The 144179-nt window shown below is 40.7% G+C and overlaps 4 protein-coding genes across 5 annotated transcripts; 2 read left to right on the top strand and 2 right to left on the bottom strand.

Annotated features, from left to right (window-relative positions):
* Positions 1 to 43089: 43089 nt before the first annotated feature.
* Ucn3 (urocortin 3) lies at positions 43090 to 43593 on the top strand. Its single transcript, XM_026391843.2, has one exon. The coding sequence runs from the start codon at positions 43090 to 43092 to the stop codon at positions 43591 to 43593; it is 504 nt and encodes a 167-aa protein (XP_026247628.2).
* Positions 43594 to 59935: 16342 nt separating this feature from the next.
* Tubal3 (tubulin alpha like 3) lies at positions 59936 to 66680 on the bottom strand. The gene is made up of 3 exons (XM_026391830.2): positions 66656 to 66680; positions 62005 to 62157; positions 59936 to 60876 (listed from the first exon to the last, which is right to left on the bottom strand). The coding sequence occupies exons 1-3, from the start codon at positions 66678 to 66680 to the stop codon at positions 59936 to 59938; spliced, it is 1119 nt and encodes a 372-aa protein (XP_026247615.2).
* A 10441-nt stretch (positions 66681 to 77121) lies between these two features.
* On the top strand, positions 77122 to 117125 carry Net1 (neuroepithelial cell transforming 1). 2 transcript variants are annotated; one of them, XM_026391806.2, is made up of 12 exons: positions 77122 to 77349; positions 93720 to 93786; positions 97268 to 97327; positions 110504 to 110611; positions 111023 to 111190; positions 111580 to 111642; positions 111963 to 112059; positions 112188 to 112264; positions 112977 to 113234; positions 113667 to 113837; positions 114780 to 114966; positions 115229 to 117125. In XM_026391806.2, the coding sequence occupies exons 1-12, from the start codon at positions 77222 to 77224 to the stop codon at positions 115630 to 115632; spliced, it is 1788 nt and encodes a 595-aa protein (XP_026247591.1). In that variant the 5' UTR covers positions 77122 to 77221; the 3' UTR covers positions 115633 to 117125. The 2 variants fall into 2 exon arrangements, with proteins under 2 accessions (XP_026247591.1, XP_026247592.1); XM_026391807.2 differs by lacking the exons at positions 77122 to 77349; positions 93720 to 93786; positions 97268 to 97327 and adding an exon at positions 105274 to 105515.
* A 26590-nt stretch (positions 117126 to 143715) lies between these two features.
* Positions 143716 to 144165, bottom strand: Calml5 (calmodulin like 5). The gene has a single exon (XM_026391844.1). It carries the CDS (start codon positions 144163 to 144165, stop codon positions 143716 to 143718), a length of 450 nt encoding a protein of 149 aa, XP_026247629.1.
* Positions 144166 to 144179: the final 14 nt, after the last annotated feature.

Raw genomic sequence — 144179 nt, 5'->3', positions numbered from 1 at the left:
TGAGTTTAATGCTCTGCTTACACCATCTTGAAAATGTTAAGATGTTTTAAAATAAGGAGCCCCACATTTTTACTTTGCAGATGACATAGCTGGTTCTTCTAAGAGTTGGAGATACAAAAGTGAAATCCTTGCCTAACAGAGCTTACACTCCTCATCTATTGATTCACTTAGCAATAGAATTACATAAGCAAACCCCCTGGTGGGATCCTGTTGAAGGAAAACAGAATGAACAGCATTTCTCCCTTCCTTCTTTCCTCCCCACCACCCCCCCGCCCTCTTTCTCTCCTTATTTGTCTTATTGTACTCACTAGAACCTTCAGTGTAATGTTTATAAATATTATTCAATGCTTTTCTTGTAGCAATTGAAATAATGGTATCAGTTTTTTTCTTTAGTCCATTCATGTGTTGAATTACATTCATGATTTTTTTTAAGATTTAATGCAATTCCAGTTAAATTCCCAACAATTCCTCATAGAAATAGAAAAAGCAATTATGAAATTTATTTGGAAAAATAAGAGATCCAGAATAGCAAAGCAATCCTAAGCAAGAAGAGTGAAGCAGGAGGCATCACAATGCCAAACCATAAACTATATCACAGAGCTACAGTAACAAAAATGGCATGGTATTGGTACCAAAATAGACATGAAGACCAATGGTACAGAATAGAAGACACAGAGACAAACCCACATAAATACAGTTATCTCATACTAGACAAAGGCACTGAAAACATACACTGGAGAAAAGTTAGCCTGTTCAACAAATGGTGCTAGGAAAACTGAAAATCCATATGCAGCAAAATGAAATTAAATCACTATCTCTTACCATGCACAAAGCTCAACTCAAAGTGGATCAAGGACCTAAGAATTAAACCAGAGACCCTGCTCCTAATAGAAGAAAAAGTAGGCCCAAATCTTTTTTTTTTAATTTTTATTGGTTGTTCAAAACATTACAAAGCTCTTGACATATCATATTTCATACTTTAGATTCAAGTGGGTTATGAACTCCCATTTTTACCCCAAATACAGATTGCAGAATCACATTGGTTACACATCCACATTTTTACATAATGCCTTATTAGTAACTGTTGTATTCTGCTACCTTTCCTATCCCCTACTATCCCCCCTCCCTTCCCCTTCCATCTTCTCTCTCTATCCCATCTGCTGTAATTTAATTCTCTCCCTTGTTTTTTTCCCTTCCCCCTCACAACCTCTTATATGTAATTTTGTATAACAATAAGGGTCTCCTTCCATTTCCATGCAATTTCCCTTTTCTCTCTCTTTCCCTCCCACCTAGTGTATCTGTTTAATGTTAATCTTTTCCTCTTGCTCTTCCTCCCTGATCTGTTCTTAGTTGCTCTCATTATATCAAAGAAGACATTTGGCATTTGTTGTTTATGGATTGGCTAGCTTCACTTAGCATAATCTGCTCTAATGCCATCCATTTCCCTGCAAATTCCATGATTTTGTCATTTTTTAGTGCTGCATATTACTCCATTGTGTATAAATGCCACTTTTTTTATCCATTCATCTATTGAAGGGCGTCTGGGTTGGTTCCACAGTCTAGCTATTGTGAATTGTGCTGCTATGAACATCGATGTGGCACTATCCCTGTAGTACGCTCTTTTAAGGTCTTCAGGGAATAGTCCTAGAAGGGCAGTAGCTGGGTCAAATGGTGGTTCCATTCCCAGCTTTCCCAGGAATCTCCATACTGCATTCCAAATTGGCTGCACCAATTTGCAGTCCCACCAGCAATATACAAGAGTACCCCTTTCTCCACATCCTCGCCAGCACTTGTTGTTTGCCTTCATAATGGCTGCCAATCTTACTGGAGTGAGATGGTATCTTAGGGTGGTTTTGATTTGCATTTCTCTGACTGCTAGAGATGGTGAGCATTTTTTCATGTATTTGTTGATTGATTGTATGTCCTCCTCTGAGAAGTGTCTGTTCAGGTCCTTGGCCCATTTGTTGATTGGGTTATTTGTTATCTTATTGCTTAATTTTTTGAGTTCTTTGTATACTCTGGATATTAGGGCTCTATCTGAAGTGTGAGGAGTAAAAATTTGTTCCCAGATGTAGGTTCCCTATTTACCTCTCTTATTGTTTCTCTTGCTGAGAAAAAAACTTTTTAGTTTTAGTAAGTCCCATTTGTTGATTCTAGTTACTAACACTTGTGCTATGGGCGTCCTATTAAGGAATTTGGAGCCCAATCCCACAATATGTAGATCAGAGCCAACTTTTTCTTCTATCAGATGCCGTGTCTCTGATTTGATATCAAGCTCTTTGATCCATTTTGAGTTAACTTTTGTGCATGGCGAGAGAAAGGGGTTCAGCTTCATTTTGTTGCATATGGATTTCCAGTTTTCCCAGCACCATTTGTTGAAGATGCTATCCTTCCTCCATTGCATGCTTTTAGCCCCTTTATCAAATATAAGAAAGTTGTAGTTTTGTGGATTGGTCTCTGCGTCCTCTATTCTGTACCATTGGTCCACCCACCTATTTTGGTACCAGTACCATGCTGTTTTTGTCACTATTGCTCTGTAATATAGTTTGAAATCTGGTATCGCTATACCTCCAGATTCACACTTCCTGCTTAGAATTGCTTTTGCTATTCTGGGTCTTTTGTTTTTCCATATGAATTTCATTATTGCTTTATCTATTTCTACAAGAAATGCCATTGGGATTTTGATTGGCATTGCATTAAACCTGTAGAGAACTTTGGGTAATATCGCCATTTTGATGATGTTAGTTCTTCCTATCCATGAACAGGGTATATTTTTCCATCTTCTAAGGGCTTCTTCTATTTCTCTCTTTAGGGTTCTGTAGTTTTCATTGTACAAATCTTTCACCTCTTTTGTTAGGTTGATTCCCAAGTATTTTATTTTTTTGAGGATATTGTGAATGGGGTGGTTGTACTCATTTCCATTTCAGAAGATTTGTCACTGATATACCAGAATGCCTTTGATTTATGCATGTTGATTTTATATCCTGCCACTTTGCTGAATTCATTTATTAGCTCTAGTAGTTTCTTTGTAGACCCTTTTGGGTCTGTTAGATATAGTATCATATCATCCGCAAATAGTGATAATTTAAGTTCTTTGCTTCCTATTTTTATGCCTTCAATTTCTTTTGTCTGTCTAATTGCTCTGGCTAATATTTTGAGAAATAAATTGAATAGAAGTGGTGAGAGAGGGCATCCCTGTCTTATTCCAGATTTTACAGGAATGCCTTCAGTTTTTCTCCATTCAGGATGATGCTAGCCTGAGGCTTAGCGTAGATAGCTTTTACAGTGTTGAGGTAAGTTCCTGTTATCCCTAGTTTTTCTAGTGTTTTGAACATAAAGGGATGCTGTACTTTGTTGAATGCTTTTTCTGCATCTTTCGAGATGATCATGTGGTTCTTATCTTTAAGTCTATTGATGTGGTGAATAACATTTATTGATTTCTGTATATTGAACCAGCCTTGCATCCCCGGGATGAATCCTACTTGATCTTGGTGTAGGCCCAAATCTTAATCGTGTCAGATTAGGTTCTGACTTCCTTAACCAGACTCCTAAAGAACAAGAAATAAAATCAAGTATCAATAAATGAGATGGAGTCAAACTAAAAAGCTTCTTCTCAGCAAAGGGAATGATCAGTAATCTGAAGAAAGAGCCTACATCTTTACTACACACACATCAGAGAGAGCACTAATTTCCATGATATATAAAGAACTCAAAAGATTCCAAATACTATATTTTGAACATCAAGCTTATAGGATGTGTTGAAAGATCAAACAAGAGACTTGAAAGTAAACAAGAAGTCAAATACAATGCCAAAAGCTTTGTCCTAAGCAAGTGAGTAAATAAAATTGGCATCTACCCAAACAGGGAAGGCTATAGGGAGTAAGTGCGATTTGTTTGTTTGTTTTTTGATAGGGTTTGTTTCTTTAAGGGAAAGGGGCTTCAGAATCTGCTCAGCTTTGTGCCAGTGAAATCTGAGATGACTTCTAGGCATTAAGTGGAGCTGTGGACTAGACAGCTGGGTACATATGGTGGAGTCAGAAAGACAAGCATGGGCTGAAGGTATGAACATATAAATCTGGGAGTCATTAGCATTTGTGAAAATCAGCCTGAGGGAAACAGCCTTAAAAATCTACATATACAGGAATAAATAAGCCTCAAAATTATTTGCAAAATGTCATTCCTTTTCTGATTTAGGAGAAAGCTCTTATGCAGACAGAATATCTACTCCCTGTTATTAGTTAGCAGATCCTTTTGCTTCAGGCTTCAGTGATATTCCTCACCTTACATGGACGTGATTTCTGTAGCATTTATTTTATCTGACAGGTTGCCTTCAAGAATCTATTGCATCTGTAAAATGTGATGGAGATCGTACTATTGGGCAAGCAGACAAGAAACAGAACATACATAAACATACATGCACATCCCCCTCAAGTGTACTGTATATAAATTTAAATGGAAATCGTTCTTTTTTTTTTTAAAAAAAAAAAAAAAAAAAAGGCCTTAGTCTCACAAGTTCTACATTTGAAGTCTCCCCAAGGTACTAACCAGCCTAAAAATAAGGAATGATCCCTTCGGGTGAAATGGGAGATATTGATGTTTATGAAGTGGGGTGACTTGTTTGTATTAAAGTATGTAGAACCCGATTGAACCAAGGACAATGTCCTCTTATTCCACAGGTTCTTGGATCTAAATTTATAGCATCAGAACTGCAGACCGGAAGTGTACTTCAAAGACTGTACAATTACCTAGTAGTTGTCCTGTCTTTAAGTAGCTCCACTCTCTAAGTTATTGTAGACTTAACTGCCTTCACTTATCTCACAGAATTATTGCAAAAATCAAAGAAGAGGTACCGTGATTAAGAAAAAAATAGGAGCTTTTCAAATCAGAAGCATTCTTTTTTATACCTTCCACGGTGCATCCAAACTTATCAAACATTTCTATCTCAAAAGTAAGGGACCCAAGGTCATAAAGGTTATCAGGAGCAAATCTTCTTTAACATTTGGCAGGACAGTTGCCCTGGAGCTCCGTCTTGAACATCACTTTTGTTTCCTTTCCCCAAATCTGACAAATTTATTGGATCCCTGATGAGATTGTTCTTTAACTTCTACATCCTCTCTCTGCTCATCCCATCCCTGACTAACGTGTGACCTTTTTTGACTGAATTATTGAAAGCCATTAATGATTTCATTGCTTCTGATTGCCAGAATTTGCCAATTGTGCTGTGGCATTTATCAAGCTCTTGTTAGGCTGGGCAAGGATCACTCCCGGTATTGGTCGAAGCTCCAAACTAATTTTCCTTAATTAGAATCAACTCGGCTCCTTCCAGGCTAATAAGCTACTAATGGGTTTGTCATAGAGTCTGTAGCAAAAAGAAATACAGAATTAGTTGGTATTTAGCACAGTTAAATGGCATTGAACTTTCAGAAAAGGAAGGCACTTCTCTAGAGCCCTGACAAGATTTGGGACTCTCCCACTGAGAGTCCAGGGCACTGTCCCAGGGAAGGAGTAGAGAGGGGTGGAAGGAAGTGATTTTATCCCCTGGGGATTTCATCTCCTCCTTCCCTTCACCTTCAGCACTGCCGTGTTCATTTCTAAGACGACGTCTGATAAACCCATAAACTGACATTTACGTCAATGTGAAATAGTGGGGAAGTTGACTCACTCCCTGGAGAAGGCTAAAGCTGATGTCTTCAATTACTGCTCAAAGAGCTTCAGAGACTTGCAGGAAAAAGAGAAAGAAAGAAAAACAAAATTGCCCTAGAAGTCAGATGACCTGGGTCTTACCAGCGACATGAGCTTGCACAAACCACCCAACCTCAGGCTCCAGTTACATCTTTTTTTTTTTAAAGAGAGAGAGAGAGAGAGAGAGAGAGAGAGAGAGAGAGAGAGAGAGAGAATTTTTAATATTTATTTTCTAGTTCTCGGCGGACACAACATCTTTTGTTGGTATGTGGTGCTGAGGATCGAACCCCGGCCGCACGCATGCTAGGCAAGCGCGCTACCGCTTGAGCCACATCCCCAGCCCTCCAGTTACATCTTGAGAGACCAAGAGAGGACAAAGCCTTTCCACACTGCAGAAGGAGCCCAGCTGCATGGTGGTGGGAAGCACAGTTTTCATGCACAAGCAGCCAAACTCCTCCAATTGTGAAAGGGAAATGGCATCAGTGATAAGAACCCATCCCAAATCCTTCCCAGGTTTGGACAGAAAAGTGCTGGGGAGGAAGAGCTTTAGGCATAGAAACAGAAGAATGAGTGAGTACATGAGAGGTTCTTGGCTCCTTCTTCCCACAATTCTGCCTGTGCTGCCCACCACATAGGGCTTCCCTCACTGTGATCAGAATTTGCCCCCTTGAACTATTCTGGCTTTTAACAGTCGACATTCTCACTCAGCTGGCTTTATTAAGAGCTTCTACCTGGTCAGCACTAGGCTTCAGGGTAAAAGCCCTGAGGTAAGTCAGGCCCAGGCCCTGCCTTTAGGAAGTCAGTAGAGGAGGCAGGTAATTGATGCCACTGTGGCACCCGCAAGATGACATGGGAACATCAAATCTGGAAATGAAACTTTGATTGAGGAGGTACCCATTCACTCCATGTATTAGAGGATGAATAGGAAGGATAGTGTGCTGTCCCAGAAATGGTAAGTGTCCCAGGGAGGCTCTGAGTATCTGCCCTGGCTAGTGTTTCCACTGGCCTCCTGTCCACCAGACTGTGGGCTCTCCTGGGGGCAAGAAAGGTCTTGCTCATCTTCATGTCCTCTACTGTCTGCACGGTTCCCAGGCACAGAGGAAGCCCTCAATAAAAGGCTGGTGGCTGGCTGGATGGATGGGTAAAAGGAAAATGAGCAAGGAGGAGGCTGAAGCGGAGTGGTGGGAGGAGAATGTAGGAAAGGGGAGCCTGGGGCAGTGGAGGGACAGAGCAAGGGCAGGTTTGCATCCACTCAGAACCAAGAGAAAAGGAGGCAAGAATGGAAGACCAACCAACGAACATATGAGATGGTGCTGCCACTGCGACCTGAGAAGAGGGAGGAAACTGAGGGGACACTGTCCAGTTCCCTGGGAAGCAGAAGTGCTAAGCTTTGCTGGTTCAGTAAGGAGGAGAGTGTGGGAGAACATGCTCTGCATCCATCACCTTTCCTAATGAGATGTGCCCTCTCGCATCTGGTTCTGAGACCCCAAGTCATTGACTAACCTTATTAGATCTCATTGCTGATCCTTGGAACAGCTTGAAAACTGTACCTTGCCTGGGGAATGAAGCTGGCAGATACTTCCCATCAAGTCCTTCAGAAGATGGCCTCTGGCAAGGTTTAAAGGTTCCAAGCATGACAGTGTCCCCAAACTCAATGTTTTACAAAGCTGGTCTTTGCATCAGCAGGTACTAAAATAAGCTTAGCTAGAAAGAAGCTCTATATTCTTATTTCCGTTACAGAAAAAGTCATTCTGGTTTACCTGTTAGATCTAATAATATAATAATTATATAATAATATAATAATTTACCAGTTAGATATAATCCCACTCTATGGTCAATCATTAATTTACCAGTTAGATATAATCCCACTCTATGGTCAATCAGGAGAGTTCTTTAATCTATGACATACTGGGAGTATGTGGATATGCGTATGTGTGCGTCATGGGATGTGTGTGTGCATGTAATTTGATGTGGTGTGAGTATGTGTGGTGTGGGGTGTTTATGTTCTGCTGTGTATGTAATGGTGTGTGTTGTGGGGTGAATGTGTCATTGTGTACATTTTATGGCATGGATGTGTGATGTTCTTTCATAGTTATTCATTTTCCTCAAATACCAACTCAGTTCTAAGCAAAGGTCTATGGCAAAGCCCTCGGACTGGGCTTTGGGTGATAAAAAGACTTTTCTTAGCTTTCCAGGACCGTTTTTCTGATCCACTCCAGCTTATCTGTATTTTTTTTCTTCTTATACCTCAGCCATTCTTTGCAGGAAATAGATGTACTTCGGGAGCAGACAGGAAAAAAGTGGATTTGTGGGAAAGCTGAGGACTTCGGGAGGGAGGGTCAGAAAGGGGGCAAATAATTACTAGTCAGATCAATGATCTGATGTTTTCTTGTGGACACCTGGCCCCACAGGAGCCCAGACAGAGCTTCCTGTGTATGCATCTGGAAATGTTGAAGCTCCTGAGAAGGAATGAAAAGTTTTAGGTCAGTACAAGGTGGGAAAATGACCCCGCCCACGGGAGCCTAAGTAAAGTGCATGACTTTTAGGTTGGAAAGACCAAACAGCAATGGAGAAGCCTGTAAAGTCTGTACTACCCACTGAAATGAAATAATGAGAAGGGTCGTTCAGATCCTCCTACGGAGCCAGGAGCCTAGTGGGGTGGGAGTGGTCCATCCTGGAGAAAAGGACTCAAACCCACGTGGCTCCCCGCGCTCTGTTTGGGGACATTCTTCCCAGCTTCCTTCTCCCGTCATCTCACTCCAGAACCAGGTGCCTTTTAGATGCGCAGCAGCTTTACCCGAGGAAGGTAATCAACCCCACTCAAACCAACTTACAAATGGGTGACAAAATTAAAAGAAATCCCCTCTCCCAGGAGCTCTAAGGCAACATGCTGCAAGCCATTTGGGGGTCAGAGACCCCTTTCCTTGACCTCAAATCCTACCCAAATTTAGTTCTGTTGACCATCAACTGGAGGTTTTAAACTTTTTTTAAAACTCCCTCAAAAACCTCCTTTCTATGCAAGTGTCCTTGTTCCTAACTGGTTTCTTTTCCTCCCTCCCTTCCTTTCTGTGTTTGCTGTGTCATGTTGGGTCAGGCATCCTACAGCTAGTTGGGCGTAGTCTCCATACCACTACCTCCCCAATGCCCAAGGAGGTTCCCATTGGTTGATTATATGTGCCCTCAGCCACTGATACCTGTGATACTGAAACAGGAGGTAAAATAATCATAAATGCAAGTAATACCAAATGATATTTTTAATTATGCCCCAAGTCATAATGCAGCCATATATTGAGTACTTTGTACTGAGTGCTCTGCTAAGAATTTACAAGTCATCTCATTTGGAACTTTGCCCCAACCTTATAAGATTGAAATGACTACCCTTATCTTTTGCACATGAAGATTGTAGAATCAAATGCTTGTTTCTGGAATCTATTCTTGATTCTAGCAAGTGAAGTCAGAGCTGGGGTTTGACCTCAAGTTGGTGTGCCTCCAAAACCTTGCCCTCTCTTATCTACTACTCTGATTATATTATATCTTGTGTACTTGCAAATTGACTTTTCATTATCTTTCTTTGGAGAAAATTCTGAAAGAACAGCTGGTTGGGTCGAGTTTGGAAGATTTTCCTGGGAACCACTATGCTCCCACAGGAAAGACACGCTGGAGACCACGCAGGAAAGGCACAGTTTATTACCAGAGCTTGAACCCTAGACTCCTAAATGGAATTCCTGATTCTGCTGAGGCCTAAGGGCTCTTTTTGTGTCTTTGAGCCGAGGACCAAAGGGCAAACCACAAAGAATACCCTTCTGCACCTGTCCTCCCAAGTCTCAGACTTTAAAATTAGCTTTTGATATTTTACTACTCAAAGAGTAAATAGATGCAGGACAGCAGGGGACCAGAGAAAAGCAACCAAAGGAAAGAAGAGTAGGCCAATGTAATGCATGATTATTTATATTCTTCCTGCCAAAATTTCAGCCCCTTGTGGACACCTAGGAGTGCCCTTGGTACTAATTTGCATTATCCTTTCTCTTCAGGAAAAATACAAAAGTGTCTCCCTCCTCCACCACCCCACCTAACAGTCCTGTGGGTTCCTGGAACAAGCCCAGGGGCATGAAAAACCTTCCTTAACACATAATTTTCCCAGGATAATAATAATGATTTTGAGTTAACTATATCTGCCATCAGACAGGTTAATAATTCATCATACACAAGTACGAGGGTCATTCTATTTGCACTTCTTTAAAGCAATTAAATATTTTGAGACACTACGGTTAAAATGACACAGAAATATATTGGTTGATAATTCCTCTTATAAAAACAACTCTTCAGAGTTACCTCTTTTCCATTCAGAAATCTACTCTCTATTGTGTCAATTTTTATTATTTGTGCTATCAGATGTCTTCATCAGGCAGGGCCTTGGGGTAAGATAATTCTGGTAAAGAAAGTTGTACAAAATTCAATTTTTGTCCCCTCTTTTTTATATGAGGCCAAGAAGCCAATGGGAATAGTCTTTGAGTTATCCACTGTAGAGGTTCAGATGTCTAATGCTCTGGGCCAGTCTTGGTGGAGAACTGATTACAGGGAAGAAACCACAGATGTAGAAAGATTCTGACCCAGAAGACAGGGTAGGCAACAAGCTCTGACCACCACAGGCAATGGGGTTTCAGATACAGTGTTATTTGATACTGAACTCTCCTAAAGGCAATCATAAGAGAAGTTATGTTTGTACCTTGAAAGAGCTTTGGCTGTCACACTTTTAAGGTAAACAACCTTGTTCGATGACCCTCAATTAAGAATGAACACAATGGGGATGTTGTGAAGAAAGGTGATTGTCATGGAGACTCTGCCCTCCAGACTTGGCGGCAATATCCTATTGCAATGACAGGCAGCACACAACTCTCCAGGCAGAAGGTACAGTACCCACAACGACATTGGAGCACAACCCCGTCCTTGGAAAAGCAGAGCCCACTAGGAATTATATAGGTCTGAGACTGTACAGTCATAGCTAGATGCCACACAATTAGGAATGGTTAGGAATGACTTGTTACCACATGTACCAGGCCTGAGGAAGCCCAGAAATATTTGAGGGCAAAGCCTATAAAAGACAGGTAGGGATTCAGTCAGGTGGAGATTATAGTCATGAGAATATTTAATATTAATGGGAATCCATCTAAATTCCCACAACTGGTGATCCTGAGATATTTGATCATTATAGTGTAAAGTATAACTTTGTTACAAAACTCACATTCTATTTTTTCTTTGTTCTCTGAGTCTCATGATACATTTGTCCTTCCACATAACTGTGGTGTTGACCTTCATGTCAAAGTTCTGTGCTGACCACCATATCCACATTAAACTTGTGCTGGCAGGGACCTCTCAGGCCCAAAGTACTGTCATCCACTCTCACTGTATCACTCTATGGGACTTATCATCTTCATCCACTAGATCACACTTATTGAAAGCCTGAGTAGTTCTTGTTGTTGTAGAATTATTTTCTCCATCCCATCTCCAAAATATTTCTGTTGAGAGTACAAACTGGCATATTCTATTAGGGAGAAAAATTTGGCAATATTTTTCAAAATTTTGAAAGTGTATATTAGGGCTTAGATATGAATTGTCGCCCTCAGCTTGTGTGAGAGACAATACAAGAACTTTCAGGGGTGAAATTATTAGATTATGAGAATTGTAACATAATCAGTGGATTAATCCACTCATTTGGATTAGCCAAACTGTAGGCAAGGAGGGTGTTGTTGGAGGAAGTAGGTCACTGGAGGCATGCATTTGGGGTTTATATTTTGTCCCTGATGAGTGGCTCTCTCTGCTTCCTGATTGTCATGTCCTGAGCTGCTTTCCTTTGCCACACCCTTCTGCCATGATGTTCTCAGACATCAGAACCAGAGCAATGGAGTAGGCTGACCATGAACTGAACCCCTGAAACCATGAGCCAAAATTAACTCTTTCTTCTCTATGTTGCTCTTGCAAGGTCTTTTGATCACAGCAATGAAAAAGCTGACTAAAACAGTACACATCCTTCTTCATTTGATTGATTTTTCAGTGCTGAGAATCATACCAGGCCTAACACAGTCTAGACAAGGGCAGTGGAGATCCTTTTATCCAGCAATTCCCCTCCTTGTAACACTACCCATGGATATACACATGCAGAGGCATGCTCGACCCAGTAAAGAACTGAAAACAATCACCCTGACAATCAACAGGGGAATTATTTCATTAATTTGGAATATGAAAGAATGAGGACGTACTTTTTATCATTTTTGGAAAAGGGAGAGGTAAAAGAGTGTTTACATATGTGTTTGTTTTATGCGTGAAATAACTTTACCAGGAAGCACCCATGTGTTTGGAGTCCTCCAGAGAGAGAACTACATGGCTGGTGGACAAGGGAAGGGAAATTTTTCACTGTGTTCCTTTGTGTGTCTTTCATGTTTTGAACCATATGAACTGGTTACTTATTCAAATAAACAATTTGAAGTTTTACACTATCTTTGTTAATGATTTTAACAAGTAACACATATTTTAAGTTAATTGAACTTTCTCAGTGCTTCTCCCTGCCTTCTCTTCTGATAAGAATAATTAAACATAGAAACCCCAGGAAAGAAAGAAACATTAGGTGTTGAGAGCCACAGCCTAAGGGGCCCCAGCAAACTTCCAGCTGCGAGCTGATGATTGGCTCACAGCCGCCCCAGCAACTTCTAGCTGCCAACTGATTGGCTCCTCTGTGGTGATGCTCATTGGGCTGTTTCCCTGCCCTTTCAGACCACAGAGCTGTTCATTGGGGGACTTTTTGGCTCCGCCCATGCGACCCAGCCAATCGGCCTCAAGAGCAGGAGTGGGGGAGGGGGAGAGGCTTGTGGGAAGCCCGTGGTGGCAGTTGGGCTCTGAAGGTTTTTCCTGAGGAGCTGTTTTGTTTGGCGTGTGTGGTTCTAAAAATAAAGTTTGTTTCTTTTGACAAGTGGCTCCTGAATTGTGCCCAGCCAGATTGCGGCATTAGGGATTCAACAAAACAGCAGCATCGCTCAGAGGAAATGGTGAGCTCATCTCCATAGGAAATGGATTGGAAATGGATCATCCTTCAGTCCTCATGTGAAATGCCAGCTGAGACATCTCAGGAGCTCTCCCCAGCCCCAAGGATGGATAAGGGGCCCTCCTCATTGTCCTCGCGCCCTGGAGGTTCCCCTCTTGCAGCAGCAGGTCATCTCACTGGCTGGCACTGTTTTCCCATCCATTGAAGCTCACACCTGCTCTGAGTCAGATCCAACAGACCTTAATTCACATTCTCATGCATTTCTGCCCAGAGTGTTAATTGATGTGACTACTATTGAGGGCAACTTGTAATCTTTTTCAAATATCATATTATTTTTCAAAATTTTATTAAAGTATAGATGTTTTGGTCCAACAGTTCTAAGCTGAGATCTAATGTGAGGACTAAAAAAAATAATTAGAAAGTATCCATTCTTGATCAGAAATAAGTTTCCAGTGTCTTCTGAGACTGAGAGCAAGCATTCTGATGGTGCCACTCATTTTTAATTTCTGCTGCCCTTCGCACCCATAAGTATTCAATAAATACTTCAGTGCATGAGTGACCTTATCAAAATTTCAGATTACTTTCATAATGTAAAATCCATTTTTAAAAAAAAAGTAACAACAACATCATGTTCCTCTTCCAAATGGGACCATTAAGCAGTCCCTATCATTTTGAAATGACAAAGAGCAAAACAGGTCAACTCTGAACCACTTCCTGTGTTGAAGACAGCAATGTATTTATTACTGAAATTTAAGTATTTCCCCACCTACTTCCCTCTTGCAAATATTTCTGAAGAGAATCCATTCCAGAGGCTGATTTATCCTCATTTACACCTAATTCTTCCAGACTTCCCTCAGTGGAGGAGTGCTAAGAAAGTTCAGGGCATTGGAGAAGGGCGACTACCCAAGAGCTGAGGGAAGATAAACAGAGCTTCTGTCAGCAATTAGCATGAGGAGAGACTGGGTGCTTTCCTTAGCATGCAGCAAATGACTGCGACTGATAAGTGCCAAGAACACACACACACACACACACACAAGAAGAGCCTTGTCTGGTACCCCAGAGATCTCCATGGACACAAACCAAGCCAGTAAGAGTCTTAAGTAAGTTAGCACCTGAACAAGTGAGCAAAATCTGTCAAATGGTCAGAAACCAAAGCATTCAGGGCATTGCTGACTCCTGGGAGAAGCTACATGCTCCTTGTGCTTGGCATTAGTCTAAAATAAAGTGCCTCTGAAGCATCTGCTAGAATAGTGTCTTTGCCTGTGAGTTAATAAATATCAATAGTGAGAAACTGGCACTTATGGGCCATCTGAGAGCCTTACCTAACCCAAGTATTTAATGAAACCCAAGTTGATCCTAAAACAGCCTTTCCTTAATTTTCACAAGGATCTTTCTCTCCAGAGAGCACTGGTTAATATGATTACAGAAAAATGCTGATGCTGAGCTCCTATAACCTCTAGTAACAATAACAGTGATTCTCAAAACTTTGATCTCAGAACTCCTTAACACCCTGAGGAGAACCCCCAGGAGCATTTGTGGATATGGATTATATCTATTAATATTTACCACAACCAACATTAAATACATACAACGATTTTTATGTTGTTTTTTTTCTAATTTTTATAAATATTTTAAAATTCACCTTGTGAGTTGATCTTTGATCCATAGATTATTTTAAAATATGTCATTTAATTTGTGAAAGTTACAGGACTTTACATATATCTTTGTGTTATCAATTTTGAGTTAATTATACACTTTATATTATTTTATTTTTAAAAAATTTATTGATGTTTATTTTATAGCCCCAACTATGGTCTATCTTGTGAACTTTTTATGAGTTTTTTCAGATGTAGTGCTTTATAACTATCCGTAAAGTCAAATGAATTGAGTCTTTAGTTCAGGTTTTCCAGTTCTTTTTTTTTTTTTAAGAGAGAGAGAGAGAGAGAGAGAGAGAGAGAGAGAATTTTAATATTTATTTTTTAGTTCTGGGCGGACACAACATCTTTGTTGGTATGTGGTGTTGAGGATCGAACCCGGGCCACACGCATGCCAGGCGAGAGCGCTACCGCTTGAGCCACATCCCCAGCCCAGGTTTTCCAGTTCTTACCAAGTTTCCTCTTGACATGCTTTGTTGATTACTGATCAAAGTGTTGAAGTCTCTAACTATAATTGTGGATTTATGGATTTTTTGCTTTCAATTCTATCAGTGTTGCTACAAGTATTTTGAGACTCTTAGGCACATAAACATTCAGGATCAATAGATTCTTTGTAAATGGATTCTTCTTATGTAATGCCTATTTTTATGTATGATATTTGTTCTTTTATGTCTACTTTGCCAGATATTAAAATAATCACTCTTTCTTTTTATTAGTATTTGCATGGTATATTCTTTAATCCTCTACTTTGAATCTACATATTTATATTTTAACTGGTCTTTGAATCTATATATTTCTAAACTGAATACTAGAATTTATTTGTCCTTTAATCAATTTGACACTTTTTAATTGATGTATTTTGAAAATATCACATTTAATTTAATTATTTATGTTATTAGATGTAAATCTAGCCTTTGCTATTTCCCATTGTTTTACCTTTCTTTCTTATTTTCTTAACTTTTAATGAGTTATTTTTATAATTCCATTTTATCTCATATTCATTTATCATTTGTATTTCTCAAAATGTTATTAGTAACTCTTGATTTTAAAGTATAAATTTTTATTAATTATAGTTTACCTCCAAATACTTTTATTACATTTCAGGTGTAGCATAAGGATTTGCAATCATATATTCCAATTTCTAGTCTCCCATCCCCTGTGCTATTATTTTTATATATCTTACTTTTATTTATTTATTCTTAAAAATATATTACTACTGTTTGTCTTTATTCACTTACTTACACTGTAAGGCAATTAAAAATAGTAAAACTATTTTTTATTTGCATTCACTTGAACCATTTCTATTGCTATTCTTTTTCTTCATGTGAATTCAAATTTTGATCTTTGGTATGAAAAAAATTCTTTAACATTTCTTGTTGCACAGGTCTTTTCTTAGTTTATCTTAGCATGAAGGTCTTTGAATTTTGAAACTTTGAGAGATAATTTTCTTAGTTAAAGAATTCTATATTGGTAGTTTTTCTCTAGTACTTTAAAGATATCTCTCCATTGTTTTCTGACAGTTTCTGAAAAAAACTTTTTTGTAAATTGTGTCTTTAGAGCTTTAAATATTTTTTCCTCCTCTGACTACCTCCAAGATTTTCTCTTTGCTACTGGTTTTCAGCAGTTGTAATATAATGTGTCCAGATGGGGTATTTATCCTTCTGGGTATTCTCTGAGCTTCTTGGATTTCCAGTTTGTTGTTAACCATTAATTTGGGGAAATTCTTGACCATTCTCTTCAAATATGTCTCCTGATCCTCCCCCACCCCACCACCAGTTCCTCCTGAGAGTTCTTTTTATAGGTTTATTACTCTAGTATATTTTGTTTTGTTCCATGGTCCATGGGTATTCTGTTCTATGGCCGATTGGCGGGTTTTTCACTGACTGCTGCTCTGTGGGTGTCTACTCAAGGAATTCCTATTAAGTTCACAGATTCTTGCTTCAGCTGCATTCAATTGCTCCATTCAAAGCCATCTTCATCTCTTCACCCCTGTTATCATATTTTATATTTCTACATGTCAGTCTGGTTCCATTTCATATTTTCTATCTCTCTGCTGCAGTTCCTCCATCTGATTATGCATGTTTTCCACTTTTCCCATAGAACCTTTGACATTCTCTAATATTTAAATTCTCTAATATTTCCAACATCTGTGTCATATCCAAGTCTAGTTCTGATGGCTCTCAACAATGTGTTGATTATTTTTTCTTCTTCCTTTGCATGTCTCAACTTTTTGTTGAATAATATTTTTCCTTCAATTTTGAAAGGTAACATTCCTAGTTACAGAATTGTATATTGGCATGTCCCTCAGTTCATTAAAGATGTCTCTCCACTGTGTGCTGTGTTGTATTTCTTGAGTAGGACAAGTGGAGATTCTGGTAAGCAACATTTATATCTAGAAATGGATATTTATTATTATTATTATTATTATTATTATTTATTGCTAACTCTTTAGTGTGTAGGACTGAATAAATCTATCCAAGCTGGATTTGGGATTTGTTATTTCCATTGTTACCCACAGTATACACAAGCTACAAATTCTTCTAGAATTTTCTTGTGTTTAGGGAAGAAGCTAATATGTCAGAGGTTTTCGCAAACTGTTCTCCCTCAGCTTTAGTTCTTCCCTTTGCATTTACACCTCAGGAAAAGTCTCCACATTCATGATGCTCCCCTAGTAAAAACATGTTACTTGTTGCTTGTTGTTTTCTAGCTCAGTGGTGAGGGCAAAGGAAGAGGGCGGGGTATTCTTTGCTGTCCTAGGTCATGTTTCTGGATCTCAGAGATGGGATCTGCTCCTTGATCTTCATCTTCTCCTAGTGGCAGTTCTTTCAAGATATTCCAATCAAGTCTGTTGATCAGTTTGGGAAGGAGTTATCTTTTAAAATGTCTCCTAACTTTATCTGTAGAAAGGACCTAGAAGCAATTGCAGTTCAATAGCACAGAGCAAACCTACCATCTCTCACTTAATTTCGATTCTAAATACCATTTCTCAACACACTCCAGCCATATCCCTAGCGGTTAGCTAGAAAGAGGTTGTCTCTGTTTTCTTTCCTAGCGGGTGCAGGGTTTGCTAACCTTCCTCCAGTGGTTTAATGCTTGTCTTAGTCCATTTTCATGGTGCTATAACTTAATACCTGAGACTTGGTGATTTATATGGAACAGAAATTAATTTATTATAGTTCTGGACACTGAAAATCCATGATCAAAGCACTGAAACCTGTTAAGAGCCTTCTTGCTATTGTCAAATGACAGAAAGCAGAAGGCGAGACACAGAGAGAAACCCCACTCCTGCAAGTCTTTTTACGGAAGCATTAAACCATTAGTTTAATCTCCTAATGCTGTTGCAGTGGAAATTAAGTTTCCAACACATGAATTTGAGGGGACATATTCAGACCACAGCATTGCTTTTATTCTAAGGTGACATAGATCCAAGTGTCTGTCTGGGTAGGGCACTGTGTCTTTTCTACCAGGACAACATTGCCTTTCTCTAGGTCTACATCCAGATAGGATTTCTGTGGCTCTCTGCTCAATCTTTTCAGTGACCACCCCATAAGGTTTAAGAAGAACCTACAAGTGAGAACAAATTTCCTCTGTTCCTGTGCCTCTTGGGAGTTCCCTACCTCAGACCTTAGCAGTTGGTTTACAATTTTAGGTAAATTGTTCTTGCCAGCTTGTATGGCATCTGCCATCTGCTCAGCTTAGCAACTGCCATGTTCCACTCTACTTGGAGGTGCATGTTTTCTTAAATTTTTGATTAGTTTGAAGCCCTGCAACCTCAATTTCTAGATGTTTTCATAGAAACTTACAGTTTTACAGAAAATCTAGCTTTTGTTGTTCTAAAGGAGGAGCAGATTCTTTCCAGATTTCCTTTTTTAAATATATTTCTAGTTGTAGATGGACACAATATCTTTATTTATTCCTATGTGGTGCTGAGGATTTAACCTAGTGCCTCATACATAAGAGGCATATGCTATACTACTGAGCTACAACCTCAGTCCCTCTTTGCAGATTTCTATGTCTTAAGCAGAAGTTTGAAGCCTCTTGATTTGGTTTTCATTTATTCTGATGATTAATACTGTTGACAACTTTTCCTTCCGCATATTGCCATTTTTATATATTGTTTTATGAACTACCTGTTCTAGTGTTTGCCATTTTTATCGGGGTTTGTCTTTAGAATTGAGCTATAGGAGTTCTTTATGCATTCTGCATGCATACTCTTTGTCAAATGCATATTCACACACACACACACACACACACACACACACACAGAGAGAGAGAGAGAGAGAGATCTGAACACTGTTTTTCTAGTCTATGGCTTGCCTTTTAATATCATTTGATGAACTTTTTTTCACCTTTGATCAATTCAAATTTATCATATTTTTCTATTATGGTTCATGCTTTTATCACAACATAAGGCCATAAAATATGTTCTCCTATGTTTACTTCTGGGAGATTTATACTATTACCTTTTATATTTAGGTTCACAATGCATCTTGAATTCTTTTTTCTGTATACACTTGAAATTGAGGTTTATTTTTCCCCAAACATTTATCCAGTTGCCCTGGCGCCACTTATAAAAAATATTTTCATATTTAATTGACTTTATGTATTTGTCAGAAATCAATTGATCACATGTATATGAACCTATTTCTAAACCCTCTATACTGTGATATGATCTATTTGTTGATTCATAACCTATAGCTTTGTAGTAAGTCCTGAACTTAGGGAGCATCACTTCTTAAACTTTGCTCAGCCATCTCTTCCATAGCAAAGTTCAGGTGTTTAAAAATAAGCCTAGGTGAAAAGGATGAGCAAGTCAGAAATGAACAATGAATAATTGTTGTGGGAAATCTCATTTTCACTTCTGGGCTACTGAGAGCAACCGTAGGCAGCAGTGAAGTTCTCATTAGCAGCTCAGGTTCAGCCCAGACTGCTCTGCATTCCACACGGGTATGATGTCAGCAAACCTTCTGTACACCCCGAGACTTGCCTGTCGGCCTGCTGCTCACAAAGATGAGTGTTCCCCCACTTCCTGCAGACCTCAGTGAGCCATCCACCTGACACACAGAGTGTGAAATGAGAATAGTAATGTTATGACTCCCAGGATGCTGAATGGGGAAAAGGTCTCCAATGAGCAAAAAGAAAAGCAGATTTTTAAATGTTCAAAAATGCAATGAGAAGGGAAATGAAAGGCAGAATATAAAACAACACCTCTGCTGTGTCTGCAAATGCACAGAACACAAGATTCCATAGGCTACAGATACCAGTTGCTCATGCCCTTGACTGAAAACTCTAGTGCCACTTGTGCCACTCTGACCCAGGGCCCAGTGCACTATTTCTGGGGAGGTCTTACATGCCCTTTTATTCTTCCACTTCCAGCCATGCACAACGATGATCCAGAAGTTCTCCCGATGCGGCAGGCCCTAGTGGACCAGAGTGACTTTACTCCCACCAATTTTCAATGGGGTTAAGTCAAGCTCTGCTCAACAACAACAAAAATTTTTAAGCCAACCATTTCTAATTCTCTTAAAGGGCTCATTTTCCTTTCAATACTGTTATTTCTCAAACCAGTCTTCAAAAATATTCCTATAATAAAACCATTTGTTAGCACACCCTATGTAGTGTTCTTCTCACCTGGGATTCTTGATAAAATATAGTTTCTGGCTCAGTTGGTCTGGGTGGAAGCTTCTGACAAGCTCCCCGTGATGTTTAAGTTGCCAGTCCATGGACCATACCTTGAGTATCCAGATCCTAAAGTGCTTGGACTAAGTACTATGGTCCTTAGCACCTGTGATTCTCATACAGAGTAGGTTTCCAATAAACATGTTTTGAATTTATTTATAATTTCTGCAATGATAGAGTATCTTTATATAAAGCTTTCTCACAATATCTGCCCTTCATTCCACTTATGTTCTGCTATTTTTTTGGAGATGTGAGACTGGAGCTCTGTTAGGTGAAAGCAAAAGTGGTAAAGGGGTGTTCGTCTTTTAGCCTCTAGAATCAAATGAGAAAAAAGCATCAAGAGTTGAGGACCTGCCCATTCTCTCTAGGAATCTTACAACCCAGGAGCTTCTCTTCCTAATGTAAATGGCTTCCATTTTACCATCATTAACAACTATTGGCTAAAATTGCAGATTTATTCATTGCTCACCATCTCCTAATTCCCACACTCAAGTACACGCTCGCGCGCACACACACACACAAACACAAAAGCATATTACTTTTCATTTAAATTGCTCCTTCTGATTTGCAATGGGAATTAATTTTGTGTGATTTCATGCTATGGGAAGCAAACTGTTAGTGGTGTTACTGCCTCTAACCTTGCCCCAGATCCTCAGGGAACAAAACACACATGCTTCATCTTGCTTTGATTGCTAGAGATAAAATATAATCTCAATGTCATCTGACTCCCTACACTTGTCTTTTTTAATAAGTATCTAATAATCCCTCATTTTATCTCATTTCAATAGTATTAGCTTCAATTATTGGCTCCATGTCTAAAACAATTATTCACTCTCAGAGCAGAGTTCTGTTCTTCCTTCGTGGTCAGAGATGCAAAATCACCCAGATTTGAAAAACACAACAGCCTGGAGAACATTGGTGTCGGGAAGCATGAGCTCTGACCATAACCCGTGTGTGACCTTGTCCAGGTGATTGGATACATCTATGCCTCAGTTTCCTCCTCCGAAAAATGAGGAGATTGAACTAGATTGTTCCTTTTAGGCCATTCTATCATTATATCATTCTAGAAAAGTTCACAAAAAAAAAAAATTTAAAATAATTGAAGAAACTCATTCATGTATATGTAATTGCAATTAATATATGTCTATATTAGTGTATATATACATATATATTTATATTATACATAATACATATATATTAGTGTATATATACAAATATATATGTGTGTGTATATATATATATATGTGCGTGTGTGTGTGTGTGTGTGTGTGTGTATAGTTCTACCTTATTCTAGATTTCACAGAGGAAGCACGTTCACACATTTACTACACAGATCTAGGAATCGGAAGACCCACATCTGTTCCCCTCTCTGTGATGTATTCCTAGTGCGATTGTCACCAAGTTACCTGCACACATGCAAAACCACCTCCAGCACCAGCCATATTCTGCTTTCATTAATTCAATCCTCTTTTCTTCAGTGGCACTGTTATACTTGTGACCTGGAAGGGTTGTTTGTTACTTTTCAGTCCAGGTTTATTTCATTAAACTTGATTCAGTAACAAAAGCCATGTTCCAAAGAAAATTCTGTGCAGAATTCCAATATATAAGACAGAGAAAAGTCAACAACCTAGTTTTAGCCTAGAAGGCAAACCAAATCTCTACCTCCCCTCTTTTTTCACTCCTATCCCACTCATCCCATCAGAAACATTCCACAAAACCCCAAAGCTTCTGCATCTTGGTCTTTCCGTCACTGTCACTCATGATGACAGGGAGACTTTACACTTATTCTGGTAGGGAAAGGAGAGTTTCATTGGTTCGAGAAGAAAATTCTGAATCTTTTGTAATTCTTATTCATTCAACTCTCTATCAACTAGAATCTACTCCATCTTCCATTTGTAACCTTTCCAATTCGGCCTCAGATTTCCCTCCTGTCCTCTCCTCTATGGACAAAATCTCCTCAGAGATTTTATTATTGGCTGCTATAACACATTCAGGACCTTCATCACTTAACCCTTTCAAATCAAGCTTGGGTTTATCATCACTGTTTCAAATTGCTCTCACACACACAGGTAATGCTTGGAATGTATATGTGTCTTACTATACATTCTCAAAAATAGTTCTGCATTTTTTATCCTATTATCTAGAGCTTTTCTCTTCACTCTTAATGAGAACATCAGAGTTTGGTGCATTCTTCAAAGAAAAACTTTAAAGACAAGCAAGCTGTCTGTTGAGGATATTGCCGCAGTCTGGCTGGGCACAATTCAGGACTCACTTGTCAAAAGAAACAAACTTTATTTTTTGAACCACACACGCCAAACAAAACAACTCCTCAGAAAAAACCCTCAGAGCTCAACTGCCACCACCGGCTTCCCACAAGCCTCTCACCAAACACAAGCCTCACCACCTCCCATAATCCTCCTGCTCTTGAGGCCGATTGGCTGGGTCGCGTGGGCGGAGCCAAAGAAGTCCCCCAATGAGCATCACCACAGAGGAGCCAATCAGCTAGATGTTGCTGGGGCTGCTGTGAGCCAATCATCAGCTGGCAGTCTGAAAGTTTTCTGACAGCTGGAAGTTTGCTGGGGCTCATTCGGCTGTGGCTCTCAACATCTCCCCCTCTGTTTAAACAACAAGCATGTGGCTTAGGGACCGTGCCTGCCTTAGGTTGTCCAATAGTACATATGGTCCTTACCCGTTATCGGATGAGCTGACCTCAAGGCGTCAGCCTTCTGTCTTAGGTTGGTACCACTGCAATTGGATCTTACCCGTCACTGATTACCCGTCCAGTATACAGCCACACCTGTGGAGAGGTCTTTGTACCAGCAGGGGGGTGAGGTTCTTTGCCTCTAGATTATAATTTTTTAATAAGTATATAAGTGTGGCATAACATTCTAGCAATGTGTTTTTAGCTTTGTGTGCTAATAATACATCATCCATATAGTGAAATATTTGTAGCTCAGGATTTTGATTTCTAAGTGGCTGGATTACTTTGTTAACATAAATTTGACACATAGTTGGGCTGTTAGCCATCCCTTGAGGGAGTACTTTCCATTCATATCTCTGATCAGGACCTTCATGATTCAGTGCAGGGATAGTAAATGCAAAACGTGGACTATCCTCAGGATGAATTGGAATTGAAAAAAAAACAATCTTTAATATCTATAACCAAGTTGTTGGCAAAGCAGACAATTGAGGAATCCCTGGTTGAGCAGGTAGCATAATAACCATCTCATTATTAATGGCTCTTAAATCTTGCAATAATCTCCATTTGCCAGATTTCTTTTTGATGACAAAAATGGGAGTATTATGGGGAGATACAGAAGGTTGTATATGTCCTTCCACTAATTGTTGTTTGACCAGATCATGGGCTGCTTGTATCTTTTCTTTAGTCAGGGGCCACTGAGGAACCCATACTGGTCTTTCTGATTTCCAAGTAATTTTTATTGTCTCAGTGGCCCTTTCTGAAAATCCAACCCATGTCTGTCTGTTCCTTGATCTATTTGTATTGGTACTGCTATACCTTGTTCTTGTTTTTCTAATCTTTTTCCTTTCCTAAAACCTTGTCTAGTCATAATAGTGGGTGCATTTTGATTGATGTTATTTGTTAATGTCAAACCTAATTGATCTAGGACATCTCATTCCCATAAATTTACGGGAAGATGATCCAATACATATGGCTGTATAGTTCCTTCACATCCTTCAGGATCCTTCCAATCTAATACCATTGCACTTCTATGGGGATTAGTCGCCACTCCTAGGCCACGAAGCATTTGAGTGGCTTGTTGTAATGGCCAATGTTTTGGCCATTCTTGACAAGAGATGATGCTAAGGTCTGCACCTGTATCCAGTAGCCCATTAAATTCATATCCTTGAATATTTAGTTTTAGCATGGGGCGAGAATCTAAATTTAAAGAAAGCATAGCCCAATCTACACCTGCTGTGAGCCAATCATCAGACTGCCAGCTGATGATTGGCTCACAGCAGCCCCAGCAACATCTAGCTGATTGGCTCCTCTGTGGAGCCTAATCCCTTGGAACCTCTTTCTACAGCACGACTGGAAAATTTATCATGTAGGCTTGGTATTATTAGTAAATGTGCTATTCTATCTCCTGGTGAAATTACTGATATACCCTTTGGAGAACTGGCTATAATTTTTATTTCACCTTCATAATCGGGATCAATTACCCCAGGACTTATCATAAGTCCTTTTAGAGTAGAAGAGCTGCGTCCCAATAATAAGCCTACTGTTCCTTGGGAAAGAGGTCCTTTCACTCCTGTGGGAATGATTTGAACTCCCATCTCTGGAGTTAGTACTGATCTGGCGGAGGCGCAGATGTCCAACCCTGTGCTCCCTCTGGTTTGTCTGATGAGGGATCTGATGGACAATGTGTCCTGGGCACTACCCTGATGGGGTTGCTGGGTTCCTCCAGTGCTCCGTATATTTGTGGTTTTGGGCCCCGGAACATTGGGCCCCCCTGTCCATATTTTGGCAATGGAGCCCGATGCCTTTCTCCAAGATATTGTGGATAAACACCTGGTCCTTGTTCGTTTTTTGATAATGGAGTACCCTCTATGGTGGTTTGAGAATGGCATTCATTAGCCCAATGTCTCCCTCTACAGCATCATGGGCAAATACCCGGTATTCTACTCCTTTGATACCTAGTTTTGTTAAACCCTCCTCCTATGGAGCAATTCCTTTTAAAATGTCCTGTTTGTTCACAATTGTAGCATGTTCTTGGCCTGGCATGTAAAGCCTGTTTTACTGCAGCTGCCACAACTTGCTCTTGTTCATTAATGTCTCTATATAATTTAATATATGTGTTTAAATCTTCATGTTTCCATGGTCTAATGATATCTCTGCACCAATGATTCACTTGGTCATAAGCCAGTTGTTTTATTAATGGCATTGCTTGTTCTGTATTCCCAAAAACTCTGGTAGCTGTTTGAATAAGCCTATCTACAAATTCAGCATAAGATTCATTAGCTCCTTGTATTATCTTAGATAATTGACCTTGTAAACCTCCATGTCCTTGTAAAGTCTTCCATGCCCTAACCGCCTCTACAGCAATTTGTGCGTATACGCCAGGATCATATGCAATTTGTTGCTGCTGATCCTCATAACATATCTAGATTTCTCTGAGGATAACCAGCTGCTGCATTTCGCCTAGCCATCTCCTTGCAAAATTCCTCATTGGCAACCTTCTATAACAGGTATTGACCTCCATTTAGCACAGCTTTACACATATTAGCCCAATCTGCTGGCGTCATGTTCAAATTGTTAATGGATTCGACCAAGCTTACAGTGAAGGGTGCTTGAGGACCATAGGTTGTTACAGCCTCTTTTAGCTGCTTCACTATTTTGAAATTTAAAGCATGGTGAATTCGCTGCCCTCCTACCTCAAATACAGGGCATGTTAATACTTGAGATCCTGTCTCAGGATCCGAACTATCAACTGCGGGGGTTGGGGGCCTCCCAGCATATGGAGGTGGCCTTGTTGGTTGGACATTTACGTCCTCTGGTGATAAAAAGGTGTTAGTAACAGTCTCCTGTAGAGGGGCGCTGTTGGTTGGACACTTACACCTCTGGTGATAGAAAGTTGTTAGTAGCAGTCTCCTTTTGTAACTTTCCCCCTGATGGCTTTTTCTGCTCTAAGCTTTGTTCCTCTATCTTTGTCTGAACTGAAGGCTTTGGACTAAGCAAACCAGATACGAACGTCCACAATGGCAATGTGCCAACTGGCAGAGTCCCTGGGCTGTTCTTTTCTATTCTTTTTAAATCTTCACCATGATGGTTCCATTGTGATATATTCAACAACTCCTCCTCAAAAAGCCATGGGCTACATTTTTGTATTGTATCAACGTATGCCCTGACTGCTCTTGATTTTACTGGGATGCCTCCTTCCTCTAACAATTTACTTAACACTCTTTCGGTTTGTTTTTTATTAATTTCTGATCCTGTATTTCTACTATAATACAACCCAACAAGATAACACCAAACAAAACCGAGACAGAATGAAATAAAAATGGAACAACACTAAATCATTACAGCCTCCTGACATGTGTATCCGTCCTTTCTCCCTATCTGTTCCTCAGACGTAAATAGTTTTTCCTCATATGTGAGCGGTTTTTCTTCCATCTCACTCATCTCCAGGGACAGGCAACTTAAAACAGGGTGCCTTAGGTATTTCTTCACTTACTGAAGTAACAGGTTTATAATGGAAACTTAATTTTCCATCTGTGGGAAGCATATCGTCTCCAGGCCTATTTCACTAATGACATCCTAGAACCTCTTTTTCAAAGATAAGGAGAAGGATCAGATATTCTAAAAATAAATATCCTGCTCCTAGGATAAAGAACATTATCCATATTACTTCCATTATACTGTCCAAATATCAGTAATCCTTGTATGAATTACAGTATATTGACCACAGTTAATCAATTGTTTCGTCGCCAAATGAGATTTCTACGTGAGGGACCCAGTTTAAAGAGCAAAGGTCTTGCTCCCACACATTTTCATAATGTGTGTTGAGAGATTATGTTTTGAAGTTATTAACAGAGCTGTTCTGTTCTCAACAGAGCGTGCTTTTCACTCATCAGCTCTTATTTGATCTATTGGGCTAGCTTGCTTCCATTACACAAGGGAAGGAGGAGACAGGCAGATACACACCAGCTTTGGTTTCCAAAGACCCAAACATACATGAGAGCAGAGGGGTTAAAGCAAAGGTTGGGGAAAACAGGGAGCCAGGGGCTCCCCTGTCCTACAAATTAAAATTTTTCACCAGGTTAAAAGTGGGTGGTGGCTGTAAGGGAGGAGAAGTGGGGAGGGAGCAGGGGATGAGATAGAGAAGTGAGGAGACCCCAGGATGTTCCAAATGACCTCCAGCCTAAAGTAGGTGTAAGAATTTTAACCTGATCTTTAAAAAAGATCGTTCCTGAGCATACCCCAGATTCTTAATTACCTTGATCCTCTTCTCCATTTTAAAAAAGAGATACAGAGAAATGAAATTATTGGATAAAAGATTAAATTCTACAGATTCTTGATGAAATCATTTCAGAAAATTTTATTTTACTACCACCAACAGTGTCTGAAAATGTCCCACCACATTACTACAAAGAAAAGCAAATGAACACAAACGGAAAAAATATTTTCTAAAAATTAACAGTTAAAACTGACAAGGGTATAAAGAGATCAGGTCTCTCATATACCAGGGCATTATTTACTTAAGTTAATAGACTTGTCAATTTTGGTCTCCCAAAAAGGAAGGAGGAAATTGTATCCCAAAAGCACCTTTATCAGGCTAGTTTCTGTGGTAGGCAGTAACACATATTATCTCATTTAATTCTCACACAATCCAACAGGCTGGGTACAATTGTATTCATTTTTGTTGATGAGGAATGTGAGGTCCAAAGAACCTAAGTAACTGGCAAAATATCATTCACATTAAACTATGTCAGAGTTGGGTCAAAACAACCAACCTGTCCCATTGCAAAGCATAACGTCTTTCCAAGACAGTTTTGACCTGACTTTATTTTTCCAGAAAAACACTGTCTAATAGAAATGCAATGCAATAACATTACATAAAATTTTGAATTAAGTAGCCAAATTTTAACTGATAAAAAAAGAAACCAGAGAAATTAATTTGAAAAATATATTTTATTTAACCCAACATATTCAAAATATTTTTATTTCAATATATAAAGAAGTTATTAAGGGGATAGTTTACCTTTTATTGTATTAGTAAATTAAGTCATTGAACCCTCATGCATATGTCATAACTGAAGCCATCTCAATTTAGCTTAATGCCACTTCAAGTGCTTGATCACCTCATGTGGCTAATGACTACCACCATCCAACACAGTGCAGAGTTGGAGTTCAGAGCAAGAATTTACTAGGAAGATTGTGGTAAGAAGCTCCAGAGCTGTGGACAACCCAACACAGTTTTCCAATCTTTTTTTTTTTTAATTCTATCATGCTAGCCAAATATCTCAATTTCACCAATCCACTAAATTTGTACAAAGACCCAATTTTGTGTTAAGGTATTTTAAAGTTCTTTTCATTTCTATATTTAGTTATTGAGCAACTGCTACACATCAGGCACAACACCGGCCTACAGAGGGACAAAGGGGACGTGTTAAGGGAGGAGCCCTTTGCCTTAGAGCCTAGAAGGAGCAACACATAAATTAAGATCCTGTTATTTGTTAACAGGATACTTGCTATAATGCCTCCCTATTTCTATGAATACTGGAAGACACCAGAGCATGAAAATAAGCATCTATTCTACCAAAGGGTATGTTTAAAGTGCATTGTCTTTTCAATGCAAATGAATCTAAAAGCTGTGCATGAAGAGCCAAAACTATATGATGGGACCAGAGTGCAGAAAGTCAGAGATAAAATCCATACCATTTCTAGCAACCTTTGTAACCTTTGTACCAAAGTCCCACTGAGATTCCTGTTGCCCTCACAGGCCACTATCTCCATATCCCTTCTCATTCAATCCACTGCCCACTTTTCCCAGGTGAAACTTTCTAGTTTGTTGGGGAGACAGACTTTGACTGGCTTTGACTCATGCTTCCTCCAACAAGCTGAACTGATTTAATTACTGAGGATTAGTATTTCTGTTCTAGTAGCGTAACCTTCCCAATGCAATCACTTCCAGTCCTTTCTGATATATGAGTTCTCCAACACTTCTTTCCCAGGATCTGTCAGAGATTGTTTTCAGTGGAATTCACATATTACCTGAAACCAGCAGAGCGGGAACCAGTATGGAAGTTCAGACCTACCTTGTGTCCAGGTACACCATGTTCAAAGAGGTAAAGTGTGTGCTCTGAAGGAACAGAAGGACAGGAAACATGAGAAAGACAAGTGGGAAATATTAGAAATGAAAAAAAAATGTTACATCTGGGAAAACAATAACCAGATAACCTAAGAGCAAATGATTATCGTGCCAGTGAACCTAAAATGTTTCAGATCAAGATAGGTGTCTTGAAGAACCCCTATAGTTCAGGAAATAACAGCAAGAGTTGACAAATTTTGCATCAAAATTTGAAATGTTTCTGAACAACAGAGGGAAAAGTCAGCAGAGTGAAGAGACAGATTATGAACAGGAGAGTAGCTTTGCCAGCTCCCCTTCCAACAGAGATTTGGTATCCAGCATACATGAAGCACTCAAAAAACTTAACACCAAAAAAGGCAAATAACCCAATCAATACATGGACAAATTAACTAGACCCACAATTCTCAAAAGAAGACATATGAATGGCCCATAGTTACATGAAAAAACATTCAACATTGTTAGCCATGAGGGAAATTCAAATCAAAACTACACTGAGATTCCACCTCACCCTAGTCAGAATAGCAAGCATCAAGAATACAAAAATAATAAATTTGAGGGTGTGGTGGGGATGTGGGGGAAAAGGAACTCATACACTGTTGGGAGAAAGGAACTCATACACTGTTGGTGGACGTATATTTGTACAGTCACTATGAAAATTAATAAAGATACTCCTCAAAAAACTCAAAATAGAACTGCCATATGACCCAATTATAACAGTCCTCAGGATATACCCAAAGAAATTTAAGTCAGCATGCTATATAGATACCTGCATACCTAAGTGTGTTGCCACACAATTGTCAATAGCCAGGTTGTAGAATTAGTCTAGGTGCCTGCCAACAGATGAATGGATACATTAAAACAATGTATATATACAAATGGAGTATGATTCAGCCATAGAGAAGAAAATTCTGTTATTTACAGGAAAATGGATAGAACTAGAGATCATCATATTAAACAAAATAAGCCAGACTCAGAAAGACAATTATTTCATACTTTCTCTCATATGTGGAATCTAGATTTTAAAAAACAAAAAAGATGACATAAAAGTAGAATAATGGGACCAGGGAAAGGGAAGAGAAGGAGTCATGGTGAATGATGGAGAATGTAAATGATCAAAATGTTATATGCAACTACAGTGACACAGCCACATCAATGTTTATAGCAGCTCAATTTACAATAGCTAAATTGTGGAACCAACCTAGATGTCCTTCAATATATGAATGAATAAAGAAACTGTGGTATATATACACAATGGAATATTACTCAACATTAAAAGAAAATAAAATTATGGCATTGCAGTAAATGGATGAAGTTGGAGAATATCATGATAATCGAAGGAAACCAATCCCAAGAAACAAAAGGCCAAATTTTTTCTCTGATAAGTGGATGCTGATCCATAATGGGAAGAAGGGAGGAACTCTGGATAGGGAAAGGGGAGTGTGGAAGGGAGGAGGCCGAGGGGTAGGAAATATGGTGGAATGATATGGACATTATTACCCCAGGTACATGTGTGATCACATGAATGGTGTAACTCTAGATCATGTACAACCAGAGAAATGAAGAGTTGTGCTCCATCTGTGTACAGTGAATTGAAATTCATTCTAGCGTCATATATAACTAATTAGAACAAATTTTAAAAGGAATACAAGCAAAAATAAGTGTTGACAAGGATGTGGGGTAAAAGTATACTCATACACTGCTGGTGGGACTGCAAATTGGTGCCACCAATCTGGAAAGCAGTAGGGAGATTCCTCAGAAAACTTGGACTGGAAGCACCATTTGACCCAGCTATCCCGCTTGTCAGTCTATACCCAAAGGACTTAAAATCAGCATACTACAAGGACACAGCCACATCAATGTTTATAGCAGCTCAATTTACATTAGCTAAATTGTGGAACCAACCTAGATGCTCTTCAATAGATGAGTGGATAAAGAAACTGTGGCATATATACACAATGGAATATTGCTCAGCATTAAAAGAGAATAAAATTTTGGCATTTTCAGGTAAAAAAAAAAAGCTATATGTATATTTGATTATGACAAAATGAAACCCACTATTCTGTAGAACTGACATATACTAGTAACAAAAAGAAAGAAAGGAAGGAGACAGACCTACATAGTTGCAAGATTTCTATATTTTATGTGACATTGAGTGATAGTACTCTAAGTCCACTGTATGAAGTCAAATAGATGAATCAAAATGGAATTAAAATATTTTTTCAAATAATCCAAAATAAGGCAGGGGAAAGAGAACAGAGGAACAAAAATCAGAAGAGATAAATGTAAAATGAAATGATAAAAGGTAAATGTCAATCATAATAATAATTATATTAAGCATTAATAAACAGCCCATTTAAAAGCAGAGATCATTAGAATGGGGGATGGGAAGCAAAACTCAGCTATAAGTCATCCATAAGAGACATTCCTTATAAAGGCATTGATAGATTGAAGATAAATTCATATAAAAATATCCTCACAAAAACTTAGCATAAAAAGGCTGAAGAGACTATATTAATATCGGATAAAACAAACTTCAAGAAAAAGAGTATTACCAAGTATATAGAAGGATGTTTGATAATGGCAAAGTTATCAATGAATAAGAAAGACAAAACAATCATAAAAGGGCACAGGCTCGCACTGGGCACAGTGGTGCATACATGGAATCCCAGCTACTTAAGAGGCATGTCACATATTCAAGGCCAGCCTTCACAACTTACTGAGAGCCTGGCTCAAAATCGCAGTCTTAAAAGGGCTGGGGATGGAGCTCAGTGGTTGAGTGCCCCTGGGTTTAATCCCCAGTATCACAAAATAAAGTGGAGGTAAGGACATGCCCTAATCACAGAGCCTCAAAAGAATGTGAAACAAAAATTAATAAAATTATAAGGGGAAAATGAAATTCCTGAATCATAATAGAGGATTTTAACACACTCTCTCAGTAACTGATAGAACAACTAGACAAATATTAGTAAAGATACAGAAGATCTGAACAATACTGTCAACTACTTGGACTAATAGGAAGTTATTGAACACAATACTCAACAACTGAAAAATGTACAATCTTTTTAAGTGCACATGTTACATTCGCCAAGCTAGGTCACAAGCAAACTAAAATCATGCCTAAACAAAACTCAAGGATCTAATCACAGAGTCTATTCTCTGACCACAACAGAAATAAGTTAGACAAAAAAAAATTTAAAAGTATTTAGGGAAAGCCCAAATATATAGAAATTCAATAACACATTTTAAACTATTTATGGAACAAATAAGTAATAACTGCTTTGCAATCCCTCTACCACCCTAGCTTCTCTGGCTGGAGTCCTATAAATCAGATTGACAGATTAATGAGAAAAGAACAGAAGTTTGCTGACCTGTGCACTGTTCATTCACATAGGAGCATGTACAGGTGAGTAACTCTAAAGGGTGGCTAGCACTTGGGCTTATATAGCATCTTATCAAAACAGTAATACATTTTTCAAACAGTGATAAGGCAAAGGAAAAGAACTGGGATTCTACAGGAGCAAATTGTGGGAAGGTATAATGGTAGACAAGAATGGGTTAGCAAGGTATGTTGTGTAGATTCCTCCAGTACTATCTCCAGGCCAAAGAAGTCTCAGGGGATTCATTTCTGTTCTTCTTGGTGGAGGGACACGTTTACAAATTTATATCCTGCATTAAGCAAATATGGAGAAGGCAGAAATCTTTTTTTGGATCTGCTTCTTCTGAATTGCCTTCAGCTTAATGATATGTATGTTACAGTGATACAGTTTGGGCTGCATAGTCCACTACCCTTCATCACAAAAAAAATATTTGAAAATATTTGAACTGAGTGACAATGAAAATACAATCCATCAAAATTTGCAGGATGCAGCTAAAGCAGTACTTAAAGGGGAAAGCATAGCTTTAAATGTAAATAGTAGAGGAAAAAACAAAAATGAAGACTTGATCAACAGATGCAGAAAAGGAAAAACAGGAATTAATTAGAGAAAAAACAGGGCCATAGAAAGCACAATGTGAGAAGACATAAGAAAATCTACTAGTAATCACTATTCAAATAATGTGTTAATGTCTTTGGCTGAAACACAGAGATTTTAGATTTCGTTTTTAAAATTTAAATATAAACCATATACAGAAGAATTTTGACACAAAAAAGTCTGGAATAAATACATCAAATAAATGTTACCTGACAGAAAATTGGGATAGCTATTTTGATGCAGGCAAAGCAGATTTTAAGATATACACACACACAAAAAAAAATTATTTGGGATAAAAAGATTTGCAGCAAAATGACAAAAGGAATCATTTGCATACACCAAACACTTTGGCTGCATAAAGCAAAGCTGGACACACTTACAAAAGAAGAAATAGACAATTCTCAAACACAAGAGGAGATTAACGTTCACTGTTCTTAGAGTAAGAAACCCGACAAAGCAACGTCCATCAGTCAGGGAGAACTGAACATAAGGGGGAAAACGGAACAAGATAGACAGACATGATATTCTGCTTTTAAGCCAAACTTTATCAACTGCCTACACTAGTGGCTTGGCATTGACCTCGTTAGAAAACAAGGGAAAGTACACAAATTCACACTTCGTAAAACAGGAAACAGAAGAGGACTGAGTGACAGCTGAAATCAAATAGCCATGCTGGCCACAGAGGAAAATGAAACTGACTTTCCTGGTTCCAAGGTAAAACTCTTCTCCACAAATCAAGCTTTCTTGCAATTCCCTGATGTCTATTTCCTATATTTTTCCTTTACTGCCAAGCTCAGGCTGGGAGAAAGGAGCGGTATTATTTATGCCAGTATTTTGAGAACTTTGGAGAAAAAGAGCTTTGAATAGATGAGCCATTTCTACTCGTCTATGGAGCAGATCAGCTTTTTCTTCTCACCCTAACTCTCTACAGACTCTCTACAGAGTATTTACCTCCCTCAACAATGTTCTAAATGTTGCTATTAGATTTTTTAAAGATGCCAATGGCTCACCAAGGCCGGAGAGAAGTGCAAGGGAAGCAGCATGGCTTGTTTACATTTCAGGGATGGGTGGGGAGGGAAATCGTTGTTTATTGGAAACGACACCTGGGGGTTTCCTTCACTAATCATCCTCACACCATCCAAGCCTCTCCCCCAACAGATGTCAGCAGAGGCAGTTTTAAGTTGTAAAGCAAACAGTACTACTTCATGAGGCTTTCATCTCCAAGAAAAGTACACTTCCCACTCAGCACTGGCCAGTCTAGGTGGCACTGTGTGTAGAGCTCTGTCTGGGATAGCAAAGGTCAGTGGTCAACTCCAAAGCCAACCCCAGATGGACCAGTGGAACCCAACGAGCCTGCTCTATGTTGCCAGGGGACCCTGGGCTCCAAAGACAGCCACAGCCACACAGCCACACAGATGCCTTGGTTCCAGTAGAGGGTCTGGTCTCAGGGGAAGAGGGTTCTGGGAGGTCCTAAGGAAACAAGACAGATTAACAGGGAAAGAATCCAAGGTTTATTGTCTTTCTAACCCTGCACTCCAAGGCAGTGCCTCTCAACTGTGGGTACTTCTGCCCCCAGGGAACAGGTCTAGAGATCTTTTTGGTTGTCACAAATGGAGGAGGGGATGAGATGGTATGCTACTGGAGTCTAATGCAAGCAGGTAAATATCCTTTTAATGCTCAGGACAGCCCCCACAACAAGGGATTCTTTGGCGCAAATGTCAATCATGCTGAGGTTGAAAACTCTATCCTGAGGGTACCAATGTCTGCATCTTCACAAGACTGGTCCCTGGCATCCAAGAGTTCTTCAGGTAGAAAGCAGAATTAGACAATCTACTCTTGACATTCATAGATTTCATCATCACCTAATTATCTGAAGTGGAAAAGTCAAAAACCTTCCCCCAGACCAGTATATACAAATGAATGAATGAAGTAATGAATTTAGATGAAAATGCAGATCTAGTCTCATGTTACCTCCAATCTCTGGAGAATCCCAGCCCAGACAGCTCTGGAAGAAGAAATGGGAAGGAAGCCCCATCGCACATCTCCATACAGGTTAAAATTGGGGATGGAGAGGTATTTTGGAGCCCTTGTCAAAAGCAGCTCTCCATTTGTTCCCCAAAACACTTGAAGGCATTCGAGAGGTTTGAAAACCTCAGGAGTTCACATCTAGAAGAATCTCACCCCAGGAGCAGCTATGTGGGTAAGGACTGTGGTCTGGACAACAGGCCCAAGAGACCCAGCCATCTCACAGCTCCCTTGTGATCCACTCAGCCCAAGGCTCAAGGTGGACATAAAAACCCTGGGTCCAGTGTGGGGCCTGGTTTTCACCCCACTGTCACCCAGGCCTATGTGATCCTGGCTAGTCACTTTTATGGACTCAGTTTCCTCGACTGTGAACCAAGGGTGAGCCGCCTGAAATCTCCCATATCTCCATGATGGAGGGAATAAAATTTACCCCCTGGACCGGTCTTCAGAGCACTTCTCGGGGTGGACAGGCTCCCAGCATGCTGCTGCCACCTCCCTCCGAGCTGACTCTCTCCCTTGGCTCTGTCCACACAAACCACCACCCTGCCCCTTGCCCGGTGAAGCCCAGCCGCTCCCCTCTCTTAATGCACATAGACCAGTCTGGGGTAGACGAGGCTGCTCCCTGATGAACTACAGCCTCTGGCACATGGAAATTAGATTCTGCTTTTACCTCTCTCTCCTCACCCCCAAGTGCCCTGTATGGACAGGCCCCAACACTTATCCCTGAATTCCTGAGAGCGGGCAGTACCAGCACACACTAGGTGCTCAATAAATATGGGGGTGCATATGTGAGTAAAAAAATCAAGTGATTTCCCATTAAAAGCTCTGGGCACGGCGCATAGGACCAGCACAAACATAATGGGCCATGTAGGTAACCAAGCCAGCACTGCGCAGTCAGAAACTACAGAAATGACAGACAGCAAATGAGCTCCAAACCACTTTCCCCATTTCAAAACAGGTCCTGGTTCCTCCAACAGGAGGGTTCTAGTGAGGGAGATAGATGTAAACGAGGCTGAAATCCTCAGAACTCATATCAGTCATAAAACTCCTGGAAGACACTGCTTCTTAGTTTACCAGTGGGGTTTTTCATTATTATTTTAATGAATGAAGCAAGTTGCTAGGGCAGAAAGGGAAGTGGAGGCGGGGGGAGCGGGAAGGGTAGGAGGGGTCGGGACTACAGAGTACCTGTCATCTCCGTGACGTGGACAGCTGGCTCTGGTTGAATTTTAAATGAAATCTCATCCCAGCATAGACAGCACGTCTGGAATTACTATCCACCCCGTGATCTGTCACTTTTATATAGATACACAAGGGAGTGGAGCGGTTTCCATAGAGAGGGAGGATCACAGCCCCACTTAGGAGCAATACCGGAGGAGAAGGAGCCCCGACCCCAGAGCAGGCAGAAGTTCCAGGGATGTGCCTGGGGCAGATCTCCTGGTCCTGAAGCTGCCCCCACCACCCTGAGAGCTTCACCCACTCCAGAGTGAAGGCCACTCACAGGTAAGTCTGTGGCGGGGACTGACTGATGGAGCATAAAAGTGTTTGCCTCATTGAGAAAGGTGAGAGATGAGAGGAACCAGCGCCCTGGGTGGGAGCCCAAGGGAGTGAGCTGAACTCCAGGCCCAGTCTGTTTTCAGGCAGCAGAAATTGCCTCCAAGAGACCAGGGAAGTTTCTTAGGGGGTAAAATGATCCTGCCCTTGTCGGTGTAAAGTGCTGTTTTGCTAAAGGTAGCAGGTCTAAGGCAGAAGGTGCTCATTCAAATCTATTGTTTCTGAACAGAGTTCAGCTGTGGACATGAAAAACAGTCCTTGGTGAGAGTTTTCAAACTGGGGACAGGGTGGGGTGGCAGGGAAAAGAGAGCACACCACCTGCAAAGCAGTCGGGACACAGGCATTTATTGATGCCAGGAGCCAGAGTCCTTCTCCCTGATGTACCTGAGAGGCAGGTAACGCAGCAGCAGACACAGAGAGGCGAAGTCACTTCAGAGCTTATGGAACCAGCTCAAGGCAAGTAAGAGGCAAGGGAAAATTCTAGCTCAGAGTCCTTTCTGCCTTGCTTCTCCAGGATCACAGGGAATGTTGGATGGTGGGGTATATCTGAAATGACTAAGTGCCACCTGTGGAGACTAGAGGAAGCATAGCATATGGAGGGAGATTTGATGTCTACCTTGGATGTTCAAGTTTTCTGAAAAACCCCATTTGCCATATCCTCCCCGAACATAGCTCTCTAGGAAACACAAACTCTCTTGAGAGTGGAACAAATATTACAATGGCCCTTTATTGTCCATAACAGGACAATTTCCTCCTGGCTGTCGGTGCTCCTCAGGGGAAGGGTATAAACCCTCACTTTTCCTTTCAGGGTGAATTGCTTACAGGTCTGTGTTCATACGAGTCCCACCTAAACCCTCCACACAAGTCTGAAACATTTCAGAAAGCTTTTTTTCTATAATGCTTTTCAAAAGGCTAAAGAGTTCCTTAGGATCTGCAGCCTCAGCTTAAGTGTCTGTAAATGGTTCACTTTGGGGTTCAACTTCTTATCAGTGTCCTCAAACAAACTGGGCCACATGGGGACTAGCTCTGCCTTGGTTTGTACTCCAGGCAAGCTGTAGAATCCGTGCCATTTGTCTCCTGACTTCTCTGCCCCCTGATTGTTTCTCCCCCTGAAAGGTGCTCTGAATGTGAGGCTGGTACCGTCTCTCACTGCCTCTGCCACAGCTCTCGGAATGAACTGTATCTCTTTAAGGCACCCTAGAAGACTCCTGTTTTAAGAACCCAAATGAATGGTTGGGGTTCAGGCACCCACAGAGAAAAACACAGGTGAAGAGTTTTGCCCTGAAATCTAACTACATGATTCTTAGTTACTTCCACGGCTGGAAGCAGGGAAATCTTAATCCTCTGTGTTGTTTCAAGAGGGGGTATAGAAAAAGAGCCGGAAGAATTTGAGAGGAGAAACTTGCTCAGGAATCAGACATTACCTGGGGAGCAAAGTGTGTCTTTTCTTTGTAGAGAGTTTCTTTTCTTTGAACCCGCAAGCCTCAAACAAATCCAAATGAATCCCAAAAAGAAAAGTCCCAGAAAGAAATCAGAGTGTGCCTCCCAGCCCCCAACCTCTCAGTTTGATGGTAAAAATATCCAGGATCACAAAGGGTGCTTATGTTTTAGACAATATAGAGCTAAGATCAGAATAGACTTCAGGGGCTTCCCTATAATTTATAGTTCATAGTTCTAAGTATCTCTCTCTCTGCTTTATAATTTTGCATCTTGCTGAGTATAAGGAGATATCATTCCAAATCCCCATAACCCTATCACAGCCAGAGTCCGGGGTCTGCTGTAGAGGAAGGTCTGTTACCCTTGGCTGCACCAGAACAGAACCACCCAGGACACTTGCTCCCAAACACAGTTGGATTATTTAGACTCTTTGGCATCCCCTCCATGAACAGGCAGCAAGATTATTGGTTGCAACCTCAGACTCTCTGTGGGGTGTGTGTGTGTGTGTGTGTGTGTGTGTGTGTGTAAAATACACTCTGAAAAGATTGTGTGAATACTATGACTTCTCCTCATAGGACCCAGAGATTATTTCCATATAAACAGACATGAACTAGGCTACATTGAATGCCTGGTTCAACCAAAGAGCTTTCACACAAGGGCATTTTAGTTTCTTCTTGCAGCTTCTCTTGATGACAGACTTGGCATTTGAAAAATTAGAAGGTAATGAAATTGACGAAGGCATAATATTTACAAGTTGACCAAAAAACATAGGAAAATGTAAATGAAGAGTTAAAAGGGACCTTGCCTCCCCAGCCCCCATGAATTTCTCAGGTAATTGAGATGAGTGGTATTTCCAGGGGACACATCCAGAGGCTAGCTCAGGGCAAGGGAGAAACCTTCCCAAGTGTTTCCTGGGAAAACTGTAGAAAGGTATTTAGGTAAAACTCCTTCATGTTCAGAGACTTCAATGGACTCCAGGTATGCATGTATGATTTCAAATTTTTAAAAAAAAATATGTGCCTTATGAAGCATTTTTTTCTCTGTGGTATGTAATAGCATGTATTTACAGAAAGGCTATATACCTACAAAGAGAATTTAAAACAGTTGTCCTGCCAAGGGAAAATTGATTTAATTAAGTGCCTAAATATTAATCTGAATTTCAGTTTATTTAACAAATGTTTACCCAGGATAAATATTTACCCTGAAATGGACTTGGACACAGAATGTAATCTGAGTTCTCAGCAATATTTGTGGTTATTGCAGAAAATTCTCGGTGGTTGAGGGTGAATGCAGAACACTGTCCCGGGGAGAGGAAAAGGTCAGGAGGGGAGAACATTGTTCTGCTGCTTCCCTGGATTGCTGCAGATGTTTTATTGGGGGGGGGGAGGGAATGGAAGGAACGTCAAGGTGAGGGGCTGCCCCCCGAAAGCCTCCTATAAACTTCCAGAGTCCGCAGACTTTCACTTGAGGAGAACAGAAATCATTTCCTTCTTCCAGTTCTTTTGGGAGAGGGACTGCTTGCTTTCAAAACTAGGAAAAGAAAGAAATCGAGGGGGGAGAAGAAAGTCATTGGATTCAATCCCCTGCTCTCACAGATGACAACTCTGAGATCCTGGGCATTTAGTCAAGAGCTGGTATAGTGATCCGAGAAAGGAACAGGGAATAAAGGTTTAGAGGAACAGAGAGATGGACGCTTCTCCACAACCTTCTCACCAGTATTAACCCTCTCTAAGCTGGCTGTTTTTAAACTCTTTCAGGGTTCACGAGCCATTCAAAATTGCTCCCAAGCTTTAAGATGCCTTCAAGGCCTACAGCAACTAATCATAGTTCATATCCGATTTATGGAGAATACCTACCTGGATTCTTCCTACTTGGTAAAGCTAAAGTCTGGTTATTGAACACAATATTCAAGGAAAGAATAAGTCTGTTTTCCACAGAAACTGTGGATCCAGCACTGCAAAATGTCCTCCAGGAACTCTGGCCTGAGTCACAAGGAGACAGAGAGGAGTTGGAATGCAAAGAACAGGGGCCCTTGAAGGGTGGTTCACAGACCCGCAACAGCATCACAAGTTCTCAGGCCCATCCCAGATCTGCTGACCCAATAACTCTCTGCATGAGGCCCCACAGTGTGTGTTTGAATGATCCATTCATAAGATTCTAGGGCACTCTGAAGTTGAGAACCACTTGCTTACCTGCACTATGTTAAGGGCAAACGAGCTGCAGAGGTTGAGTTGGAAAGAGCAGTATGCAGCCAGAGGAACAGAAAGTAAGGACACTGACCTGTAGCATCAGACTCTCAGCTGTGTGTGTGGGGGGGGGGGGGGGGGAGGTGGTTAAATACACTCTGAAAAAAGTTGTGCATACCTTAACTTCCCTAAGGGGACCCAGAGATTATTTCCATCTAAACCGACATGAACTAGGCTACATTGAGTGCCTGTTTCAACCAAAGATCCTTCACACAGGGACATTTTAAATTTAATCCTACTCTTGCCCTTTATAAGAGAGTTATTGTTACCCCATTTATCAGATGAGGAAATTGAAATTCACAGAAGCTAAGGAATCTGGCCAAGGCCTTCTGGCAAATAAAGACAAGATGGCATTTAAGCCTAGGTCTAACTCCAGAGTATAGGGATGTCACTGCAGGATGTCACATACCCAAACCTCCCTCGTACACACATTTGGATTATTTAAAGTAATGATCATATATTTTGCCATAAAATATGAAAAATGTTGTTAGATTAAAAAAAAGCTTCGAATTCTTATAAAAATAAAGGAACAAACAGATTATAAAAAGTAGTCCAGAGAAGGAAGATGGCAAGGACACTGAAATAGTCCTAGGAAAGCAACAAATGCTGCAGAGCACTCTCCAAGTGAATAGGGAATGCGCATATGTGCATTTGTGTGTACATGTGTGCATATGGGTGTATGTGTGTATACGTGTGTATGCATGTGTTAAGCATGTATAGGTGTGAGATATGTACGTGTATATGCTTATATGTATACATGTGTATGTACATATGTTTGGGGGAGTGTATTTTGTTGTTGTTTTTTGACTTAGATTGTATGTGTGTGTGTGTGTGTGTGTTGGTAGCAAATGAAAGAGTAGAAATTTAAAAGATCCTCCTTTGGAGAACTAGACACTGGTCTTTTTTAAGAGTCAGTTCTAGTCCCAACCATCATTCACAGCCTAAGAAATGGGAAGGGGCTTGAGTCCCCTCCCACACATGTTTTGGGAAATGGCCCCATCAAGTCACACCAACAGAGCTGCAGAGCTGGGTCTCGAACTTAGGCCTCTTACCACCAGGTCCTCCTGGCACTACGCCACCCTGAGTCTGCAGAAAACAAAACAGTCCAACACCAGCCTGGCACTGCCAAGTACCCAGGAGAATTCCCTTGTTTATTTACTTCTCCAGTTTTTTGTTACAGTTTTTAAAACTCCCATAAGACAAGAATTTCCCTGAGTTCCATAGTTAGCTACTAAATAAATTCCAAGTTCAAGAAAAATACCCAAATGTGAAGTTGAGCCTTTCACTGCGTGTATCTCACAGTCCAGTCCAGGAGGTGGTTCTTTCTGACCATGAGACTAGGGAACAAGTCATGTGAGGTTTCAGTACATCCAGGCCTGAGAGGGGCTGTGTTTGCTTGAGGAAGGATTTAGATAAAATCCAGACATTTGACCCCATGTTTTCTCATGCATGATAAAGGAAGACAATGAAGTAAATAAACTGGAAATAAACTTGCCCACAGACCAGGCAAAGGGGACTGAGGTACAGGTGGGTTCCGCCCCAGGGCACCAGAGGCAAATTCTGCCCATCATACAATTTTCCCAATGGCCACAGATAAGCCTAATTCTGATGACCTGGCACAACCCTGTGCTGTTATTGTAAACAAGACTGGAAAGAGGAGCGTGGATAGCTTAACACGGGCCCTTTTCCTGGGTGAAAAAGAAAGCTGAAGTCCTATCTGATGTGGTTGGGGGTGGGCCAACAGCTATGTATGGTGTTTTAGAGCCTGAACAGTGTGAACTCTGGGGTGAGGGGGTATTGATCTGGAGGGGTATTCACCAGCCCTAGGCTTCTTATTAAAATCAATAAGTAAATAGATTCAAATGGTCACTGTAGGCGATGATCTTCCCTTGCCTCTCAGCACCTCCTTCTCACTCTGGACAACAAGTTTCTTGAACAAGCACCTGGAAGAAGGTGTGCAGCCTCACCCAGAAGGACATGTCCTCAGACAGGGGCTGCTCTGATTGACTCTGGACCATCACCCTCACTCAGTCGGAATAACAACCAGGCACACGGGTATCTATTCAGATGGAGGTCCTGGGACTGGAGAACTTAGGAGCTCTTTGGGAGGCACGTGGTCTCACATAGATACAAAACTGACTTTGCTTCCTGAAAACTATAATAAACCCAACCAAGTTCACAAAGCTTATGGTTCTGAAGAAACTAGGATAATGTAGGAGGGGACCTGTCTTGAAGATCTGCCTCAGAAACAGTGACTAGATGCTCAGGCTAGACATGAAGCAGTAAGAATGTATTCCATCGGCCTTGCCAATGAGGAGGGAACTAAAAGTGTCGTTGCTAGATGTACACCTGTAATGCACACCTGTAACCCCATCTCTGCAGGAAGCTGAGGCAGGAGTTCAAAGCCAGCCTCAGCAACTTAGCAAGTCCCTAAGCAACTTAGTGAAACCCTGTTTCTAAATAAAATATAAAAAAAGTAGGGGAACAGGGATGTTGCTCAGTGGTTAGGCACCCCTAGGTTCAATTACCAGTACCAAAAAAAAAAATCTATTCACCATATTCACCATACTAATAAACCCAGTTAGGCTACTAAGTGCTCATTAACATATTTCTTATTCCCTTTCAGGGCCACTGACTATCCACAAAAGCTGAGTTAAACAAAATCCCTAGATACTAACAAAAATTGATGGTTTTCAAACTTTAGAGATCATCAGAACCATCTGCAGGAGTTGTTAAAACAGGTCACTAGGCCCAAGAGGTTTTGATTTGCTAGTTTGGGGGAAAAACCTGAAAATTGTTTGCATTTCTAACAAATGGGACCAGGCAATGCTGCTGTTACCAGTCTTAGGACCATGCTTTGGAGATCTTTGAGTAGAACACAAACAACCCACCATTGGATGTTGCTCCTTGTCTTTCTGAGGTCTCAGCTCTTCTCACGCCCCTCTCCCACATCCCTCTTTTCTACCCCAGGGAGAGATGTTGGTGCCAGCTCACTTCTTGCTTCTCCTGCTGCTGCTCCTGGGAGACCCGAGGGCCGGCCTCTCCTATAAGTTCTACAGAGCCCGGCCGGTCTTCAACTGCCTCAGTACAGCGCGAGCTGAGGTCAAGCAGAGTCCATGGGAGGACATGGCCCCGCTGAGCAAGAGGAGCTTCCACTCCCTGCCCAGTCAAGACCCGTCTTCAGGAGAAGAGAAGGAGGAGGAGGAGGAAAAGCAGAACAAGGACAAAAGGACTTTCCCAGGCTCTGGGGGTGGGGGTGGAGCTGGAAACACCCGGTACAAATACCTGTCCCAAACCCAGCACAAGGGGAAGCTGTACCAGGACAAGACCAAGAGCGACCGGCGCACCAAGTTCACCCTGTCCCTGGATGTCCCCACCAACATCATGAACATCCTCTTCGACATCGCCAAGGCCAAAAACTTGCGGGCCAAGGCAGCTGCCAATGCCCACCTGATGGCGCAGATTGGGCGGAAGAAGTAGCAGCAGAGGCTGGACAGGAGGGCAGCACGCCAGGCACAGAGGTGGGGGACAGGGACACTGGGGGCTTGTATTTCACAGGCTGCTTCATGGCTGAGCCCCTCTGATCCTTCCTTGCTGCCAACCCAGTCTCCCTTCTCCTCTGTACAGAAGTGCAGTATTGTCCAACCTTCTCAGAGGTCAAAGGTTAAAGTCTCCCCTGTACTTTGTCTCCTTTCTCCTTCCCCATGGCAAGAGGCACAGCTCTCCCACTCCTCTCCAAGCTCCTCCCTGTTGACCCCAGGCCTGAGGAGAGCATCCTGGGCTCCTCTCCAGCCCCCACATCAACCCTGCCACAACAGAGACCAAGAGATGCACTGTCCACCCTCCCTACCTTCTCACCCCATTAAAACCAGTGGCTTCTTGAACTCCTGGCTTGTTTTCAGTTCCTCTTTCTCCCAAGTCTGAGCTTGGAACAAAAAAAGGCTAGTGAGGGAGGGTTCTGCTGAGTCAATTCATCTCTCCAAGACGGGTGGACATGGTTCTGGGAGGTCATAAAAGGAGTAAAGGAAAGTTTGAGAGTCAGTCAGCTTTTGTCATTTTATCCAGAGCCATCTCCTTGGCCAGATCCCATTCAAGGGACACAGCCTGGGATCCATTTTCCATTACACCCCCAGGCTGAAAGAGGGAGGGAGTTTGTAACAACCGGAACTCCTCCACAGCTTGCTAGGGTGCAGGCCACTGCTTCTTTACTGAATTCTCATTGAACCCACAGTACCCACCTGATGCTGTGCTGGGTACTAGGGCCAATACTGATTCGAGCCACAGCTTTGCTATCCACAAATCAACCAAATACCACAAAGATCACCAGGAAGTATGCAAACAATGAATCGCATACTGGTAATAATTAATGTGAACAGACATATATATATATGGAATTCAGAAGAGAATAGTTAATAGGAGCAAAACTCCACTAAAAATGGTTATCAGCAAGTGTGCTAACCCACCCCCCACGCCCCCACCCCCGCCCGGCAGCAAAGCCTAGGGGCCAGATTCCCAGAGGAGAGACTATGGTCCCTCTCACTTCTTCGCAGTGACAAATCATTAAGAAATAAAATGATTAACAAGCAGCACACACCAGCAACTAATTTCACCACCACCACCAGAGGCAAAGTCAAAAGAGAAATAAACAATAAACTTGGAAAAATGTTTGCCACTCATGTAAAAGAAAAATGGGTTTTTGAACAAATATATAATTACTAAAAAAAAAAAAAACAGAACAAACCCAAAAGAAAAATAAACAAAGACATGAATAGATCACACAAACACACATACATACACACAAATAATAATGACTTTTAAGTATATGAAAAGATGCTCAATTTCATTCTTAATAACTACACTGATAAACAATTTCCTGGGCTGAGGGTGTAGCTCTGTGGTAGAGTGCTTGCCCAGCATGCACAAGGTCCTAGGTTTGATCCCCAGTACCACAAAAAAATAGCAAGACAATTTCTCACCTGCCATATTAGCAAAAGTCCCTAAGTTTGACAATATTCCCCATTGGTGAAATTAATGGCCACCCCCTCCCCTGCTGGCTGGTGGGGGTAAAACCATAGAGACACAATTTGGCAGCACTTACCAAAACCACAAATTTGTCTTTCCTATAACCCAATAATCATGTTTCTGTCAGGCATTGCTAAAATCTTTAAATTTAGGTTTTTTTTTAAAAAAAAGATAAAATTGAAATTTAAAATACCCCATCTCTTAACAGGACCAACATAACTATTGTGCCCAACCATGGAAAAAACACACAGTAGAGCAGAAAGAATCATGTTCTGAGACTCAGAACACCTATTCTTTGAATCTCTGTTCATCTACACATTAAGTATCTATGAACAAGTCCTATAACTTCTGTGAATATCTGTGTGCCAAGAACACTGAAAGGTATTTTATGAGCATCATCTCACTTAATTCTCTCAAGTTTATTTCAAGGTAGCCATAATATTTTTCCATTTTAAAGGTAGAGATTGAAGCCCAGAGAACTTAGGAAATGTATCCAAAGTAACCCAGCTATTAAATGGCAGTCAGATCTGCCCAGCCACAAACCCTTTCTCATTCCTCCATGAAAAACTGACCCTTAATTTGTACAAAGAGCATTGAGAATATCAATCACCCCACCTCCCAGTGCTATCAGCAGACCCAAGTGAACTAGATCGTGGAACCAGTTGGAAGAGCACCACATAGACACTGGGATTCAAGACTATGAACCCAGCAGGTGAGACTGGTATTTGATTGGCTTTCAGCATCTTGCAGATGACTTAGTGTGCAGATGGTTGATGAACAAGAAAAGTGGGCCAAAACCAAAACCTACCAAGTAGTCAGGAAAGCTCAAGATTTCCTGTTGGACAGCACCCATTCCACAGTTCTGCCCACCACACTGGGGTCTAATTGAGAGCAAGTGGCACCTCTCAGCATGGGTTCATAAAAATATCATATATACCTAATTAAAATAAATAAATAATTTTTTTTAAATGTCAGCAATGCTGGAAGGTGGGATGGCCACATCCAAAGACCACCGCTACTTTTATCTGCTACTCCTGACTTCACTGTGTAACACTTTGGGGAGGGGCAGGGAGATAGAGCAATCTTCATTGTTCTAAAAGGATTTAAAAAAAAAAAAACCCTCTGGTTATCCCCTCCCTTCTCCTCAGTCAGGGAAGGGCAGATACACCAGCAGGAATAGCCTCTCCAGTTGCAAGAACTTAACCCTTCAGTGTAATGGCAAGTTACTGGGACCAGGGAGCATTTTACTATAGCAAGTCCTAGATCCCAGCAAGTGATAGAGTAAGCTCTTGGTACACAGAATTTAACATTGTGATTGGGACTTTCACAATAATAACCTGCCATTTTTCTAAGTCACAATTTTGAATTACTCCTCAAGGCAGATGTGCATGAACAATTTAATTATCTACTTACTGATCAAGCCTAGGCAATTGCTCGGTGTCTGTGTCCTCAAGTCAATGGCATTGCTTTCTACTAATGAACACATACACCCTGTGTCAGTAAAGGTTTGAAGGGGGTTACTTAGGGTCTTTTTGAGTTAAACATGACTAAATTCTGCAGAAGAAATTATTGACCAATGTGGCAATGCACAAAGACCTCAGATTTTCTGTGTGTGGGATTTATTCTGTTTAAGGAATAGAGAACCACAACTTCTCCTACGCCCCGCAACTGTAACACATAACATGTTGGAAACTGTGTAAGAGAGGACACCCACTGAGGACAGCCAATGGAACTGGGTGTATTCATACACTTCATGTTTATATCTTCCATTCTCACCTCCACTAGCTTCAATTCCACAAGGTAGGGATGGGTTTTGCTTTGTTCAGTGTTGTATCTGGAGTGTCTAGAATAGCAATGAGCATGTGGCAGGTGCTCAGTGAATAGTTGGTAAATTAGATAAGGATGTATTGATGTTCTTGTGATAAGAAAGCTCTACATATTTGGCATTTAAAGTGCAGTAATTTTAATATTTAAGAGGTTTTGACAAAAGAATCATATTCAGTCTTGTGATTTCAATTTTAAAATAAATAAATTTCATAAATACATTTACACTTTGATCTTAAAAATATCTGGTTAGTTTATAGACAGTTTTGGAATACTTAAATGTACTCATTCACCATATTTATAGTTTAAACTATTTGATTTAGAAAGAATTACTTAGGGTATTTGGGAAAGTTTGTCAAACTCCTTAAAAGAGAATATATTAAATTCATATTCAACCTTAAATAGTTAAGAGCACTTTCCTAAGATTGTAAATGGTCCAAACATTTGTGAATATTCCCTTTGAAAGTCATTATACAAGTTTACTAGACATAAATAATAAGACTCACGAGCAGACCTTAAAAGCTTAAGGAGTAATTAAGTTTTTCATCTTAAGCTAAGTTAGTAATTTTGAGAAACAAAAGTTGTCAGTCTCTTTCTGGATGAATATGAATGCACGTGTACACACGCATACACAGAACACACACACCCAAGGGCCCACCGCTGTGCTGGCTGAGCAGGGTTACTTAAGTGTCTCACTAGTGCCCTCCAGTGGCTAAAGTCAGAAACAACAACATGTAAGTTAAAGAAAATTTTTGAAGTAAAATTTCATGTTTTAAAAAACCTAATGAAATTTGTTGTCAACATACCTTATATATAATCAGAGATGTGATAAATTATTTTATAATGGTGTATTAAGAATTGTAATGCAAAATAAATAAATAGGACAGAAAAACAATGAAACTGTGAATCACTGGATAGGGTATACAAGTGGAAAAAAAACATCAACGAGTACTTACTACAATATTTTCAATATACTGAGAGAGTCCAGAGTGCATCTCAACCGTCCAGAAATTCTGGATGCTCTAAACAGCTCTGGTAGTTAAGAGGACACAGGAAGAAGAGTCCCAAGAGGCTTCATGGAGCAGGTAACACTTGAACCACATCTTGAAGTAGAAAATACATCACATGTCATAGCGGGGAAAGGAGCGAGAGAAGAGGCGAGAGAGAATAATGTGTGCTGGAAGATGGGCTTCAGCAACTCGGAATCATTAAAGCTTTGGGTATGGGAGCAAAATGATCCAAGTTGTGCTTTGGAATTTTCAGCCATGGAATGGTGTGCAGGATGAGTTAGGAAGACAAACGGAAAGGCAGAAAAGCATTTAGATATTAGTGCTAGTTGTGGCGAGAGGATTTGATGACCTGTATAAAAAGGCAAGTGAATGGATCCTGAAAACATTACAGAAGCCAAATCCATGGGACTTCATTATATGTAGAAATGAGGGGGTCAGTCAAAAAATGACATTGTTGTTTAGAACCTGCTTCGGGGAAAAGATATTGGCATAAACAAATGAGATTGAGGACAGGAATATGGATCTCTTTTGATGAAAATAATGCTTTTGTTTTTGTTTTGTTTTTTTGGTGTTTCCTTGATTTCTTTTTTTTTATTGGTTGTTCAAAATATTACAAAGCTCATGACATATCATCTTTCATACATTTGATTCAAGTGGGTTATGAACTCCCATTTTTACCCCAAATACAAATTGCAGAATCACATCAGTTACACATCCACATTTTTACATAATGCCATATTAGTGACTGTTGTATTCTGCTACCTTTCCTCCCCTACTATCCCCCCTCCGCTCCCCTCCCATCTTCCCTCTCTACCCCATCTGCTGTTGTTCAATTCTCTCCCTTGTTTCCCCCCCCCCTTTCCCCTCACAACCTCTTATATGTAATTTTGTATAACAATGAGGGTCTCCTTCCATTTCCATGCAATTTCCCTTTTCTCTCCCTTTCCCTCCCACCTCATGTCTCTGTTTAATGTTAATCTTTTCCTCATGCTCTTCCTCCCTGCTCTGTTCTTGGTTGCTCTCATTATATCAAAGAAGATATTTGGCATTTGTTTTTTTAAGGATTGGCTAGCTTCACTTAGCATAATCTGCTCTAATGCCATCCATTTCCCTGCAAATTCCATGATTTTGTCATTTTTTAGTGCTGTGTAATACTCCATGGTGTTAAATGCCACATTTTTTTATCCATTCTTCTATTGAAGGGCATCTGGGTTGGTTCCACAGTCTAGCTATTGTGAATTGTGCTGCTATGATCATTGATGTGGCAGTATCCCTATAGTATGCTCTTTTAAGGTCCTCAGGGAATAGTCCAAGAAGGGCGATAGCTGGGTCAAATGGTGGTTCCATTCCCAGCTTTCCCAGGAATCTCCATAATGCTTTCCAAATTGGCTGCACCAATTTGCAGTCCCACCAGCAATGTACAAGTGTACCCTTTTCCCCACATCCTCGCCAGCACTTGTTGTTGTTTGACTTCATAATGGCTGACAATCTTACTGGAGTGAGATGGTATCTTAGGGTGGTTTTGATTTGCATTTCTCTGACTGCTAGAGATGGTGAGCATTTTTTCATGTACTTGTTGATTGATTGTATGTCTTCCTCTGAGAAGTGTCTGTTCAGGTCCTTGGCCCATTTGGTGATTGGGTTATTTGTTATCTTATTGTTTAATTTTTTTGAGTTCTTTGTATATTCTGGATATTAGGGCTCTATCTGAAGTGTGAGGAGTAAAAATTTGTTCCCAGGATGTAGGTTCCCTATTTACCTCTCTTATTGTTTCTCTTGCTGAGAAAAAAACTTTTTAGTTTTAGTAAGTCCCATTTGTTTATTCTTGTTATTAACTCTTAGGCTATGGGTGTCCTATTAAGGAATTTGGAGCCCAATCCCACAATATGTAGATCGGAGCCAACTTTTTCTTCTATCAGGCACAGAGTCTCTGATTTGATATCAAGCTCCTTGATCCATTTTGAGTTAACTTTTGTGCATGGCAAAAGAAAAGGATTCAGTTTCATTTTGTTGCATATGGATTTCCAGTTTTCCCAGCACCATTTGTTGAAGATGCTATCCTTCCTCCATTGCATGCTTTTAGCCCCTTTATCAAATATAAGAAAGTTGTAATTTTATGGATTGGTCTCTGTGTCCTCTATTCTGTACCATTGGTCCACCCACCTGTCTTGGTACCAGTACCATGCTGTTTTTGTTACTATTGCTCTGTAGTACAGTTTGAAATCTGGTATCGCTATACCTCCTGATTCACACTTCCTGCTTAGAATTGCTTTTGCTATTCTGGGTCTTTTGTTTTTCCATATGAATTTCATGATTGCTTTATCTATTTCTACAAGAAATGCCATTGGGATTTTGATTGGCATTGCATTAAACCTGTAGAGAACTTTGGGTAATATCGCCATTTTGATGATGTTAGTTCTGCCTATCCATGAACAGGGTATATTTTTCCATCTTCTAAGATCTTCTTCTATTTCTTTCTTTAGGGTTCTATAGTTTTCATTGTATAAATCTTTCACCTCTTTTGTTAGGTTGATTCCCAAGTATTTTATTTTTTTTGAGGATATTTTGAATGGAGTGGTTTTCCTCATTTCCATTTCAGAAGTTTTGTCGATGATATACAGAAATGCCTTTGATTTATGCATGTTGATTTTATATCCTGCCACTTTGCTGAATTCATTTATTAGTTCTAGTAGTTTCTTTGTAGACCCTTTTGGGTCTTCTAGGTATAGAATCATGTCATCCACAAATAGTTATAATTTAAGTTCTTTTCCTATTTTTATGCCTTCAATTTCTTTTGTCTGTCTAATTGCTCTGGCTAGTATTTCAAGAACTAAATTGAATAGAAGTGGTGAGAGAGGGCATCCCTGTCTTGTTCCAGATTTTAGAGGGAATGCCTTCAGTTTTTCTCCATTTAGAATAATGCTAGCCTGAGGCTTAGCATATATAGCTTTTACAATGTTGAGGTAAGTTCCTGTTATCCCTAGTTTTTCTAGTGTTTTGAAAATAAAGGGATACTGTACTTTGTCAAATGCTTTTTCTGCATCTATCGAGATGATCATATGCTTCTTATCTTTAAGTCTATTGATGTAGTGAGTAACATTTATTGATTTCCGTGTATTGAACCAGCCTTGCATCCCAGGGATGAATCCTACTTGATCATTGTGCACAATGTTTTTGATATGCTTTTGTATTCAATTCGCCAGGATTTTATTGAGAATTTTTGCATCTAAGTTCATTAGAGATATTGGACTGTAGTTTTCTTTCTTTGAAGTGTCTTTGTCTGGTTTCGGGATCAGGGTGATGTTGGCCTCATAGAATGAATTTGGAAGAGCTCCTTCTTTTTCTATTTCTTGAAATAGCTTGAAAAGTATTGGTATTAATTCTTCTTTGAAGGTTTTGTAGAATTCCGCTGTATACCCATCCAGTCCAGGGCTTTTCTTGGTTGGTAGTCTTTTGATGGCTTCTTCTAGTTCTTCCTTTGTTATTGGTCTGTTTAAATTGTGTGTGTCTTCCTGACTCAATCTGGGCAGATCATATGACTTAAGAAATTTATCGAAATCTTCACTATCTTCTATTTTATTGGAATATAGGGTTTCAAAATACTTTCTAATTATCTTCTGTATTCCTGTAGTGTCTGTTGTGATATTGCCTTTTTCATCCCATATGTTAGTAATTTGAGTTCTCCCTCTTCTTCTCTTCGTTAGCATGGCTAAGGGTCTGTCGATCTTATTTATTTTTTCAAAGAACTAACTTTTAGTTTTACAATTTTTTCAATGGTTTTTTTTGTTTCAATTTTGTTGATTTCCACTCTGATTTTAATTATTTCTTGTCTTCTACTACATTTACTGTTGTTTTGCTCTTCCTTTTCTAGGGTTTTGAGATGTAGTGTGAGTTCATTTATTTGTTGCTTTTTTTCGTTTATTGAGGAATGAACTCCAGGCAATGAATTTCCCTCTTAAAACTGCTTTCATTGTGTCCCATAGATTCCGGTATGTTCTGTCTGTATTGTCGTTTATCTCTAAGAATTTTTTGATTTCCTCCTTTATGTCTTCTGTAACCCATTGATCATTCAGTAACATATTGTTCATTTTCCAGGTGATGCAGGATTTTTCCTTTCTTCTTTTATCATTGATTTCCAGTTTCATTCCATTATGATCAGATATGGTGCATGGTATTATCTCCACACCTTTATATTTACTAAGAGTTGCCCTATGGCATAATATATGGTCTATCTTTGAGTAAGATCCATGTGCTTCTGAGAAGAACGTGTATCCACTTGATGATGGTTGATATATTCTATATAAGTCAGTTAAGTCTAGGTTATGGATTGTGTTATTGAGTTCTATAGTTTCTTTATTCAGCTTTTGTCTGGAGAATCTGTCTAATGGCGAGAGCGGTGTGTTGAAATCACCCATAATTATTGTGTTGTGGTCTATTTGACTCTTGAACTTGAGGAGAGTTTGTTTTATGAACGTTGCAGCACCATTGTTTGGTGCATACAAATTGATAATTGTTATGTCTTGTTGGTGGATGGTTCCTTTTAACAGTATATAGTGTCCTTCTTTATCCCTTTTGATTAACTTAGGTTTGAAGTTGATTTTATTCGATATGAGTATGGCCACTCCTGCTTGCTTCCAAGGGTCATGTGAGTGGTATGATTTTTCCCAACCTTTACCTTCAGCCTGTGTATGTCTTTTCCTATCATATGCATCCTCTGAAGGCAGCATATTGTTGGATTTGTTTTTTTAATCCAGGTTACTAGCCTATGTCTCTTTATTGGTGAATTTAAGCCATTAATATTTAAGGTTACAATTGAAATATGGTTTGTACTTCCAGTCATGTTTATTTATTTATTTATTTATTTTAGTTTGGCTAGTTTTTCCTCTTTGGTTATTTTTCTCCCCCTTTACTGAGATACCTCCCACTGTTAGTTTTGGGTGCTATTTTTCATTTCCTCTTCTTGTAGTATTTTGCTCAAAATGCTTTGCAGTGCTGGTTTTCTGGCTGCAAATTCTTTTAGCTTTTGTTTATCATGAAATATTTTAATTTCATTGTCAATTCTGAAGCTTAATTTTGCTGGATACAGTATTCTTGGTTGGAATCCATTATTTTTCAGCGTTTGAAATACGTTGTTCCAGGATCTTCTCGCTTTCAAAGTCTGTGATGAAAAACCAGCCATTAACCTAATTGGTTTACCCCTAAATGTAATCTGCCTCCTTTCTCTCGTAGCTTTTAATATCCTCTCCTTGTTCTGTATGTTGGATATCTTCATAATTATGTGTCTTGGAGTTGGTCTATTACGGTTTTGAATGTTTGGGGTCCTGTAGGCTTCCAGGATTTGGCAATCCATTCCATCTTTCATATCTGGGAAGTTTTCTAGGATTATTTCATTCAATAGATTGTTCATTCCTTTGGTTTGAACCTCTATGCCTTCTTCTATCCCAATAACTCTCAAGTTTCGTTTTTTTATGACATCCCATATCTCTTGCATGGATTGCTCGTGATTTTTTAACATCCTTTCTGTGTTGACTATATTCTTTTCAAGTTGATAAACTTTGTCTTCATTATCTGATGTTCTGACTTCTATTTGATCTAGTCTATTTGTAATATTCTAGTTTGAGTTTTTAATTTGGTTTATGGTTTCCTGCATTTCTAGGATTACTGTTTGATTTTTTTTAGGATGTTTATCTCCTGGTAGAGTTCCTTCTTTGCAATTTGAATTTGCTTATGCAATTCGTTTTCAAAGTATTCTTTCATTGTTTCGACTTGCTGTCTCATGACTTCTCTAAAATTCCATTCCATCTGAGTCAGGTATGCCTTGAGTTCTTTCTCTGTCCATGTTTCAGATGCCTCTAGGTTCTCCTGTAGATTTAGGTTGTCTTGCATTGTTTGTAATCCTTTTTTCCCTGTTTTTTCATGTTGTTCACGTTACTTTCCAACTCTGTTTAACTGCTGTGTTTCTGTTTTCTCCTATAAATTTGTTTTGGTTTTGTATATCTCTGTGGTCTCTCCTTTGTGGCGGGAGACTATGCCTAGAAATGTTGGGCTTTATTGTACTTTAAAGTTGATTCATTCAATTCATAAAAGGCTTCCGAATTCTGTATGCATATAGTGATCTGTTGTTTGGTCTTAGGACTTTATGTTTAGGTTAGGTGCTATGACGGTGTGAAGGTTATTATGTCTTGGCTACTTTGGAAGATTGCTCTACTGAAGGGGGATATTAACAGGTGATTGGATCAGGGTGTTTGGTAGTAGCTAGGTACTTAGGAGCCCTATAGACAGCCTGGAAACATTCACCTATTTGCATTTAGATAATTACACTTAATGGAAGACATAATGCTAGGGATGAAAGTTGGGGGGTAGGGGAAGGAAGGTGCTCTTAAAAAGAAAGAAGGAGAGAGAGATAGATAGATTAGAGGAGAATGGAAAGAACAATAAAACTTGAAATGGGAAATAAAGAAAGAAAGAAAAGGTTAGAAAAGAAAAAAGAGAGGAAAAAAATTGAAGTCTTAGAGATGCATTTTCTTCTCTTCCAGTAGGCGGAGCTGTGCCCTCCAAGCCGAGCTTCTGCCCTCTATGTGTCGACAGCAATCCCTGTAAGGCGGCTCCTGGGAGTCTCTCAATCCTGTTAGTCCAGAACCGTTTCACTTCTCTGGCCCCTTCCCCCCTTCCTCCTGCCAGCCAGCCAGCCAGGTCCTGTTCATTGGAGGCGGTTCCCCAAGGATCTGGTTACACTTGCAGCCCCACTGCGTGTCCTATTTCCCGAACGACTGAGCACTCTCTCTGTCATTCATCTAAGCCCCAGTGCTGTGGAGTGATGATCTAGGATCCAACATTTTAATTTTTCCAGACCCCTTTGGTGGGCACGCCCCCGGAAACTGGCGGCTAAGACCTTGGGTGTCGCCGCTGGTGGTAAGGAGAGTTAGGAATCGGGAATCCCCTCTGATTCCCTACAGACACGCCCCCGGAGAGATTCCGGAGGTTTCCCGGCTGCTTGTATCTGGAGGAGGTGGGAGTCACACACCTGCTAAAGTGGATTCCACTGGGAAGGAATTCCATCAGCTGAACTCCAGTGACGTCACCTCTCTGTTATGGCAGGCCCCAGGCTCCTTGCCGGAGTGTCCGATGGGAGGGGTGGGACTGGTCTGTCTCTGGTTGGTTTCAGTTCCCGGTTCGCTATTTCATGAAGGCTTGGCTAGAGACCTCTTCCTAAAGTCCCTGCGCCACTCCTGCTGAGCTGCGCCTCAGAGGCTAGCCACCCAGTCGCGGGGGCCACGGGCGGGCAGCCAAGGATCGCCAAGTCTCGCGGGCAGCGGCTGGCGGGTCTGGACGTCTGCGCCGCGTGGAGGAGATTCACTCATCAGGGGCAAACTGTCACCTACAAAAATCCTACTAATTCCTGGCCGGTCTCTCTTCAGTGGAATTTTGCTAGGAGTTTCTCAGCAGGTAGAATCTAAGCGTATCCATGCGTCTCTCTGACCCCGTTATTGAGGAGGTACTGAAAGCGCTGCCTCCCTGTTGAGAGCCACAGCCAAAGGGGCCCCAGCAAACTTCCAGCTGCCAGCAAACTTCCAGCTGCCGGCTGATGATTGGCTCACAGTGGCCCCAGCAACATCTAGCTGATTGGCTCCTCTGCGGTGATGTTCATTGGGCTGTTTCCCTGCCCTTCAGACTGCCAGCTGATGATTGGCTCACAGTGGCCCCAGCAACATCTAGCTGATTGGCTCCTCTGCGGTGATGTTCATTGGGCTGTTTCCCTGCCCTTCAGACTACGGAACTGCTCATTGGGGGACTTCTTTGGCTCCGCCCACGCGACCCAGCCAATCGGCCTCAAGAGCAGGAGGATTGTGGGAGGTGGTTTGGTGTGTGTGGGGAGAGGCTTGTGGAAGCCGGTGGTGGCAGTTGGGCTCTGAGGGTTTTTTTCCTGAGGAGCTGTTTTGTTTGGCGTTTGTAGTTCTAAAAATAAAGTTAGTTTCTTTTGACAAGTGGCTCCTGAATTGTGCCCAGCCAGACTGCGGCACCTCCCCACCCGCCGCCATGTTGGATCTCCTCAAAATAATGTTTTTCCAGGATGAAATGGAATTTTAAGTGTGGGTAAAGCATCAGGGATGACAGGCCTAGCCAGTAGGTGGAATTTTCAGGATACGACTTAAGAAATTTTAATTTTGTTTCTAACCGAGTTTTTCGGTTCAAGTTCGAACCTTGAACTATAACAGTTGCTCAGTTGTGATAAGTGGCTGTATGATAATTAAGGGAAGAATATGACCAAAAATTTATCCACAAAGGAAAGACAATGTAGAAGAAGAATCTGGGGAGATGTTAAATGCAGAAAGCACACCAAGCAATGACACAAAAGAGTCAAAGGAAAGACTTCAACAAAATGACCAAAATCTGAGTTCAAGAAATCTTAAGGCAAAAAAAGATCCTTGTTTTGACACCAATGATCTTCAAATTGATCATTTCAGTAGGAAGTCTGGGATCGGGGAGAAACCCAGTTACAAAGGATGGCCCACAAGCAGAAGATGAAGTAAGGATGGAAAACATATATTCTTTTGGAAATTTGACAGAGTGGATAGATAAAACAGTACATTACAGGATAGCAGAATCCATAAAAAAGACTACGTTGACTTTTTTTTTTTAGTTGTATGTGGACACAATACCTTCATTTTATTTATTTATATGTGGTGCTGAGGATTGAACCCTGTGCCTCACACATGCTAAGTGAGCATGCTACCATGGAGCTACCATCCCAACCCCTATGTTTACTTTTTAAATGGAGGAACTTAGACAGATAAATAAGGGGAAAAATAAATAAATCAATGGGCAAAAAGAGAAGGGATGTACAAAAGAGATGAAAGAGCAAGGTTTCCTACAAGATAGGAGTGGAAAAAATAAGTAATGATCTCAGAAAGTAGAACATTTACATGGGACATGTAAAAAGATTTAACCGGTGTAATCACATGAAAATAGGAGGAAAAAACTCGGTTAGAAACAAAATTTAAAGAATTTATTGGCCAAAATTTTCCAAAGCTGATAGAAGACATCAAGCCATAAATTCTAAAAGTTCTAAAAAGTTCAGGAAGGATGAATACAACAAAAATCACACCTAAGCATATCTCATTATTAAACACCAAAGCAGGGCATGACTTTCAAAGGGGAACAAGATTGACAACTGACTTCTCAATGGTAGAAGCAGAAGATGATGAAATGACATATTTTAAAGTGCTGACACAAAATAACTGTCAACCTAGACGTCTACACCTACCAGAGAAAATATCCTTCCAAGATGGTTAACATGAGATGCTTAGAGAAAAATAATGACTAAAATGATTTTCTGACAGCAGATCCACATTAAAAGAACATTGCAGAGTGTTTTTGTTTTCTGATTTCTGGGGAGTTTGGTGATTTTGTCTTTATTTAATGTCAGAAGGAAAACTATAACAGGTGGAAGTATAGTCATGTAAAAAGGAATGAAGAGCATCAGAGAACCTGACCATGAGGACAAATCTACACACAAACACTTAGTGTTTAAACAATAGTAATAATATCTTGTGGGGTTCAAAATATATGTAGTATTAAAATATGAGGTAACAATATACAAAAGACAGGAGGAAAGAAAAAGAAGTTCCAGGGAGCAGAAGAAGTGCTATTGCATGACAGATGCTAATGTTAAGCTTGAATGTAGTGATCTCTGGGGTATCCACAAAAAGAATCTTTAGAAAGAATATTTAACAAGCTAATAAAGAAGAACCATGAAAGATAGAAAGTTGATAAATACATGAACATAATACTTATGTAAGGCATGTAGAGTCAACTGACATTACCAATTGACCAATTCTTAGACTCACAGACTCTGGGAACTGGAAAGGCTTTGGAAATCACCTTGTCCACAATGAGGGTTTTCATGTATGGAGAAGTTAAGCATCTATTTCAAGGTCACCTAATTGCAACAGTGCCATGATTTGTATCCCCCCTTCCTAATATTTCTTCCCTATTGTTCATTAAGCAACAAAATTAATGCAAAGAAAAGATCTAAAGAAAAGTATTTGAGACTTAAGAACCACTCTTTAAGAAATATTATCTTAAAACTCACAAGAATGTGAAAAGTCCATTGTATTTATTTAAGTCATCAAACAGCTTTACTTACTACTAACAGAAATAATATTTTAAATGCAAGCATAAGAGACATAGGTAAATTGAAAAGAGGATCCCCCCAACCCAGTAAGACAAACACTACAATACGTTCTTGCCATTGAAGAAGGTTTTCTTCCACACTTCAGACAGTCCACTATTGATCTGTGTTAAACGTTGATAAAAAATTACCAAATGGCTTCTTTGGTTTAAAGGAAAAAAATTTTAGTATTCTTCCAAATATTTAATCACTGCAAATTAGAGATACGAGAATAAGAGTTATGATCCTTTCCCTGCTACATACCTGAAATCCTAGCACATCTCAGAATTAACAGGGCCTACATTCCAAATGGAACTCTGGCATGAGGTTGACTTAATGTCAGATCTAAAAAAGCCCTTGGAAGAAGGGCTTAGAAGTAGAGTCTCAGGAGGATCCAGCCAGTACTTAGAAATCTGAGAACTGATCAAAAATCCAGCTCACTTGTGCAGGCATTCAAGGGTATTTAGATATCATTTGCACCTGTGGTCACTGGCCTCCAAGAGAACAAAGATTTCAGTTGAAAATATACAATATGGTATATTGTCAGAGTGGCATTCTTGAGGGCCATTTCTTAGAATGATGATTTTAGAACATGATAGAATCTCCCGGGCAACTGTTACAAACGGAGGGCCATACTTTACACTCAGTTTTGTTGTGAACCTAAAACTCTTCTAAAAATTAAAGTCCCTTTTACAAATAATGGAAGGTCATTTCCTGGGTCCAAATGGTATGAGCAAGAAGAGGGTGGCATCCTTCTGGTTTGGGAAGTCTCACAAAACAACTGTGTTCCTGTAGCTGTGGCTTGAGCACTTACTACCCTTAGATGTCTACTTGGTCCAAAGTATATACCAGGTTGAGGTCAAGAGTGAATAACTGGAGGGCTAAGACTGTAAGCTAAACAGAACAGATGGATGAGGCTCCTGATGATCTGCCACAATCACGCCCAAGAACAGCACCTAAGCCCAAGGATACACCTTTGTAATATCTAATTCACCTTCATTTCCAATAGTAGTCAGACTAAACATCATGGTTTGTAAAAATCTCCCTGGCAGTTTCAGTGCACTCATAGCTATTGCGTCTACGGAACATTTTTGTTGTTTGAAATGAGATTGTTCAGTACCAAAGAATTGATTTCACAGTGTTTTTTATAATGTCGGGTACCTAGATTACACTCCTCCCAGCCCCAGGGTTCTCCTTCAACACTCTCTCCAGTGAAGCTCAGAATTTGCATTTTAACTAAACCAAATTTTATAAAGACCCAAGAGAATTCTGGTTTGTTTGCATGAAAAGCAAATGGAAACTTTAAAGCCCATGTTGGAAGGAAGGAAAAGAAACAGACTGAAAATATGTGTTATTTAATCAACAGACAAATTAGAGATACAGGGGAAATAACATTCACAATCAATATGAGTGTTTTTCTGCTTTAGTCACAGAAAAGGAAAAGCATAAACTTTAGGGTTTAATACTCTCTTAGTTTTAAAGGAAGCAAAGAAGAAAGCCCAGTTTCCATTCTAACATAAAAGCTAAAATTAAAAAAAAAAACACCTAGACATGACCCAGTTCAAAAGACTCCCCAGAAGGCTCCCAGTCAGCAGAGATGAATTACACCATAGACAAGGAAATATATGTGCATTATTAATAAAGACCCATTTAATTTAGTGTGGAATTTAGGTTTTTGCCTAACTTGATTTCGTTTTTCTTCTAGTACGGGGAACTGTAGCCACTAAGTGTATAATGGCTTGAACAGAAAGCATGACATTTTAACTTCACATTGTTTCCACTAGTCCTATTTACATCAGAAATTCAGCCCCACCTCCTCATAATCCTTTTCCAGAGCTGCCAGATCTTCCCTGGCTTCTGAGAACTCCCCTTGTTCCATGCCTTCTGTGATGTACCAGTGTAGAAAAGCCTTCTTGGCATACATGAGGTCAAACTTGTAGTCGAGCCGGGCCCAGGCCTCTGCAATTGCTGTGGTGTTGCTCAACATGCAGACAGCTCGCTGGACCCTGGCCAAGTCCCCTCCGGGCATCACTGCAGGTGGCTGATGATTGATGCCCACCTTAAAACCAGTTGGACACCAATCTACAAACTGAACAGAGGTCCTCAACTTCATGGCTGCAATCGCTGCATTCACATCTCTAGGGACCACATCTCCTCGGTATAGTAAGCAGCAGGCCATGTACTTCCCAAGCTGAGGATCACACTTGACCATCTGGTTGGACAACTCAAAGCAAGCAGCAGTGATGTCGGGCACTGACAGATGCTCGTGGTAGGCTTTGTCAGCAGATATGATGGGGGCAAAGGTTGTCATGGGGAAATGTATTCTTGGATAGGGTACTAAGTTGGTCTGGAATTCAATAAGGTCTATATTCAAGGGTCCTTCAAACCGAAGGGAAGCAGTAATGGAAGATACCACTTGGCTTATCAGCCTATTGATGCTTGCATAGGAGGGGCGTTCAACACCAAGTTTATGATGGCAGATGTCATAGATGGCCTCGTTATCCACCATGAAGGTACAGTCTGAGTGCTCCATGGTAGAATGGGTGGTGAGGATGGAGTTGTAAGGCTCCACTACAGCAGTGGAGATTCTAGGGGCTGGGTAGACAGAGAACTCCAGTTTAGTCTTCCTGCCATACTCTACAGAGAGCTGCTCCATTAGGAGAGATGTAAATCCCGATCCAGTACCTCCTCCAAGGCTTCGGAAAATCAAAAATCCCTGAAGTCCACTGCACTGTTCTGCCTAGGAAAAGTGCATGCAATGTGAGAATGCAGCCAAATTGATGCAGAACCGAAGACACAATAAGTTCCCCAAAACAAAGTCCACAAGTTTTAGAGAGGCCTGGTTTACATTTTAACTCCACAGCAAACATTACTTTGGAGTATACCTAAGTGGTACTTCTGGAGTAGGGGAAGCTCTTTTGAGTTTTACTACAGGATGAGCATCCCAAGTTCAAAATCCCAAACTTTTTTAGTGCTAATATGAAGCTACAAGAGGAAAATTCCATACCTGACTTCATGGTGACAGGTTATAGTCAAAACATAGGGACACTGAAAATATTATATGAAATTACCTTTAGACTCTGTATATAAGGAGTATATTAAATATAAATGAACTTTGTGTTTAGACTTGGGTCCCATCCCTGGAATGTCTCATTATACATATGCAAAACACTCTAAAATCTGAAAAAAAAATATCCAAAATACTTCTAGTCCCAAGCATTTCAGATAAGGGATTATCAACCTATATAAGCAAAGCATAGATATTCTACCTTCTTTCATTAGCCTCCATGAGTGAGTGTATTGGTAGATAATGAGAAGAAAGGCCTTTATCAGTAACAAAGAAAGTGATGAGCAAAATATTTTAGTGAAATAATAATTGAAGTACCTATATCTTCTAAACCTTCCATCTGCACCGCTGATGTAGCAGACATCATGTTACCTAATGATTATGCCAAACCACCTATTCCAGACTTGGGTCCTTATGGAAGAATGAACTGTCAGTAAATAGGGTAACCAATCTCTAGGTGTAGGATCTGTGTCCTAAAAACTTCACAAGCAGTGGTGACTTGGAAAATTATGTGCTTCAGAGTGCTTCAAAAGTCTCTGATAGCAAGATAAACCCTGCATTAGTAGAAGCAAAGGTAGATGGGACCACCTAGTAAGTAAAAGCCTTGTGTCACCCTTCTTATGTAACAAGGTATAGTCATAACCAACACTGGGACCCTTTTCTAGGTCTGAGCACCCACAAAGACATCCAGATGAAAGGATCGGGTGGCCGTGGTGGTGTCTGTAGATAATGTTGGTGCATCCTACTGCAGACCACCAGTGCCCAGGTATGGCCTTATCAGAGGAGAGAAGGGTCACTTGCCAGCTTTCTGATCCTCTCCAGCACAAGGCTGATGATCTCAGAGCCCACAGAGTAGTGACCTCGTGCATAGTTGTTGGCAGCATCCTCCTTTCCGCTAACAAGCTGCTCTGGGTGGAAGAGTGAATGGAACTTTCCTGTACGGATCCCATCTGCAGAGGGAAAGGTAGTCAGTGCACACGTGCAGTTCAACTGTCAGACCTTTGCTGATCCTCTCAGGGCTCCATACTGTCCCCACCCTTTCCCCCAGTGTTGTGGTAAAAGAACAAACATACTTCAGAACTAGGCTTTCTTTATCTAGACAAAGGTAGAATCTTTTACATATAAGTTGAAAGTATATTTTCCACCATATACCCTGTATTAGTTTCTTAAGGCTGCCATAACAAATTTGTCTTAAAACAACAAAAAAAAAATTTCTAACAGTTCAGGAAGCCAAAAGTTTAAAATCAAGTTGTAGGCAAGGTTGGTTCCTTCAGGAGCCTCTAGGGAGAATCCATTCTCTCTCTCTCTCTCTCTCTCTCTCTCTCTCTCTCTCTCCCTCCCTCCCTTCCCTCTCCCCTCCTTCACTCCTCTCTCTCCCAGCTTCTAGTGACTTTTAACAATCTTTGGGTGGTAGCTGCCTCTGTCATACATGTCCTCTGTGTCAATGTGCTCTCTTTTTTTCTTTGGAAGACACAATTCTTTGACTTTAGGGCCCACCCCAATCCAGCATGACCTCATCTTAACTAACTACATCTGCAAAGACTCCATTTACAAATATGGTCACATTCTGGGGTTCCAGGTAAATATTAGTTTAGAGGGGACACTATTCAACTCACTCAATACTCCATGATGCTTTGGCATTTTGAGACAAGTATTCCTCTCTAAAAATCGCCAACTATGTGCTGAAATGGCATGAAAAGTATACCAATCTAAATTATAATCGGTATGAGTTATAAGAGATTTTAATCACAAAGTCACTCACGCAAACTCAAATGATCCTGGGACTCAAATGCAGGAAGGATGAATGCACAAAACAGTTTATGAAAACCAAAAATATTCAGCTATCTTTCATTTTCCTCCATGAGTTTATCTGCATCTTCAATCTACTAACAATAGAAAATTCTACAAAGAAAGAATGTATTCTTGGATCAAGTCCTAGGTTGGTCTGGAATTCAGTGAGGCCAACATTGAAAGACATTTCTGATTCAGTCAGCTTTTTCACCACTGCGACCAAAAGAGTTGAAAAGAGAAATTTTAGAGAAAGAAATATTTATGTAGGGCTCATGGTTTCATAGGTCTTAGGACATGGATGGCCAACTTCATTGCTCTGAGTCAGGGGTGAGGCAGACATCAGGACAGAAGGGTGTGGCAGAGAAAAGTAGCTTCATGGCACCAGGAAGCAGAGAGAGCTCTCACTCACTAGATACATAAACCCCAAAGGCATGACCCCTAGAGCCACACTCTAACTGCCTACAGTCACTACCCAGTTAATCCACTCAAGTGCACTAATGCACTGAGTTCATAACCCAATCTTTTGGCTTCTAAACCTTCTCATTGTCTCACACATGAGATTTTGAGGGACACCTCAACTCTAAACAGTTTGCATAACTTTGTACCCTTACAACAGTCTTATAATTTTCTTCACTCCATGCTATTTGTGTCATGATGTTGCACATAGCAGATGCCAAGTACATTAATGAATAAATCTTGTGATTAATCTTCAAATCATGGTTCTAAATCTGCCTTTCTCCCAAATCTAGACTATTCACTGGCCTCTATTTCCTATCAAATACAAATCAAACATCTTATTCATGGAGATCCCATGGTTTGCCTTCTAAGATTCCAATTGTAACAACTATTTACATTTTTCGCCAATAGATTATGATACTTCTCTGCCATAAAAGAAACATTCCACTTTAAGTCTCCTATAACTCCTCTACATGAACAGCTTCCTCAGGTTCAAGCCAAAACAATACTCCCAGGCATCTGAATGTGTCTGTGGTCATAATTTCTTTTACTCTCACCTATGAATTATTGAAATTCCCCTGCCCATTCTTCAGAACTCAGGTGGAATATCACTTTGTCCATGAAGTCTTTTCTAATCTCTTCCAAAAAGATAGGCTTTATGTCCTCATTTCCTTCTCGTTAAGACTTTCCTTGTGCACACACACACATAATATGCCCCTCCTCATCTCCCTGCTTTATTTTTCTCCAGACCACTTGTCATCATCGGAAAAACTGTTTATTAGGTTTTTCTTGGTCTGCACCTCACTTGAATGTTGTCTCCATGGAGACTGAGATACATACACCCACATACACATATCCAATGTCAGGAACAGTGCCTAGAATGACTGAGGCACTCTTATTTGTTGAATAAAACAATGAAAACCAATGCTTTCCCCCTAAATCCTGCAACACTTTTCTCCTGTCTCTTTGTCTGAACTGGCTCAGGACCTCCAAAATCATGCTCCCTGTGAGCTACGTCCTAGAGGACTAGGGAATTTCTTCCAATTGTTGCTGCTACCTTCCTATCTTTTGACTTTCTCAGCTTCTGATCCTGAGCCTTAATCCTTCTATTTGCCTGGCATTTTTGATTAACAAAAGCTAAAATACCTACTGTGATGTCCATGATAACTGGATTTAGCCTCTTCAAATCCACATTGCTCCTTCAAGGACACTGACCAAAGTCCACTGGAAACACACATAATCCACTTTGCCTAGGTTCCTGGAACACTAGACTCCAGCTAAGGCTCACAGTTGCAAACTCCCCTTAGTCTTACATAAAAATTTATATATTATCTTTAGGCACTTATAACTTGAATCACACTATAACATAATTGTTTATCTTAGCCTCCATACCAGTCTCATCTGGTGATTCTTTTGTTTTGTTTTGTTTTTGTTGTTGTTGTTGTTTTGTTTTGTTTTGGGGGAGTTTATGGGGTGTTGTGGGGTTTCTTTGTTTTGTTTGGGATTCTTTGTTGGTGGTGGTGATTGGTGTCTTGTTTTGTTTTGTTTTGTTTATTGGTTGGTTGATATGGGAAATTTAACCCAAGGGTGCTTAACCCTGAACCACATTCCCAGCCCTTTTTATTTTTTATTTTTTTGTTTTGTTTTGAGACTGGGTCTCACTAAGTTGCTTAGAGCCTCACTAAGTTGCTGAGGCTGACTTTGAACTTATGATCCTCCTGCCTCAGCCTCCCAAGTCACTGGGATTACAGGCATGCACCACCATGCCGAACTCATCTGTTCTCAAAGCCATCTGTAATTTCTTCTTTTTCACTCTTTCACAGCATCTACAGAGTAATACTGAATTTGTATATGGGTCTCTTGGCCTCAGCATTTCTATCCCACTCCTCTCAATAAAACATTCTGGGGGCTGGGGATGTGGCTCAAGCAGAAGTGCGCTCGCCTGGCATGTGTGCGGCCCAGGTTCGATCCTGCCCCCATCAGTTTGTCACTTTTTTTTGTCTCTGTTCTGACAAGGAAATCAACTCCAATCTAGTGTGAATGTCTTCTATTTTTCTATTACAGGCAGACTATATTTTCCAAAAATAACTTCAAAAATATTTCCCATTGTACATTGTACATGTGCTTCTAGAATCTCATCAATCTTGCATACAGGTAGGATTCATTAATGCTCCCCCCACCCTTGTGGATCTTTGTTAACTACCTCAACCCATGCAGAATAGCTAAAATAACACTATATGACTTTCTAAGCTAGGTGATAAAAGTGCCATGGTCTTCTCTCTTATTCTAATATGGTGCTTGCACTCAGAACCCAGCCACCATGCTGTGAGGAAGCCAAAGCAGCCCACAGAAGCCTACATCTCAAAGAGTAACCAAGGCCCTGAAGCATGCTTGGCCTCCATCTCAGCCTACAACCAGCACCAACTTGCCAACCATGTAAGTGAGCCTCTTTCAAAGTAGATCCCCTTTTTCCAAGCTCCCATCTGAACCTCCCTGGCTGGTACCCTGTGGAACAAAGAGGAGCTGTCCTCTCTGAGCCCCACCAAGTTGCAGATTCATGAACAACATAGTGATTATAACCCTAAACCACCGAGTTTGAGGGTATTTATTACACAGGAACAGATAACTGACACACTATCTCAAACCCAAATCTACCCTGCTCTCTAGTTGTTTTCCATGTCAGTATAAACTCTTCTCTCTCCAGTATTTCTCTAGCCCCATTTCTCTAGCCCCCAAGAGAGTTTTCCCGAGACACAACAAAGTCTACCATTACTAATCATAAATTAGTATTGATTTCCCCCCATAATTTGAATGTTTATTTGGTTCCTTGCTGCTTTGAAATTATCTTCAAATATTCTGGTCTCAATAAACAAAATAATGACAAACTTTCAAATTCTTTGCCAGTAGCTGCGGGCAACAGGCTCACAAACCCAGGAAAAATTCAGTGTTCTATTACAATACATGAGCAGTCAAATTAATAAGGTTTTAATTAGTTTCATCACACACAAAAAAAGACCTAGTCTTCTCTTTGGGTATGTCTGTCACGTTCATCACCCTAAATGGCTATTAAATAAGGCTCTAAATTTGGAAAAGGTTTATATGATTCTGTTCAGATGGCTTAGTACAATCTCATGCTCTGCCCATTTGATTTGTTTGAGTGTGGACATGGTGAAGTACACTAGAACATAAACCTTATGTTACCTATAACAGTTGGTTCCAAATCCATGAACAGTGTTCTGGGCACATGCTTCCCAGCCCTCGTCTCATGAAAGAAGGTATCAAAAGATGCATTCATGTGCTTCGTTTTAGAATTTTCCAACTGATCCTGTTGACCTTGACCGTCAAGAACGATGCCATCTGGCTGGATTCCATGTTCCAGGCAATAGAGTTCCCAACAAGCATCCCCAATCTGGACGCCAGCTTGACCAATGTGAATGGAAAGGCACTCCCTCTGAAATAAGCCACAGTGAATTAGAACTGGACAGGCACTCAGACCATGAGCACCGTTGCTCAGCACTTCTAACTACAGATGAAGCCAGCTAAAGCCCACAAGATAAATATCTTCTGATGATAATCAAAAATGTCCAATAGAAACCAAAGACCAGGGTTCATACAGCTAAACTTCAGAGACAACTGAACCATTGGCTTAAATGCTATTAGAAAGTTTATTTCAGCAACATAAACTAAGTACCTATTGTACATTGGGCTAAAACTGAGTTAAGAATATATATAATCTATGTGTATGTGTATGTACACATGTGAGCATGCATGGGGAAGTGGGTATGTGTGTGTGTGTGCATAGTATGTGAGTGTTGGTGTCATACCAACTCACCCAGAAAAAAAATTTAGCTAGTTATTGTAAAGGAATAAAACCAAAATCAATTTCCAATCTTATCAGGTATTATAAATCATCACAGACAAATAAAAGGGGTTATCTTTTCAGACCTTGAAATTTTATATTTATTGTGCATATTTGCTCTATGTAAGAAATAATAGTCTAAGCTAAAATTAGTAGAAAATTTGCCAAGGACAAAATATGATAGTTTTATCAACCCCAAAATGTAAAACTTCTTTACCATAACAAATTGATATATATAAATATGTATTATATAAAGGGCTATGTATAAATTAATTGCATATACCCTGATTTTTTTAAACTCTTAAGATATATGCTAGATAAATAGGCAAGTGGCATAAACAAATGAATTACAAAAGACAGACCCTGAAAAACAAATATTTTGGCACAATGTTATTCATAACATTATAATGTATAATGGTGAAAACCAAGAACAAATCTGCTCAACCATCTACTCAATCTACTTGACCATTCACCTATTGTCAGATATTTATTTAAAGAATTGTACTTCAATCAAAGAGCATATTATATAATTCTTAAATATTTACCAAAAAATAATACGTGGAAAATGCTTACATTATTATATTTACAGGGTCTGGTGCTCTATCCATTTTTAAAAAGGCACAGAAAATGAATGCATCAAGATATTAATCCTAGTTACATTTGGATAGTAAGTAATTTTTTTCTTATCTAAACTTACTATTTTCTTCTTACCAGCTTCCATCCCATTTTTTAAATCAAACAACTTTTTTAGTAATTTAAGCAGGCAAAATTATTTACTTTTTATGAGATGAAAAGAAAAGGTTAAATCCCAGAAATCTAAAGTCACAGCAATTACTGATTTTAATATTGCTACATTTTGATTGCCAGTGGTCCTAGAACAAGTCCTTGTCAGAGAGATAAGGAGGAGCCTGTCTTCCAAATCATCAGGCCCTTCAAGCTGTCTGACCTGGTCAGCCGAGCAGATTCCACTACAAAAAGACCTTGGACCTCCCCATCAATCACTGGCCACGGTCAACACAGACCTCTTCTCAAGAGGAGAGAGCAAGTTCTGACCAGCCACACCCCTGCAATCTGACTTGGACTCTGTTCATGCTCAGCAGCCTCAAATCCTTGTACTTTGTGTCTTGGATTCAGGAGACAAATTGCAGCCTTCTTCATGAGAAGTTCAAGCCAAGTGCTTAGGGGAACTTCCTTCTTGTTTCTTCTCTGTATAACTATCAGTCTCATGAAAAAGGCTGAGAACTTAACTTTGAAAACACCTTCCTTAGAACTAATATTCCTACTTCTATTTGGTAAATAAAAATCAAAACAACACATTCCATTGCAAACATTCTTCAAATGCCTTTATCTGCAAAGAGTTTTCATTCCTCTCCCCACCTGACAGACTTTAAATGCTATGAATACATTAGCTACTGTAATCAGATCAAAGCTTTAGTCCCCAAATTTAAGTTAAAATTGAGAAAGGGGAAGAGAGTGTTCATTGTTTACACATCGTTAGAGCCTCTTAATCAGTAAAGTTTACATGCACATTTCTCTCACTAACTCTTCCGTAGCTGTCCATCACCCTGTCCTGTACTGCACAGAAATGTGGTTGTGGCTCACAGGATTCACAGTAAAAATAATCATTAACAAAAAAATTCATCACTGCTCTTCATGTGGTTCAAACAGAGTAATACTGTCCTTTTGTAACTCAGCAGGAGTCACTTGGTTCAACAAGCCCCTTGCTTGGCTTTAGAGGAAGCTGGGTTTATAAGAGAACTGGGTCCAGGGGTGTAGAAAACCATGTTCACCTTAGTCTTCTCTTATCCTCTCCCTCCTGCTAAAATACTAGTCACAATAGGAAACACTGTAAGACTGCAAAATGTCCACAAAATCTCAACACTGACAGGTCACAGCACACTAATGAATGCTGCTACCCAGCTTATTTGAATTACTAGGAAAGCATAATTTTTAATTAAACATTTAAGATTGAGATCACTGTTGATTCATATGCAGTTCTAAAAAATGACACAAAAAGATTTCATGTACTCCTTAGTCATTTGTCCTCTGAGGAAATATCTTGCAAAACCATAGTAAAACATCACCCCAGAATAATAGCATTTATAGTTAAGATACAGAACATTCCATTACTAGATGTATTCCTCTTGTTGGAAGGCATAATTCTTAAGAGAAAAAAATTAATAATCTGTAAAATGCTGGAAAGAGAGAACAACAGGACAAGATAATTAGAGATGAAATCAGTTTTAAAGATTGCTTTAAGGACAAAAAATTCTAAGATACTTAAAATTATTCACTTCCATAGAAGAGATTACAGATGAAGTGGGCCTTAGAAGATGGTTCCCAAATAGGAAAGACAGGGAAATGCATCTGACATAGCTTTTATATATATATGACATATATATGGTATATTCATATATGTATATATATCATATATGATATATATACATATATATAATATATACCTATAATATATATACATATATATTATATATATCATATATATATATGATATATATACATATATGAATACACCATAGTAAGTCTCAACATCATGCACATCCACAGGACTGGGATCCTGATTAGAGTAAGATGTACTCCATGTTTGTATAAATATATCAAAATAGACTCTACTGTCATGAAAAACTAAAAAGGACATTTTTTAAAAGATGGTCTCAAAACAGAATTATTGTAAGCACAATATTCATTATTATACTCAAAGAAATAGAGAGCAAAGAAAGTGTCTGTGCACTTTACCCTGTCACGCATTTATGATCCTAGCAATAGTAGCCTGGGTCTGAAGTCCCCAGAGACTCCAAAGCATAAATGGAAATTAAGCAATTGATTTCTACAGAAAAATAAGCATAGTGGTTCAAAAACAAACGTAAAAACTAAAGGGGAGTTTCTTGCTTCGGTGCTTTAATACAGCAGTGAAGGATTGCAAACCAACCTACCTTCACCTTGAGAGAAGCAAAGCTACAGATGAACAGATTAGAACCTATCCAAATCTGCTTCCAACATCTAATGGGTACTGAAAGAAACAAATGCCTATTTTAAAAGTTCTTCTCTTGTAGTAAGACTTTACTGAGAAATTTGGGTGGAGGAAAAGATGAGTATAATTTGCCTCAGCACCAAATCAGCACTGTCAACAATGTGCAGGTACCGAGCCACTTACCATGCTGATCTGTACTTGCCCCTACTGCCCAGTGGTAATGACTGAGGAGCAATCATTTCTAGCTATGCTTTAATCACAGGACCCGGAAATGACTCCACCTGAGTGCTGCAAAGCTTTCTTCACTTAAAGCAGTACGGTCTCTTTTTAGTTCTACACTTTTCTGGTCTCAAATTGGCTGTGATGGGTTTAAACGACCTGTGATAAAGTTTGTGCCAACTGCAGGTGAGTTAATGACAGATTATCACAATCTGCTTCTATCACAGACCTATGCTGAAAATAACAAGCATCTTTAAAAATTCTCCTCTTGGGTTATGAATTCATTAACCATTGACAGGGGAAAAGAAAGAGTATAAGCAAATTTGCTGTGATAGCAAATCAGCTTTTCTTATTACCTGAGTGCTTTTTGAATAGCTTCTCTTCAACAAGTCAAAAGATCCTAAATATATAGAGCAAACCAAAAAATGTCTACCTCTCACTCATGCATGTCCACCACCATGTGATGTTTTATTAATTGCATTAAGATCAAAAAAGATTTTAAGTGATTTCTCTTTTTATATATTTGTTACAATTTCCTTTATATTCTGCCATATGGTACATTTTTGAAAATGTTTCATGAATGCCTAAAAAGAATATGTATTAAACAGTTGTTTAAAATAGTGTTTGAGACAGGTAAGATCAATAAATAGATCTATTAAGTCACACTGATTTATTGTGTAGTCCAAATTTTTGGTATCAATTATTTTAAAAGATGTATCAAAATTTTTGCTATGATTATGAATTCATCTACCATTTCTTTTTCTGTCAAATTTTGCTTGATGTATTTTGAGACTATGTCATCAAGAGCATATAAATTTTAAATTAATATTTTCTGTGGAACTGAAACATTATTTTGAATCACCATTGATACTAATAATTTTTGCTTTAAAATCTCTGTGATAAAATATTAATATCACTATTTAATTTGTGGATAGTATTCAAACATTTTCTTTTTGTACCCAATAATATATGTGTGCCTCTTGCAATTATTTGTATGGCATAAAGAGAAAACATTGAGGTCTTCTTTCCTTTTTTTGGTGCTTGGAGTTGAACCCAGGGCCCTGTGCAAGCACTCTACCAACTGAGCTATATCCCCAGCCCAAGGTCTTCCTAAGAAAGAAGAAATTTCTGCTATGTATGACAACTTCTGTTTCAGCACCAACTCAAGAATTTTCCAGCCTGCCCACTTACCTTTGGGATCTCAGATTCTATAGATCTGAGATGGATGGATATATATGCACTATATATATCCATATATATGCACACATATATGCACTACTGGTTCAGCCACACTTGATAGCTGTCCTTGGGTCTTGAAAAAAATGAAAAAATTTCCATGTGATAAAAAAAAATGTGACGTTTACAATTAGGATTCCCTTTCTTTTCAAAGTTCCTTCCTGAAATATTACTCAGTGAATGGGTCAGTCAATCCACTTGCCAATTCACTGGCTAAGAAAGAAAACCTTGTCAGCAAGGAATATTTTTGTTTTTAAAATTATTTTTATCAATATTCTGAGGTTTCTGAAATTCTATTTGAAAATTCTCTATTGGCAACCCTGGAAGCAACCAAAATCACTGTCTACTATTATTCCCTCCCATCAAGCCAAACCCTTCCCTTTTCCTCCTCCATCCTTCCTTCCCACTAGGAACACCATTCTGCCTTTTAAATCTTCTGTGATCTCTTAATAAGATGATATAATCATAAAAAAATAATTTCAGTGTACTTCTGATCAATAGTGCCTTCTCTGGTCACACACTTATATTGTTAACTTTTGATTCACCTTCTCTAAAACCAACAGCTAACACCCCATCTTTGGAATTTTAGTTTCCTCATTGAAATATCTGAAAGCAGACCAACACAGTAATTATATGATAGATAGGTAGGTAGGTAGATAGATAGATATAAGAAAAACAACCTCCTTAGCCACACGTGATAGATTTTAGAAGATAACAAACCTGATTTCAAATATACTGCCTTATTGTGCCTATATATCATATACTTTTGTTTCTTAGAGATAACTGAAATTTTTCCTTGTAAGATAATTACCATAAAGGTGACCTTCCCATTGGTAGCATAAGAAAAATAATAGGTCTGGTATCTTTAAAGCATTCTTCTAATTCTTTTTTTTTTTTATGTGACATCTTTTTTTTTTTTGTATTTCTTTTTTTTTTATTTTTTTTTATTGGTTGTTCAAAACCTTACACGGCTCTTGACATATCATATTTTAGACATTAGTTTCAAGTGAGTTATGAACTCCCATTTTTACCCCAAATACAGATTGCAGAATCACATCAGTTACACATTCACCTTTTTACATAATGCCCTATTAGTAACTGTTGTATTCTGCTACCTTTCCTATCCTCTACTATCCCCCCTCCCCTCCCCTCCCATCTTCTCTCTCTATCCCATCTACTGTAATTCATTTCTCTCCTTGTTTTTTCTTCCAATTCCCCTCACAACCTCTTTTATGTAGTTTTTTTTTTTTTAACAATGAGGGTCTCTTTCCATTTCCATGCAATTCCCCTTCTCTCTCTCTTTCCCTCCCACATTCTTCTAATTCTGATGTTTCTGCGAATATGAGTCTAAAGATTTGATGAAAGAACTGAAGTATCTAAAATGTAGAGTGGTAAATCAGATTGTTGGGATGGCAGAAGAAAAAGGAAGAAATGGGCATTTCCAGTATTTTCCCTATGAAGCCCAAGTTATATACAGCTGGCACAAACTAGTATAAGCTTACTGGTTGTTAGAAAAAAAAATAATAAATCACTTTTGTACTAGTTGGTAACTACTTTTCTGTGTCCCCTAAGTTTGCCCCACCTTCCCAGTCCCACCCCACGCTTTGGGGCCTCCCCTACCCCACAATCCAGAAACTAAAGAGTGCCTGGCTCAATATCTGGCTCAGTGTTATCCTAAAAGTCCAGCCTCCAGGGCCCTCAACAGCTTCTCCTAGGAATCCCAGGTGGTAAGGAATGCCCACCCAATCTTAGGCAGTCCAAGAGGTACCACTGAGCACATCAGCCAAGTCTTCTGCTTTAGGCACATGAACTCCCACCATTGTGTATCTCCCCAGCGTGGCAGGCTCTGGAAGTCCAGTGACAAACACCAGGTTCAGACCTCCCAGACTCATAGCCATCTAACTCTACTGGCAGTATCTCAGGATATTGTCACATGGTTTTGTACGGGAGCTGTAACTTTCACTATAGGAATTGAATTTTACCTCCATTTTATGGATGAATTTTTAATACCCACCCAATTCCCACCCTTCACTTGTAACAACTTGAATTTTGTTCATGGCATTGAGAGCTAAGGCAGCATAGGTCTGACTATGCCAATGATTCTTCTAAAGGCATATTAACTCACTGCAGTACTATAAGTATAGTTATCATGACCCCAGCCCCCCATAAACATTTTACAAGGACACTGATAGGCAGGGAAGTTGCTTAAACCTTGAGAAGGTAAGCCAGGATTTGAATCACCACTTCCTGACAAGAGAGCCACATACTTACTTAACTATTGGACTACAATGTCTTCCATTTGGCAGAAGCAATTAAGTTTGGACCCAACTAAAAATTATTCTAATAAACATTTTCATAACAATAATAGAGATACTAAATGTATTTTTTTATTTTTAAAATTATTACATCATATGTACTTATAACCACGCGCATATATACACATTCATTCTCTTGAGTGTAATTGCTATGAATTTATCGAAAGAGTATTCAAAACAAAAAGAAAAAATTATTGATGATATAAAGAGAAATTTCCTAATTATTAAGACTACTAGTTCCCTAATAGGAAAGTCTTTGTTCATAAATTTATTTCATCTCTCTATGTAATTTCAAGCTCCATTTAGCTAGTGATAATGGCAAACAAAACATTACACCAAAATCAACAAATAATTAGAAAATTATTGGATTGGATTTGATAAATGCTTTGCACTATAAGATATATATCCCTTGATCAGCAGTTTTGTAAAACTAGTGTTTAATTTATCTAAGGAATAGATTTTATCATTACTTATTACATATTAATTTATATTAGTGTGCTAGTTGTTGAATATATTTAAAATTAATCTGCCTAAAAATTTCAATCAAATGCATATGGCTAAAAATTTTGGAAATCCTCCAAGAGAATATTTCTAAATCTATGATCATTAATCGACACTTGAAATCTGGGCCCAATAAAGTTAATGATAGCATTTGCTCAAGGAGAGAGATCTGGACAGATTTTATACACATATATGAAAGCTGAAATCTAATTAATTTCCTAATCCCTGACCTGAAGAGTATGTGAGGGGAAAGGGATGATTTGCATGGAACTGAGAAAATAAGGATTCAGAGAATATTTGTCATGTATTGAGTATTCGAGGCAGAGTAAGACACTGAATTTGGGAGCAGGCATATTCAGACACCAATAAGTTGATCTCCTGTAGGACCAGGAGACTTTACCAGCCTTTTCTAGGTTTTCAATGACCAATCCTCAGTAAAGTCCACTTTCCTTTGTTCTGCTTCTATGGTGCCCAGCAATTTTCTGCTTAAAAATTGTCTTCTATTCCTGACTTCCTGCCTTACTATCTGGCCCAGTACTTGTAATATTATTGTAGGAATTCAATAAACAATTGTGAATAGTTGAACAAAATAGTAAGTTCCCAAATGAATAAAAATTTGGAAAGCATTTCCCCACCTAAAACAACAGTATTCTGATCACAGGAAAGTCCCTCCTGCTAAATCCCACATGAACATCAACATCCTGGAGTATCTATCACTTTGACAGTGATTGTTACAGGTTCCAAAAGGATGGGCCACCTCTCATTACACCACCAAAACCAGTTTCAGGACCTGCAGAACTGAGGACAAACTCTGACTTCTAAGGATCTCACCTGTTCCTGTGGGTAAAAATGTGGTTTTGTCCAAATATCTGCATCCTATAAAGCTCTATCTGGTTTTATAGTCTGTATTATTATAATGTAACTGTACTAAAACAGTACTTCCTTCTTTAATTTTTTTTTTTTAGAGAGAGAGAGAGAAATTATTTAATATTTATTTTTTAGTTTTCGGTGGACACAACATCTTTATTTTTATGTGGTGCTGAGGATCGAACCCAGCGCCCCGCGCATGCCAGGTAAGCGTGTTACCACTTGAGCCACATCCCCAGCCCCCTTCTTTAATTTTGAGGGAAGAGTAGGTGGGGTAAAGGTGTTTGTTAGTGAAGGATATCCTACTCCCTAACTTCTTATCCTTTTCAAAACTAAAGCATTTTCCCCTTGTGTTGTAAAGGTAATACAAGTTCAGTATCTCACTCTTTTCAAAAAAGTATTCAACATAAGAAAGTAAAATTAAATATGTTTTAAATGCCCAAAAGTCTGACACCTACAGACATCTTCGTACACTGACTTCATCTTTTCCCTCTGTGTAATATTTTGCAATTCATGACTCTGAATATACTGAATACACCTTCATGTTCCATGTTTTTTACTGAAAATTAAAATGTATTATTCTATTACACGTCCCAATTTATTTTTATTGGCTGAAACTACTATTTCCAGTAGATGAGCCAGAATTGGCAATTCTCCTATCATTGTTTGGTTTAGTTGTCTTTAATTTTTCTATTATAACAACAATGTCATTAATATATCTTCATGTACAGATAATTTTTATTTCTTAGGATAAATTCCAAGAAATGGAATTATAGTGCCAAATATGAGAAAATTTTTTTAAGATTTTTTTTAAAGAGAGAGTGAGAGAGGAGAGAGAGAGAGCATTTTTTTTAAGAGAGAGTGAGAGAGGAGAGAGAGAGAGAGAGAGAGAGAGAGAGAGAGAGAGAGAGAGAATTTTTTTTTTAATATTTATTTTTTAGTTCTCGACGGACACAACATCTTTGTTGGTATGTGGTGCTGAGAGGATCGAACCTGGGCCGCACGCATGCCAGGCGAGCGCGCTACCGCTTGAGCCACATCCCCAGCCCAAGAGAAAACTTTTAAAGACTTTAACACATGCAGTACAATATTTAAAATCAAAGAACATGTTCATTTGTTTCACAATCGTCTTCTTGAGAAGATCCTTTATTTTATTTACTAGTTCCTTTAGCTGCCTTCTTAGACACAGAGAAGTCACTGTCTCCTAGCATAGGGCTCATAACTAGATTTCACTGGTTTCCTAGAGACAGCCCGGGTTTCCAGAGACAGTTCCATGATCTTTGGCAATTGGGGATATATCTCACAAGAATAATTTAGTCTGTGTATAGTCAATAACCAAGCTTCAGAATAGGTCATTACTTACAACCTCTATCCTCCCTGAACGCTAATGAAGATCTAATGACCTGAAATGCTTCCAGTCCATTTGCCTTGGACTGCAGTGAAAGTGCTAATAAACAGTGAAAGAAGTACTAGGGGATTGAGAAATACAGTCGGAATGAAATCCAAGCTTTCCCAATTCCCATCCAGTCTTTCTTCCATCCCTTTCCCTGGGCGCCTTCAGGTCTGGCAGAGGAGGGGGCGGGACTCCACGTTCCCTAGCAACCGTCGCCTGCTCCTGATTGGGTGATCGCTGCGCAGCCGCCATTTTCAAATCCCCGGATGATGGTGGTGGTGGCGGCTCTCTAACAGGCACTTGTTGCCTCCTAGAAGCGGCGGGCACTGTGCCCGTCCCTGTCGGTCTCCCGGGCACCCGGCCACCGCCCCACCCCCTCTTCCACGACATGGAGCTAGAGCCGGCGGCTCAGAACCAGCCCCGGCCGCGGAGGCGAAGCCGCCGGGCCTCCGTACTCAACGGGGATGGCGCCGCGGGTCCTTCTGCCGACACCCCACGGCCGGAGCTGGACGGGAGGTGAGCGCGGGGTCCCGGGGAGGATGTGGGCCTAGGCCGGGGGTGGGGAGCAGGGCACGGGTTCCCGGGGGCCGAGTGCGATGGGCAGCCCGAGCGACGGAGGGCTCGACCTGGAGCTGACGTCCGTGAGGCCCCGACTGCGGCTGCCCAGCCCTGCGAGGAGGGGCGGGCTTGTTGACACTCTCCTCCTGGCCCTTCCCAGAGGCAGAGGAATAGCCACCCTGGTTCTGTGCTCCACAGAGGCTGCAGATGCTCCGACCAAAACTCTCACGGAGTTTGAACCTAAAAGCGAGTTTTTCAATAAAACGTTTTTCGGAAGCCAGAATCTTCTTTGCATGTCGGAGTCTGGAAAGGATAGACCCTAGACTAGGGTTTCAGAAAGCTGTATCTGGAAGGAGTCATGTAAAAAAAATAATGAAGACGTTGCTTTCCATTGCAATGCGGTTGGTTCCAATTACAAATTGAATGACCTTGGTTGAGTTGCTTACTACCTCTTAATATCTCTGCACAGTGCATTATAATAGTACCCAAGGGCCATGTGAAATTTAGTGAATGTAAAGTGCTTAGAATGTGCCTGTACACACACACACAAAAAAAAAACAACCTGTTAAATAAATGTTAACTTACTTGTCCTGTTAACTGCCATTTGTCTGGTTTATATCTATAAAAATAGTAATTCCTGTCTACTCCATCTTTTCAGAAGTCCCTGTTGTTCACGAACATTATTTTAGATAAACTACAGTCCTTTATATAACTTACATTCCCGTCAGGCTTGGATATGTCAATCCCTTTTTGAGAAATAGGGGGAAAAAAACACTTAGTTTCAGCAACAAAATGTTTATAAGCCCAATGTAAGTTACTCTACAAAAAGCTAGAGTTTTTCACTCGAGCTGATATTTGTTTGTTTATTGATACGAGATATTGAAAAACCCCCCACCCCCGTACTTAACCACCAAGCTACATCCCCCATCTTTTTTATTTTTTAAGACAAGGTCTCTTAAGTTCTTAGGCTGGCTTTGAACTTATGATGCTCCTGCTTCAAGCTGGTTTTTACTTGAAGTTGAGGATAATCTTTATCTGAATATATCTTTCTGAAACCTTCTCTATACCAATTATAGCCTATCATTAAGAAGTAGTGAAAGAGCAGAGAAAAAGAAGCTACCATCTCTTGAGACTAAGAAGTAGGAGAACCAGAAAAAACTAGTACAGGGAAAGTAAAATTTAAAAAAAAAAAAATATTATCTACTGGAAGCAGTGTTAAATTCATTTATTCAGTATTATTGCTGAATACCGACCTGGTATCAGACATTGTTGTAGATAATGGGAATTCTACTGGAAAAAAAAAAAAAAACAGATGAAGTCCTTTCTTTTGTGCAAGTTGGTTGGGGGACAAAACAGTAATCAAATATATAAAATATCAGGTGGTCACATAAAGTGAATCAGGCATATGGTAGGAAGACTAGAGTTAGGAAGAGGGTAGTTTGTTATTTCTAAAAGATCACAAGGAAAGTCTCTGATGATAATAAAAAAAAATTGGAGCAAAGACTGAAGGAAAGACCTAGGCCATGCAATATTTGGGGGAAGAGTATTCTAGATAGAGAGGAACAGCAAGTGCAGAGATTTTTTTTTTTTTTTTTTTTTTTTTTTTTTTTTTTTTCTGTTTGGATTTTTTATTTCTTTTTTTTTTTTTTTTTTTTTTTTTTTTTTTTTTATTTTATTTTTTTTTATTGGTCGTTCATAACACTACATGGTTCTTAATACATCATATTACACGGTTTGATTCAATTGGATTATGAACTCCCGCTTTTACCCCATATACAGATTGCTGTATCACACCAGTTTCCCTTCCATTGATTGACATATTGCCTTTCTAGTGTCTGATGTATTCTGATGTCTGTCCTATTCTCTACTGTCCCCCCTCCCCTCCCCTCCCCTCCCCTCCCCTCCCCTTTTCTCTCTCTACCCCTTCTACTGTACATCCTTTCTTCCATTTGTATTATCTTGTCTTACCCCTCCTTTCCTCTTATATGACATTTTGTATAACCCTGAGGATCGCCTTCCATTTCCATGCAATTTCCCTTCTCACTCCCTTTCCCTCCCACCTCTTATCCCTGTTTAATGTAAATCTTCTTCTCAAGCTCTTCGTCCCTACCCTGTCCTTGTTTACTCCCCTTATATCAAAGGAGTCATTTGGTATTTGTTTTTTAAAGATTGACTAGCTTCACTTAGCATAATCTGCTCTAATGCCATCCATTTCCCTCCAAACTCTATGATTTTGTCATTTTTTAATGCAGAATAATACTCCATAGTATATAAATGCCACATTTTTTTTATCCATTCATCTATTGAAGGGCATCTAGGCTGGTTCCACAGTCTTGCTATCGTGAATTGAGCTGCTATGAACATCGATGTAGCAGTGTCCCTGTAGCATGCTCTTGTTAGGGCTTTAGGGAATAGACCGAGAAGGGGAATAGCTGGGTCAAATGGTGGTTCCATTCCCAGCTTTCCAAGAAATCTCCATACTGCTTTCCAAATTGGCTGCACCAATTTGCAGTCCCACCAGCAATGAACAAGAGTGCCCTTTTCCCCGCATCCTCTCCAGCACTTACTGTTGTTTGACTTCCTAATGGCTGCCAGTCTTACTGGAGTGAGATGGTATCTTAGGGTAGTTTTGATTTGCATTTCTCTGACTGCTAGTGATGGTGAGCATTTTTTCATGTACTTGTTGATTGATTGTATGTCCTCCTCTGAGAAGTGTCTGTTCCGGTCCTTGGCCCATTTATTGATTGGGTTATTTGTTATCTTATTGTCTAATTTTTTGAGTTCTTTGTATATTCTGGTAATTAGGGCTCTATCTGAAGTGTGTGGAGTAAAGATTTGTTCCCAGGATGTAGGCTCCCTGTTTATCTCTCTTATTGTTTCTTTTGCTGAGAAAAAACTTTTTAGTTTGAGTAAGTCCCATTTGTTGATTCTGTTTGTTAACTCTAGCGCTATGGGTGTCCTATTGAGGAATTTGGAGCCCGATCCCACAGCGTGCAGATCATAACCAACTTTTTCTTCTATCAGATGCCATGTCTCTGGTTTAATATCAAGCTCCTTGATCCATTTTGAGTTAACTTTTGTGCATGGCGAGAGATAGGGATTCAGATTCATTTTGGTGCAAATGGATTTCCAGTTTTCCCAGCACCATTTGTTGAAGATGCTATCCTTCCTCCATTGCATGCTTTTAGCCCCTTTATCAAAAATAAGATAGTTGTAGTTTTGTGGATTGGTTACTGTGTCCTCTATTCTGTACCATTGGTCCACCCGCCTGTTTTGGTACCAGTACCATGCTGTTTTAGTTACTATTGCTCTGTAGTATAGTTTGAAGTCTGGTATCGCTATACCGCCTGATTCACACTTCCTGCTTAGTATTGTTTTTGCTATTCTGGGTCTTTTATTATTCCATATGAATTTCCTGATTCTTTTATCGATTTCTACAAGATATGCTGTTGGGATTTTGATTGGCATTGCATTGAACTTATATAGGACTTTTGGTAATATCGCCATTTTGATGATGTTGGTTCTGCCTATCCATGAGCAGGGTATATTTTTCCATCTTCTAAGGTCTTCTTCTATGTCTTTCTTTAGGGTTCTGTAATTTTCATTGTATAAATCTTTTACCTCTTTTGTTAGGCTGATTCCCAAGTATTTTATTTTTTGGGGGGATATTGTGAATGGAGTAGTTGTCCTCATTTCCGTTTCATAGGATTTGTCGCTGATATACAGGAATGCCTTTGATTTATGCGTGTTGATCTTATATCCTGCCACTTTGCTGAATTCATTTATTAGCTCTAATAGCTTCTTTGTAGACCCTTTTGGGTCTGCTAGGTATAGAATCATATCATCTGCAAATAGTGATAATTTAAGTTCTTCTTTTCCTATTTTTATGCCTTTAATTTCTTTCGTCTGCCTAATTGCTCTGGCCAGTGTCTCGAGGACTATGTTGAACAGAAGTGGTGAGAGAGGGCATCCCTGTCTTGGACCAGATCTTAGAGGGAATGCCTTCAATTTTTCTCCATTCAGAATGATGCTGGCCTGTGGCTTATCATAGATTGCTTTTACAATGTTGAGGTATGATCCAGTTATCCCTAATTTTTCCAGAGTTTTGAACATAAAGGGATGTTGTACTTTGTCGAATGCTTTTTCTGCATCTATCGAGATGATCATATGGTTCTTAATTTTAAGTCTATTGATGTGGTGGATAACATTTATTGATTTCCGTATATTGAACCAACCTTGCATACCAGGGATGAATCCTACTTGATCATGGTGTATAATTTTTTTGATATGTATTTGAATCCGATTCGCCAGAATTTTATTGAGGATTTTTGCATCAAGGTTCATTAGAGATATTGGTCTGTAGTTTTCTTTCTTTGAAGTATCTTTGTCTGGTTTCGGAATCAGGGTGATGTTGGCCTCGTAGAATGAATTTGGAAGTTCTCCCTCTTTTTCTATTTCCTGAAATAGCTTGAAAAGTATTGGTGTTAGTTCCTCTTTAAAGGTTTTGTAAAACTCTGCTGTATACCCATCCGGTCCTGGGCTTTTCTTAGTTGGTAGTCTTTTGATGGTTTCTTCTATTTCCTCTATTGTTATTGGTCTGTTTAGGTTGTCTATATCCTCCTGGCTCAGTCTGGGCAGATCATAAGACTCAAGGAATTTATCTATGCCTTCACTATCTTCTATTTTATTGGAGTATAAGGATTCAAAGTAATTTCTGATTATCTTCTGTATTTCTGAAGTGTCTGTTGTGATATTGCCTTTTTCATCCCGTATGCTAGTAATTTGGGTTCTCTCTCTTCTTCTCTTCGTTAGTATGGCTAAGGGTCTGTCAATTTTATTTATTTTTTCAAAGAACCAGCTTTTAGTTTTGTCAATTTTTTCAATAGTTTCTTTTGTTTCAATTTCATTAATTTCAGCTCTGATTTTAATTATTTCTTGCCTTCTACTTCTTTTGCTGTTGTTTTGCTCTTCTTTTTCTAGGATTTTGAGATGAAGTATGAGATCATTTATTTGTTGGTTTTTTCTTTTTTTGAGGAATGAACTCCAAGCAATGAATTTTCCTCTTAGAACTGCTTTCAATGTGTCCCATAGATTCCGATATGTTGTGTCTGTGTTTTCATTTAACTCTAGGAATTTTTTAATTTCCTCCTTGATGTCTTCTAAAACCCATTGATCACTCAGCAACCTGTTGTTCATTCTCCAGGTGATGCTTGATTTTTCCTTTCTTCTTTTATCATTGATTTTCAGTTTCATTCCATTATGATCAGATAAGATGCATGGTATTATCTCTACCCCTTTGTATTGTCTAAGAGTTGCCCTGTGACATAGTATATGGTCTATTTTTGAGAAGGTTCCATGTGCTGCTGAGAAAAAAGTGTAGCTACTTGAAGTTGGGTGGTATAGTCTATATATGTCAATTAAGTCTAGGTTGTTAATTATGTTATTGAGTTCTATAGTTTCCTTATTTAACTTTTGTTTGGAAGATCTGTCCAGTGGTGAGAGAGGTGTGTTGAAGTCTCCCATGATTATTGTATGGTGGTCTATTAGACTCTTGAACTTGAGAAGAGTTTGCTTGATGAACCCGGCTGCACCATTATTTGGGGCATATATATTTATGATTGTTATGTCTTGTTGGTGTATGGTTCCCTTGAGCAGTATGAAGTGTCCTTCTTTATCCCTTTTGATTGTCTTTGGCTTGAAATCTATTTTATTAGATATGAGTATGGACACTCCTGCTTGTTTCCGCGGTCCATATGAGTGATATGCTTTTTCCCAACCTTTCACCTTCAGTCTATGTATATCTTTTCCTATCAAATGCGTCTCCTGTAGACAGCATATTGTTGGGTCTTGTTTTGTGATCCATTCTACTAGCCTGTGTCTCTTAATTGGTGAGTTTAAGCCATTAACATTTAGGGTTATTATTGAGATGTGGTTTGTTCTTCTATCCATAATTGTTTATTGATGTTACTAAACCTGATTTGTTATCCTCTTTGACTACTTTCCCCCCTTTACTGTCCTACCTCCCATTGTTGGTTATCAATGTTAGTTTCCATTTCCTCTTCCTGTAATGTTTTGCCAAGGATTTTTTGAAGAGATGGTTTTCTAGCTGCGAATTCTTTTAACTTTTGTTTATCGTGGAAGGTTTTAATTTCATCTTCTAACCTGAAGCTTAATTTCGCCGGATACATGATTCTTGGTTGGAGCCCATTGTCTTTCAGTGTTTGAAATATGTTATTCCAGGATCTTCTAGCTTTCAGAGTCTGTGTTGAGAGATCAGCTGTTATCCTGATTGGTTTACCCCTAAATGTAATCTGCTTTCTTTCTCTTGCAGCTTTTAAAATTCTCTCCTTATTCTGTATGTTGGACATCTTCATTATAATGTGTCTAGGTGTGGATCTCTTATGATTTTGCACATTCGGCGTCCTGTAGGCTTCTAGGATTTGGGATTCTGTCTCAATCTTCAATTCTGGGAAGTTTTCTCGTATTATTTCACTGAATAGACTGTTTATTCCTTTGGCATGGAGCTCTGTGCCTTCCTGTATCCCAATGACTCTTAAATTTGGTCTTTTGATATTGTCCCATAATTCTTGGATGTTCTGCTCATGGTTTCTTAGCAGACTTGCTGAGCTGTCTATGTTCTTTTCCAGCTGAAATACTTTGTCTTCATTGTCTGATGTTCTCTCTTCTAAGTGATCTACTCTGCTGGTAGTATTCTCAATTGAGTTTTTAAGTTGGTTTATTGTTTCCTGCATTTCTAGAATTTCTATTTGTTTGTTTTTTATTACTTCTATCTCCCTGTGAAATTGATCTTTTACTTCCTGGATTTGTTTGTCAATGTGATCTTTCATTGTCTGATTTTGCTGTCTCATGTCTTCCTTGAGACTCCAGATCATCTGAAGCATATATATCCTGAACTCTTTATCTGATATTCCATCTGTTGCAGCTATTACCTCTTCTAAAGTTGAGTTGACCTGCATTGCTTGTGGTCCTTTCTTTCCTTGTCTTTTCATACTGCTCGCGTTTCTTTCTGCTTGGTGCAACTGTTGTGTTTTTGAAATTTACCCCCTATTTATTTATGTTGCTCTTGTATAGTTGGAAAGTCTCCCTTGCAGGGTGGGTAGTGGCTGTGCTCCTCCTCTAATTATGGTGGTCTATCTATCACGCTGATCGGTCACAGGTCTGCCCCCCCTGCGGGCACAGGAGGCGGCTTTGCTCTGCCCCCACTCCAATTGTGGTAACGTAACTACCACGCCCTGGGGTCGTAGGTCCTGATCTGGATGTGGGTGGCGGCTCTGCTGGGTCCCCACTCCAATTGGTGTGACGAGTCTACCACGCTGGCATACTTCTAGGCCGGTGGGTCACAGTTCTGCACAGCCCCCACTCCCAATGGGAGTACCTGACTACCTCTCCAACGGGTCGCTGGGCCCCCTCCGGACCCGGGCGGCGACCCTGCTCCGCCCCCACTCCAACCAGTGTGACGCAACTGCCTCGGTGTTACGTGTCCACCACTCTGGCAAGCTACCTGGCCTGTCTTGCCAGTGGGCCGCAGGTCTGCCTGCACGCTCTGCACAGCCCCTACTCCAAATGAGGTTACTTGGCTACCGCTTCGCGGGGCCGCTGGTCCTATTCTAGGCGTGGGCGGCTACTCTCTTCAGACCCAGCTGCGTTTGGGGTGTCATGCTACCACGCCGGCGGGACACTTGGCCTGCTCTGGGTGCAGGTGGAAGCTCCACTCTGCCCCCACAGCACCCAACAGGACCCTGACTGAGAGGCAGACACCGCTGGTTCCCTAGCCTTGGGTCAAAGCAGCTTCGGTAGCCAGAACCCGCCTCTCCTATCTCGATACACTCTCCGCTGGGAGCTGGCTCCAGCGAGCGACCCCCACGGGTTCCCTAGCCCCGGGCCAAAACTGTTCCGGGAGTCAGAACCCAGTCGCCCCTAGCTCAGCGCACGCTCCACTTGGAGCTGGCCTCCACCGGCAGTCTCCGCAGTTTCCTCAGACCTGGGCCAGGTTAGCCCCGGGAACCAGAATCCAGCTGCTCAGTGCCCGGTACACGCCTTGCCAGGCATGAGCCTCTAGGAGTATTCTCCACAAGATCCCCAGTCCCGAGCCTGAGCTAGAAATCTGTCTGCTAGACGCAGGCAACTACCAGCCTGAAATCACCTGTTCCGTCGCTGGATGAGCTGAGATCAATAGAACATGGGGATGATTACATCATCTCTCCGAAATGGCGGCTGCTGTCCTCCTCTGTGGTCCGACCGGTGTCTGGAACCCAACTGGACCGCTTCTCTCCTCTGTCTGAAAGCTGGAACTCAGCACTAAGCGCTGCCAAAGTCCTAGCGCCAAACCGCTAGAGGCACTTCACAGACTCAGGCCTGCGGAGCCTGGTCTGGCCGCCTCCAAGCCGGCTGGGGGTGGGGTGGGGTGGTAGGAATGTGGATCCTATTGCTGGACCGCCGGAGGCCGTTCACAGACTCAAGCCTGTGGGGCCCAGTCTGGCCTCCGCCCGCGGCCGGCGGGGTTGTGTCCCTGGTCCGCTTGCTCCGAACTGGCTGGGGGTGGGGTGGGGTGTTAGGAGTGTGGATCCTAGCACCAAGCCGCTAGAGTCAGTTCACAGATTCAGGCCTGCGGGGCCCAGTAGGTTCCTATGTTCGCTGCAGTTCAGCGGCGGCCGGCGGGATTGTGTCCCTGATCTGCCTTGCACCGAGCCGGCTGGGGGTGGGGTGGTAGGAATGTGGATCCTATCGCTGGACCGCCAGAGGCCCTTCACAGACTCAAGCCTGCGGGGCCCAGTCTGGCCGCTGCCCCTGGCCAGCCGGCGGGGTTGTGTCCCTGGTCCGCTTTGCTCCGAACTGGCTGGGGGTGGGGTGGGGTGTTAGGAGTGTGGATCCTAACACCAAGCCGCTAGAGTCAGTTCACAGATTCAGGCCTGCGGGGACCAGTAGGTTCCTATGTTCGCTGCAGTTCAGCGGCGGCCGGCGGGATTGTGTCCCTGATCTGCGATGCACCGAGCCGGCTGGGGGTGGGGTGGTAGGTATGTGGATCCTATCGCTGGACCGCCAGAGGCCCTTCACAGACTCAAGCCTGGGGGGCCCAGTCTGGCCGCCGCCCGTGGCCAGCCCGCGGGGTTGTGTCCCTGGTCCGCTTTGCTCCGAACTGGCTGGGGGTGGGGTGGGGTGTTAGGAGTGTGGATCCTAGCACCAAGCCGCTAGAGTCAGTTCACAGACTCAGGCCTGCGGGACCCAGTAGGTTCCTATGTTCGCTGCAGTTCAGCGGCGGCCGGCGGGATTGTGTCCCTGAACTGCGATGCACCGAGCCGGCTGGGGGTGGGGTGGTAGGAATGTGGATCCTATCGCTGGACCGCCAGAGGCCCTTCACAGACTCAAGCCTGCGGGGCCCAGTCTGGCCGCCGCCCGTGGCCGGCCGGCGGGGTTGTGTCCCTGGTCCGCTTTGCTCCGAACTGGCTGGGGGTGGGGTGGGGTGTTAGGAGTGTGGATCCTAGCACCAAGCCACTAGAGTCAGTTCACAGATTCAGGCCTGCGGGGCCCAGTAGGTTCCTATGTTCGCTGCAGTTCAGCGGCGGCCGGCGGGATTGTGTCCCTGATCTGCGATGCACCGAGCCGGCTGGGGGTGGGGTGGTAGGAATGTGGATCCTATCGCTGGACAGCCAGAGGCCCTTCACAGACTCAAGCCTGGGGGGCCCAGTCTGGCCGCCGCCCGTGGCCAGCCCGCGGGGTTGTGTCCCTGGTCCGCTTTGCTCCGAACTGGCTGGGGGTGGGGTGGGGTGTTAGGAGTGTGGATCCTAGCACCAAGCCGCTAGAGTCAGTTCACAGACTCAGGCCTGCGGGGCCCAGTAGGTTCCTATGTTCGCTGCAGTTCAGGGGCGGCCGGCGGGATTGTGTCCCTGATCTGCCTTGCACCGAGCCGGCTGGGGGTGGGGTGGTAGGAATGTGGATCCTATCGCTGGACCGCCAGAGGCCGTTCACAGACTCAAGCCTGCGGGGCCCAATCTGGCCGCTGCCCCTGGCCAGCCGGCGGGGTTGTGTCCCTGGTCCGCTTTGCTCCGAACTGGCTGGGGGTGGGGTGGGGTGTTAGGAGTGTGGATCCTAGCACCAAGCCGCTAGAGTCAGTTCACAGATTCAGGCCTGCGGGGCCCAGTAGGTTCCTATGTTCGCTGCAGTTCAGCGGCGGCCGGCGGGATTGTGTCCCTGATCTGAGATGCACCGAGCCGGCTGGGGGTGGGGTGGTAGGAATGTGGATCCTATCGCTGGACCGCCAGAGGCCCTTCACAGACTCAAGCCTGGGGGGCCCAGTCTGGCCGGCGGGGTTGTGTCCCTGGTCCGCTTTGCTCCGAACTGGCTGGGGGTGGGGTGGGGTGTTAGGAGTGTGGATCCTAGCACCAAGCCGCTAGAGTCAGTTCACAGACTCAGGCCTGCGGGGCCCAGTAGGTTCCTATGTTCGCTGCAGTTCAGCGGCGGCCGGCGGGATTGTGTCCCTGATCTGCGTTGCACCGGGCCGGCTGGGGGTGGGGTGGTAGGAATGTGGATCCTATCGCTGGACCGCCAGAGGCCCTTCACAGACTCAAGCCTGCGGGGCCCAGTCTGGCCGCCGGGGTTGTGTCCCTGGTCCGCTTTGCTCCGAACTGGCTGGGGGTGGGGTGGGGTGTTAGGAGTGTGGATCCTAGCACCAAGCCGCTAGAGTCAGTTCACAGATTCAGGCCTGCGGGGCCCAGTAGGTTCCTATGTTCGCTGCAGTTCAGCGGCGGCCGGCGGGATTGTGTCCCTGATCTGAGATGCACCGAGCCGGCTGGGGGTGGGGTGGTAGGAATGTGGATCCTATCGCTGGACCGCCAGAGGCCGTTCACAGACTCAAGCCTGCGGGGCCCAGTCTGTCCGCCGCCCGTGGCCAGCCCGCGGGGTTGTGTCCCTGGTCCGCTTTGCTCCGAACTGGCTGGGGGTGGGGTGGGGTGTTAGGAGTGTGGATCCTAGCACCAAGCCGCTAGAGTCAGTTCACAGACTCAGGCCTGCGGGGCCCAGTAGGTTCCTATGTTCGCTGCAGTTCAGGGGCGGCCGGCGGGATTGTGTCCCTGATCTGCCTTGCACCGAGCCGGCTGGGGGTGGGGTGGTAGGAATGTGGATCCTATCGCTGGACCGCCAGAGGCCCTTCACAGACTCAAGCCTGCGGGGCCCAGTCTGGCTGCCGCCCGTGGCCAGCCCGCGGGGTTGTGTCCCTGGTCCGCTTTGCTCCGAACTGGCTGGGGGTGGGGTGGGGTGTTAGGAGTGTGGATCCTAGCACCAAGCCGCTAGAGTCAGTTCATAGATTCAGGCCTGCGGGGCCCAGTTGGTTCCTATGTTCGCTGCAGTTCAGCGGCGGCTGGCGGGATTGTGTCCCTGATCTGCGATGCACCGAGCCGGCTGGGGGTGGGGTGGTAGGAATGTGGATCCTATCGCTGGACCGCCAGAGGCCGTTCACAGACTCAAGCCTGCGGGGCCCAGTCTGGCCGCCGCCCGTGGCCGGCCGGCGGGGTTGTGTCCCTGGTCCGCTTTGCTCCGAACTGGCTGGGGGTGGGGTGGGGTGTTTGGAGTGTGGATCCTAGCACCAAGCCGCTAGAGTCAGTTCAGGGACTCAGGCCTGCGGGGCCCAGTAGGTTCCTATGTTCGCTGCAGTTCAGCGGCGGCAGGCGGGATTGTGACCCTGATCCGCGTTGCGGAGATTCACTCGCCTGGGACCAACTGACCCCTCCCACAGACTTACTAGTTATCGGCAGGTCTCCTTTCAGTGGAAAATTGTTAGAAGTTCCTCAGCATGTCCCATGCAAGTGTATTTATGTGTCTCTCTGATCCCGTTACTGCGGAGGTATAGAAAATGCTGCCTGCTCGCCGGCCGCCATGTTGGATCTCCCAAGTGCAGAGATTTTGAAGTAGAATTCTATTGGGTGTGTTCAAGTAACTTCAAAGAAAACAAGGTGTTTTAGTTGGCTTTTTCACTGCTGCAACTAAAAGACTAGACTAGAACAATTGTAGAGAAAGAAAAGTTTCTTTGAGGGCTCACTGTTTCAGAGGTCTCAGTCCGTTGACAGCCGGTTCCGTTCCTCAGGGCTTGAGGTAGGCTGAACACTGTGGCAGAAGAGTGTGGTGGAGGAAAGTAGTTCATATAATGATCAGAAAGCAGAGATAGACTCCTCTGGCCAAATACAATATATACTTCAAAAGCATGCTCCAAGGGAACCATCCTCTCCAGCTACACCCTACCCCTCTTCAGTCTCCACCCAGTTAATTCCATCATGGGATTAATTTACAGATTGGATTAGGACTCTCAGCCCGATCATTTCTCCTCTAAACCTTGCATTGTCTCACACCTAAGCTTTTAGGGGACATCTGACACCCAAACTATAACACAGGATGACTAGAGTTGAGTGAAACAAAGTGAGGAATGATAGATGAGATCAGAAAGATGACTGGGGCTAGATCATCGAGTAACTGGTGCACCATTGCTAAATTTGATTTAGACAATTGGGAAATAAGAGGAAACGATGTGATCTATATTTTTAAAGACTCACTCTATTATGTAGCAAAGATGGAATAACAAAAGACCAATTAGGAGGTTATTGCAGTTGATACAACATGTGAGCATGAGAGGTGGTGAAATGTGTTTAATATAAATTAAACACAAATTTAAAATTTAATTATATTTAATTATTTATATTTAATTTAAAAATTTTTAATTATTTATATTTAAATTAAATATAAATTGGGGACACAGTCAAGGAACAACAAAGTTTTTTTTAATTAAAAGCTAGAACAAGGCACTTTAATAAAAAAGTCTTCTGAAATAAATTATAATTCATGTCACTTAATAATATGTAGATATAATATGATAAATGATAAAAGATTATGCGGATGACAGGCTCTCTTTCCTATATAAGTGCACAGATTAGACTTTTAAAAATACTGCTGTAGAAAAGTGCTATTGTATAACTACATGGAAGCCATATGTGAGGAGTGGGTTGAGAAGCAGCAATTAATGATCTCAAAAGATTATTCTTAATCTAATACAAATATATGTTACAAAGTAGCATTCACAGTGGCACTTAAAATATTTAATAAGCGTTTCCTTTTGGGTATAGGACAAGTATTAAGAAGAATTACAAATCTAAAGCTATTAATACTTTTTTATTACACAGAAATAACTGTACTGACCTCAGAAAGGTTTTTTTTGTTTTGTTTTGGTTTGGTTTTTTTTTTTTTTTTTTTTTTTTTTTGGCATAGGAGATTTAACCAGAGGGGCGTTTAACTACTGAGCCACATATGCACCTCTGTTTATATTTTATTTTGAGACAGGTTTCTAAATTGCTGAGGCTGGCTTTGAACTTGTTGTCCTTCTGCCTCAGATTTCTGAGCTGCTGGGATTACAGGTATACACCACCATGTCCGGCTCAGAAAGAGTTTGATGTCTAAAAGTTTGAAAGAAAAATAGCTCTTAAGAATTCTTAAGACATTAACGAATGGAAAAACGTTTCCAAATCAATGGTAGATTCTTTCCAGTATTATCTGTAATCAGCTTTACAATAATGCTATTTTCCCCCATTTTAATAATGAGTCTATTTATTTTGAATTCCCATGGAAAAAAGAAACCTAAAAAACAAATTATGTCCAGAAAGCATGTGTGACAGTGCCAGACTTCCAAAAATCTTGGAAAGATACACATTTTTTTTTATAGAAGGCAGACTCAAAATCTAGTATCTATTTTAAATTCTTATGGGAAAATTTTTTCAATTTCATAAGACTTTAAGATTAAAAGTGGCCTTTTTATAGGCCCCACAGGACATTCTACTTAAAAGGTGGGGGAGGGGGTTTAAAAGATTGAAATGTAAGCTAGAAATGGTAGTCCTTCATCTTTTCGAAAATTTCTATCCATATATACAAATATTTTTGTCCATATATTGAATATACTTTTAAATATGCCCAATAATAAAATTGAAGTAAAAAATAATACATTAATGAGCTATTGTGGTTTATTACATATTTTTTTATTTAATGCCACTGTGATTTCCCTTGTATCCAACATACTTTCTTTAATATTATTTGATGTGTTTCTGAACAATGTAAATTATTTTTACATTAAACTAGTTTTAATACAAATGAAGAATAATTAGAAATGGTAAGGCTGCTGTTTGAAAAGAGAATCATTCTGTTAATTCTTCTAAAGCCAAATTATATCTTCAGAGATTTTGATATATCATTGCCTTCTTCTACCATGACAGATATGAGTTGAAGTAGAATTATAAATAGAAGAAAGGTATTAAACTGTTTAATGGCATTCTCAAACAATGTATCAAACAATATGATTGCCAACAGGAAGAAAAAACACATTCTTAAAAACAGAATTATTTTCAAGGTGTTTCATTGTAAAATGTAGAATGGAATGAAGTTTAAAACAAACAGTTAAAAAAGCAATAGCTAGTTATCATTTATTGTCTACTATGTAACAAGCACTGTATATATAAATATATATATACATATATATATTCTTATGAAAACATCACAACTCTTCCAATTAAACTACAAAACTATAAAGATACTGACTTATCATAAAGTACACACTTTATTGAACTTAGAAAACTACAGAAACCCTTGAATTGATTTAAACTTGCAAATTTAAACTTGTAAATTTCTGCAGGAATGACAGCCATCTGTGGTGTTTTTAAATTTATGATGAACAAAGATCATGAAAGTCAAAGGAAAAGACCAGATTCACAAATGGACTATGGCCCAACAATCCAAGAAGCTAAATAATAACTTCTATAATACTTAGCCTAAAATAGCCAGGACTTCATTAATAACTGTCAGTTTCCTAACTTTGGTCCCATTTCCTACTTAGGACCAACCAAAGTAAGCCAGATAGGCACCTTATCCAATCACAATACACACACACACACACACACACACACACACACACACACATTCTTTTAGTTAGCTCGCCTACAACTTCCCTTCAATGACAGTCTACATTCAGGACACACTTGAACCTCCCCTGTTTTTTCATTATAAGGCTTCATGCTCCTCTGTTAAAATGCAAATGATGATAGCTGACTCCATTGCCATAGTAAACTCATAATACTCTTTACTTTTCTCATATGGTTGCTCTTCAGTTATTTCCATGGTGGTGGGATTGGGGACATATCTCTGCTTTATTTTTCTTTACATTTGAATTAATTTAACAATAAATATGGCTTATAAACTGCCTTTATCTCCTATGCTAGCTATGTTTGCTTTTCTACATATTTTATAAACAAAGAAGTTTATATTTTTATATAGAGGTTTGTATTTTAGAAAGGTAAAGACAGCTTTTGACATAGGAATATCCTGATTTATTTCTTTAGAGTGAATGGAAAACAAAATCCTTAAGGAACAAAATTCTAACCAAAGTTTAATCTTACTTGAGGTCTTTATCTCAAATGTATTATTCAGAGCTTTATATATAGTTTAAAATTGAATTTTTTTAAATCAGGGATTTTCAATACCAATATCATGGATTTAACATGGATTTAAATTGGGGGTGAGGGGCAGGTGGTACTGGGATAGAACCCAGTGGTGTTCTACCAGTGAGCTACACAACCCTTTTTTTTTTTTTTTTTTTTTTGAGACAGGATCTGTCCAAGTTGTCTATGCTGGCCTGGAATTTGCAATTCTCATGACTCAGCCTCCTGAGTTTCTAGGATTATAGATGTGCACCATCACACCCAGCTAGGTTTTACTTGTTAAGAATATTCTTCTGTTTTTATTTGTTTAAATATTAGGCATGAATAAATTTCATATTTTTTAATCTAAGAAAGTTCAACTTGCCGGTTTTTATTTAACCTATTAATGCAATGTATTATATCAATAAATTCTATATTATTGATCTCTGTGTTTCTAAAATAAACTCTGCTTGGTTTGGTGAACTATTTTTTTATTCTCTTTTTTTGGGGAGGAGGGGGGTACTGGGGATTGAACCCAGGAGTGCTGAACTACTGAGCAACATCCTCACCCTTTTTTATATTTCATTTAAAGACAAGGTCTCACAGTGACTTGCTTATCTGCTGAGGCTCACGATCTTCCTGCCTCAGCCTCCCAAGTTGCTGGGATTACAGGTGTGCACAGCTTGTTCACTAATTTTATATAAGGTATTTTACTCTAAAGATTTTGAACATGACCAGGATCTGTGTCCTTTTTTATTTTGTGCCCTGTCCCTCTTATTTCCAAGATTGAATGACTAATCAGGCAATTTTAAATGGTTTTAAAACTATGTAGTCTATTTATTTATTGTTTGAATTTTCTCTTCATAGATATTCCCTTCGGAGAGGTAGCTCCTTCACATTTTTAACACCTGGCCCCCACTGGGACTTCACTTTGGTAAGTCCATAATGGGATTTTTATTTCAAGGCATTAGAATTAGTTCCTGGGTTGTCTTTCAGTCTCTTGTCTCACTTGTCTTTACTTCTGAATATCTTGAATAGAATTTCTACAGCCATCTTTTGCAGCCCAATTTAGTCTTTTTCTTTTCTGCTAATAAGCTGGAAGAATTTTTTTATTTCAAGTCAATAAAACACAATTTGCAAAGCATATATATATATATATATATATATATATATATATTAATCTTTATACAATCCTTTCTCACTTCCTACCAATGTTAAATTTAAGATCATATGTTATGAAATATTAATTAAAAATATAAGATGTTTGATTATACATATATAAAATTACATATATACGTACTTAGTGTAAACAAGTTATTCGAAATAAATATACATATATAAGATAAATCATTTTTTGCTATTGATCATCTCAGGATGGAGAAACTGATGCATTATTTTTAAGGCAAGATTTTACAAAGGCATTTATTTTTGTATGATGTGACACTAGAAACCTGATTACAGTATAATACATATATAAATAAATTATACAAATAGATCATATAATTCTTATGCTTTTATATTTGGGGAAGATAGCAAAAATGATTCTTTTTCTAGTTTGCCAGTTGTAACTTATATATCTTTTTTTTTTTTTTTTTTTTTTTTTTTAAAGAGAGAGTGAGAGAGGAGAGAGAGAGAGAGAGAATTTTTATTATTTATTTTTTAGTTCTCGGCGGACACAACATCTTTGTTGGTATGTGGTGCTGAGGATCGAACCCGGGCCGCACGCATGCCAGGCGAGCGCGCTACCGCTTGAGCCACATCCCCAGCCCCTAACTTATATATCTTTTGATACTGTTCTAATGAATTAGGCAATACAGAATTAATTTGCATTCTTTTCTGTTTAATACATGTTTCTGTTGGGTATTCTTGTTGAAGATTTCTGTGCTTTTATTCCCATTACATGTGTCATTTAGCCACTAAAGCATTCATAGCAAGAGTCTCCTAATTTTTAGTGCAATTCTATATTTTCCTTTGAAACGTTTCCCATCTTGGCCCTTTTTCCTTATAGGCTGATAAGCCTAACCTCAAACAGAAATTCAGTAAATAAGAGTCCCCATACATTTGATTGTGCAGACCTATTAGCAAAAATATATTGAGCATGTACTCCTAGTGTATATTTTAATTTATGTAGTAATATTCTGAGCTATCTTAAAGCACAGTATTCACTTAGGGTAAGGTTAATGATAGTGGGCATCAATCAGTATGATTGTCTACATAGAATACTATGTACATAGCATCTACTAAAATAATAAAAATTGAAACAAGAATCTATATACATTAGCAATAAGAGAATCAAATGTGACTTTTAAAGACCTATATGAATATAGGAAGAATTTTTTTAAAAACTAGCAATAAATCCATGAAAGATTTATGTATGAGAACTTTATGGAGAAAATTGGAAAGCATTAAAAAAGAATATAAAAGACCTAATTAAATAAAGAAATTACTATTTTCATGCAAGAACTCTATCATAAAAATGACAACTTTTTGCAAATTACTCCATATTTGGTGAAGTTTTAATAGAAATCCTTTTGGAATTTGATAGATCTCATTCTACAATTCATGGGGAAGAGTAGAGGACCCCAAAACAAAAAGCAGTATACAAGATAGGAAGTGTATGACTTAACTGTATTGTATTGGTTATTAAAACACAGGGTGATATGGGCACAGGAATGATAAACAGACCAACAAACAAAATAAAGAACCCAGATACTTACCCACATGATGCTAGAACTTACTGTATCACAGGCATAATAAAGGAGTCATAGGCGCTCAACAAATTCTGTCAGGGTGGGAGTAACTGACTGTCCTACCTCATGCTACATACATATAAAAGTAAATTCCAGATGGCTCAATGAAGTGAGATTTCAAGATATTTTAAAGAAATTACAGTGGAATGTTTCAAAGCCTATTAAAGGTTCTTCATGCATGTACTCACACGTACGCAATTTCATGTGACATTTACATGTTTTCTCTCATTGTAATCTTTTTGCTAGGCAATTACCTTTCCCTTCTTTCCTCCCTGTCCTTCCCCATGTAAGTCCTTCCTTCCATCCCCAGCCTCTACTCTAACCCATAACAATAACACCATTTGTATATTTCTGTATTTTGCTCATATTTTAATTAACTAATACACACATGGGCCTACAGATGGATACACATATGCAGGATATCTGGCTAGTTGACTTTTCAACATTGTGATCATACTGTTCATACTTTTCTGTGTCATCTGGATATGATCTTTTTGTTTTTCATGTTGTCACCTTATATTCAAGTTGTTTTCCAGTTCTGATTTATATTGTTCTTTCGTTTCTCGTTTCATTTTCTTAATTTCTTTTAGTTCAATTTGAAATAGTGTATTACAGTTTTGTCTGCCCCTTCAAGCATTTCCCTCTGCTGTGCCTTCATTCCTTAAAAGGATGGTAGTCTGCCCCTTATTCTCTTTTTTTCTTAGAATGATTTTGTACAGGATTTAACTTTGAGAATTTTTGTTCATCTTAATGTGAATTTTGTTTTTCTCCACTTTTACAAGGAGGCTGGGTTTAGGTAACTTTTCTAACTTCACAGGGCTCCTTATTTTTATGTTGGCTTGCTTTCTGAGACCTCCTGGTTCTATTATTTCCCCCTTTCCCTTCTGTACTTTGTCTTTCCTTTTTCCTTTTCTCTGTTGACTCTGTGCTACTCAACTCTGATTAGACTCCTAGTAGTTTCTCTTCTGTGTGGAGCCAAGAACTCTTAAGGGAGTCCTGGTTGATCCATTTTTGAAATTTCACAAGAGCTAAACTGGTCGCAAGTACTGTAAAAAGTTATATTGAGATGAAGTGTTACTTAAGGGTAGTTATTCAATATTGACTATAAACCATAAATAATAGGTACACAGTTTTTCTACTGCTTATCACCAATAGAGCTGAATGATACTGGAAAGTAAATCCAGGGATATCAGTTTCAGCTTTCACTTGCTAAATCCTGCTTAGTTACTTTACTTTGGGCCAGGAAGAAAAAAGGACTTTTTTTCCCTAGTGAAAATTTCCCTCCTCTGCCCCCAGGATAAACAGTAAGTATTCCTTTAAAAAAAAAAGTGTTGCCTTTCTCTTATAAAATCTATTTTACTTTTTCCTCGAAGTACACACAGACCAATAACAATATGAGTACTATTCTGAGACCTTTACATAAATACACTTTTTTATATGGTGGAATCACTTCACAGCAAGAGATCACTTATTGGGGGGGGGGCTATTTTGATAGTGTATGTGCCAGAGACAATTTATAAATGTTCCTCATCAAAATACTTTCCCTTTGCATATATGTACAAAAGCTTAACATTTTTAAGTGATTTTTCTATTTGTTGCAGTCTGTTTATGGGCTAACATGTACCACTTGTACATAAGGATGAAATCTTTTTATTTTCCTTATAGAAAAGAAAACGAAGAGAGAAAGATGATGATGTTGTGAGCCTTAGCAGCCTTGATCTGAAGGTAAGCCTTGATGCCCTATTAAAGAAAAGCACTTTAAAATTTGTGGATATCCTTTTATTTCTATGCTATAAGAATGAATATCAGGTTTCTAGGGGAAAGATGGTTTGTAGAATTTTTAAGTGCAAAATGAATAATACTGGTTCATAGAGACCCTCTTTTTTGCTATTCTACTTCTTGGTTAAAAATAAGGGGGAACCACTCTCAAAACTGTTAGATTGGGGCTAGTGTGTGGCAGCCAAGTCTGCTGAAGAGGAAGCACTGTGGTGCTCTAGCCTTTAAGGAATAGCAAAAATCCCTTAATATGATCAGATACAGTTCATACTTGATGATCTGTGATTACTTATATCTAAGTGTTTTTTTAATTTATAGATTCCCTTTTGCTCTTTGTTTTCTTATAATTTTTTGTTGTTGCTGTTATTGAAGAAATGTCATTTTTTTCCTTTAGCGCTTTCCACATCTCCATGATACTCCATGATATCATTTACCATGTTATGGTATTACTTACATTTCTGATAAGTTGACCAGCAAGTAAATGGAAACTATAAAATGTGAAACCACTGGGCACAGAGGCCTATGCCTGTAATGCCAGGAGCTTGAGAATTTGAAACAGGAGAACCACAAGTTCAAGGCCAGCCTTAGCAACTTAGTGCAACCCTGTCTTAAAAATAAAATTAAAAGGGTGAGGGATGTAGCTCAGTGATAGAGTACCCTGGGTTCAATCTCCAGTACTACCAAAAAAGTGAAACTGCAAATAAGGGAGGACTAACATTGAATTATCTTTCACGAAAGTGTGAAAAAAGACTGGAGACAGTATCTCTACTGTCTGCCTTTAGCTTTCATTGAATCAGAATTTAGTCTTTTCTCTCCATAATGGCAAAGAGAAGGAAATAGAGGGAGACATTTTCATAATTATTAGATAGTGTATGCATATTGACAGATAACAGTGCTATTTCTACACTTCATAACCTACTGAATTCTGGCTTTTTGAAAATATTACCAGAACAACTTGTTGGTAAGAAAAAGTTGAGTTTATTCTACACTGTAATAAGAGAGAACACTAATTAACCTCAACAATCTTAGTAATGTTTTAGAAGGGGGGAAAGTAAATCTGGTTTTAAAATGAAGCTTTTATTAGGGAAGAGGACTTGATTAATTTGAGTAAGAATGATGATAAAATATTGTGGTAAAGGATTTTAGATATCTGGACCATTTTTTTTCACTAAAAAGTGATGTATTGTTTATATGCCAAATGTGATGTTTACAGTGTTTGAAGAAAATTTTTTAAAAACTTCTTTATATCAAAATTTACTTGATATAAAGAAATTTGCTATGTTTAAATTATTAAAATTACTAATGAATCTGTTTTCCCTATTACCTCTTGTTCATGCTTTGTAAAATGACTTAAGATGTTAAAATGTTAAAAACATTTAGTCATTTGGATCCAGATGATAAAGAGTGATGACAGATTTTCCTAGTGTATTGAAGGTTAAGATATTTTTCTTTGCTCTGTGTTTTTTCTAGGTTAGTCTTTTTTTTTTTTGTCTGAGCTGTTTTTTCTTTTATTTCTAATTCTTTCCTTAATTCTTATCATCTAATTCTGATTTATGTTGTGTCGTGGTTAATTTTAAAACATTGTTATAGTTTTTTATGTTTGGGCGCATATTTTTCTATCATGTTTCTATTGTTGGGATGTTTGTTTTTCTTATAAAGCCTTTTATAAGATTTGACTACAATACTGCTCATTTTGTGTGGAAAAAGGAAGAGTGAGTGAGTTCAGGAGATCTTTTTTTAGCTTCTTGACTCCAAAGCTCTTCCGCTCTTCTGTTTTTTTGAGAAATAAATACATATATTTAAATATATGTATTCCTATTTCCTGAGTTTCCTCCCCAACTTTTATTTCTTCTTCCTTTGCTTCCATCTCCTCTGTCCCACTCGATTTGAGCTCTACTCTCTAAATTTTCTCCATAGTATAGAGCTTTGTCCTGTGAGTGAACTTTGAGAGTTCTAAAGTTGGAGTGTGCCAGCCATGAATCCCTTACCATTACTCTTGCATATGTAAAACACTTCGTAGTTTCAGCTGCTTTTCCCAAAATGGCTTATCTCACTTTGCTTCGAGTACTTGTTGATAGTTTGGAATTCTGTACTGAGATCTGGCAGATGCCTCATATTTCTTTGCTTTCTTCTCTTATACAGGTCTTGTGGTTGTTTATCCACATGAACTTGTAATTTTGGATTGTCACGTAGTGCTATACATACTGACTTTGGGTTTTGGTTTTGCAGTCTTTGTTCCACGAGCTTTCATGGGCAGATTCAGTGAAACCGTAAAACTGCCACTTCCACAGCCTTTTTCCAAAGTTAAGCCTTAGTTTCTTCTAATTGTAGCAGAGTTCATTGATACTGGATTTATTTTAATTACTATAATCTTTAGGAAAAATAATATGAATACTTATCAGCTAGCCCAAAGTTTGGGGCAGTTGTCATGTGTCCAGAAAATAAAGCTACTACTATGATCAACCTTACCAATAGGAACTGAAAAGAACACATAGGCCAGATTAAAGCCATATACCAAATGCTAGAGAATTTGTTGTCTGTTCCCATTAAAGATTGTACATTTTATACAGTAGCTGAGAATAGAACTTTAAATTTGCAGTGGTCCACTGTCATTCGCCACAGTTCATCTCATTGTAAGAGGCACTCAGATAAACAGAATGAGCATATAGTGGAGACCAACACTCCTACATTCTGGACCTTGGTTAATGGACCAACACTCCTGGTATGCAATACTGCTTCTGATTTATTTTGGCCCACTTGGGGTGATGAAATTTCAGGTACTCTTACTTGGCTGTTCCCACTTAATAACTAAGGACAAACATGAAGGATCTACCAGCTGCTTTTTCAAGTTTTTTTAAGCAATTAATTAATAAATGCCAGCCCAACTCTACAGTGCTTAAAATTACCACTGCCCCTTGTCTTGTTCATTTGCTACCATGAGTACCGAAGCCATTGCCTTTACTGCTTCATCTGTACCTCATCCTGATCCATACCATGTCACCGTTTTACTAATGAGAAATCCTATTCCAGAGTCCTGTCCTGTGTCTCACCACTAGACCAGTTTCATTGTCAGTGTCTTAGCCTAAATTATTTCCAGAAATCAGGGCCTGAAATGAGGGCTCGTTTGACAGGTGATCTATCTTGAGGTGTGATGAGGAAGTAAAACAGAGGGGGTTCATGCAATGTCTACAATTAATCTGGACACTACTGTGGGCAACTGGAATTGGTCTTACTGGGGCTCTATCAGGGGACTGAAGAGAGGACCTTCTGTTCTCCACTAGTCATTGGTGGCCCTTGAGGTATCCGTCACTTACCCTGTAAGGCTACATATGCATAGATTTTACACAGAGCCTCCAGTAAGCAGGTGGAAGGCAAGGGATGCACAGTGCAGCTAAGACCAGGAGCTGCAAGGTTACCTTTAAGGAAGCTGGTTGCTACAGCAGTGAGTGAAGTGAGAATGGGCTGAAAAAAGAGGAAACTGGGTTCAAGACTCAATAGTGTTTTGTATTTAATGTGGAGTCTTAATTAAAGTCAGGGAAAATGAGAGGGATCTCACTCAACATCCTACTACATGAGCGTAAGTGATTATACTGGAAATTATTTCTTAACCTGTATGTATACTTGAGGTAAAAAGTCATCACTAAAATCCTGTGTACATTATTTTATTTACTGTTTATTATTATTTATTATCACTGCAAAAAGAACCATTGCTTTGATAAATACTTCCTAGCCTGCCAAACTATTTGTTTATATACCTCTTTCTAATAGTATTTAATTGATCCAAATTTATGATCTTTTCCTAAACCAAATTCCTAATAAAACATAAATAGGACACTCAAATTTTTATCCAAATGATATTAAAAACCCAAATCCACATATAATTTCATTACTAGTTTCTTTCATACTCATTTAGTCCAAATGTTGTAACTTCCTTTTGTGTTTGTGTGTGTTGTTTTTAACTTATTGCTAGATATTTTAGAGCTCTGGTTTCTCAAAAGTTCCATTTTCTAATCAGTGCTTCCTTTTTTAAGTAAGATTTTTAATTCTGTCTTTAACCCATTTTTAGTGAGATATATAGTAGTATTTGCAATCTTTAAATCTATAATTTTAAGATGGAACATGGTTTTCTTATTTTAGAAAAGCCTTTATATTTCCTGTGAACTATAAAATTTTAATATACTTGATTGTTAAATATGTTTAATTTAGTAATACGAAACGTGAAAACTAGATAAGAACTGAAGATACAAATTTTGCTGTCATTCATATTTTTATACAGATTCAAAGATTGTTGATGTAGTCATCTTTACAATGTCTTTGCGAACATAATTACAAAATTGAAAAACAAAAACAAAACAGGTTAAAAATTTCGTTGCAGTTCACAATATCTCCTGTAGAGGGCAGAAGAGAACTTAGATGTTTTTCTCTGCCCATAATATGGCTTTCCTAGCTTAGTATTCAAATGCTCATTATTATTGTAGATATAAGTAAGTAAAAATAGTACCTAGGCCAAAATGATAAGGACTATCCTTTTTTTTTTTTTCCTCAGTTCTGGGGATTAAACTCAGGGTCTCACACATGCTAGGCAAGCTCTCTACCACGGAGTTACATCTTCAGCTCAGATTTTTCTTAAATTCTACTTTATTTCTACATTTCAAAACATATTTCACATTAAAAGAGGGAGAAAAGTAGGTAGCAGTCATTTTTTTATAGAGAAGGTCGAAACAATATTCTCTTTATTTTATTCCTATTTTAGGAGAAGAAAGCATTTTTAAAAGCAAAACAGAGGCTACAACTAAACATGTCTTTAGGAAACAGTATTTTAAAAAATTAAAAAAGCTTGATCCCTTTTACAAAACTACATTATTATTTTTAGATAACTCAGTTTGGTTTTTAGGTTTATAAATTCTAGATTTTCTACACAAAGACAATTAACCAATCTGCCTCTATTATACCATTTACAGAAAGTAAAAAACTCTTGCTATTAACAACATAATTAAAGTATCGTGATTCTTTGAAATAGGATCTTTTTGCCTACCCTGCACCTTGTATTATCTTTTTGCCTACCCTGCACCTTGATTTTATGGAATCCAAAGACTCACATTCTCTCAGAATACTAATTGAACATCTACATGTAATTAGACTACAAACCTACACATTTTAAATGAAACTAAAATTTCATTGTTGATGTGCCAGGAATTTTTTTAAAATTTATTATCACTAGAACCTTTTTGTTTCATGTATGCTTTCTGTTTGTACATAGAAAGACTTCTTACCTTTACCTCTTGGGTCCCCAGCTAAAAGAGGAAAATGAAAGATATCCCTTCTCCCTCATTAACTTGGAATAACTTCAAACAGAACTAAATTGAAAAACATAATTTTGAGAAAGACATGGGGCAAGAGACCCACAAGAACTCCCTAATAACCTCTTTTCTAACTCTCTCTGCACATTATCCTTTATTCCCTTATGAGACCAAGTGACCATAAAGTATTGGCTTCACTGACACCATTTTTAACTGATAAAGCTAACTGAACCAAACTGTAAGGTTCTAGCCTAGGCTATTCCTATAGCTCTTGAGAACCTGGGGAGATTAGTTTTCTTACCTGTAACATTAGGGAGCTAGAGTTCACATTGTCTAGGTGCTTCCACTGTAATACTCTATAGAAATATCTTCTACAAACAGTTCTTCACTCTTAACACCAACCACATCACACCTAGTTCCAAAATATGTGACCAAATAATAGAGAATAGATGATAAAATATAACCAATCTCTTTTTTAAAAAAACACTTAAAAATTAAAAAATTCAAAACAGAAAGATGAAGCATTAGCATCATCTTGTATACAAAATACATGCGTGGTAGCTACAGAAGGGCAATGATGGTCCTTCCTGCAAAAACTAGCACTATTTCACATACCCTAATAAATTAAATTTTATAGATTATTTACTATTAGCAGTATTTATGCCCATTATTTTTCTCTGTTCAATCTTCAACACCTATTTATTCACCTATCTTTATTCTACTGTACTAGCACTACTGAGAACCTCATGAAACTTGTAATCACTAAGTTGGATCTTTTCTTACCTTCCTTAACGTCTTTGCTATAATTTATACTTTTTATGCCCTTGGCTTCTTTCTTTCTTTCCAACTATTCCTTTTGCAAAATTTTCTTTCCCTTGGCAGTCCTGCAGAGCTGGGTCCTTGGACCAGTGTTCTTTTTGTCCAGATTTTCCCTCGGAGGCATCTCATTCATTCCCAAGGCTTAGTTCTGATCTCTGTGTAGCTGACTCTCCAGTTTAAATCCACTCCAGCCTTTTTTTCCAAGGCCTTGTCCATCATCTACCAACTGAATAGTTTCATTTATATGTTCTTCACTGCCTCAGGTTTGGTATGTTTAAAGTGAAATAATTTTCCTTTGAAACTTGTTCCTTCTTATTTCTTTATTTGCGTTTATAGTCCTGTGCTTAAAATCTTAGGCATCTTTGACTTCTTGAATATATTCTTTCCTTTCCCAAAGCCCCTACCTTAGGCAAAGTTCTTGACCCCTCCTTGTGATTTTGCATTATTTTTTCAGTTTCAACCACCTTAAACACCAGTCACATATCTTATTACAACATGGTTTTCATTGTCTCTCTCACTTGCTTAGTAAAGTCATCTGCTCTTATGTCTTTACCCACAGCCTGTTACCTTATAGTGTGAGTTTACTCCCTCATCCCACTTGCATTTTTCTCTTGCTTAAACCCATGAACAAATAACATGGCATTCAAGACCCTATTGAAATAACATCTTACAGCCTGAGGCACTTACTAAGCTACACCATTTATTTGCAATTTGCAAAAGCCATCTTGTATCAGTATCACTTCATGGGGCCTGCCTTACAGGATAGTCTATTAGCACTTTAGGAGCAGAATGAAACCTACTTGTTTTTGTTTTAATCACCCAAGCATCTAGAATGGTGCCTTTTATACAGTAAATTTCTTTTATTTTAAGACTAGAAATTTAGAAAACTGTCAATAGTGTATCACTTCAGGGAGATCACTTTACCTTCATTAGCCTTATTTCCTCACTTGTGTATCACAAGACTTTTTAAGCAGGTCTTTTGACTGACTCTATTAGAACTATATCAAGATCAGTTCTTTTAATTTAGAGAGGGACCCTATTGAACATTTTTAGAACAAAAATCATCTATTTTTTTTTTAATTTACAAAACATTTGGTACACAGATTTTAAGTTTTTTAAACATTACAGGGAAAAAGTCTGCTGTAATACTGATCCTAAAAGTTATATTTTACTTATAATCCAGTAGGAGATTTTCTTCAGCAATGGAGTAAATATAGTTTGTCTACTGTATTACCCTGCTAATCTTGGGTGGGGGGCGGGAATGGTAAGAACCATCTTATAAAAGACTCTCATAATGTTACAATTGCTAATATGCTTACACTTATGTATAATAAAATCAAGCTCCCTGGATAATTAGGCTTTTCTTAAATATATTGTTACTTAACCCTAAATTCCTGTTTCCTTACTATAGTTAATTCTATTCCTAGGCAATAGAATGTTATAGGGGGAAAAGAAGGAGCCCTCGTCTGACTAAGTGAAAGAGTAGGTAATTTAGATAGCATTTCATTTTCCTTTGAGAACACATTTTAAATCAAGGAGAGACGTTCTGCCCATCGTTAACCCGCATCTTTCCCACTTTCCCTCCCACAAGTCCCATACCTTTTAGAAGACCTTTCTCTTGCACAGTGCAAGCTGAGAAGCCTAGGTGTACCAGCAGGCGGCTAACTGAAGTCACGAGGCACCGGGCCTCGCCCCTGGAGCCTGGCTGGCTGCAGCTCCGCCCCCAGAGCCCTGAGGTCTGAGTGCTTGCTGCCTGCGGTTCGCAGACGCGGCCAGCCCCACCACTAGCAGGAGGCATGGGCGCAGGGCTGCCAGCGGAGGCTGAGCACTCAGAAGAAAAGCCTGTGCTCCTCCAAGGTGCTTCCTTACGGGGCTGACTTGCATGTGGATTAATTCAAGAGATTTGAAGGGATACTCGGTAAAGCATGGTGGCGCATGATGATATTGGAGGTCTCTTACCTATTAAAAGGACTATCCGAGTCCTAGATGTTAATAACCAGTCCTTCAGAGAACAAGAGGTAAGCGTTTTAAGAGAACTGGCCAGAGGAATGTTTTCTAACTCCATGGAACATTTGGGAATTTTTAACAATTTATGAACTATGATTTTAAATTTTTGGTCTTATTAAATCTTAAAATGTATGACTTTGATATGCAAGTTTGAAATACATTTAGGAGCTGTAGTCTAAATTGAAATAAATAGGCTTATATATAACTGCTTGGGTATGCACTAGACTTTAAATGTATGTACTTCTCTGGTTACATTTGTCACATTTCTTTCTGATGATTAATGTGGTTGCATTTTGGGTTTTTTGTTTGTTTGTTTGTTTGTTTTTTAACTTGAATTTATATTACCAAGTGTTAGGAACTCTTTTAGTGGAGTAAGAAAAAATAAGAATCTCTTCCTCACAAATTAATGCTAGTGAACAAAATGCCAGTGAAGTGTTGTCTGAACTGATGCGTGTGTTTGTTTTTCTTTCCACCTCTAATAAGCTCATTGTGTACCAACTTTTTTCTCAGAAAGAAAAAAATGTGTTAAAATATTTAAGCCACAGAAACATTATCTAAGTTCTTTCTCCTTGCTTAAGTATTTCTCCTTGCTTTAATTTTCTGACGTCATTTTGGCTTTTTAAAGTCTTTATGAACATTTAACAAAATTATTTTTTGACATTTTATATAATCTTGGCATTTAACACTATATGGTATTCTGTATGTATTATGTACTGGAAAGTATTTGTACTATGTACTGCAAAGTATGAACTGTTGGTATATACCACGTTGTTACTTATGTAATAGAAATAATATTCCTGCATTCAGCTAACTGTATACCTCTGGATTGTGGTAATGGGTCTGCAGACGTATACATATGTCAAAACTTATACGTTTTTACATATGTGCAGTTTATTGTATACCTCTGTGAAGCCATTTTCATACATATCTACACACCTTTTGGCAGTTAAAATAGCTACCATCTTTAAGAGAGAGGTATGCTTTTATTTAGTGTGGATTGCCTTGTATATTTGTTTGTTTGGTTTTGGTTTTGGTTTGTGGGCTTCAATGTTCTTTAAATATATAAGTGTTTTGTTTGAGTGAAACAACTCATACATACAGGGTCATCAATGTTTATTCTAAAACTGATCATCTTTTGGCCCATCAAGAACTAGGCTTTTTTATTTAGTTTTGGATATGGGCCATGTTTCTGTCATACCTTTATTTGAAGATTAAAAACACCAAGAATGTATTGTTTTAGAACAGCTTAATAATTTGAGTTATTTCTGTTTCCAAGTCTAAAGAGGAAAAAACCCATGTGATCATAACTTATTTTTATGTTTTTTGAAAATAACTTTATTTTTACTCTTCTGATTTTAAAGTTCTCCTTAGGTAGGAAAGAATTGTTAATCTAGTAACCCAGAACAAATAAACCCAGACACAAACTGACTTTTTTGTCTTGATTCAATTGACCATAGAAAAGTCAATGTCCTAAAATATACTCTCTAAGTGGCATGGTTAGAAAAACCCTTCTTGGCAAAAAAGCTAAATTCAGACTTTAAATGTATGTACTTCTGTGGTGTTACATTTGTCTGTAAAATATATCCTGATAAAAAACTAAATTAATCTTAACAATTTTCTGTTTATAGACATCCAGAAAATATTTTAGGGCACAAAAAGCTGACTATAATTGAATTATGAAAAGTAAGTATAAGCCCAGTGTAAAGGCATATTTCCTGTGATAATACATGGGACTGTCTATCTAAACTGGATAGTCTGATTAAAAATTAACCAAAACAAACAACAAACTTATTGTGAAAGCATTGGGTTTTTTCCCCTTCCAAGTGAACTTTATCCCTGGTGAAAAATTGTCTACAGTAGAAAGTCTTTGAGCATGGAAACCTTATTGGTATTCTTTGTTTATACCCATGATTTTCAGATTATCTTTTGAGGAAGGAGAGTTATTGAAATGTCTTTTGAGGAGAGTTATTGTTTCAATATCCACATCTGTTCTAAGCTTCTTGTATTCACCATAACATGCCTCCAGCACTTCAAAATAAATACATCACCACCACCAAAATTATCTGAGCCTTCTTTAGGTGGTGGGAAGTTATGCATATTCCTATTGTACTTTTTTTTCATTGCCTCCAAATACCTTATCTATTTCCTATAAGTATTAAGAAGTGAATATAGATGTAATACCAGTTCTCTAAAAACCTTGTCTTAGAAATATGTTTTGTGACAGTGACACATATTTGGATTTTTAATAATAAAATTCCGATCATTGAAATGGTTCAGAGGATCTGTAAAGAAAAACTTTTTTTTTTTCAATTAGGACTACTACTTAGGTTTCTAAGTCACATGGGCCAAATCATAACCCGTGTTCCAAAAGGGATAGGTTTTTTTGTCCCTGCTTTTTAGGTAACCCATGAATGCCTAATCAATATTACTTTTCCACAAAAATTTTCTGCATTTTTTTTCAAATAGCATATGAATTCTGAAATTGGCAGTAGGCCATTTTCAGTATTGCACTGTTAAATTTCATAATCACACTTTTAAAGTTATTTTATTCCTTAAAATTTAACTCTTTTGAAATACATGTATGCTAAAAGGCCTGTGTTGTATCTGACAAACTTTCTTCCTATATGTTCTTTGACTAAAGCAGGAAGGTTTTTATCGTGTCCCAAAAAATATGTACAAAAAAGTGCGGAGGTGTCCTTCTCCTCTCCCTTCCCCCACTCATATTTTGTGACTTAGCATCATCCTTTCTTGGCAAGCACTTTAGGCTTGATAAACTTGAAGTGTAACATGTCCTTTGTGGAGAAACAAGATTATAGTTGTTTTTAAAGAACCATGCAACTTAATCACCAAATATTGCTTGGCATGATAGCCCACCACCCTAAGGAGACTGAATAAACAAAGTCCATGTTAGTGTCAGAAACATGCTGTGATATATTTATATCTAAATCTAAATTCTTTAGTTTTTTTAATATTACCTAATTTTTAATTGCCAGGAAATTAATAGTTGTATGATAACTAATTCTATAAAGATAAAAAATTTTAACATGAATTTGATTTCATGTAATAAAATAAATATCAAAAATTCTTTCTCCCCAAGCTAAACTAGCTTCTCCTTTCAAATTCACCAGGAAGAACCTTTTCAAAGACTTTTAAATTTTATGATTTACTGGGAAGTCAAATGTGTTACACTTTAAACAAGGAAGAGCAGCTAACTTCTGTTTCCAAAAAGCAGAACAGAACTTTCTGACAACTGCTTTGTTTCTAGTTAATGTTGGCATATCTTACTTTGTGAGGTAATCTTATCTTCATTCAAACAGAAGACTCTTTGTACTGTCTTTACTAAATGGAAAGGAATGCCTTGCACTGGCCTCTGCACACGTGTGTGTCACTCAGTCTGCACAGATGTGTATGGTAAAAACATTCACATGTCTTCCGCTGCACAGCCTGTGCCATCTTACTGCATATCTTGAAGGTTTCTTTTTCAGTTCATGTAACATTTACACACTAGCTGTTTCATTGTCAGAATCTTACTTTGCAGTGTATTATTTGGAAATTGGGGAGTGGTCTAACATCTCTGACTTGCTCACTTGCTTGCTCTCTCCCAAAGTCAAGGTTCTTAATTCTCTTTAATTATCTACAAAGTCTCTTCAACAGTTTACATTCCTTTCTGGTTTATATATATTATATATGTATTATACATTTAGGAGCTTCCATAAGTATAACTGCTGCTTTGGATATTTCAATCATTAAAGTTCCTTTACAGTTTTTAATTTTTTTTTAATTTGGTTTCTTCATCCCTTTTTATGTGACTTTAGTTATGTCAAAGAATTTTTAGGAAAAAAATGGTTTTTTCTACAATTTTTAAGTGACAATTTGTATTTTTAAACAGTGATCTTAATAATTTTTAATGTCTTTCTGAATTCTCATCAAAATCATGTTGTTGTATAATTGTCGAGAGCACCAAATACAAAAAAAATTATATCCCATCAACATTATAAAGAATAGACATGACTGTTTTGTGATGTACCATTTTTATCTGAATAACTATGTGAGTCACCTAATGTTATGCCTCCATTTTGCTAGCAGTAGACTCAGAATAATAACTATTTCTTCTGAATTTGTATTTTTCTTTAAGTTAATAAATTAATCATGTGAGAGAGGACCTAATTTTTTATAAACCCCTGTGTTTAAGTAGTAAGTGGAAATACCTTTAAGAATGTTAGCAGTAACTAAAATTTGGTGTGTACCAAGCACTGTTCTGATCCCTGTTTATTCATTTAATCTTCACAACAACAACATTTAAGAAGTTATAATTATTAGCCCAGTTTTACAGATGAGAGAACTAAGGCCCAGGGAATGCCTGAACAAGTACCAGAGCCATAATTTGAGCCAAAACATTCTGACTCCTAGAGTCTGGAAGCCTTTGTAATCAGCCCCCTGTCATGGCTTAAATATTTTTTTGATTCACTCCAATACCAGACTTGTTTATATAAATTATTTTTTAATTGAAGTCGTTAAGATTGGAATTATATAATGTCCAGGATTTGCTTTAAAATATTCAGATAGGGGCAGAAATGAGACAAATAGTTATACCAGAAATTGTTGAAGTTGAATGACTCATTATACTTTTCTCCACTTCTGTGTGTGTTTGAAATTTTTCATAAGGCCTTTTTAAGTTATTTTCCTCATTAAACTAAAAAGTTCTATAGTATTTTTGTTTGTTTTAATCTTAGTTTTTCTTCTGAGTGTAAATTTGTTACATTGTTAAACTAATATTTAGATATTTGACTAGCCTTTCTTACAATATTCATTTTTTAGCAAGTTATTCAGTAGTAGTCTGTTTTAATGGTGAAGAACAATATTCATTTTTTGAGTTCTGTGTTTCTCCATCTTAAAACGTAGAAATACTGTTCTGTGAGAGGGCTTAACTTTGTCCGGGCTTGTATGAAATCATTTCACCTAAACACACATTTAGTGTAGTCTGGTTTTGTTTTTACAGGAGCCAAGCAATAAAAGAGTTCGACCTCTTGCTCGGGTCACATCCTTGGCAAACTTAATCTCTCCTGTAAGAAATGGAGCAGTCAGACGTTTTGGTCAAACAATACAGGTAAAAAAAATTAATTTATAAATGGATACAGGGAAGGGTAAGGGGTACAGTCAGGAGACTTTCTATAGGAGCCTAAAAGTTGTATTTTTCTTTGAGCTATACAAACATGTTTGCACTGTTAATATTCAAACATATGAGTTTTCTTTTTGGAATCTGCTGGTAAGTAATAATATTAGCAGAACAGTGTTTATATAACCTGTATTGAACTAAGATGCATCAAAAGATAGTCTTAATTTTTATTCTCAAAAAGTAATTTGAGCTGACAAGTATTTATATAAATTATAGATTGAAACTTTGGCAAATGATTGATTTGCATTGAGAAACTCAGAACTTTTTCTTCTTTCTTCACTTAAAGAACGATAATTATTGTAGCCTCCAAATCTCATTTTTTCTTTTATTTGCCTCTTTCAGTCGTTTACCCTTCGTGGTGATCACAGATCCCCAGTCTCTGCCCAGAAGTCATCTAGCAGATCAACAGTCCCAACACCAGCCAAGAGAAGAAGCAGTGTGCTATGGTCAGAGATGTTAGACATCAGCATGAAGGAGTCTTTGACCACCAGAGAAATCAAACGTCAGGAGGTATGCTGGCTTTCAGCACCAAGAGCATCTTTATTGGCTTATACTAAGAAAAAAGACATGCTTTTTAAATGTCTTGCCAAAAGAATAGCATAGTAATGAGTATGACAAAATTAACTTGCATTTTTTATATTTGAGTAAAAATTTATAACTCATATTGAACAATTCTTTGTGATGGGTGGTCGTCATCAACTTGAACAACTCTAAAGGATAAAATTATAAAACGTATAACAACCTTTTATTTGAGATTCCATTCCGAATTATAGTTTTCAGACTTAAGTCACTTAAAAAAGAGCTGTTCAAATCATTAGTTAAATATAGATATCAATTATAAATAATTTTCCTTTCTCAAAGAAAGCAATGACTTCTGATGTTTGCTGGGTGTTTTCTAGGCAATATATGAAATGTCCCGGGGTGAACAGGATTTAATTGAGGATCTCAAGCTTGCAAGAAAGGTTAGTAGATCATTTTTTATCAGGAACCCAAGTTTTTAAAAATTACATTTCAAAAATTCTGAAGAATAGGTTTATTAACCTTTAAAAATAGTAAACGAGAAAATATCTACTGATAAATATAGTTTGGGATGAGATTTAGACATCTCTCTTCAAATGAGTATTAGAGAGTCTTTGGGGGGGATTGATATATACTTTAATTTCTTCTATGTGTGGCAAACAGAGTCCACACTGGCTTTTATGTATTCATATACTTTCAGGTGCATCACTCATCACGTTTGCTTTGCTTGATCTTTGTATGACACATTTCTCCTTCTGATTAGGCCTACCATGACCCCATGTTAAAGTTGTCTATCATGTCAGAAGAAGAACTCACACACATATTTGGTGATTTGGATGCTTATATACCTCTGCATGAAGGTTAGATATACTACTTAATTTTCATAAGTATCTAAACAGCAGTAACACAAGTAATTTTAAATCTAAACAAGTAATGTAGTTCTCACCTGTTTTAAAATCTTTATTCCTTTTGCTTTTTTGTACTTCAGATTTGTTGGCAAGACTAGGAGAAGCCACCAAGCCTGATGGAACAGTGGAACAGATCGGGCACATTCTTGTGAACTGGGTACGCATAGAGTTGTTGATCCCCCTCAACTTTTTGTAGATTTGCCCTACAACAGTTTTTGATGGATAGCAAAACAATTTGATCGCATAACTAGATTCTACAAAAAGAAAAAGCACTAAAACTAACTAATTGTATGATAAAAAGGTTACCTTTTTTTGAAATAAATAAATAAAACTTCATTAATGGTACAATTTGATCATCTTACAAATATATTTACAGATATGTTCCTGCCTGGACAGAATTTCCACATTATATGCTGTTGATTACCTGTTGCATTCCTTCACTTAAAAATTCAAGTGCCTGCTAAATGCTAGACACTGTTCAAGGAAGGGACACTAGGGATTCCATAGTGAAAGACCTGCATTTATACCCTTGTCAGGGAATAGTTGAACCCATAAACAGTCTCAGGGTCAGTGAAGAATATGATTGAAGATGCTCAGGTGTCCTAGAACTCCCAACAACTGACATCAAAGAGTAAAAGTCATATGAGTGAGTCTTCAATTGAATTTAGCCAACTTAAGGAACTCATCAAAGAGTGTTGTGATGTTGGTCCAGAATACTTTTCTGCTCCCATTATCATCTCTAGAAAATGTCGACAGCTGGTTAAAACTCAAGCATAGCTATACTGTCATTCTGCATTTCATGTTCACAGGCTTATGGATGCACTCGGTCATAGCAGGAATGCATCTTACTTGTTTTTATTACTCTTCAGTTACCAGGCTTGAATGCCTACAAAGGCTACTGCAGTAACCAGCTGGCAGCCAAAGCTCTTCTTGATCAAAAGAAACAAGATCCAAGAGTCCAAGACTTTCTCCAGCGATGTCTTGAGTCTCCCTTCAGCAGAAAACTAGATCTTTGGAGCTTCCTAGATATCCCTCGAAGTCGCCTAGTCAAATACCCTTTACTGTTAAAAGAAATTCTTAGACACACTCCAAAAGACCACCCTGATGTTCAGCTTCTGGAGGAAGCAGTAAGTAGTCCATTAAATGAATCCTTCATTTTTCATTCATATACTGGGGTGCCTTAGAAAAGTATAGAATGTACTCTGAAATCTTACATGTATTGAATCAGCATAGCAAAGGGTTTTATTGTTTTTAAGAACCAAATAATAAATGTAATGTGCACTAAGTAATAAGGAGATGCACATCTGTCATAATTATATTTTACATTTATATTTTAGTCTAGGGACTGGGTTTTAATCTAGTCTTTTCCGCTAGCTGTTAACTTCAGACAAATCACCCAGTTTGAGACTGTTTTTCTTCATTTGTATAATGAAAAGACTGACTGAATTAATTGATTCAAGCCTTTAATTTTATCATTTCATGTGACATTATTATTCCATAGGGAAGCAGGATAAGTTAATATACAAAAGTTACTCCATCCATTTCTTAATTATTTGTAGGTAGTGATAATACAAGGAGTTCTCTCCGATATCAACTTGAAGAAAGGTGAATCTGAGTGCCAGTATTACATTGACAAGCTAGAGTATCTGGATGAGAAACAGAAGGACCCTAGAATTGAAGCAAGTAAGGTGCTTCTGTGCCACGGGGAGTTGAAGAATAAAAATGGACATGTGAGTACATCTCAGTATTAACAGGAAGTAAGCCATTATTTTCTTTTTCACACCCAGCTTAACTTTTTGCATGTAAATTATGAAGCAAGTTTATGAAAGTAAATTCATAGCATAATGAAAGAAGATAACTGATTTTTATTCTGTTATCAGTTTTGATAAAGCAAGCATTTGTTTTCAACAGTAATAGAATAACTGACTTAAATGTCTCAGAGAAGAATTAGTAACATTCATTTTCCAGTTTTGAAGTATAAATCAATTTGTTTAGCTAAGGGTTCTTTCCTAAGTTCTGTAATGTTTAATAAAAAGAATCCTTGAAGAGTATAGAGTTATGGAAGTAGTTTTTAGCACTACTCAACAAATTTCTACAGCAGATTGAATGGAAGCAAATTTATTTTTGAAATATTTACAAAAGTACTTACTAGGACTAAGTTTAGTCATGAAATAATATTTTCATTTTATTATGTGCTGTTTAAAAGCACAGTGTGTAAGTTGAGGTCTACTTAGAAAAGTTGAAAGCTGACATCTCCGATTTCCATCACAAGGCATAATTGTTTTACAAAGGTTTAAATTTCTGTGGACAAAATGGAATCATTAACATTCATCTGGCTTGCATTTTTTAATTCCTACTTTTTTAGAAAACTGAAATGAAATAGTGGTGATTCAAGTCATGAGACTGCTAATAGGTCTTTATGATGCATAGTTTACTCAACTGTTGCCTAATAGCACACAATAATAAAAAAAAAAATGTATCAAGTCTGGATTGAGTTTTCCAAATAAAACATGCAGTCGTGAAATCATTATTTTATAAAGTCAAAGAAAGATCTTAGTTAAATAAATTTGATGAAATTAGTATTGTTAAATCAAGTTTTTAACAGTATATTTCAGTCACTTGAAATCAATGAAGTTTCATATTTAAAAAACACTTGTTTCTCATTTCTCTAGAAACTTTACATATTCCTGTTTCAAGACATCTTGGTTCTGACCCGGCCTGTTACACGAAATGAGCGCCACTCCTACCAGGTTTACCGGCAGCCCATCCCAGTCCAGGAGCTGGTGCTAGAAGACCTGCAGGATGGGGATGTACGCATGGGAGGCTCCTTTCGAGGGGCTTTTGGCAACTCAGATAAAGGTAGAATACAAGTTTTGAAATTTAAGCTCAGAATCTAAATAAATCTAGTTTTAACTTTTTTAAGAATTCTAAAATGAAATGATTCTCTTATCCTGTGCTCATTACACACATTGAGCTATCAAGTGCTTTGTGACTGTGATGGCTCACTTTAACAGTGTGCAAGTTACAGATGTCCTAGTGCCTTTGTTAGGACTATATGACCATTTTCTTTAAACAATTTCTTAAATCTCATTTCCATTTTTTTCAATTTTTATTTTTACAGCTAAAAATATCTTTAGAGTCCGCTTCCAAGACCCCTCTCCAGGCCAGTCTCACACTCTGCAAGCCAATGATGTATTCCATAAGCAGCAGTGGTTCAATTGTATCCGAACGGCCATTGCCCCTTTCCAGCAGGCCGTCAGTCCACCAGAGCTTCAGGGTTTGCCAGAGCTCCATGAAGAGTGTGAAGAGAACAACCCTTCTGCTGGGAACCTCAGAGCCCAGAGAAGGGCGTCCACAGTTTCCAGCATGATGCAGGTAGAAGGTGATGAAAACGCCTCAGAATTTAGCTCCAGCTTGCAGGCGGCAGACACCAAGAGTGCAAAAGCACACCGGACACAGGCTGGCTTCCGAAGAGCCAGAGACAAAGCCCAGCTCTGCGGCAAACGGAAGGAGACTTTGGTGTAAAGGAAGCTCTGTGTATTAACTGGTGGAGAGATTGTTTATTTATAAATGTGTACAGTTTTGTTTTCCTTGTAATGGGAGCGTGGGCACATCATAGGGTTACTTTGTACCAGTTGTAACATTTTCATGGTTTGGGGTTCTTTTTATGTCTTGTTTTTGTTTTTGTTTTAATGGCAGCTAAAGATATGCAGATTACTGTTAAATTGCAGACTTTTTTAAAAAAGGATATTTTCTCAGATTATTTAGATTGTGCAAGCCTGGTATTTTTAATCAAATGAAATATTTAGGAACTGGGTTTCCTCCTAATTCTGAATTTATCATAACTTTCCAGTAACAACAATTATGATATTTACAGTGTCAGCCAAAACAGGATTTTTCAAAGACTGGAATTCTACCAGTTTCTTTATTAAGGCTTGCTTGCAAAATTTGAAATTTTAACATTGGCACCTAGATTTTATGTTTGAAGTATCTCAAAATTTATGTTGAAACAGCTTCCTGGAAAACAAACCACAAAACTTAACAAGTTTTCCATTTTATCAACTGGAATGCTATATATTAGCTTGTTTTTCACTGCACATTCCTCATTTTTCATTCATTTATCCTGCCAGTTATTTAATTTTTTTATTGTAAAGTAGTTTTTAGCATTTGCTTTTATTTTTTTACTTTAATGCCTTTTCAGATTGGCATGTCTTTATTTTTCTTCCTGATTAAAAATGTGTGTATGTGTGTGTGTATGTGTGTGCGTGATATAAATATATATATTTTTTTTTCTGGTTTTTTTTTTTAATTGTATTAACTTTGCCAAGTGAAACCAAGCCATACTGTTTTTGAGCCAATTAAGAAATTGAAATTTTTACAGTGTAGCATTTCAGGGTGGTGAAGACGCATGAAATGACTCCATATAATCTAGACTACTGAAAGAAAAACCACTTCAAGGAATTCATTGAAAGTTTTAGTGTTGTCTGTAAAGCAAGAGGGAAGGCAATTGACTGGTACTAAGTAAAAGAAAACAGAGGGGAAAAGAGAGTAGTATTGTCTTAAAGTAAAAATGTCTGGTTGTGCCAGAGGATGAAAGGAGATAGAAAAGCTCTTTTTGAGGGTGTGTAGTAAGTTGTAGAAGGCTCGAGGGGATGTGGACTTTATTTGCCTTGGTTTATGATACCTGCAAATAAGTTTGAAAAGAAACAATGAAATGTGTTGAAATTTTGGCCATGTTGGGTCAATTTTGGTGGATTTAGTCATAAAGTGGAAAAAAGACTTCTGGATCTTAACTGCAAAATGTTTCTGTTATAATGAGACGGGGAGAAAAGACTAAAAGTTCTGTGTCATTGCAGGTTTGTAATGGTGATCAGTTCAAGTCAATATTGACTATTATGTGAAATATATTTGCCAGTAGAAGTGAAAATTGGAAAAAAATTGTAAATAGATCAATCAAATGATTTCTCTGTATAAACGAATTATACAATTAAAAAAAAAGCACACACATAATCACTGAAGATTTCTTGCCTGGTGGATGTTTTGGGGCACCTGCTAGAACATGTTTGTTTGTATGGCAAAGGAAATAGATGATTGGCAAGTCTCAGAAAAATTTATAAAAATCACAAATAAGTCTTTGAAATTAATTGATGAGTAAGAGAAAGGTTCACTTAGGTTAGGTCTGCGAATCTTGTGTAATCTTTTAAGAACTCTACAAAGTATAAACAGCAACTGCAATCATATTGAAGACACTGCACACCTGATCACTTTATGGATAGAATAGTAAAGCCAACAGCAAAGCGTTCTACTTTGTTTACTTTCTGATTTGACTTAAATACCTCAGAAGTGTAGATTACACCATTGATTATGATCTGCAACACTGGAAATCAAGATTTCTGCTCCTTTCTTGGAGATGTTACATAGACTATCCATTCCTTAATTACCTTAATCAACTTCCAAAGTTATAGAAGCAAAGGGTAGCTCAGACATCATAAATAGAAAGATTCTATATCTGAAGCTATATCTTCCTTTGGTTCCCTCAAGGGAGAAAATAGAAAACAGTAAATACATGAAATCAATGTTCTTCAGAAATTACATTTATGTTTGAGAGCATTTGATGATCTAGCCCAGTAGTTCTTACAAAAATTTTTCCCCCATACCAGGGATTGAACTCAGGGGCACTGGACCACTGAGCCACATCCCCAATCCTATTTTATATTTTATTTAGAGACAGGGTCTCACTGAGTTGGTTAGTACCTTGCTGTTGCTGAGGCTGGCTTTGAACTCTAGATCCTCCTGCTTCAGCCTCCCAAGCTTCTGGGATTACAGGCATGTGCCATCGTGCCCAGCTAGCCCGGTAGTTCTTAAACATGTTTGAGCATCAGAATCACCAGGGATACTTTCAAAAAGTAACTTGAGGCTTCCCCCCTAACCTCGCACACATTTACACCATTTCACTGAGTCTTAAGGGTTTTGTGTGTGTGTGTGTGCACCCAGTTTGTTTTAACCTGTTCAGACTTGCATCTGAAGAGAATCTAATCTACTTCTTTCAGTATGCTCACAATTTGCAGCAAAGGATAGTTTTCTACCCAGAAGATCTTGTTAAACTCAGTGCCCCATCTCAGAATGTATGCACACAAAGTAATGAGGGGAAACCAAGTCATCTAAGTAGCAATCAGTGGGATGACAGTGTCACTAAATCATCCTGCAATCTATTAAGACACAGCTCCTCCACTGACCCCGTAAGTGTTCAGCTACTTGTGTGCTAGTTAGGTCTACTTTGTGTTTAATGCTTTTCTGAGTATGCAGATTCAGCAGGATACATTTTGTTTTCCAGTATATGTGGCTAACTATAATGTTAATAGTTTTGCAGGATTCAGATATTGCCTAGTTAAGTCTCCTATCTATAAATTTTGATGATTGACATAAAGACCTAAAATGGCCATCTACTTTCATCATCATCCTCATTTTTATACACCTCATTTGAAATGCTTGCCTGTCCCTAGAGATGGAATTGGTTGGTAATAAGCATGTCCTAAGGATTCAAAGCAGATAACTAAACCTACAGACCAGCTTTTTCAAATTGGCCTGAAAGAACACCTACAAAGAGTTAATGCCCCTTTGTCCATGGAACATCTAGTCCCCCTGAGAGGAACATCCCGGTAAATTAATCTCCCTAGATTATTTGGGGTCCAGAATAGTTTTATTTTTTTCTGCACATCTCAGCAATCCTCAGAATCAACCACAAGACAGACCTCATACATTGATGGTTACTCATACCCAGTTGTACTCTCTTATTGTGTATTTTGAGACTCTAAACTATAGACCCTTTTTCCAAGAAAATGTGTCTATGCATCCATACAACTTAGGGGTTCAGGAAGATCCCAAATCACTGTGGTCAAGTTCAGATCTGCTCAAGTCTGCCCTGACAAAGACTCTTAGAACACCTGCTGGAGAACAAGATTTTGCTTTTTCCCTGTAGGTTCTGAAAACATTGATACTACCCTTGCTATGCAAATAATAGATGAAAACTTTCATCTTCCATACTTGCAGTTGGTCTTCAAAGCCATACTTGTGACAAATTTGACTGTTCTGGATATAATTATCTTCAGGATGATGCAAAAATAAAGTGTGCTTTTTGTATAATACTTTCAGTGTGCTATCAGTCCTAGGTTCACAATGGTTCGCCTTTCTGAGCCTTGTTCTCTCCAGAAACTCCTGCTCTGCTTTCCCAGAAGATGGGCTAATGGTGAGGAGACTTGAGTGAAACTAAGTTCCTTTTCTGAGCATGAGGTGACTGTCCAGTATCTCAGTACACAGGTTGTCTTACGATGAATAATGTATTATTTTAAAAGTATTTGAGGCAGAACATCAGGATAAAACTATGATAGATTAATTAAAACATCAAATATACTTAAATCTGTAGCTTCATAATGACTCTTTAATCTTATGATCCCCTTTGGAATATCTCAGGGAACCAATTTACTGCTTTGCAACCTGGTAAATAAAAGAATCAAGCATTTACCCTAACCTTTCCTCTACAAACTAACCCTCAGGCTAACCAAGTAGCTGAGAAAGGTCAGATTCTCCTCATAGCAGAAGCCCAACTGATGGAGAATATGGCATATCGCCACATGTAACCCTCATGAACCATGGACCAAGAGGTCCTAGTGTGACTAATGAAGGACACAACACAGGAAGACAGGCACTGCTACCTCCTAAGAAGTGCACACCACCTAAGCAGTCATGACAAGGTCAGGCCTGAGCCATTAAGACAAAAGTTGCTTCAACAAAACAAACAGTAAAAAGAAAAAAAAAAAGATGGAGGAGTTTGCAGAATCTGACTTAAATCTCAAACAACTGCATCATATTGACCTGATTTGCATCTAAACCAAATAAAGTTTTTAAGTAAAATCATCAGGGAATTACCCAGAATCAAGTGTATATTTGAAGTAGTTACTTTATGTTTAACAATGGTAGCTCAATGGTAGACCATCTCCTTAGCATGCATGAGGCCCTGCATTCAATTCCCAGCAGCAAACAGAAATATAATAAGTGATGTCTGGGATGTCCTTCAAAATATGGGGCAGGAAAATGGTTGAGAATAAAAAGGAAATGAGATTGGCCGTAAACTGTTCTTTGCCTATATCTTTGTACATGTTTGGAAATTCTCTAAAAAACTAAGTTAAAGAGAACATGAAATTTCAGCTGTCACTTATGCTTCCAGTTCCTCGACCTCTTCATTCCCTCAGAATCTCCAACCTTTACTTTCCAAAATAAAGGCAGAATGTTCAGTGATGTGGCTGCATTTGCCATCTCACAGAAACCCACATCATTTTCCTGAACTTCATACTTGCGCTCTCTCCATTACAACTGGGCCATAGCATTAGCCTAACCTGATTCTGGCTTAGTCAATATGACTGTGGTCCTCCTCTCTTTGTCTCTCAGTATTGTGTGTTGCCTTTTTTTTTTCTGTGCTTCTTTTTTCTCCTCCACACAAACATCTATGTGCGCCAAGGCATTGAAGAAGCAGTACAGTGGTTCCTCGTGGCTTCCCTATTCATGGTTGGCCATGGTCCAGATATAGTAAATGAAAAATGGCAGAAATAATTCATATGTCTTAAAATTGTTCACTGTTCTGGATAGCTTGATGACATCTCTCTGTCTATCCTGGATGTAAATCACCCCTGTGTCCCACACCCATGCTGTATGTGCTATCTTAGTTGTCGTCTTGGTTATCCTATTGACTGTCACAGTATCAACAGGACTTGTGTTCAAATAACCCTTATTTTCTTTATTCATGGCCCCAGAACACAAGGGTAGTGATTGATATAACTCTAGCAACACTGATGGACATATAGGAAAAAACAGGATTCAGTACTATCCACTGGGAATCTCAAAACCTCCCCTGTGGACAAAGGGAAACTGCTATATAGTTTCCAGGTCTTCCAGGGAAGCAACTGCATTCAGCCTGTCTGAGAATTCCTACCAACGGCTAGTTTACTAACTATATTACCATCTTTAAAGGAGATAGTGTTGCAATATCTGATAATGTTTGTGCTGTTATTTAGATCTGAAAGTAAGACAAAATTAGCTAGATTCAAAGAGTTCTGATAATCTCCCATAGAATTCAGATTTCTCAACAGCTGCTCCTGGGGGCAGGTGGAAGGGTTTTTAATTTCCCTCTTTTACTGAACTGACAAGCAGGGACAGATCTATCAAGTTACACCTGGAAATCCACATAGATCATTTAGTCTGATCCTCTCTTTACCAGCTAGTTGAGGAATCTGAAATTACAAACAGCAAGCGACTTACCCAAGACCACACAGCTGGTTTATGGCAAAGCTAAGATTAAACACATCTCCGATGTTTGTTCCTCTGCAGACACTGCCTCTTTGCTACCAGCACACTCTAAAGCTTGGCTCAGTTTATCTGCCTGATATTCGACTTATGCAGACAGACCTTGGAAGTGAAAACAGGGCCCTCAGCATCCATGGGTTCTGCATTCAACTGCAGATTGAAAAATATACTGGGGGGCAAAAATGTGTTTATACTGAAAATTACAGACTTTATTTTCTTGTAATTATTCCTTAAACAATACAATACAACAACTATTTGCATAGTGTTTCTACTGCATTAGGTATTATGATTCATCTAGGCATGATTTAAGTACATGGGAGGATTGCATAGGTTATATGCCAAAATTTGTATCAGGGGATTTTGATATCCACAGGGGGCCCTAGGACAATCCCCCTGCAGTTACCAAACTTCTATTCCTTATCCTTTTTTTCTCTTCAAACACTGGGCTTCCCTAGGTTTCAGAAACATGACACTCTCACATTTGGCTAGTACCTGAAGTCATTCACTATCGGGGTCAACCTACGTGATAATAATGTGGCTCCCTAGTCCCATAACACATAAACCACTGATACAGGCCCAACTCTGCTTCTTGAGATTCAGGCCCAAAGATTCTGCTGCCTGATGCCTTTATCTGACGCTCTACTCAGCCTGCCCTCCTTCCATCCTGATGTGTGGAGTCTCCTGTTGCAGGGGCTCTCTGCACTGTAGTCCATCCTCTCCAAATACAAGACTCTTCACCCAGAGGTACTCCAAAGGCCTGGCTCAGGCACAGACCGGCTCTTCATCAAGCAGACTTCCCATCCAGGATTCTTCCCCAGACACCACCACTCAGGGATAGGCCTCCTAAGCCTGGGTGCTTTCCTCTCCCTCTGCTCTTCCCACCACCATCTTGAGCTTATGCTACTGCACTTCCAGGCTCTGCCAGCCAGACTCCCAACTCCTTCCTACCTGACCACCCAACTTCTAAGAAATGCCGACTGAACGCACTGCACCACCCATCCCCAGTGGCTCCACCCTCCCAGGGCAACTGATCATATGCCTCCTTTTTTCTTAGAACACTTTTCTGCCAGCACATTCTCCTTCAAGTCATACCCATAAAAACCTCCCCATAATCTCTCCTGTTAGCTCTTCTGAATGCGTCCCCTAAAAATCATAAGTTGAAACTTAATGGCCAAAGTGATATTAAGAGGTAAGGCCTTTCGAAGTCGGTTTGGGTCCTTGAGCTTGAAGAAGTGGGTTCATTCCCTCTGTCCCTTCTGCATATGACAACACTGTGTTCACCCACTTCCCGAGGGTGCTGCTACCAGATGCTACCACTTCCCTCGGAAGCAGAGCAGCCCTCCCTAGACATGAAATCTACTGACATCTTCACCTTGGTCTTCCCAGCCTTCCGCACTGTAAGCAATAAATTTCTGTTCTCTGCAGATCACCTAGTCTCCCTCCAGTATTTTGTTAGAGCAGCACAAATGGACTGATAGTAAGTGAATAGATAAATAAACCACGGGACATTCAAACAATGAAATATTACTCAACACTCAAAAGAAATGATCTCTCAGGTCGTGAAAAGACACAGAGGAATGTTGAGTGCATGTTACTCGGTGACAGAAGCCAATTTGAAAATTTACCCACTATACGATCCCAATTAGGGAACATACCAGAAAAGACAAAAACTAGGGAGACAACAAGAAAATCAGGGGTTGTCAGGGTTTGGAGGAAAAGAAGGGGACAGACAGAGCACAGGGAATTTACAGGGCAGTGAGACCCTTCTGTATGATTCATGTGTAATGGTGGATACATGTGATCACACATTTGCAGAAACCCCTGGAATGTCCAAGAGCAAACCTCACATTCCACTGTGGACTTTGGCTAATGATGCATTCATGTGAATTCATCAGCTTTACCAAATGTACCACTCCGATGCAGGATGTGGATAGTGGGGGAGACGATGCCTGTGTGGGTGCAGTAGTATACAAGACTCTCTGCATTTAATGCTCTGTTTTAACTGTGAATGTAAAACTTTTCTTAAAAAAAAAAATCTATTTTTTAAAAGAAAGAGGAAAATTACCCAAACCTAGAAAACATGGGCCATGAGTATACTTCCTTCGAGTCATAGCCATAAAAACGGGAATAACACTGTACAAATTCTACAAACACTGAATGTAAATGCTCAGTGAGTGAGTTGAGCCTGTCCATCTGATGTCTGGACCATCACCCTCACTCTCAGGCCACAGTGTCTTGGGGGAGTTTCCCAGCCAGAGCACTAGGAGCCTCTGGGCCTAAGCCCAGGCCCACCCAGCTTTCCAGAGAACAGCCTGAAGCTCCAGGCAACCTTCCACTGGGTGTGAATGTAACCTCGGGCTCCTCCTTCACCAGCAGGTCAAAGCCACCGTGCAGGGGAGGAGAGGGCAGATTCCTAATCACAGTCTCCACTGCAACACCCCATCTGGGGAGGAGGGGCCACATGACCTCTTAGTCCTTCCCCAGCCAAGACTGAGGCTATAACTGGCCTCTGTCTCTAGCTGAGCTGGGACGGACCCATGCCCATGCCTCTGCATCCCCCTCTCTTCCGGGCCTTGAGGTGGGAGAGGCAAGGCTCCTGTGGAGGCAGAGGCAGGGCCTCTTCTCTGTCCACCACGAATGGGCCCAGAGTCACTGCCTGCCCTCCTCCCCAGAAGTCTGAGCGATGAGGTCATGAGGGATGAGGCTGGAGCCTTCGTGTCTTTGTGATTCTCTTCCCGCGCAGGTCCCTCTCTCCGCAGTTCAAACTACAACTGTCAGTTGAAGGAGGCTGGAGAGGTTGGCATCAGTCCTCCCTCCACGCCCGGAAACTGCTGCAGGGCTGGAAAAAGACATCTGTTATCTGACGTGGCCTGCCTTTGCCAACCTCGGAGCATAACAGGCCTTGCCCATCCCACCCTGCCCCCTGCAGGCTCAGGCATGCGCAGTTCTCTCCATCTTGGGTGGTTTCCAGGTGTGAGCTCACCCCACAGTCCAGAGAAATGTATGGTTTCTGCCGTGGCTGGGGGAATGAAGCCGTGGAAGGAGGTAAACTAGCTGTGAGGGACTCAAGGAGGGAGGAGCAGGGCGGCTCCCCGGATAAGGGGAAGCAGATGTGTCGACTGTAGTCTGCGCTCTGGTGTCTCAAAGCTAAGAGCCCTCTTTGTACATGGGACAGGAGGGGAAGAGTCAGCAGAAAGTCTCTGCCCCCAAGGAATAGATAGTCTAAGGCAAACTCAAAGCAGACCCCAGGGTGAACCTTGAGCAGGCTCACAGAGTACATGTTTCAATAAGTTGACAGCCTGTTATTCTTCATTGCATCAGAGGGGTGTTTGCATTTTACAGGTGGCAGATGTGGCTGAAAATCAAATACAGCCTTTCAGTTCTCTGGTATGGGAGATCTGGGAGGGCCAGGTGTCTTTCGGGGACCTCCACTGATCCCAGCAGGTAAAGCACTCTTCCAAGACAAAATAAAATGACACATCAGTCTGTAAATACACACTCAAGAACAACCCCCCAGATAGCAAGTGGGAACGGGTCCCTGGAGCTCCAAAACCATGTTTGCCTCCAGCAAAGGAGCATGAGACAATCTTTTCCATGAATGGAAACTATTTCTGTCCTCTGCTGTTCTAACAGCCAGGTCCTCCACAGCAGAACGTCAGCAGAGCTACCCGATGAGTTTCTTGGTTGCAGGAACACACAAAGCAGCGATGAGCAATGTGCTGTTGGTTTTAGATGATCCTGAAATCAGGGCTCGTGGAGAAATGGCATCCTAACTCTGGCAGCTCTCAGGCCATCAATAGCTCTGTGCCTTTGCTCACTGTGCCCCTGTGTGGAATGCCCTCTCTCCCTCCTCCACCCTTGCCTGGTGACCCCAACCGAGTCTCACCTTCCTTGAGTTCCTCATAGAACCCATCACTTCCTCCACTGGCCCCCACTCAGTCCACCTAAGTCCCTACTGCTGCCCCTGTGATAGTTAACACTGTCCAGGTTGAGTGTCGCCTTCTCTACTAGTCTACAAGTTTATTGGTCTTTGTGTCCCCCAAACCTACCATTTTGCCTGACACAGAGAATGTGTTCAAACTTGTTTGTTGAATGAACCAGGAAAGTTCTGCACAATTTTAGCTCTCCATCAACAACTATTCACGATACCAGGCACAAGTTAGCCAGACACTCAGAGCTGAGAGGGCTGTATGGGAGCCAGCCTCCAAGATGGCCTCTAGGGTCCCACCTCCTGGGACTCACACCCTTCTCACAGTGTCTCGGGATGGTATGTTAGAAAAAGACCAATAAAATAAGATGGAAGTGACTGAGTGTACCTTCTAAGGCCAGATCATGACAGGTGTTACCATAGTCTGGAGGAAGCCATCCTGTCACAAGGACACTCAAACTGCCCGTGAAGAGGTCCAGGGGTTCAGGAACTCAGGCCTCCTGCAGAGGACCAGCACCCACTTGCCTACCCTGTGAGGGGCCCCAGTTGGGCCTTCAAATGATACAGCCACTCTCCCCCACTGACTTCCTGACAGCACTTCAGGGAAGATGCTGAGACAGAACCACTTGGCTGTTTCCCCACAGAGATTTTGAGGTGACTCATGTTTACTGTTGTTTTAAACCACTAGGATTTTACGTAATTTTGCAGCCACATATAACAAATCTAAGTCCTCAAGGCTGGGCCATGCTGTAGCTCTGTAGCCAGGTCAGCAAGGCCTCATCAGCGCCCCAGCACTTGGAACAAACAGAGAGAACAAACAAGAAGTAAATTTCAGGAAGACACTAAGACCTTGTCTCCCCAGGGCCCAAAACCGAGGACCAGGCCACAGAAACATTCACCAGGCCTTGCTGTGGTCTGAAGCCAGAGGCCTGTGCCCTCTGTCCAAGAATCCTATGTCCCAGTGGACACAAGCAAATAACCTGATCTGGAATGTTCCAGAATTACTCAATCTCTCTTCATTTCACAGGAGAGACACAGACCCAGAGGGGAATCCACTTGTTGACGAGGCCAGAACCCAGTTCCTCTGGCTCTTTGCTGCACTACCCTATGAATAGAGAAGCTTCCCTCTCTTTCCCCCCTCCCTGCCTCCTCCTCTCCCTCTATTTCTTCCTCTTGCTCTCTACTTCCTTCTTCCCCCTACCTCTCTCCTACACTTGAAGGGTTTGAGTTTTTGTTCTTGTTTGCAGTAATAGAGGTTGAACCCAGGGATGTCCTACCACTGAGCTACATCCCTAATCCTTTTTATTTTTTCAAAACAAAAAAAAAATTTTTTTGAAACAGGGTCTCACTAACTTGCTATACTTATGCCTCAGCCTCTGGGTCACTGGGATTACAGGCACACACCTAAAGGTTTCTGATCATCCTAATTCTCCATCCATAGCAACAAGATAAGATTTCCTCAGCATGCACAAAGCCAGATCTCTCTCAGAGAGGCATCCTTGACATTTTTCTACTGGTCCCATGAGGTCCCAATCACCAGGGCCCAGGGAGAAACTCCATCCTGCCTTAGCTGTATGTTCACTTTAGAAGTTTAGAAGTGACCTTCCCTGGAAGTGGCTCAATAGCATCATCTCAGGCTAAGGGCATGGTCGGTGCTGCCCTTGGCTTGGGAGGCCTGGAGCTGAGTGGGTGGCTATGGTGACAAGGACCCAAAAAACTAACCCTCAATTCCACAGGGGGTCCTACATCACAACCTCTCCCCCCAGCCAAGACACCCTCCTCTTCTTGCTGTCAAGGGGCATTGGAGCCAAGTCAGGGACACAGTGACTGGTGGGAACCTGCGATCATCCTGCAGTATTCCAAATTTTAATTCCATGTATTCTCCAAAATACTACCTTGCTCCCATTCATTAACTTGTGTTCATAAGTATAATAAAGTTTTCCTCTATTACTGCATCACAAGAAAATTCTTGCAAAGAGATATTTTCAATGAATTACAAGGTCAGGGTTGGAATGGTCTGACCTAAACTCATAGGCTAGGTAACCTTAAAATCTACTTTGAGAAGCTTGGAGGGTGTTCAGCAGACATCCCCGGGAGATTGACAGTGACCCTCAGCACCTGCATGGTCCTGCCACGGGACTGTGATGGGGACACACGGGACTTACATGTCCAGATGCTGTAGACAGAGATAACAAATTGGGGGCTTCCGATAATAGCCACAAAACAGAAGTCACAGTGCTCCATGGTCACTGAGAGTGGCTGCAATTAAGCACACCTCCTCCCAAGGGTAGCTCATCCGTGCTCCACCGCAGGATGAGAAGCTACGGTTAATCCCTAACTACTTCTTTCCAGCTCCTCTGCACATGATTTGAGTTTTTAAAAATGTTGCACCTTTGAAATGTTTGGAATCTATTGGCATGGTGAGTTATATAACCAACCACCACTAAGGGAATTTTTCCAGGAACTTAAATCTCAGTTAAGACCCTGAAAAGGGATAGACCTGAGAATACTGTAGTCCAGAACCTTCCGCACACTGACTGCTCTGGTGCCCCCAAGAAGCCACCCTCAGCCTCCTCCTGGCTCCCAGGCTAACAGTCTTACCCACCCTTTGCTCAGCCCTGTTCCTGTCCCCACCTCCTTGGCCAGAAGATACTCTGTCCTCAGAGACGTTAATCTAGGAGTGGGCTTGGGAAACGCTGACTCCAGCCATGTCTCATGTCCCCTGAAGATCCCAAGTTGTCAACATGGTCATTGCTCCTTCCCCTGCCAGTCCTTCAGGGTGCCCCTGGGAGTCCTTGCACCTCACTGAGGTCCCAGTCTCAGAGTTTCAGACAGTGGAGGCAGCCTCACAGCCTGAGTGGCTCTGTAATCCACAGATGTGATCTGGTGGTCCCCGACAGACCTCTGAACTCAGACACGCTTCCCCAGGCCTGGGCAGGACCTCAACCATCCAGTCTTTGGTGCCATTCATGGTTCCTGCTCCCCACAGAGGTCTTCACCAGCCCTGAGCTCTGTGCTCCTGTGTGCAAGGGAAGCCCCCAGGGGAATCAGGTGCAGTGAGAAGGGCTGACCCCGGGGAAAATCCCTCACTCTTGTGCACCCACTCAAGAACCTTCATTCTAGAGAGACTTCCAGAGGCACTTAGTCCAAGCTCCTGGCTCCAGGGCTTGTGCAGGTTTACCAGATGACCTGTCTGCTGCTGATATTTCCCAGACATTTATCCAAGATCCTGCTGGGCTCAAGGTGATATACAGTGTCTTCCTTTCCTGGACCTCTCCCTCTTTCCTTCCTTCAGGCCACATAGCTCCAAGTCTCCCTGCTTCTCTGCCTCCCCTTGGATGGACTACAAATTTATATGGGTCACAGAAAAAAAATAGTGGCCCTAATACTTTTCATGATAAGCAAAAACAGAAGTTGTGAGATCTCAGGGAATTTTCAGAAAGCTTTGGTGAAATGAAACACAAGATTCGGAACCGTACCTTCAGAAAGTCCCTTCTGTGGCTGGGGCCAGACTCACCTCTGGTGTGGGTCATAATTTCTCCCCCAACGCTGAGCAAGGACCAGAGGCACCTGCTGTGCCCTAACTCTGGCTGAGTCCTCACACACAGGAGTGTCCAGGCCGGGGTCGTCTACCAACCAGGCCTGGGAGGTGGGAGGCTCCAACACCTTGGCTCTCTCCAGTTCCCCGGCACCTGTCTCTACCATGTTCTTCTCTCTTGAAAGTCGCTGGTCCAGCCCACCCCTCTGTGACCTCGGTCTGCTCCTCAGTAACATGAGAGGTTTGTGTTACATCCTACATCCATGTCTTTAAAAGTTCACTCATCTGAATACCACATCACAGTGTTTCCTTCCAAATGTATCATCTAACTTGATCTCTTTAATCTGAACTTCCCGACCTAAGTGTGTTTTAAGTGGACACTTTATATCATTGCTAGGAGTGAAACTGCTCTGAGGGTAAAGCTTCTTTCCCTTGCTGAGAACAGAGGGAAACAATAAACCCACTACAAACAAAATCATGTGCCTAAGCTTGGCCTGGATATTTCTGCCTCTCAGAGGGAGGCCATCTTCTCTACCTCTTCTCTTTGCCCGTCTTAAAATCATTTCTGAGGTCACAAGTCATACATATCCCCAACTTGGGCAAACTGGGATTTGAAGCTCTCTGTGGTGCTTTTCAGGGCTATCATTTTAGTTATTTTTCTTTGTTTCTTTCCCCCTCTCTTTCCCAGTTGCTCTCTCCACTTCCCTGCCATAATTATAACACACACAAAAACAATTCTCTGGTCTAAAAGTGCATTCTTAAAAAGAACTTTTTTTTTTTTTTCCTTTTTTCCATAGTCAGCCCAAAGAACAAGGGGCCAGCATTGTGTTCGGGGAGAGATAAAGGGCTGTTTCACAATCCCCTCCCCCTGGGTCCACAGATACCATGGTGGTTCCTGACAGGAAATCCCCTTTGCCTCATGGAAAACCCACAGAAGGAAGCCGCACAGCTCCACTGAAGCTGGTCAGCCTCCACCCAGGACTGCACACGAGAAACAGGCCCACCATCTCTGGCCAGGTCCCGAAGCCCCTGGAGGCAAGCGCTACACACACTCACAGGGACACGGAGCCCATGCGGAGACACACACACACACACACACACACACAACCACGACCACCTCCCTCTGTGGCATTTTCACTGTATTCACCAGGCCCGAGGTGGTTTTGCCTCTTACAACCACTCGACAGGTAGCCTTAGAGGAAGAGGTCTCCTTTTCCCAAGCAAGGAAACCGCTGCCAAGAGGGTTTGCTCAAGAGGGAACTCGGGTGAGCTTTCTTAATTCAAACAAAAACACCTTGACCCCTCTTCTCATAGTCTGTCATGGTTTTCTTTCCCTTTGAGTTTATTCAGAGGTGGTGCCAAGATCAAAGGTCAAAATCAAGGCCATGCCCCCCACCCCCCTGTGATGGAGCCTCTGCTCCCTTTGCCTTCCCTCTTCACTGCTCTGCATGAGGCTCCACCCTGTGTATCTAGCCTGGTGCCTTCATGGACTCACCCAGCTCAGCCCTCCAAGGCCACTCAGGAAGCTGACCTGGGCACCCAGAGTGAGAAAGGAAAGAGAAAATCCACAGGAAGAGGAGAGTATGGGTGTGTTAAAGGTGCCAGCTCATCCCACCCCTCTGCAGCCACAGTGGGCCCAGGACTTTTTCTGTGATGGTGGGCTGGGCTCTGGTCTGTCCTGTCTCCCCTCCCTGAAGAGATGTGCCTGCCACCCTTTCCCTCTCCAACAGCTCCAGAGTACAACGGAGTCCAGGTACAGAGCTGGACACTGCCCTGAGTCATGCCCTATCCTCCTGTGCCTCGGGTGGGCCCCTCAGGAGTCAAAGCCCTGAAGGACTCTGGGACTGACCGGAGCCCCTGGAGCTCTGGTTCATTCCTTGACATCAGGGACCTAACAGGAACCAGGAGGCCCAAACTCAAGACTCACCTGACTTAAAAGCAGTAAGTGGAGCCAGGCTCAGGATGAACCCCATGGTTAGACACCACCCTGGCTCTTGTTGGCCAAGCCTCAAGTCCAGTCCCCTCTGTGGCCTGGGAAATCTCTGTCCTTGCAGCAGGAGGGATCTTTAAGAAGCTCTCCTCCAACTGCTCCCAACTCTGTCTCTCACAAAGATCCCTTTTATTTCCCAAAAGTCTTTTGCCAGACCAACCACAACGATGTGTGACAATTTCTTTTCTTTATTTGTATTCATCAAGGACTGGAGAGGACACTGAGGACCTCACTGTGGTGACGATGCCCACAGGCTCTTGTGCGTCCTGCTTCCAGACTCTCATTTATAAGTAATTAGTGTTTCATTTTTATCCCCTTGTCCTGCTTCCCTGTCACAAAGGACCACACGCCGAGTGACTTAAAGCAACAGGCATCTGTTTCCAGGGTTCTGGAGGCCGGAGGTCTGAACCCATCATCCCTCCCCACCTTAGCTTAGGTGGTCAGCGGGCCTGTGGCCGCACTGGTCCAGTCCCTGCCTGCATCTTCACATGGCCTTCTCCCCTCTGCCTCTGGGTCTGTCCCTCTTCTCCTGTCTTTTCTTCCAAGAACAAGTCATTGGATTTAGGGCCCAGGGTGACTCCTCTCAAGATCCTTAACTTGATTACATCTCAGAAGACCCTCGTTCTAAATAAAATCACACTCGTGGGTATTAGGAAGACTCTTTGGGGGGACACCATTCAACCCAGTGGACCATGGACTGTAAGTTCCACACAGACAGAGACAGCACGGGTCTTGTTCATTCTTATATCTTCCGTTCCTTAGCAATAATCAACCAAAAATATTCACTGAGTGTGTAAATCCAACAATTCAACTCAAAGGCAAAGAGGTTTGAGCCTTTTCTCAGGTTGGGTGAGAGAAGTCTCTGCGATACTTTTTGATATGGTTTGGATATGGTCTGTGTCTCAAAGCACATGTGCTGGGGAAGATTTTCCCCCCAATGTAATGGCATTGAGAGGTGATGGGACCTTCAAGCAGTGGGGCCCAGTTTAAGGTAATGGTTCACGAGGGAGCCACTCTCAGAAGGGATTGATGTGCACTTCAAGGGAGCAGCTTAGGTCTCTTGGATTAGCTTAGTTACTAAGAGAGTGGCTTGTCACAAAGTAAGTCCACCCTGCGAGTTTAGTCTTTCCCACAGGCACAGCTCCCTTGGACACGCTTCCCCTATGACGCATCTGCCATGTTATCACATAGCATAACACCTCACCATAGTGGATTAATACCTGATCCTCCAAATCTATGAGCCAAAATAAATCTCTTTTCCTTATAAACTACCCAGTGTCAGGTATTTCATTATAGCAACACTAAATGGACTTAATTACTTTCTAAAATAAGGTCCATGGCTGTTTCTGTGGAAGTCTGTGTTTGTCTCTCCACCACTGTGACAAAGTACCTGAGAAAATTAACTTGAAGGTGGAAAGATTTATTTAGGCTCATGGTTTCAGTCTATAGTCACTTGGCTCAGTTGTTTCTGGGCCTATGGTGACTCAGAATGCTGTGACAGAGCACATGGCAGAGGAAAGCTGCTTACCTCATGGTAGCCAAGAAGCAAAATGACGGAAAGGGTCCTGGGATAAAACATAACCTCCAGGGGCACACGCTCAGTGAATGACCTGCTTCCTCCTGCTAGGTCCCACCTGCTAAGGATCCACTACTCCCACTGGCCTAGTAAACTATGAATCCATAGTGGATTAATCCATTCATGAGATCAGAGCCCTCATGACCCGTCACTCCAAAAGGCCCACCTCTGAACACTGTTGCACTGGGCACCAAGCTTTGGACCCATGAGATTTGGGGGGACATTAAGATCCAAACCATAGCACTTTAAGCAGCAGAAACATAAAAATAGCAAAGTCATTTTTGAAAGTACTCAACATGAACATCCATCCTGGTATCCCTGCGCCACCGTCATAAATAACAAGGAATGACAAGGCCTAGGGGTGGGACAGGTGTCATCCACCTTACCTGCACAAGAAGTCTGTGGGAATGGCAGGCCACCTGACCACATGACACAGCCAGCAGTCACATGGGCGTGCTGATGCTCGGGGTTGGCTGAGGAACACATGCCCTGGCCTTGCTTACTTCTTCCCCAACTTTTCATCCTAAATTTCATACAGTCACCTAATATGCCAGATCCAGTGTTCTCAGTCACTGGGATTGTTTGCAGCTGGACCTCTTTGAATTTGAAATATTCACTTGGTTTGCATCAGGGCCTGAAAGCAGTGAGCTCCCGGGTGGAGGTCTTCTCCTGCGCCCTCCTCACATCCCAGCCCCATCCAGGTCTTTCCTCCCTTCGGATGCCCTCCTGTCCCAGGGCAATAACTCAGGGGGTGCTGTCAAAGCAACATCAAAACTGCACAACTGATCATCCTGAAAACAATTAAAACCACCTCTTATACAAATAGGCAATCTTCATAAAGTTCCCCTGCAGACTTGAAACTGAGTAGGAGAATTCCAGCTCTAAATGGCTTTTATAGGCATCTGAATATTCTCAAAGCTGATACGACTTCAGCCCTACTGGAAAGATTACATAGTTTACCTAACACAAAATCTGCAGTGTTTTATCTGTGACATACAACCTAAGGATTAAATGACATAATGTACGTGGAGGGAAAAAAAAACACAAATGGTAAAGCTCTGTGGGTTATATAAAGTTTGAAAATTTGTTTTTATGGGTTATTTACGGATTTTTTGCAAACTGTTTCCCATTCTTATCTACTGCCTGAATGTTTTGTATTGCCTGGTTCAGGATATAAATTGTGGTACACTGGGAAATGTTTAACAACCAATTTTCTTAGAGGGGAGAGGGGGAAAAAAAAAGCCCCGATTTATGACATTTGTTGATTTCTGTGGTGTAGATATTCCCGTCATGACCAATGTCATGCTACCAACATGATGTCTATGATTCCTTTGGTTTAATATGAAAGTCATTACAGTTGGGGAAAGATCCATGTAATTAGTCTCATGAGGCAGAAAGAGCCAGCTCTGACACACACCCCTTGAGGTAAATAAATGCACCTAAGTTATTCATAATTTAGGGGTTTTTTGTTTTGGTTTTTTTCGGGGAGGTTTTTTTTTAAATAATAGAAGTACATGTTTATCAAAGAAAAATTAGAAAACACACATAAACAAAGAAAATCCTTCATCATCTCACATCCTACAAAGGACTACTGTTTATATTTCAATGTGTAGTGTTCTATTTCATGCATTTCAAGCTTATATACACATTTAAAAAAATGTGATAGAATCCATATTGTTTTGTAAACAAAAACTATGCAGACTTTTATATGTTTCTGTAGGAACGAAATGTCATTGTAGCCCAAAGGCATCCATGAATCACAAAGTAGAAGGAAAATATCAGGAAATACTATATTGATTGCAAATGGGCAGTTGGCTTGGCTTTAAGAACCATGTAAAACTCATTACTTCCAGCAGAATGAGGATCTTTACACTCGTCTTTGGAAACAGCATTCGAATTAGAGAACCACTGAATCTTGGAAGAGGAATTGACATCAAAATCCATCCAACCCAACCTCCAGTGAGATGGCCGGAATCTCCTCTGCCTGTTCCCTTCTGCCTAGCCGGACGTCCCCAGGTGAGGGTGCACACCGGGCAATTCTGCAGTTCAGCACTGTCCTCCGTTAGAGACCAGCCACTCAGCAGCTCCCACTCGGCCAAATTTCAGCCTTAGGGCCGCTGGAGCCAGTGAATCCTTTCCCAGGCAGCGACTCCTCCTCCAACTCAGCACCTGAACCCCCTCTGGGCCCACAGCTGCACAGCGGGTCTTCCCATCATTCCCATTTGCACAGGCTCCTTGAGAGGTGAGAGGCCCAGAAACAGAAACAAAAGGCATCTGTATGCTGTGCATCCACCCTACAAAAAGGGATTTTTGGTGCTAGGATAAGTGAGCTGTTAGGACAGACAACATCCAGCTGTCACGAAGCACAGGTTCTAGAGAGGTGAGGGAGATGGAGAGAAACAAGAAAAACATCAGAGTGTTAGATGCTCTGCAGGGAGTTAGGTTGAGTCCTTTGATAGAGTGTGGTAAGGTGACAGCTCTTATTGGAAGGTTTGGTCGACCTCCTGAGGGACTGCCATTTATGCTGAAATATGAGTGACAAGGAGGCAGGCAGAAAGAATAGCTAAAGCAAAGTCCCTGGGGCAGCAGGGGTCACCTCAGCCCCCTCTCCTTCCTGCACCCACAGCTTGCAGTCCTTGTCCTGCCTGGCTGCCTAGCCTTCAGATCTTGGCGTCTCCCATACAGGACCAACCCAGCAGGGTGTGGTGGAGCCACTGATGTGGGCCCGCCCTGATAATCACTCAGGGAAAGAAGCACACCCTGTAGAGATCCTTTGGATACTTTTAAAAATAGAAATTTCAGAATGGATCTTCAATGACGTTAAAGAAAGAGGACTGGGTAGCCTTACAGGCATCCCAGCCCCTCCACAACAGCACTTGCTGGATGCTCTTCTCAATGGCACGAGTTTGATTTCCAGAGAAGTCATCCAGAAATGGGGTGCTTTACAGCCCCTAAATCTCCAGAGCACCCCATACTCTTCCCCAAGCCCGCAATACCCAATATCCCATTGGTCTCCAGAGCTATTGGATGCTAAGACCCAACTGAAATGGCTGGCAACTTCTGACCCTCTGGCAGAATCCGTCTGGTGTGGCCACAGCTCCCACAGTCCAGCCCTTGTGCTCTTCCCTGACCCTGTCACTCAGCTCCCCCAAGCAGAGCTCCTTTAGGGTGAGCACTTTCCCCAATCTCCAGGGCCATTGCTCTTCCTGATAAATAGTGGCTGAGGGAAGAAAAGAAATGGGGAGGAGGGGAAGGTGGAGGGGGAGGAAGGGAGGACCGTGAGCTCTCCACTCCTTGGCAGGGCCCAGCTCAGGAATGGATCTTGTCTTATGCCTGCATATTTGAGAGCCTCCTTATCATATCATATCTCTCCCTCCTGACTCCCCACCGGGCAGAAGCCTGCAGAATCTCAGAAATTCCCTTTCCCTGCTAAGAGTGCTGGGAGTGGGAGCAAGGTGTGAGGCTGGGCTTCAGGCTCTGTCATGGGCCGGATGCACTGGGAGGGCAGCAGCCCTGGGCTTGCAGGGAGAGGGGAGGTGGGTTGGCCTCCTGACCACACCTCCTCCTCCTTCAACTAGTGCTGCCCCAACTCCCACTCTAGGCCTGCATAGTCAGGACTTCAGGGAAGTCCTGGGCTTGTCTTCTCTCCAAATTCTGGAGTCAGGCCACAGGGCCCCTGGGGAGGCTCAGGGGTACACTCTGCCCTGTTCCTATCAAAAGTTGAGCGCTTGGACAGCAGGCCCCTGAGGCTCTCAGTGGCTCCAGGATTCTGAGAACTGCGATGTGTTTTCACCATCTGACAAGGCAAGTGCCAGATGTCCTAATATTGGCCCTCTCCACTCCTCAGGGCACCAACAATAGCCAATAGCAGTAACATCTGACCTGACCTGGGATGGACGGACCAGCACAAGGATGAGGCTCACCTGGCAGAGACTGGATATCCTCAAGACAGCCTTTCTGCCTCCTCCAAAACTCCCTGAGGCTCCCTCTCAGGGCATTACAAATCAGGCCCCGTTCCTAGAACCCCTGCACTCAGCTCTCAGTTAACCAGCAGGGTCCCGCAGACCCCACCTGCCCCTCTCTGTTCTGCACAGCCTCCAGCTCCCCCCACCCCCCCACCTGAGGTCATTATCTGCTCAGGCTTGATGGTCAGTTTCCCCTCCCATACCCGCTCCATCTCCCTACACTACTTTGTCCGGCACACTGCTGCCAAAATCATCTTCCTAAAGCACCGACCTGACCACATATCTCCTCTGATTAAAGACCTTCTTATTTAATTTTCTGGAGAAAAAAAAAATTGTACTAATAACAGCAAAACAGATCAAATGCTTCTGCTCCTCCACAGACATCATCCTTAGCACTCTCTCATTTCCTCTCCCAATATTGAGACAGAAGTCACTCTGACCTCCCATTTTACAGTTGAGCAAACTGAGGCATGTGAGTGTCACTGACATGTCCCAAGGTTACACCGTGGCTCCTGCCACCCACTGTCTTCATAGGTGGCCATTTATATATACATGTCTCCTCTCCCTTAAAGGGCAGAGGTTGATGTGGTATCTCCAAGTCCTCTTGGACCTACAGTGAGGCAGGGCACCCAAGAAAGCACTTGTGGAAGGACTGAGTGTACCCAACTCCTAACGCCATGCAGTCATGGCCACAGGGCTCCACATGCAGGAAAACATGGCCATTAGGAGCAGAGATTTGAAATCCATCACAGTCAAAGTTCACTGGGCAGTAAGGTCAGAGCTTTGAGATTAGTGAGCACCCCACACAAAGCATTTAGAGGTGGCAAGGAGGCATTGGCTGGCAGGCCACCCACATAGCACCACCTGATCCCAAAAGGATTCCAACACACAGCCTTCCCACTGGTGGAGATCTGTGAGCTGAATGCTCACCCCTGGATTCTTCTCTTCCTGGGTGCCAACCTGCCCAGGGGTGCTGAGGAGCCGTTGGGTGTGGGGAGTGCCAGGTATTGTCATAGTTTCCAGGGACAAGTTAGAGCAGAAGTTTTTAATCTTGGTTTTCCAACCTTGACTACAGGAGGGAAACTGCACTCCCTGGGCCTGGGCCCACAGATGGCATTTTTCAAAAGCTCCTGGGTGTTTTCAATGTCAGCCAGTGTTGACAGTCACTAGCTTATAGCAAAATGGCGGGAGCCAGAGGGAGAGGCAGGGCTGAGATGGAAGGCAGGTGCCCATCCCCGGGGCTGGGGCACCTGAAGTGGGGGAAGAGAGGTACGCATCCCTGGAGACGTGAACAACGACAGATAAGCAAGAAGGAGCTTGCCCAAGGAGGCCTTTGGGCCCTTTTCCAGATTATCATCAAGCCAGAGAGAAGCCCAGGGAGGAGTGAGATGAAGTCATCTGTGGGCTGGGCCAGGACTATAGGTGGATCCTGATTTCACAAATACCAGACGGGGAAAGGCCACATCTGCCCCCTCTAGAGGACAACTGAGTGCCATTCCAGTGCCTTATGGGTATGAAAGCCAAGTTTATCATCTCCAAACTCAAAAGCTAGACTCATTTTCAGAGAAGATGGAAAAGAATTGTCCAGGCTATTTCTGAAAATCTGAAATGGACAATACCTAGTGGGAATCTTCCCCTTATGATTTTTTTGGGGGGTGGGGTGGGGTGGGGTGGTGAAGTGGCACCTCCTTTCTCAACTGAAAAATCTTAACTGGGCTTCTCCAGAAATCTTCACCATGGCTGATTTTAGGACTGTCAGCAAAAGAGTCTCTGCAAAAGAGTTCAATGTAGATAAACTTCCTATTTTCGTGTCGCCCTGTTTACTTGGCTACTGGCCGGGAAGATACCAGCACTCCAGGTGCTGGGCACCCCCTTATTAGTTTTTCACAAATGTATCCAGTATAGTAGTTTGTAGAAATGTGCAAACAAGGCCTCTGGCCTTGAGCTGGGCTTCACAGAGATGTCTACATTTTTAAGATAAGTTACAATTGGGCTCCATGGTAACAGCTGGCAGGGGGAGGAAAGAAAGGAGAGAAGAAGCTCTCTTCTTGAAGAGAAGAGTTAACTTGCCCAAAACAGTGAAAGAAAAAGCAGCTTTTATGTGAACCTCTGCAGACTGTGAACTTCCGAGCCCCTCCCCTTACACTCTGGGTATAAAACTCTGAAACTCCCTGAACTCGGGGTTCAGGAATTAATTGATTACAGCAAAAGCTGTACCCTCTGAACCTGGCTGCAGCCAAATAAAACTGTTTCCTGCTATCTTCAGTGCCTTGCCTCGTCTGTCCCTACAACAGTGTGGGAGAAGATAACCCACTATGGATCAGAAGCATAAGTCTGAGATCTTATAAACTGATTCAGACATAGTGTGATGTTTAAATCTTTGTCTAATTCATTGGGTTACATGCTGTAGAATCTCATTTCTACCAAAAGAAAATAAAGTTTTGGAATTTTAGGATCATAAGAGGACTTTGATAATAGGATATAAGGCAGAAGCCCTCTTCAGTCTCATCTTGGGTTTTCCCTCTTCTTGATGAGTACACTGGCGTGAAAATTCCTTTTGCCTTTTAAACATCTTGGGAGTCATCCTTCCTGGACTGGAGATAATGCCTGTGGATGAAGAAGTCTTGGGTCTCCTGCTGTCACAGTACATGTGCTAGAAGGGTTTTGTACTTGAAGAGTTTGTAATCTGGTTGTTTGAGTCAACTTTGCGTTGTTGTGATCAAAATACCTGACAAGAAAAATTTAGAGGTGGGAAAGTGTATTTGGGGTTCACGGTTTGGGAGATTCAGTCCATAGACAGCTAACTCCATTGCTCTGGGCCCAGTACAAGTACATCATGTGGGAAAGACCAAGTGGAGCAAAGCAGTTCAGCTTATGCTGGGGTCAGAAAGCAGAGAGGGAGAGAGGGGGAAGGGGTCACATGGATGGAAGATGCACCCTTCCAAGGCAGGCCCCCAGTGACCCATCTCCTTCAGCCATACCCCATCTGCTTACAGCTACCTCCCAGCCAGTCAATTCAAGTGAGGATGGATTGATCATGTTACAGCTCTCATCATCTAATCATTTCACCTCTGAATATTCCTACATCAATACAGGAGCTTTTGAGGGGGGAGGGACACTTCGTATCCAAGCTATAACACTGGTCTAATCCTTTGATGGGTTTTATTTTCATATTTGGTATTCTGAGGAAGAAGACTAAGCCTTGTTCACCAGGAATTGTGATGCAGAAGGCACTTTGATAAGAACTGTGCAAAAAGTGAATCCACATTTCATCATTTGCTAGGAAAGGGCACACTGAGGGTTGGTCGGCTGTGTCAAGACCTGTTCTAGAAGGCTGTCAGGAAGAGACAGGTGATATGCACCTGAAAAGACAGACTGGGTTACCAGGCCTTTCGGGAATGAATATAAGTTAGGATTTAAAAGATCCAGGGACAATCCAATGAAAATGGTGTATTATTTAATATTTGGAGTTTAATATTTACCTAAAGTCAGTTTACTAATTAACATCATGGAAGTTTGGGGGAAATTTTGCTTGAATTGAATTAGTTTTGATTTCATCAAAGCTATTTCACCTATCAGTTCTGGGAGAGTCATCTGTCTCATTCTAAATGTCAGTTTCAGGTGTGATTCATGGTTCAGACACTGAGCACTTACCAAGGACCTAAAACACATGGAAAATATTCATTTGACTGAGCAAGTTAACACACCTGGGAATTAGGAGAAGTACAAAAGCAACAACTATACTGAAAATTTGTTAGTATAGAGAAACCTGCCTTATCTATAATTTATAAAATCCCTCACTTGGAAGACATATACAAAAGCTGAATCTTGAAATGAGTTACAAGGTCTCTCCTTCCCCCAAATCATAGACCCAAAGTATAAAACCAAAACAAAAAGCACCTCACTCTCTGTCAGGATTATGCTGCAATGATTGGGTGAATTGACTGCAGCTACAATAATTTACTAAACTCAATGTAAAATTAAATGAACTAAAAAAATTAAAATTGGGGTAAATAAAACTTCAGAGAGAAATTCAAAAATTATTTCAGTAGCTCCTCCACTATGAACTAATTTATTAAGTTCCTTTGGGAGTATTCTTGTTTTGTTTTTTGTTTGGGTGATTTTTGTTGTTGTTCTCGTTTTTTTTTTGTCTTTTGGTACATTGGGAAATAATAGAAGACTGACCCTTTGTGGAACTTGTCTTTTGGCAAATTGATTTTCAGAGAAGTGGCTTTCAGAGAATTGGGTTTCCCTGAATGACCTAAAGCAGCTTTGGGTTCTCAGATGCTTCATGCACACGGGTCCCTTCTGGGGTTGTAAAGCTCTGGTGGTGGAGTGCAGCCGGCTGCTGTCTTCAGAGGCCTTCAGGGCAGTCTACAGCCCACCCAGAAGCCATTCCTAGGTATTCTGCACAGGCTCTTGGGTGGAACTCAGATGACCAGCTGAAGATATCCCACCCTCCACCTGGACTCCCCCAGGGGACTGCGCGTGATAGGGGCTCCCGGTCTCTCTCGGGCTCTGCTGGGAACAGGAGGTGGCCCTTCTGAGCACATGAATTCCACTCCAGGACCTTTTCAGCACCTCCCTGAGACCTGAAGAGAATCACTTCCTCTCCCCGGTCCTCAGATTCCCTTTTTGGTCTCCTGAGACAAGAGATAAAGAGAAGTTTCTGCTTAGCTGTTTTGTGGGCCCATGAAAGCCCTTCTGGGGAAGGGTCTGTCAGTGATAAACGAATGGCTTCCAAAGTCCTGTCTTTAATATCCTGTCTGCCCCAAACACATCATTCACCTCCCTGGGCTGTCTGGGGGTGGGAGGGCCTTCATTCCTCTTCTTTGGTCAGGGTTTCTTAAAAATGGGGATGGTCTTCTGTCTGCCTGGCTGTTCTCCAAACTGCATCAGTACAGAACTTCCTGCCATAGTCTCACCCTTGTTCCCCGCCCCCCTGCCCCCTGGGGGGGGGGGCCTCACAGCCTTCCTGATACCAGGTGGGATGCAGGCCTTGACTCTGGAAACCCAGATATTTTTCCCAGGTAACGCTCCATGTGCTGATAGGGACAGAGACCTGGAACTCAGTCCAGGATTCTCTCTCCTTCGCCCACACCCTTGGCAGTGCTACACAATTAAGAGATTTGTCAGGAACACCCACACCAGTGCTGAGCACACTAGGTGTCAGAAACTGCCCCGGGGCCATGTGTGGAATCCCAGAGGCAGATGGCTACTCTGGGGAGCCCTCTGCGGCACACTCCAAAGGCTCTAGCAAGTCCTGCTCAGTGGGGTTTCCTCAGGGGTGGGCTTTGAGTCGTCTCTAATGAGGTGCAGACATGGTGCCAGGTGCTGCCCTCATGGTGTCTGGTGGCTCAGGTGTCAGCATGTCATCTTCCAGGTAAGAAAACTGAGACTCAGAGAGATGAAGGTATGTGCTCATGGTCACATTGATAACAAGTGGCCATTGAGAATTTACAGACTTCCCCGGCTCATTCCAAAGGCCATGGTGAATTGACTGCCACTAAAATGGACGCCACCATTTAGTGGGATATTAAGTGACCACTAAAAGCAATGATGTGCATCTCTACTATTTTTATAAGAAAAGGTGTCCATAGACTATGGAACCATCTGTGTGATACCATGTCATGTCTGGGAAGGGAAAAGTACCTACAAGGAGGTGGATGGGATTGGGTAGAGACAAAAGAAAAAGGCAGGATACATTCCAAAATATTTCCCAGTGGGTGAGCATGTTAGCTCTCCTGTTGAGCTGGTCCTCCTGCTCTCCCTACCTTAGCCTAAGAACCACTGGTTTAACACAGTTAGAACAAGATAAATGTGCCATCATGGATCATTTGAATTAAAATTTCTCTCAAGCAAAAACAGAAAAAAAAAAAAAAAAAACATTTCACAGAGGATGAAGCAGAAGCCCAGGCTTGTTAAATGACAAGCTGCCTGTTGGTCTCATGTTCACAGCCACACACAATACCCTACGCCAAGTTCAAAGAGTGGGCCTGCTCACGGCCAGTTTGCCTGTGGCAGCCACTGGCAGACCTCAGTGTTCCTTCTCCATCATCCCTCCTCTCCCTAACTCCTCTCTGGGATGCACTCTTCAGACGGAAGCTCTAGAAGCAATGTTGAGGTCTGGAGTCCTCCGAGGACAGCAGAGACCTGCTCTCAGCCTTGGAAACACCTCAGCTTGGGATTTCTGCCCTTTTCATCTAACTGGCAAGTGGCCCCCACCTCCAGGGCCACTCCCCACACTTTTCCCATCACAGGGCCCTGATTTCTGGACACTTCCTGACAATCTGGCTTTCATTCATGCAAAGTGGGTCTCATCTTCAGGACCCACCTTTTTAAAATATCTATAGCATCCTGTATTTCAGGTATAGGACACATGTACACAAAGACACAGAGACACATGCATATACATACACAGACACAGAGACATGAGCATAAACACAGAGGTAGGTACACACAGACACACCTATCCACACAGACCACACACAGATTTTCCCTTTATTGCAGACACACACAGAGACACAGACACATGCAGACACAAATGTATAGAGACGCACCCCATCTTTTTATTTGAGGTTAAAACCCAACAGGCTGCATGCATTGGACATTATCCTTCCTTCATGGGCATAGGTGGTGCTGCCCACCCTGATCTCCGACTCTGGCCTGGTCCTCACCCAGCAGCTCAGGCAGACCCTAGGGCCATGACACCCGTTTCCCCCATCCTCCCCACCCCCATAGAGCCACCCACCTTTCCCTTTTCTGGTGGTATCAGGGGAGGCAAGAGGTGGACCATGGGGCTTACTCAAACCAGTATTCCCACCAGGTCCAAGTGAAAAGAGGGACTGAGCCTCAAAAGTATCTCAAATACACTGTTTGTGTCCCTTGGACTGTCTACTTTACAATCAAACACCAAGCACACAGCTGGACTTATCATTCCTTTTATTTAAACCATTGTGACAGCCCTGTGAGGTAGGGAACACCCATTCCACTGCAGGGAGAGGGGGAGGGACCAGTCCAAAGAGGTACCTTCTGCCCAGGGTCTCAGCGGCAGAGAGGAGCTCGAGAGCAGTCCCGGAGAGCACAGCATCCAGACCAAGGACAGCACAGTCTTCCTCATGGATGAGGAATTTCCCATCTACCAACCCAGATTTTCCCTTTATTGCACCACAACAAAAGCAGAGGCCCAGGGAAGGCAGAGAAGCCGGTGGGCCAGAATCAGTCCGACAGGGTGAGGCCCGCACCCTGGGAGCCTTACTTCTGGGTGAGGATCTGCACAAACTCCTCATAGTTCACCTGCCCATCCTTGTCCACATCAGCCTCGCGGATCATGGCATCCAGCTCCTCCTGCGAAAGCTGCTCCCCCATCTGGGCCATGGCCTGCTTGAGCTCCTCCACGCTGATGTGGCCGTCACCGTTGATGTCGAAGGCACGGAAGGCGGCCCTCAGGTCCTCCTCACTGCCCCAGGCCTTCATCTTTTTGGCCACCACTGCCAGGAACTCTTGGAAGCTGATAACACCATCATTATCTGTGTCTACCATGGCGATGAGCGCCTTCAGCTCGGCCTCCGATAATTTCTTGCCCAGCATCTGCATCACTTCACCCAGCTCCTGGACGTTGATGTTACCATCCCCATCCTTGTCGAACCTGGAGAAGGCCTCCTTGTACTCCGCCACCTGCTCTGGAGACAGCTCCTCAGCCATGTCTGTGACCCTGC

This window comes from Urocitellus parryii, chromosome 9 (genome assembly GCF_045843805.1).
Source record: "Urocitellus parryii isolate mUroPar1 chromosome 9, mUroPar1.hap1, whole genome shotgun sequence".
Classification (NCBI taxonomy): Eukaryota; Metazoa; Chordata; class Mammalia; order Rodentia; family Sciuridae; genus Urocitellus; species Urocitellus parryii.
This window is presented reverse-complemented; position numbering and strand designations above follow the sequence as displayed.

What these genes read in the sequence shown, in the direction of transcription:
- Ucn3 (XM_026391843.2), top strand. Translation starts at nt 43,090, where the DNA reads ATGTTGGTGCCAGCTCACTTCTTGCTTCTCCTGCTGCTGCTCCTGGGA.
- Tubal3 (XM_026391830.2), bottom strand. Translation starts at nt 66,680, where the DNA reads ATGGATTTGGAACCAACTGTTATAG. An exon ending in TTTGGAACCAACTGTTATAG is followed by an intron (nt 62,158 to 66,655) that starts GTAACATAAGGT and finishes TTCCCTCTGCAG; the next exon opens with ATGGGATCCGTACAGGAAAG. An exon ending in GAGGATCAGAAAGCTGGCAA is followed by an intron (nt 60,877 to 62,004) that starts GTGACCCTTCTC and finishes TTTCCTAGGCAG; the next exon opens with AACAGTGCAGTGGACTTCAG.
- Net1 (XM_026391806.2), top strand. Translation starts at nt 77,222, where the DNA reads ATGGAGCTAGAGCCGGCGGCTCAGAACCAGCCCCGGCCGCGGAGGCGA. An exon ending in ATCTCAAGCTTGCAAGAAAG is followed by an intron (nt 111,643 to 111,962) that starts GTTAGTAGATCA and finishes CCTTCTGATTAG; the next exon opens with GCCTACCATGACCCCATGTT. An exon ending in TGAAGAATAAAAATGGACAT is followed by an intron (nt 113,838 to 114,779) that starts GTGAGTACATCT and finishes TCATTTCTCTAG; the next exon opens with AAACTTTACATATTCCTGTT.
- Calml5 (XM_026391844.1), bottom strand. Translation starts at nt 144,165, where the DNA reads ATGGCTGAGGAGCTGTCTCCAGAGCAGGTGGCGGAGTACAAGGAGGCC.